The sequence below is a fragment of the Apodemus sylvaticus genome, chromosome 1, assembly GCF_947179515.1.
Source record: "Apodemus sylvaticus chromosome 1, mApoSyl1.1, whole genome shotgun sequence".
NCBI classification, from domain to species: domain Eukaryota; kingdom Metazoa; phylum Chordata; class Mammalia; order Rodentia; family Muridae; genus Apodemus; species Apodemus sylvaticus.
Genome location: NC_067472.1, coordinates 193,994,420 through 194,122,776, shown reverse-complemented (window position 1 = coordinate 194,122,776; position 128,357 = coordinate 193,994,420). Strand labels below are relative to the sequence as shown.

Here is a 128,357-nt window from a genome sequence, read left to right as displayed (position 1 = left end):
GAAGACACTCCTGAAGGGGGCTTATGGGGCAGTTTCATTGCCATTGCCAGTGCATCTTGCCATGGTAGGGTCATTAGGAGCATCTGGATCAGGTGAGGTAGCAGCATATGCAAGAGAAAGAGAATGAGTCTCAGGGGGAGGCGAGTGCTCCACTCTGGACATAGGATTAACTTGTTTTATAAGACGTTCTGGGATCCATCTGGGCTCAGAGTTCTTTTGATCATAAATGCATGCTGAGACACGACCCCAAATAAGCACAGGATCAGATCCCTTCCACTGATTGGTAAGGGGGTCCCTCCAAAGCACCATGACATGAGAATGTTTGGAACCAGAATGCCAATGACTATCAGCAGCTGAATATCCATCATTAACCAATCTCAAGATATTAAGCATAAACAAGGCATAAGCAAGTTTATTTCAAGGTGAAAGGGTCATGAAGGTCTCCGTGGAGGTCGAAAGATGTTGAAGCATATTTTTAAAGTCTGATGTGCTCTTTCAACAATTTCTTGACCTTGAGGGTTGTAAGGAATACCAGTGATGTGTTTAATACCAACGAGTGAGCAAAATTTTTGGAACTTGGTACCTATGTATTCTGGCCCATTGTCAGTTTTAATGACTTGAGGTTTTCCCATAACCATCATACATTGAATAACATGTGAAATAACATCCTGAGAGGCCTCATCTGAAAGGGGGAAGCAAAGAGAAACCCACTAAAAGTATAAATTGTAATATGAACATATTTGGACCTTCCAAATGAAGGAAATTGAGCCACATCCATCTGCCAACGTTCGTTTGGAAGCAGACCTCTTGGATTAACTCCTAGATGAGGAGTGGGGAGTAAAGAGACACAAGCTGGGCAGTTTTTGACTATAGATTGAGCTTGTTCCCTAGAAATTTTAAACATCTGTCTCAATGTAGAGGCATTAAGGTGATGGAGAGCATTTGTTTGTTGAGCCTTTATTAAAGCAGTAGACAGAATGGTGGAAACAAGGCGAGTGGCTTCATCTGCCTTAGCATTACCTTCAGAGAGGGGGCCCTCTAGGCCTATATGTGCTCTTAGATGACCCACAAAGAAGGCAGTGGTTCCTGTAAGGATAAGCCGTTGAATTTTAGCAAATAGATGGGAGGCAGTAGAGGTGGTCTGTATGTATGTGACTCTCTCAAGAAGTGGAATGGAGTTAGCTACATAGGCACTGTCCATGTATAGGTTAAAGGGGGAAGAACATAATCTTTCAAAGACCTGTTGTATAGCAAATAACTCAACTAGCTCTGCTGAGGAATATGGAGAATGGGAAACAAAAGCCTCATCAACTAGGTCATAAGCAGCATGTCCATTTGAGGAACCATCAGTGAAAACAGTATCTCCCTCTTTAAGTGGTTTCTTGGAGGTGATTCTGGGGAACACAAATGGGTGAATTCTAGCAAACTGTATAAGTGGATCATTGGGAAAATGATTGTCAATAGTGCCAGCAAAGGCAGCACACACAATGACCCAATCATTATCTGTCAGAAAAAGCCAATCAAAGTGCTCTGAGATATAAGGAACTATAAAGATGTCAGGATCCTTGCCAAAATATTGTCTGGCTAGTTTTCTGTCTTTTAAAATTAAACTGGCAGATAAGGAGTAATACGTATCTGAAACTTTGCTAGGGTTAAAATGGAGTGAGACCCACATTAGGGGGCACCCTGAGGAAGTTCCTGAACCTCTTTGCCAAAAAACACCCAAAGGAGAATGAGAAGTAGCACACACAATAAAATATAGGGGAAAGTTGGGGTTAAACTGAGAAATGGTCTGTGAAGATATAGCTTGCCCAATTTGTGTAAGAGCAGTTAAAGCCTGAGGATTAAGTGAATGAGGCAAAAGTGGATGGGTGTCTCCTTTCAATAGATCATAAAGGGGAAGCAAAACACCTGGTGAATTTTTAAGGTCGAAGGAACTTCTGAGTACCCAAATGTCGCAGAAAGTCATCTAGAGTTTTTAGGGAAGCTAAGTGGAGTTCTATCTATGGGGTAAAGACACGATCTTGTGAAAGCTGAAAGCCTAAGTAAGAGTAAGGAGCTTGAAATTGAATCTAACTGGGGGCAATTTTCAAACCTCAAGCGGATAAGGCTGGAAGCATTGTAAGGCGTGAGCTTCAGTAGAAGCTCCAAGAAAAATATCATCTATGTGATGAAGAAAATAAATTTGTGGCCATGCTTTATGAATAGGGTAGATGGCTTGAGCAACAAACTTTTGGGCCAGGGTAGGACTATTAACCATGCCCTAGAACCACTGGAACCTATCCATAGGTCACTGAAAATTAATTTGTGGGAGACTGAAAGCAAAATGAGGGCAGTCATCAGGATGTAAGGGAATAGTGAAGGAACAATCTTATCAAAATTGAAAATCAATAACAAATTTTAAAAGGTCTTTGGGGATAGCTGTCAGGGTAGGCAGACCAGGCTGAAGAGCCCCCATAGGGATCATGACTTTATTAACATCCCTACGATCTTGCAAAAGTCTCCATCTACCGGATTTTTTTCTTGATTACAAAGATGGGCATATTCCAAGGGGAAGAAGGTTCTCTATGCCCTGTGACGAGTTGCTCCTGCACTAGCTCTTGAGCCACTTTTAATTTTTCTTGATTTAAGGGCCACTGATCAGCCCACACAGGGGGGGAGTCCCTCCAGCAGATCTTCTCTGCATGAGTGGGGTGTGCAGACATGACAGTGACCATTAGGGAAAATCTGAATCTGGGAAGCCTAGCCCTTGTCTATCTGGTCTTTGTTGGACTTGTATTGGGCATCGAATGCCTTGAGATTTCTTACCCAGTCTGCATCCTGGGAGGAACCCTTGTGCCAACATTTGTTTGGTAGCAATCTCATTGGGGCTGCACATGATATCATTCATTTGAGAAAGAATATCTCAGACCCAAAGATTAACAGGGAGGTCCCTGATGACCAAAGGGGTGACAGTCCCCAAATTACTTTCCTGATCTGTCCAAGTAAGTGTCTTGGCACTGACTTGTGGGTTATTTAAGTGGCCTATACCACATATATGTGTTATAGAGACTGTCAATAGCCAGTTACTAGGCCAATGTTTTGAGCAAAAAATGGTAGCATCAGCTTCTGAGTCGAGGAGACCTGTAAAAGCCTTGCCATCTAATTTTAAAGTAAGCATGGGACAGGAAAGAGAAATCTTGTGTATCCAGAAAATATCTGCTATTCGTGTTTCCCCCTGGCCCCTGTGTTCCTTATTAACAGGTTTGTGGAAGGCAACTGTGGAAGGAGGAGTAATTGAGCTATAGGCTGTCCTGGACAAATGGTCATATGTCCTTCTAGAACTCTGGCTATGACTATAATTTCACCCCCCATATGGTGAGTCTACATGGTGGGAATAACTATAAATCCTTCCTTAGACAAGGAAGCCCTTCCTATGACTAAATCAAATGTTCTGGGTGGTAGTGGACCATAAACTCCAGTTGGAAATAGCTGCACAGCATCCTCAGGCCTTAATACTGAGCTGGTGGTGGTGCACAAGTCCAAGCCTGTGCTGCCCTTGGGTAGCTCGTTGCAGCTGGGATATTGAACTGGGCTGTTGGCTGGAAGGAATGCTAATTGCTGTTGTTGAGAAGACGGCCAATATTATCTCTCTTGGAATGACAGTCCCGTTCTCAATGATAACATTTGTGGCAGTGAGGACAAAGAGTAGTTGGAGGTTTTTGCCCTAGGGCAGGTGGACTTGTGGATTGAGTAGCTGAAGTTTGGGGCAAAGAATTTCTGGCAGCTCTTGGATGAGGACAGTTATGTTGAAAGTGTCCTGGCTGCTTGCAATTAAAGAAAAATTTTGACTGGATTGCGTCAGAACACCTGCTTTCTAAAGCACAACTCCTATTGCCAGCTCCATCGCATGGCAGGGTCCCACGCCTGCATACAAGAGAACGTATTCTGCCAAAGATTTAGAACGGATGATGTTTAAACACATCCTGGCAGGATGGGTTTGCATTCTCAAAGGCAAGCTATTTGAGGAATTGTCTTTCAGGGTCCTGGGGCCCAAAGATATGATCCGCAGTTTCAATGAGATGGCTGATGAATGAGTTATAGGGCTCATCTGGACGTTGACGAAATTTATTTACAGTAGCAGACAACCCTGTCTTGGGAGGTAACCATCTCCATGCCATGAGGAAAATTTGTCTAACTTGGGCTAAGAGTCCCGGGGGGGGGGGGTTTACTTCATTTGGGACTCTAATGTATTAAAAGCAGAATCACTCAGGAGTTTCTTAGCAGTCCAGGACATACGCTCTGCCCATGAGCGGTTTTTACTTTCGATTTCTTTAGCCATTTCAGCTGTCTCTGACTTCCAAAGAACAAATTCTCCCCCAGAGAGTGTGGCTTGGGAAAGCTGGATAAATTTCTTGGGTATATGCCAGCCCTCAGTAGAAGACTCTAACAATGCCAGTGTGAAGGGAGCTGTCAGCCTATAGGCTGTAACTGCGGACTTTAATTTTTCTAAAATTTTAAAGTCAAGAGACTTGTAAGTATAATTTGAATTTGATACATTGCAGTCCTTGCCTTCATCCAGGGTCAGAGTATCTGGGGAATGTAGGGGTGAAGTAACTGGAGACTGATATCCTATGTCTCCCTCCTCCTCTCCCTCTAACTCATCTGGACCCTCCTCCTCAGCAGTAGTGGGAGCTGTGCGAGGGACAGTTGCTCCACTGTGCAAACAGAGTTGGAAAGCCAGGACTGGACCTTTTTGCAAGGATTTTTCCTCTGGCTTTTTCTGGGTTTCTGTCTTTGAAATAAATCCTGAAGTTAAAGTAACCATTTGTCCTTCTAGTCTTGTAACACCTTTAAGAGGGCTACTTGTTCCTTGTGGCTCTCTACCATTTGGGTGAGAGAAGAAATCTCTTCAGTGGCTCTCCTGTGAGCAGCAAAAGCTGAGGGGGCAGTAAAATCCTCATCAAAAGACATACAAGGCAGAGGGACAAAAGGTGGAACCAATTCTAGTACTGGAGGTGCTGAAGCAAAGGCAATGGTAGCAGTGGGAGCAGCAACCTTAGGTGGGTTTGGGTTATATGATATCACCACTTCCTCCTCTAAGTTGGCCTCCTCTTCTAAGTTGGCTTCCTCCTCCAGGGATAGACTGTCATCCTCAGGACCATGACCTGATTTTAGATTTTGAAGAGGGGATAATATATCTTGCCACATAGTTCTTTTGGGAGATCAGAAGAAAGAGCAGACACAGACACAGACCATTTTAAATTTACCTACTCCATTTCAATCACCACAGAGTCAGGAGGGGTGAGAGAGTGCAGAGATAGTGCCCTGGATGAACACTTTCTCAGAGTGCATTCTCCTTCAGAAACTTGATCCTGGAAGTGGGAGGTATTCTGAATAATATCATTAATCAGAGACCAGTAGTTAAAAGCAGTGACCGGAATTTTTTCCAGACCAAAGCTTGCATAGTATTCTCTAAAACAATCACCTACTATAGCCCAAGTTTTCTTATTTATGGTTCCTTCCTCTGGGAACCAGGGACAAATTTGTCCAACAAAGTCTAAGAAGTGCTTAAGATCTTTTTTTCTTTACCCTAGCCCCTCATGTCTTGATAGATTCCTTTAGCCCTGAAATGAACAGAGATTGCTGAGGAAAAGCTTGTCCCATGAGGTCTCGACTTGTGAGATGTCATTGCCATGGAGATTTTCCCCTGGCCAAGTACAGGTGGGTCAACTGTGCCTTGACCTAATCTGCTCCTGGAGCTGCACAGGAAGGTCCCTTCCTTCTTTATTTCCCCCTATGGCATCCTTCCCCTTGATGGCTCCACAGGGGCCTCACTGTTGGGCACCAGAGTGTCCCGACCCGCAGGACAGTCAACTGGGTCCCCAGAACTATCTAGGGAAAGGTGAGAGACAAGAGAAATGAGAGACAAACAGCAAGTCTGATTCTGATCAAGCTGTCAAATTATAATTTTTACACAGGCATTATAAAGGCAAGCAAGCAGGTGTGGGAGTGGTGAAGGGGGAAAATCATTGTATTCAGGGAACAATCTCAGGGTGCTAGCATCATTTCCCAGGAACAGTTTCTCAGAATTGTCTCTCAGAATCTCAGGGAAGATTTGGAAGGTGCAGTAGGAGCTTGGCATAATATTTTGATCATGAGGAGGCGAAGAGGAAAGGAGTTGCTATGGTAAATTAACCACAGGTGAGCTTTGTTTGTTCGAGCCCACTCAGGTGAGCTCTGTATGTACTGACCATCTAGCTTACTTGGCTAATCTTTAAACTAGTACATTTCCTTCTAAAGGCAGCCTAGAGAAAGCAGGCAAGGAATTGCTGAGTGGAGGGGGCTTCGAGCTCTCTGTGAGAATGGCACCTGGCATCTGTTGTCATTGTGTCCCAAAACTTTAGGTTTAATTTTCATTAAATTTTAAAATGTCTTTAATTTCTTTCTTTATTTCTTCCTTGAGCAAGCTTTCAGTGAGTAGAGAATTCAGCTTCAATGTATATGTGTGTATTCCATTGTTTTTCTTAGAATTTAAGACAAGCCTTAGTCAGTGGTGCTCTGATAGGATGTATGGGATTATTTCAACCTTCTTGCATCTGTTAAAGCCTGATTTGGGATCAGTTATATGGTCAATTTTGCAAAAGGTGTCATGAGGTGCTGAGAAGACACTATTTCCTTTTGCTTTAGGATGAAATGTTCTATAAATATGCATTAGATCCATTTGGTTCATAATTTCTGTTGGTTTTATTCTGTCTTTGTTTAACTTCTGTTTCCATAATCTGTCCATTCCTGAGACTGAGGTGTTGAAGTCTCCCACTATTATTGTGTGAGGTGTGATGTGTGTTTTGAGCTTTAGTATAGTTTCTTTAATGAATGTGGGTATCCTTGCATTTTATGCATACGTGTTCAGAATTGAGAGTTCATCTTGGCATATTTTTCCTTCGACCAGTATGAAGGTTCCTTCCTTATCTTTTTTATAACTTTTCATTGAAAGTTGATTTCTTTCAATATTAGGATGGGTACTCCACCTTGGTTCTTGGGACCATTTGCTTGGAAATTATTTTCTAAACTCTTGCTATGAGATAGTGCCTGTCTTTATCACTGAAGTGCATTTCCTGTATCCAGCAAAATGCTGGATCCTGTTTATGTAACCAGTCTGCTATTCTATGTCATGTTATTGGAGAATTGAGTCCACTGATGTTAAGAGATATTAAGGAAAGTTAGTGTTACTTCATGTTATTTTTGTTTTTAGAGGTGGAATTAAGTTCATGTGGCTATCTTCTATTTGATTTTCTAAAAGAAGATTATTATTCTGCTTTTTCTAGGGTGTGGTTTCCCTCCTTTTATTGATGTTTTCCATTTATTATCCTTTTAAAGGCAGGATTTGTGGCAAGATATAGTGTAAATTTGTTTTTGTCATGGAGTATCTTGGTTTCTCCATCTATGGCAATTGTGAATTTTGCAATATTATAGAATCATCTCCTTCTAATTTCCTTTGCTACTCATTTCCTTCCTTCCATTGACTTCCAGTCTATATTTTGTTTAACATTCTAGAAAGATTCAGCCATCATACTTTGGGCCTACCCTGTTACCTAGCTTCTTATGGTCTGTGGATTGTTGCATGTACATAAAGTACAGCATGGTTCTCCTGTACTTTATCACTGATAGCTACTTATAAGTGAACACAGAACATACATGTCATTTGGAGTTTTGGTTACCCCACTCAGGATAACAGTCTCTAGTTTCATCCATTTGACTGTGAAATTCAGGATATGTTTGTTTTTAAGTCTAAATAGTACTCCACTGGTAGATTTACCACATTTTCTATATTCATTCTACAGTTGAGAAATACCTAGGTTGTTTCCAGTTTCTGTATATTGTGAATAAAGCTGATAAGAACATAGTTGAGTAAACATCCTTGTGGGATGTTTGAGCATCTTTTGGCTATTTTCTCAGGAGTGGTATATAGCTTCTTAATGTACAAGAATTTCCAATCTTGTGAGAAATTGCTAAGTTGATTTTCATGTGGGATCTCATGCACAGGAAGAACAATAATATCAACTAAACAGATGCCCCCAGAGCTCCCAGGGACCAAGCCACCAAACAAGGAGTACATATGGAGGAACCCATGGCTCCAGCTGCACATGTAGTAGAGAATGACCTTGTGCATCAGTGGGAGAAAAGGTCCTTGGTACTGTGAAGGCTTGATGTCCTAGTGTAGGGGAATGGCAGGGCAATGGGAGTGGGTGGGTGGGTGAGGGAACACTCTCATAGAAGTAGAGGGAGGGGGATTGGATAGGGTTCTTTGGTGTGTGGAAAAAGGAAATATAAATAAAGAAAATATCCAATAAAATTACTCCATGTTCAGGAGACAACAGAAAAAAAGAAATACAAATTAATAGTTGAACACATGGCTATATTAGATACTAGCTTAGCGAATTACTAGAAAATTCTTTCAAGGTTATTTAAACAGTAAATAGTTAAGAATAAACAATATTTGGCTATATATATATATATATATATATATATAGATAGATAGATAGATAGATAGATAAATTGCATTTAAAAACTTCAGAGATCCACAGAATATGGCATTTAAAATCCTTTCATTATTAAAATATCCTTTGACTATGAGACATTTCTCCTTCTGATGGCACATCCTTTCCACTACAGTGATAATGATGATCATCAATAACCTCCAAATGGAATTGCTTCAATTATGACAAACTAGCCCCTGGACAAAGAAAATGCCTGTGTGTCAATGAGAGACAAATCTTTCCAGAAAGAACAAACAGACACAGTGAAGTCTACTACCATGCTCAGTCAAGACATGATAGGAGACTAGCCTGACTTTCCTCTGAGAGGATCACACAACAGTTGATTGAGACAGATGCAGATACTTAGAGAAAACAATTGGACTGAAGTTGAGTCTCCTATGGTTGAATAAGGCAATGACTGTAAGCAGCCAAAGAGGAGGGTGACCCCATAAGAAGACCAACAGTCTCAACTAACCTGGACCCTGGGAGCTCCCAGAAACTCAGCCACCTTTCAAGCACCATACAAGAGGTGGTCTAAGGCCCCTGGCACATATATAACAGAGGACTGCCTGGCCTGGCTTCAGTATGAAAAGATGTGTCTAATCCCCGTGAGACTTGATTCTCCAGGGAGGGGGCAGGTCTGGTGTTGGGGAAGTATCCTCTTGGAGACAGGAGGGAGGAGAAATTGGACGAGCAATTGTGGAACTGGGAACCAGGAGGGAGGGCAATGACTTGATTGTAAATAATGATGATGATGATGATGATGATGATAATAATAATAATAATAATTTCGTGCAAAAATGAATTGCACATGTCAACATTTTTGATCCAATCTATGCCAATATCTATAATTTTACTGCACATTTGAAACCATTCAGAAAGTTAAATTACACTTAAAATCATTTTAAATTAAACCCCATTTTTATGTCATAGTACTTGCAATTGAGATTTTAGTTCAGGTCAGGAACTCTGCCTTAAAATGTTGTACCATGATCTCTCAATAAATTCACAATTGCTTAAGAGAACCTTTGATTCTAGGTCACCACACCTATTTCTTCCTATCAGTAAGTAGTTTCACAACAAACTGTGGGATGTTAAAATTTTTTTGCCTGCATCATAAACTTTTCCTCTCATCATTTGCCTCAAGCTGCAGAGCTGCCCAAGCTGGAGTAGAACCTACAAAGAGTTCTTCACAATGTCAGACTTCGTTTGGTTTGAAGGAATGCCTTTTCCTGCCATAGGATATAACACAGAAATCATTGGCAAGATTCGTCATAGTTTTGTTATGAGAGAAGATACTGTCATACTCTCTTATCCTAAGTCAGGTAAGGCTCCTCAGTGAGAATGATACTGAATTCTATGGGGAAGGCTTTGATACTGTATCATTTGGGTGCTTTTGAAAGGGAAATTTGTTCAAGAGACCATTTCAATTTAGAGAAATATCTCTAACATAATCTGCTGATTATGACACAGCTGATTAGCTAAGGCACCAGAGCAATGACAGTAGATCTTAAAGCAGACTTTGTCATTGATCTGTCTCTGTGGGCAGAAGAGACAGAAAGATAGAAAATTAAGAGAATAACAGAAAAAATAAAAGAGATAAAGGCATGGACATGAGAATATGGGAGGAGAGGACAGTGTCAGGTAGTGTAAAATGTCTGAAAACTCAAGAAATAAGATAATCATTATGAATGTTTGTGAGAGGAGTGTTTGCAGAGTGGCAGAAACAGAAATTGTTGAGTAAGTATAAGGTTTCTCACATCGAAAGCACATGGGAAATTAAGGGCAGTGGGAATGCAGGAAAAGAATTTATAAGACTAAGTGGAAATGTCATGGATGAATATACATTGTACTTAAGTGTGTTAACTATCCCATGTTGATATAGTGAATACCACTGGTCTCTGTGCTTGAAAACAGCAGCACTGGAAATTGTATTGGCATGCATTCCACTTGATACCTTTTCACATATACTGCTGAAGTAACTGTCACTCACTCTTCCTTCTTGTTTAGGAACAAACTGGCTGATTGAGATTGTTTGCTTGATTCAGACCAAGGGAGATCCCAAGTGGATCCAATCTGTGCACATCTGGGACCGCTCACCCTGGTTAGAGACTGAAGAAGGATACTCCAAATTAATTAATAAGGAAGGACCACGACTCATGACCTCCCACCTTCCCATCTATCTTTTCCACAAATCTCTCTTTAGTTCCAAAACCAAGGTCAGTGTCCAATGCTTAAGAAAAATTTGTTCAAATTCTCTTCGAGATTAGGCATCCTGACTGGCCCTTGAGGTCTTCTAAATTTTGCTCTGATTGTATAAATTATGGGAGAAAGCCTGAGATTCTCATGCACTAGGTGTTGCTGATTTGTCCCCTGCTCAGAATGTTAGAGTACTAGCATTTATATCACCACACAGTGGTTCTGAGAAGCTGAGAAAAAGTGAAATATCACATGAGAACATTCAGAAACTGCATGCATAATGTAAGCAGAGTTCAACCTCTAGTGTCATGTGGTATTATTGTATTATTGTCATCAAACTTTATTTGCCAATCAAGATTCTACACATATCACATGGCATGTGGGTGAATCTTCAAAGGGGCCCTGGCTTATAGGGGAAGCAGCCTGATAAGGAATCAATCCTATAATCATGGAAATTCTTCGACATGGCTCATTTGTATGCACTGTGTCTTTCTATATCTAGCTGTATTTTAAAAATAGTATCCACAGGAATCTTCAATGCCTTTGATAGAGGACCTCCTGAAGTGATCTGAGATATTCATATTGTGATCTGTCATATATCCTTGTTAGCAAGATGTTTTTCTTGATGTTCTTCCACTGTGGAATATAAAAATAGTTTATGATTAAATAACATAGAAAAATAGGAAAAATAATCGTATTCGAAAACATCACAATAAAGTTGTGACTATTCACCTACATGCATGCATTTTATCTGAATATGATAAGATCTAGACAGAAGAAATTGTAGTCTAAAAAGGTGAGTTCAAAAGTAATTCATAAAGAGCATTACCAAAAATATAAATTTCCTTTTATTAAAAGTGATTATGTTAAATTTATTTCTTTTATTCCCTGAAATTCAAATGACATACATCATTTTCTTCTTCCTCTTACTCCCTCCCAGTGCAACCATATACTCTTTATGTCTTTCAAATTTATTCTTCCTCTTTTCATTAACTTTTACATCTATCTATTTATCTATCCATCTATCTATCTATCTATCTATCTATCTATCTATCTATCTATCTATCTATCTATCATTGTTCTGTATCAGTATATATTTTCACAAATACTTAAGTACAACCTGCTCAGTCTTTACAACATTACATGTATGCATGTTTTCAGGACTGGCAATCTGTTACTGGGTAACGAGTTATTATACTTTCCCCAAGGGTAGTCTTTTTCTTCCATTGTCAGTAGTTCATAGCTGCATAAAGTTGCTGGTATTCGCCGCTGTACAAAGACACACTGACATTAAGCTGTCATGATTTTATTGAGAGCTATATTTGGCAGTTATAGTTAACTGAATCAATAAGTTCGTCATTTTTCAGATAGATTTAGCAAAGTATGTCTCACTCTTTTTAGGTGAGATTTTCTTTTACAGTGGTGATTCTGTCACATAATAAGATACTGAGATACTGCTCTTTACACCTGTTGACTCAGTCTTTTTTTTAAAAAACAGTATTCATTACCTTAGTCATTGTGCTACTTCATTTCTGTAAATAAAATTATAAGAAAAGATTCTGACTATGGATTTCTTGCACTTATGTATGCATTTTGTCCAGATAAAATATATACATGTTTTTAGAAACTTCATGGATATTTGATAGACATTGCTTGTCAATTGTGGCAACTAAAATGTGAAGAATGATTGTATTGACCTTCATTTATATGTTTTTCCTTTTAAGATTATCTATCTCTTCAGAAATCCCAGGGATGTTCTTGTATCTGGTTATTTTTTCTGGAGTAAGACAAACCTTATGAAGAATCCAAGGTCAATGGAAACTTATTTTGAATGGTTCCTTAAAGGAAATGGTGAGTGTATTGTAAAATATTTGAGTTGGGTTAGGTTCAGAGACATGTTTCTAAAGACAAGGTGAACTATACACCCTAGGCTACTCTTGGACTCTCTATATACCTAGACATGACTTTGAAGGTCTTTGCCTCAGGCACATGCCTCCTTAGTTCTAGGACTACACACATCTATTTCCATACTCTGTTCATTTGATTCTGGGGCTCAATCCTTCAATTTCCTGTATTTTTTAATCTGAATTTACTTCATGAATAGAATTTTAGTATCTTCTGTCGTCTTCATTTGGCTCCATATTATTCCTCTACATTCAACCAGTTTGTGGGACTCTTCAGTGTTTTGAACATAACTGTGAAGCTTTCCTGTTGTCACACACCAAATAACATGGAAGAGCCATAGCTTGCTCCATGATAAATGACGCTGGGAGAATTTAGAGTATCTACTCTTCTGAGTATTATTGTAGATATTACCGTTTGCAGTGGTTTGAATGATGAATGCCTCAAATAGACTCCAGCATTTGAACATGTGTTTCTCAGTTGATGGCTTAATTTTGGAGCATTTAAGAGGCACAGGCTTGCTGAGGGAAGTATATGATTGAATATTAACTATGAGACACTAATTCCTTAAGTCACTTCCAATTTCTTCTCTCTAGTTAATGCTTGTGTTGAGGAGATTACTCATAGTTTCCTGATACTATAGTCCCTCCCAATACTCCTTTCTCATTTCATTGTATTTAGATTTTCGTCTCTTTTCCCCATACTTCACTTTTTTTCTTGACAATGGCTATTTTGACAGGGGTAATCTTTTATTTCTGTTTCCCTAATGGATAATGATTTGGAAAGTTTTTCAAATGTGTATGAGGCAATTGCCTTTCAACAGTACTGAGTTCCATAGACACGACTTTACTCCAGTTGTTTATTTTTTAAAGGTTAAATTTTAAATTCATCTGGGATATTATGAGGCCATTGTTTGGGAGCATACAATTGTCAAAAAGTGTTTTCTCATCATGTAGGCTGCACTTTTACATTCTTTTGGTGGACATAAGTCTTATAACTTTATGAGGTCCAATTTGTTGGTATTGGCCTCATTTTCAGAATGAAATTAATCACTTTCAGGAAGGTCTTACCTTACCTCTCTATGCCGTCACAAAGTGAACATCCTCTTCTTTTTTCTAGCAGTTTTAGAGTTTCAGGTTTTCTATAGAGTTTCTTGATACCCTTGGGATTGATGTGAATTTGTGTTGTGGTGCGTGTGTGTGTGTGTGTGTGTGTGTGTGTGTGTGTGCAAGTGAACTCATGTGCACATGCAGAATGAAGGATTAAGGTCAAGATTCATTCTACTAGTAGATATCCATTTACCAAAGCATCATGTACTGAAGAATCTGTCTTTTCTCCAGTCTATTCTTGGCATTCTGTCAAAAATCACATGTCCTCATTTATATGAAGTTATGTTTTGGTTTTCTATTATATTAATCGTTTTCTTGGTGGTGGGGTTTAAAGATAGGGTTTCTCTGTATAGCCCTGGATGTCCTGGAATTCACTCCGTAGGCCAGGCTGGCCTCGAACTCAGAAATTTGCCTGCCTCTGCCTCTGAGAGTGCTGGGATTACAGTCGTGCACCACCACCACTTGGCTATTCTATTAATCTACATGTCCATATTTTTTTATTTGTGCAATGCTGATTTTTAGTATTCTGTGTCTATAGTATAACTTGAAATAAGCTACAGTGTTTTGCAAGTTTGATTTTATTTTCTGGGTGTTTGGTGTTTTCATATAAATTTGTTATTGACTTGTTTTTTGGAAATTATATATATATGTGTATATATATATATATATATATATATATATATATATATATATATATATATATAATTTACATCTTGATTATTAAAACCATTTACCCTCTCTAATATACCTCTCATTTTCATTAACCCCCATTCTTTGTAGTTCTCCTTTAAAATATTTATGTCTCTTTAGTTTTCACTCATTTCATTTAATTTAGCCTTGTTTAGTACAGTCTTTTTAACTACCCTTTGAACCCAGTAGCCATCTCAGCGGGAACACAGATGATGACAGTGAGTTCTTTCCACCCAGAATACTTCAGAATTCTGACTGAAGAGGGGCATATGGTATTCCATTGGTATCATTCTCAAGCCATGATTCATTATTTGATGGAACAGACTTGTGCAATCCCATTGAAAAATGTTTCAGTTGCGTTGTGATCATGAATCCATTTGTTCTGCCCTATCAACATGTCAGCATTTTGCAGATCTTCTGTCTTTCTTTCCAAGATCGAACATTTCTCCCTCACTTTTCTGAAATGATCCCTCAGCATTGCAGTTAATTGTACAGGATTTCATTTTGCTGTTTATATCTAATCATTCTGTAGGAATTTTAAGATTTATTTTTTATTTTTATGGATAGTATCACTAAATTTTTGGATTGTATTTCATTTAAAATGTATATTTCTTTTGAAAGCATGGCCATTTGCATAAAATTAATTCTCCCTGTCTGTGAATAGGGAAAGGTTTACCTTCTAGTATAATTATGGAAAATAAAGGTACTTTGATTTCTCTCTTTCTTATTTGTATTACTTTTCTTTTCCCATTTTATCTTTTTGTTCCTGCTTACACTTTATCTGTGTTTGTTTAATTTTCATCTGGTGGAAGAGGACATTGTGAGCTACTATGTGGCAACATGAAATTGAATCCTGATCCCTAAGAAGAACAGTGATTGCTTCTAACTTTGATCCTTATCTCTGTACCTACCTTTTAAATTTGAAATTGTCATTTGGTTTCATTTCTATATGTTTTTTTAAAAATCTGTACAGAAATTCATTCTTTTTCTATTTTAGATATTACACTTCAGTGAAATATTTTTAAAGGTAATGTTTGATAATTTTCTGCATTTTACTGATCCTTGTTATACAGTCTCACTTTTCATGTTTTACCATATTAGTTTTAAAATGCACTCCTTTTGGTTGGTTAATCTAACATTTTGTCAATATTATTTACACTTTGAAAGAACCAACTCTGTTTCAATGACTTGTTATATTTGTTTCCCTGCATCTACAGTTTTCATTCCACTAATCAACATTAGCGATTTCTTTCCAGCCATAGATTTTGGTGTTTGACCTGCTCTTTTTCCAAAGCCTAAGCTGAACAATTAATGAATTAAAAATACCTTTGATTTCTCAATGTAGGTCTTTTGAGCTTACAACATCTCTATTAGCACTGTTTTCATTGCATCCTACAAATTAAAAGATGTTGTAGTTTCATTTGATTTTTAGGACTATTTTTTCTTGATTTGTCCAAAAAACCATTTATCGTTAAATTGTGACTTGTTTAAGCTCCATGGGTTTGCTTGCATACTATAATTATAAGTAGGACAGAAGCATCCATACTTTGGCCTTCCTTCTTGAGCTTCATATGGTCTGTAAGTTATATCCTGGATATTCTGAGCTTCCCCCCCCAATATCCATTTATTAATGAGTACATACCATGTGTGTTCTTTTGTGACTGGGTTAACTCAATCAGGATGATAATTTCTAGTTCCATCCATCTCCCCATAAATTTCTTGAAGTCATTGATTTGAAAAGCTGAGTAGTACTCCCTTGTGTAAATGTACCACATTTTCTGTATCCATTCCTCTGTTGAGAGATATCTGGGTTGTTTCCAGATTCTGCCTCTTATAATTAAAGCTGCTATGAACAAAGGGGAGCATGTGTCCTTGTTATATGTTGAAATACCTTTTTGGTACATGCCTAGGATTAGTATAGCTGGGTCCTCAGGTCCTTTGTCCAACTTTTTGTGGAGCTGCCACACTCATTTCCAGTGTGGTTGTACCAGCTTGCAACCCCACCAGCAATGAAGGAATGTTCTTCTTTCTCCACATCCTCAACAACATATGCAAAGATTTGTTTCTACCTTTAACAGTTGTGTATCCCATTATTAATCACTATTTACTGCCAAGATAAAGTTTTCTGTTAATGGGTGAGAGAGGCACTAAAATATAGGGATAGGTATAATGAAAAGTCATTATGAGTTTGTTTCTAAAGCATATTCAAAGATCTCTTTCATAGAATAGATAGTTTTTAGATATGAGATCTTGCATCCTCCAAGAGTTATGGGACCACTTAGCTTTGACATTGCAACTTCTCAGGAAGATGTTCCTCCATGGAATCAGGGGTAAGTAAGTCTATGAGAAGATGAGTTTACAAATGAACTTAATTTTATCAGCTTTCTCCACTCCTCTCTGTGTGCACGAAATGCCACATTTAATGTTGTAAATAGAGACTGGTTTGATTTTTTTCATAAAGCTGCCAGTTGTTAAAAAAGAAAAGAAATCAAGCGGACTCTTCTTTCATGCTTTGTAATCAACACTTTCCTCCTCTTTCCACTCAGTTCCATATGGATCATGGTTTGAGCACATCCGTGGATGGTTGTCCATGAGAGAAGAGAAAAACTTCCTTTTATTATGCTATAATGACTTGAAAAAGGTAATCATCTTTCTTACAATCACACAGCCTCTTACAAACTCACCTCATGTATCTCTCCACACTTTTCAGTCTCCTCATTCTATCTACCATGTCAGTGTTTGGTTCAGAACAGTCAATAAATGTGAAAATACAAGTATACCCTTGATATTTATTTATTTATTTATTTATTTATTTATTTATTTATTTATTTGTATTAGTGTATCTATCCCCAGGTTCTTGTACATCATTCTCCCTCCCTTCTTTCTTTCTTTCCTTCCTTCCTTCCTTCCTTCCTTCCTTCCTTCCTTCCTTCCTTCCTTCCTTCCTTCCTTCCCTCCCTCTCTCTTTAACTTTACCTTAGTTTGCCCTGAGTTAGAGTTAACCTGATATAATTCTGAGAAGGAAATTAATAATAAATCTGATAACAAAGTGGTTAGTAAGGAATGTATGAAGCAGTGTCCTTCTACTGTTGTGGTAAACTGTCTTTCATCCCCATTTGACCATTGAGAAAAGGGACAAAAGTATGAAAACCATCAGAGAATCCTTTGAAAGCACAAGTGCTTGAGTGACATTCACAGGACTGAGCAATATTTGGATCTGGCCAGGCATATCCATAGTAAAGCCAGTCAGGTAGGATAGTGTCCTCTGCTCTTCAGTACTTGCAGCAAAGCAGGGTAGTCTACATACACTGAAAATTTCAAAATTCTTTTAGAGAATATTTTATATTTTTAAACATTAAATAAGATGTGTCTAAATATTGATATGCCATATATTTATCTGATAATTGAAAAATTCATATGTACTGAAATTCCCCACTGAAGGTTATTATTATTTTTAAAGAAAATGATATCTGAAAAGTAGTTCTGGACACAATGTCTCATGGCTCTATTCCTAGGAGTGGAAGATTGACAAAGACTCAGTGATTCAAGGTCATAATTGTTTGTGTGGTGATTTAGATGCTAGCTGTTGCTACAAAAGACATTGTTTCAAAAGACCAATAAAAATAATTTTAAGTTGATTTTTGTAACTTATTTTTATTTAATTAAAGATACTCCTTATAATTATAGACACATAACAATAATACCAATTATATAAGCACAAATATTCTCATTTGATCAGCAGCTCAAAAGTGTAAATGGTTGGGAAGTTGTAGGTAAAAAATTAGCATTATTTACATATCATAGTTAAAGATGTTAGTTGTACTTTTAAGTGAGGAAGAAAATTGGATTGAACATACACTCTATCATGAAAAATGCTAGCACTTTTTTAGAACTGTTGAAAAATTTAATTGAGTAGGAAAAGCAGTCTTACAGCCACTTTTTATACCTTATTAAAACAGACTCTTGTGATGTGGAACGTTACTGGCACTTATAATTTTTTTGTGTGATTTAGATTTGTTTTTTTTTTGATTATTATATTTTTATAATTTAATACATTTTAAGTTTAAATACATTTTATAATACTCTACAATATTAATATGTTTTCCAAATTTTCCCCCATCCTTATCAACCCACCCTCAAGTTCTTTTTCCAGAAACAGAGAAAAATTCAATAAAACAGCACCCACCAAATCAGGAAAACAAAATAAACAATACCCCAAAAGAAAAACCCACAAAATTATAACCAAATTAAATGTGTGCAAACACACTCAAACATGAACAAAAGCAAGCAAACAACCAAAAAAAAAAAAAAAACCAAACATGTGTAATCTAATAGTCAGCTGCCCTTTAATTATGAGTACTGCCTTGGAGTGGTTGATGTACTTAGTGTATCACTTTATTGATGAAAACTGATTCTCTCTCTACCTCTGTCTCTGTCTCTGTCTTTCTGTCTCTGTCTGTCTCTTGCTCTCTCTCCATGTGTTATCGACAGTACAGATGTTATCCTTTACCCTAGTGTCTAGATTTTCATTCATTCAGATATTCCTTTTTAATATAACCAAGTATGATATCATAAAATAACACAGAACTATCATTACAAAGTTGGACAAGACAAACCAACAGAAGAAAAGAAGCCCAAGATAAGTCACACCAATCAGAAACCCAAATGTTTGTACATTCAGTATTGCAATAAACAGATTAAACTGGAAGTGGTAATATATAATTATATATTATATTATATACATATATTATAATATATGCATATATGTATATGTGTATGTATGTGTGTTTGTACTACATATAGATATAGATGATGTAGATAGATATAGACATAGATGTAGATATAGATATAGGTATAGGTATAGATATAGAGAATACTGGTGAATCTGGTATTGTACACTGTACATTCTGATCTAGTACTGTGAGTACTTAAGAGTTTTCTAGCAATGATGTGAAGGACCCTGTTTTCTTGGTGTCCTCCCTCTACTTTGGCCCTTGCACTCTCTCTGCCTTTTATTATGGAGAGTTACCTGACATCTAAATGGAAATATTTGATGGAGATATTCCATTTAGGGGTGATTGTTCAAAGATCTCTCATTTTGTGTTTTTCATAGTTGTGAGTCTCTCTATTTGTTTCCAAGTGCTGAGGTAGAAAGTTTCTCTGATGGTATCTAAACATATTACTAACTTCTGTATAGTAGAATATCTTTAGGAGTATTTTTCATTAATTTTTTAGACCAGTTTTATTTTGATTCATCCTGAGTCCATAGGCTATCCAGTCTCTGGTCACAAAAAAAAATGTTAGGTCTGAGTTCCATCTCAGAGAGTGATCCTTAAGAAAAATCAGTTACTGGTGAGTTACTATCACAAGCTTGTTGCCACTATTGTTCTAGCATGTCTTAGAGGTATGACGCCATTGTAGATCAGAGGATTTATGGCTTGTTTGATGTTTACTTTTCTCTTTTGATAACATGCATAGTATCTTCCTTTAACAAACCGGCATGAATGTAATGGGTGACAGTTGTTTGATAGCACCAGCCCAACATCTCCTTATTCAATGATTTCTGTAGATGTTGTCTTTAGTAATGAGGCCTTGTTGACAGTTTGTGGAAAGTAACCTATAGTCTTGGTAGCAGCCTGTGTTGCTTAGGATTTTCCACATAACCTCTGGGACAAAGGACTCAATTGAATGTAGATCAATGTCAGTACTTGAAGCTTCCTTTAGGGCCAAGAGATAAGTGGCATCTCTTCATAATTTGGATATTTAGATGGCCTTAAATATTTCAGAATGATTCAGTAGGTTTCCGTACTATCCATCAAATGTCCCTTAATTTTAGCTGTCTCTTCCCGAATTTCCTTCCTCCATTCCTTTCACTTTTCCTTCTCCATGTGATCCTCCCTTTCTGCCCCTTTCCTATCCATCAATTATTTGTTATCTGTGGTTTTTGATGATGATGCTGATGATGCTGATGCTGATGATGTACTGAGGAAAAATTCTTTTCTTATCTAATCTATTTGGTGTTCTGTATGCTTCTTGTACTTTGATAGGTATCACCTTCTTTATGTTTGAAAAGTTTTCTTGCATGATTTTGTTAAAAATATTTTCTTATAATTAAGTTAAAAATATTTCACATAAGTAGTTATTCTTTCTCTGATTCTATTATTCATAGAAATATACCAAATTTCCTGGATGTCTTGTGACAGGTTTTAAATTTAACATTTTCCTTGTCTACTGTATCCAATTGCTCTTTGTTGTCATTGATGGCTGAGAGTTTGCCTTCTATGCTTTGAATTTTGTTGGGAATCTCACCTTTCAGGATCCTGTTCAAGTGTCTACATTTTTATTAGCATATTCCTTCAGCTTGAGTTTTCTTGATTTTATTTCAATTTCATGTCTTGAATGGGGTTGTTCTTAAGTGTCTTCTGTGTATTCATAGATGTTTTTATAAAATTTATAAATTTTCTCTTTAAGGACCTCTATTGTTTTCATATAAACTATTTTAAGATATTATTACTGTTCTTAAGCTATGTGGTAAATTCAGGACAAGAACTCAGGCAGAGTTGGAACCCAAGAAATGGGAACTGATGCAGAGTCCATGGAAAGGTACAGCTTACTGGCTTACTTCTCCAGGCATGCTCAGCCTGTTTTCCTATAGAACCAATGACTAACAAATCATGGCACCACCCACCATGGGCTAGGCACTCCTCAAAGTATCATTAATTGGTAAAATGTGTTACAGCTTGATCTCATAGAGGTATAACCAACTGAGACTCCTTCCAGTTTGATGAGTCTATAATTGTGCCTAATTGACAAATAAAACAAGCAATCATGCTCCTTTACTTATTGTAAAATCTTTTACTTTTTCATTTTTTACTGTTTTTATTAAATATTTACTTTATTTACATTTCAAATGTTAACCCCCTTCCACATAACACCACTGAAAACCACCTATCTCATCCCCCCTCCCCCTGCTCAACCTTCCCCCTCCCCAATTTCCTCACTTACATTCCCCTTTTCTGGGGAATCAAATCCTCACAAAACCAATGGCCTTTCTTCTCATTGATGTCTGAAAAGGTCATCTTTTGCTACATATGTACCTGGAGCCGTGGGGCCCTCTTTGGTTTGTGGTTTAGTCCTTGGGAGCTCTGGAGGCACTGGTTGGTACATATTATATTTCCTCCTGCAGGGCTGCAAAACTCTCCAGTTCCTTGGGTCCTCTCTCTAGCTGCTCCATTGGCGACCCAATTCTCACTCTATTTGTTGGCTGTGAGCCATGGGTATGTTGATCCACTTTCCAATAAGAATAAAAGTATCCACACTTTGGTCTTCCTTCATCTTGAGATTCCTGTGATCTGTGAGTTGTATCTTGGGTATTATGAGCTTTTGGTCTAATATCCACTTATCAGTGATTACACACCATGTGTGCTCTTTTGTCAATGTGTTACCTCACTCAGGATGACATTTTCTAGCTCCATCTATTTGCCTAAGTATTTCATGAATTCATTGTTTTTAATAGCTGAATAGTACGCCATGGTGTAAATGTACCACATTTTCTGTATCCATTCCTCTGTTGAGGGACATCTGGGTTATTTCCAACTCTGGCTATTATAAATAAGGCTTCTGTGAACATAGTGGAGCATGTGTCCTTATCGCATGTTGGACCATCTTCAGGGTATATGCCCAGGAGTTGTATAGATGGGTCCTCAGGTAGCACAATGTCCAACATTTTGAGGAACTGCCAAACTGATTTCCACAGTGGTTTTACCAGCTTGCAAGCAATACCACCAGCAATGGAGGAGTGTTTCTCTTTCTAAACATTCTCTCCAGCATTTGCTGTCCCTGAGTTTTCACTCCTGGTCATACTGACTAGTGTGAGGTAGGATTTCAGGGTTGTTTTGATTTGCATTTCCCTGATGATTAAGGATGTTAAATATTTCTTCACGTGATTCTCAGCCGTCTGGTATTCTTCAGTTCTTTGTTTAGTTCTGTTCCCATTTTTAATAGGGTTATTTGGTACTCTGGAGTCTAACTTCTTGAGTTCATTGTATATACTGGGTATTAGCCCTCTCTCAGATGTAGGATTGGTAACAATCTTATCCCAATATGTTGGTTGCCATTTTGTCCTACTGACATTGTCCTTTGCCTTACAGAAGCTTTGCAATTTTATGAAGTCCTATTTGTCAATTTTTATTCTTAGAGCATAAGTTATTGGTGTTATTTTCAGGAAATTTTTCCCTGTGCCCATGTGTTCCAGTTTCTTCCCCACTTTCTCTTCTATTAGATTCAGTGTACCTGGTTTTAGGTGGAGTTCCCTGATCCACTTGGACTAGAACTTTGTACAGTAAGATAAGAATGGATCAATATGAATCCTTCTATATGTTGACTGCCAGTTGACCCAGGACCATTTGGTGAAAATGCTGTCTTTTCTCCACTGGATGGTTTTAGTTCCTTTGTCAAAGATCAAGTGACTGTAGGTGTGTGGGTTCATTTCTGGGTCTTCAATTCTATTCCATTGATCTGCCTGCCTGACTTCCGTACTGATACCATAAAATTTTAATCACTACTGATCTGTAGTAGAGCTTGAGGTCAGGGATGTGATTCAGCCAGAAGCTCTTTCATTTTTGAGAATAGGTTTCACTATCCTGGGTTATTTTTGTTATTCCAGGCAAATTTGAAAATTGCTCTTTCTAATTCTATGAAGAATTGAATTGGAATTTTGATGGGGATTGCATTGAATCTGTATATTGCTTTAGGCAAGATTGCAAGTTTTTACTATATTAACCCTGACAATCCATGAGCATGGAAGATCTTTTCATCTTCTGAGATCATCTTTAATTTCTTTCTTCAGAGAGGTGAAGTTCTTTTTTTTTTTTTTTTTTTTTTTTTTTTTTTTTGAGACAGGATTTCTCTGTGTAGTCCTGGCTGTTCTGGACCTCACTTTGTAGACCAGGCTGGCCTCGAACTCAGAAATCCACGTGCCTCTGCCTCCCAAGTGCTGGGATTACAGTTGTGTACTGCCACACCCAGTTAAAACATGCTTTTCTTTCTTTCTTTCTTTGTTTCTTTCTTTGTTTCTTTCTTTGTTTCTTTCTTTCTTTCTTTCTTTCTTTCTTTCTTTCTTTCTTTCTTTCTTCATTTCTTTTCAGTTTTTTTTGAGACAGGGTTTCTCTGTGCAGCACTAGCTGTCCTAGAACTCACTCTGTAGACCAGGCTGGCCTTGAACTCAAAAATCTGCCTCCCTCTGCCTGCCAAGTGCTGGGATTAAAGGCACGCCCCCCCACACACACACACACCACCCAGAGACTTGAAGTTCCTTCCTTACAGATTTTTCACTTGCTTGGTTAGTGTCACACCAAGGTATTTTATATTATTTGTGGCTATTGTAAAGGGTGTCATTTCCTTAATTTCTTTCTCAGCCTCCTTATCCTTTGCATATAGGAAGACTACTGATTTGTTTGAGTTAATTTTATATCCAACCACTTTGGTGAAAATGTTTTTCAGTTTTATAGGTTCTCTGGTGGAATTTTTGTGGTCACTTAGTTATGCTGTCCTATCATCTGCAAATAGTAATACTCTGACTTCTTCCTTTCCAATTTGAATCCATTCAAACTCCTTTTGGTTTCAAATCACTCTGGCTGGGACTTCAGGAGTATTTCGAACAGGTAGAGAGAGAGTGAACAGCCTTGTCTAGTTCCTTATTACAGTGGAATTACTTCAAGCTTCTCTCCATTTAGTTTGATGTTGGCTACTTGTTTGTTGTATATTGCTTTTACTATGTTTAGGTATGGGCTTTGAAGTCCTGATATTTCTAAGAATTTTATAATGAAGAGATGTTGGATTTTGCCAAATGCATTTGACAAGCATCTAATGAAATGTTCATGTCGTTTTTTTCCTTTGAGTTTATTTATATAATGGACTACATTGATGGTTTTCCATATATTGAACCATGCCTGCATCCCTGGGATGAAGCCTACTTTATCCTGTCGGATGATCATTTTGATGTGCTTTTTGATTCAGTTGACAAGACTTTTATTGAGTATTTTTGCATTGATATTTATATGGGAAAGTGCTCTGAAATTCTCTTTCACTGTTGGGCCTTTGTGTGGTTTAGGTATCAGAGTAATTGTAGCTTCGTAAAACAAATTTGGAAGTATTCTATCTGTTTCTGTTTTATGGAATAGTTTGAAGAGTATTGGTATTAAATCTTCTTTGAATGTCTAATAGAGCTCTGCATAGAACCCATCTGGTCCTGGGATTTTTTTTTGGTTGGGAGATTATTAATGACTGGTTCTATATCTTTAGAGTATGGGATTGTTTCAATCATTTATCTGATCCTGACTTAATTTTGGTATCTGGTATCAGTCTAGGAAATTGTCCATTTCTTCTAGGTTTTCCACTTTTGTTGAGTATAGGCTTTTGTAGTAGGACCTGATGACTTTTTGGTTACTTTTTCATTGTGAAATATGGTTTTCCAGAAAAAAAATTTATGCAACTGACTCTGTTGCAATCTAGTCTAATTTCTCAAAAATCTCATTTCCATCCAGTCTACACACTTTTTCATTGATTATCATGGTTCACCTTCACATGAAATATTAAACAAATCTGTAATAAAAATATGTAATAAAAGTTTAAACTAATAATACCTTTATGGCCTCAGTAGAAGATCTAATACTCAAAGGAAAATATTCAGTATAAGATTCCAATTTCTTATGACTATATTTTGCAATAAAGTCAGTTATGGTACTACACACTGTGTATCTGAGGCAGGAGGACTGTGATTTTGATGGCCATATGAGTTACAACATGATATATAGCTCAAAACCAAACAAAATCTATCAGATGTATTCCTGAGTAACAACTTTTAGGAACAATTTTATGAAATTGTAAGACTGTATTAGTCTCCATTACCCAGAGGAAGCAATATTATTTGGTGTAAGCATTAACCCCTATCAAGTTCTTTATGTACATTGCCTTCTTTTACATTGATAGCTGTTTAGAAGTATTTCTTGGGTTTCCTTAAACATCCCATTCCAGGTGGAATATTCCAACACTTAGGTAGCAAAGCCGAATTTTTTTTTCTGATCTCTTCAAAATAAAGTTAAGTATGCTCTCCATAACAATTTTCATTCTGCCAGTCATTGCTCCATCATGAGAACTAGTCTCATGAAACATCATCTCATTGAAATTCAGAGATGTATTGGCACCCAGCAGTAAACATAGTACCAAAAAGAATAAGATATAAGGTTCAGAAATATCAACCAACTTCAAAGCAAGTTTGAGGAGATCCTCAGTTATATTAAACTCAACTACTAATATTCTCTCTATCCCAAAGAAATGTTACCTTCTGTTTTATTAGGACCAAAGATCAGTCATGTTGAAAGCCAAGTCAGTACACAGATGCTGCATATGTCTCCTGCCCTCTGCCCATGGCCTGATTCTTTCCTCAACTTCATTCAATGCTTTCTCATCTCTTGAAACCATTTTTTCCTCACCCATCCACAGTTTCCTTTCCTACATATATTTCCCAGAGCTCTCTGCTTATTGCTCTCCTTTTTTATTTTCTCTTGTTTTAGGACATCAGGGGAACCATAGAAAAGATCTGTGAGTTCCTAGGAAAGAAACTAGAGCCAGATGAGATGGATCTGATCATCAAGTACAGCTCCTTCCAAGCCATGAAAGAAAACAAGATGTGTGATTTTAATATCATTGCAAATGGTATGATGACAAATTGTTTGCAGATCTTTCGGAAAGGTAAAGAATTTTAGAATATGTCTGATCATGTAGAGGGGGTCTGCCAATGGGAATATATCTGCAGTCATTGCTCAGCATTCATTGGTTTTTCACAAAACTTACAGGGGAAATTTTCCATGGTAATGATGTGGACTTAAAGAATTCTGAAATATTGATTTGTTCTGGAAGGTAATCTTGGGATTACAGATGGTCATGCCCAACACCTTTAATGGAAAATGAGAAAATAGACATATTTCTATGAGGCTTTTGTAAGGTTCCCTATATCATAGACATCAACTCTAAAAAATATTTAACATATCAGATCACAGATATATCAACTTTGGTAAACAAAGAAATCACTTCCACTAACTTCTGGAAAAGATGTTAAACAGGACAAGATTGTTGTGTCAAAGCAAGCCAGGAATAAGCCCAATAAGAACTAAGACAAATATTCTCCAGGATTCAAATTAGATGGTATTTGCCAACCAACATTTGCACTGCTGCAGGCTTATGGCTGCTTTATTTATTCTGAATTCTCTTCCCTAAAGGTTTATAGCAATCCTTTACATGCATGTGTCAATACTTTATGCTTGGAGAAATTTATGTGTATGATTTTGTAGCTGTGAAGTTAGGGAGTAACTTTGCCACACTGAATCACGACTAGAGTCTCACTTACTCCTAATTATGGAATAAGAGGTGAGATGGGCTTCAGTGTTGAAGAATGAATGAATCTGAAGTTAGGTCTTTCAGGTTAAGTAAGGAACTTGGGTATAGATATAGATTGTAGAGATTTAAAGGTTTTTCTTTCCCAATAATTTTAATATGTCATCATTAGACTTCAGTCCTCCTCTTCCTTAGTGTCTGAAGGTAAGATCCTAAAAATGTAAAGGAATCGGAAGTTTAAATAGAGATAAGTATTTACAGGGGTTAGTAGATTGCATTTAATAAAGTACTCCTACTATCCTCATTAAAAATTTAGACTTTTATTTGGGAACAAAATCTCATCACCACAGGAGCGTGGTCATCTAAAAATGAATGATTGAAGCCTCTAGAAGAAACATTACTGGTTATAGATGACTTCAAACTCCTGGACTCCATCTAGCCTGTGTGAATATAAAGTAATCAGTACTGGAACTTATTGTCTTACTTAAGTAGAGAAGTATATTGGTGAATTTCTTGTAATGAATTAGAATTTGCCGGAGGCAAACAGTATGTGTACATAAAAGGCTGTAAGGAAAAGCCACAGAATGTCATGGCTTGTAAAATAGAGAAGTTCTATGGACACTAACAAGCAAAAGTTCTGTTGGAGACACACTGAAACAAATGCAATAGAATTTAGAAAACAGGGAGTGACTCCCTGCCACCATCTTCCCTGCCTGCCAGGACAGAAAATCAGCACCAGGTACTGAGATATCCTGAGTTTAAGAGCTCTGGGTGCATAAACCACCAGGAGATTGCCTGTGCCCAGGACATGAGCACATAGGCAGTTCATCTGCCTGCAGGCCTGCCATGGGGCCTACATGGAGATCAGCAGAGGGGGTGACTCCCCACTGACATCTTCCCTGACTGCCTAGGCAGAAAAGCAGCTCCAGGTACTAAGATACCCTGAGTTTAAGATCTCTGGTGGCACAAACCACCAGGGGTCTGCCTTTATCCAGGACCTGAGCACATAGGCAGTTCATCTGCCAGCCTGCCTGCTGTGGAGCCTGTGTCCTATGGACATCAACAGAAGGGGTGACTCCCCGCTGCCATCTTCCATGCCTGCCAGGGCAGAAAAGCAGCACCAGATACTGAGATATCCAGCGGTTAAGATCTCTGGGGGCACAAACTGCCAGGGCTCTGCCTGCACACAGGATCTGAGTACATAGGTGGTTTGTCTATCAGTCAGCCTGTGTCCTACATGGGGATCAGCAGAGGGAGTGACTCTCCATGACTATCTTAGCTCCATGACAGAGCAGCCGGGGGAGCATCTGGTTTGCTGAAACAACCCAACTATAACATCGCTTGGGGCAAGACTCAGTAGGGTTCCAATGGCTGAAAAGAGGAAAGCAGCACATCAGCAATCTGGGCCAGAGGAAACCCAGTCATCCATTGTCAAGCGAATAGCCTTAAAGGTCCACAGGAGGTGGAAGCACCAGCCATTGACAATAAGACCATCTAACACCAGTGAGAACTAGATGGCTAAAGGTAAACATAGGAATTTTACTAACAGAAACCAAGGCATTATGGCAGCATCTGAACTGAATTCTCCAACAACAGCAAGTCCTGGATACCCCCACTCACCACATAAACAAGAGTTGGATTTAAAATCACAGATCATAATGCTGTTAGAGGAAAACATGAAGGACATAAACAAATCTCTTAAAGAAAATCAGGAGAAAAATGATCAAAAGCTAGAAGCCCTTACAAGGGAAACACAAAAATAACTTGAAGAAATTCAGGAGAATATGGGGAAAAGATAGTAGCCAGTAAGGAGAAAATGCAAAAATCACTTAAAGAAATACAGGAGAAATTTGATCAACAGGCAGAAATCATGAAAGAGGAAACACAAAAATCTCTCAAAGAATTACAGGAAAACACAAACAAGCACGTGAAGGAATTGAGCAAAAACATCCAGGATCTAAAAACAGAAATAGAAACAGCTAAGAAATCACAAAGGAAGACAACTTTAGAGATAGAAAATCTTGGGAAGAAATCAGGGGCCTTAGATGCAAATATCAACAACAGAATACAAGAGATAGAAGAAAGAATCTCAGATGCCGAAGATACCATAGAAACCATTGACTCAACAGTCAAAGAAAATGCAAAATGCAAAAAGCTTGTAACCCAAAACATCCAGGAAATCCAGGACACAATGAGAAAGCCAAGCCTAAGGATTATAGGCATTAATGAGAGTGAAGATTTACAACTTAAAGGGCCAGCAAATTTCTTCAAAAAAATTATGGAAGAAAACTTCCCTAACCTAAAGAAAGAGATGCCCATGAATATACAAGAAGCCTAAAGAACTCCAAACAGAGAGGACCAGAATAGAAATACCTCCCATCACATAATAATCAAAACCCCAAATGTATTAAACAAAGAAAGAATACTAAAGGCAGTAAGAGAAAAATGCCAAGTAACATAAAAGGAAGACCTATCAGAATTACACCAAAATTCTCGCCAGAGACGATGAAAGCTAGAATATCCTAGGCAGAGCTCATGCAGATTCTAAGAGAACACAAATGCCAGCCAAGATTACTATACACAATGAAACTTTCAATCACTATAGATAGTGAAACTAAGATATTCCATGACAAAACCAAATTTACACAATATCTTTCCGCAAACCCAGCCCTACAAAGGATAATAGGGGGAAAACACCAATACAAGGACAGAAACTATACCTTGGAAAAAGCAGGATAATAACCTTCTTTCATCAAACCCAAAGGAAGATAACCATACGAGTAAAAAATCAACATCAAAAATAATAGGAAGCAATAATCACTACTCCTTAATATCTCTTAGGATCAATAGATTCAATTCCCCAATAAAAAGACATAGATTAACAGACTGCATATGTAATCAGGACCCTACATTTTGCTGCATACAGGAAACAAACCTCAGTGTCAAGGACAAAAACTACCTTAGAGTAAAAGGCTGGAAGACAGTCTACAAGCAAATGGTCTCAGGAAACAAGCCCGAGTTCCCATTCTAATATCAGATAAAATTGACTTTCAACCTAATGTCATCAAAAGAGACATGGAAGGTCATTTCTTGCTGGTTAAAGGAAAAATCCACCAAGAAGATCTCTCAATCCTGAACATCCATGCTCCAAATGGGACCTCATAAGGTTACAGAGTTTCTGTAAGGCAAAGGACACCATCAAGAGGACAGGTGGGCAACCAACAAATTGGGAAAAGATCTTCACCAATCCTACATCAGATAGAGGGCTAATATGCAATATATATAAAGAACTCAAGAAGTTAGACTCCAGAAAACCAAACAACCCTATTAAAAAATGGGGTACAGAGTTAAACAAAGAATTCTCACCTGAAGAACTTCGGATGGCAGAGAAGCATCTTAAAAAATGCTCAACTTCATTAGTCATTAGGGAAATGCAAATCAAAACAACCCTAAGATTTCATCTTACACCAGTCAGAATGGCTAAGATTAAAAATTCAGGAGACAGCAGGTGTTGGAGAGGGTGTGGAGAAAGAGGAACACTCCTCCACTGCTGGTGGGGTTGCAAATTGGTACAACCACTCTGGAAATCAGTCTAGCGGTTCCTCCGAAAACTGGGCACCTCACTTCCAGAAGATCCTGCTATACCACTCCTGGGCATATATCCAGAGGATTCCCCACCATGTAATAAGGATACATGCTCTACTATGTTCATAGCAGCCCTATTTATAATTGCCAGATGCTGGAAAGAACCCAGGTATCCCTCAACAGAAGAGTGGATGCAAAAAATGTGGTATATCTACACAATGGAGTACTATTCAGCCATTAGAAACAATGATTTCATGAAACTCTTAGGCAAATGGATGGAGCTAGAGAACATCATACTAAGTGAGGTAACCCAGACTCAAAAGGTGAATCGTGGTATGCACTCACTAATAAGTGGTTATTAACCTAGAAAACTGGAATAGCCAAAACATAATCCACACATCAAATGAGATACAAGAAGAAAGGAGGAGTGGCCCCTGGTTCTGGAAAGACTCAGTGAAACAGTATTCGGCAAAACCAGAACGGGGAAGTGGGAAGGGGTGGGAGGGAGGACAGGGGAAGAGAAGGGGGCTTACGGGACTATCAGGGAGTGGGGGGGGGCTAGAAAAGGGGAAATCATTTGAAATGTAAATAAATTATATCGAATAAAAAAAAAAAAAAAGATCTCTCAATCCTGAACATCCATGCTCCAAATGCAAGGGCAACCTCATTCATAAAAGAAACTTAACTAAAGCTCAAACCACACATTGCACCTAACACAATAATTGTGTGTGACTTCAACACCCCACTCTCCTCAAAGGACTGATCAGGAAAACAGAAACTAAACAGGGAGATAGTGAAACTAATTGAAGCTTTGGACCAATTATATTTAAGAGATATATAGAGAACTTTTCATCCCAAAGCAAAAGAATATACCTTTTTCCCAGCACCTCAGGATACATTCTCAAAAATCATTCATATGGTTTGGTCACAAAACAGACCTCAACAAATATAAGAAGATCAAAATAATCCCATGCCTCCTATCTATCTACACTATGGAGTAAAAGTGGTCTTTAATAACAACAAAGACAACAGAAATCCAACATACACATGGAAACTGAACAATACTCTACTCAAAGATACCTTGGTCAAGGAAGAAATAAAGAAAGAAATCAAAGACTTTTAGAATTTAACAAAAATGAAGGTACAACATACCTAAATTTATGGTACACAATGAAAGCAGTGCTAAGAGAAAAACTCATACCTTTGAGTGCCTCCAAAAAGAAATTGGAGAGAGCATACACTGAAGCTTAACTGTACAACTAAAGCCCTGGAACAAAAAGAAGCTAATTCACCCAGGAGCAGAAGAAGGCAGGAAATCATCAAACTCAGGGCTGAAATCAATCAAGTAGAAATGAAGAGAACCATACAAAGAATCATCAAAACCAGGATCTGGTTCTTTGAGAAAAACAACAAGATAGATAAACCCTTAGACACACTCACCAAAGGGACCAGAGACAGTATCCAAATTAACAAAATTAGAAATGAAAAGGGAGATATAACAACAGAAACTGAGGAAATTCAAAAAATTATCAGATCCTTCTACAAAAGCCTGTACTCAACACAACTGGAGAATCTGGAGGAAATGGACAATTTCTTAAACAGATACCAAATACCAAAATTAAATCAGGATCAAATAGATCATCTATTCAGACCTATAACCCCCAAAGAAATAGAAGGGGTCATAGAAAGCCTTCTAACCAAAAAAAAAAAAAAAAAAAAAAAAAGCAAAGCACAAGACCAGATAGTTTTAGTGCAGAATTCTATCAGACATTCAAAGAAGACTTAACACCAATACTCTTCAAACTATTCCACCAAATAGAAACAGAAGGAACACTACCCAACTCATTCAATGAAGCCACAATTATGCTGATACCAAAACCACAAAAAGATCCAACAAAGAAAGAAATTTTCAGGCCAATATCGCTTATGAATATTGATGCAAAAATACTCAATAAAATTCTTGCACACCGAATCCAAGAAAACATCAAAACGATCATTCCCCCGTTATCAAGTAGGCTTCATCCCAGGGATGCAGGAATGTTTCAATATACGGAAATCCATCAATGCTATCCACTACATAAACAAACTCAAAGAAAAAAAAAACCACATGATCATTTCATTAGATGCTGAAGAAGCATTTGACAAAATTCAGCATCCTTTCATGCTAAAAGTCATGGAAAAAACAGGAATTCAAGGCCCATATATAAACACAGTAAAAGCAATATAGAGCAAACCGGTAGCCAACATCAAACTAAATGGAGAGAAACTTGAAGCAATCCCACTAAAATCAGGGACTAGACAAGGCTGCTCCCTCTATTTATATCTACTCAATATAGTTTTTGAAGTCCTAGATAGAGAATTAGACAACATAAGCATAAGGAGGTCAAAGTGATACAAATTGGAAAGGAGGAAGTCAAACTATCACTAGGTGTAGAAGTCCTAGATAGAGAATTAGACAACATAAGCATAAGGAGGTCAAAGTGATACAAATTGGAAAGGAGGAAGTCAAACTATCACTAGGTGTATACTTAAGTGACCCAAAAAACTACCAGAGAACGCCTACAGCAGATAAACAACATCAGCAAAATGGCTGCTTACATAATCAACTCAAGCAAATCAGTAGCTTTTCTATACTCAAATGATAAGCAGACTGAGAAAAAATTAGGGAAATGACACCCTCTACAATGACCACAAACAGCATAAAGTATTTTGGGGTGATTCTAACCAAACAAGTGAAAGACCTGTAGGACAAGAACTTCAGATCTCTGAAGAAGGAAATGGAAGAAGACCTCAGAAAATGGAAAAAAAAATCTTCCATGCTCATGGATTGGTAGGATTAATATAGTTAAAATGGTCATATTGCCAAAAGCAGTCTACATATTCAACATAATCCCCATCAAAATCCCAACTCAGTTCAGTTCTTTTTTTTTTTTTTTTCTTTTGGTAATTTTTTTTAAATTTTTTTATTCGATATAATTTATTTACATTTCAAATGATTTCCCCTTTTCTAGCTCCCGCACTCCCCGAAAGTCCCGTAAGCCCCCTTCTCTTCCCCTGTCCTCCCACCCACCCCTTCCCAATTGCCCGTTCTGGTTTTACCGAATACTGCTTCACTGAGTCTTTCCAGAACCAGGGGCCACTCCACCTTTCTTCTTGTACCTCATTTAATGTGTGGATTATGTTTTCGGTATTCCAGTTTTCTAGGTTAATAACCACTTATTAGTGAGTGCATACCATGATTCACCTTTTGAGTCTGGGTTACCTCACTTAGTATGATGTTCTCTAGCTCCATCCATTTCATTAAGAATTTCATGAATTCATTGTTTCTAATGGCTGAATAGTACTCCATTTTATAGATATACCACATTTTTTGCATCCACTCTTCTGTTGAGGGATACCTGTGTTCTTTCTAGCATCTGGCAATTATAAATAGGGCTGCTATGAACATAGTAGAGCATGTGTCCTTATTACATGGTGGGGAATCCTCTGGGTATATGCCCAGGAGTGGTACAGTAGGATCTTCTGAAAGTGAGGTACCCAGTTTTCGGAAGAACCGCCAGACTGATTGCCAGAGTGGTTGTACCAATTTGCAACCCCACCAGTAGTGGAGGAGTGTTCCTCTTTCTCCACACCCTCTCCAACGCCTGCTGTCTCCTGAATTTTTTTAATCTTAGCCATTCTGACTGCTGTAAGATGAAATCTAAAGGTTGTTTTGATTTGCATTTCTCTAATGACTAATGAAGTTGAGCATTTTTTAAGATGCTTCTCCACCATCCGAAGTTCTTCAGGTGAGAATTCTTTGTTTAACTCTGTACCCCATTTTTTAATAGGGTTGTTTGGTTTTCTGGAGTCTAACTTCTTGAGTTCTTTATATATATTGGATATTAGCCCTCTATCTGATGTAGGATTGGTGAAGATCTTTTCCCAATTTGTTGGTTGCCGATTTGTCCTCTTGATGGTGTCCTTTGCCTTACAGAAACTTTGTAATTTTATGAGGTCCCATTTGTCAATTCTTGCTCTTAGAGCATACGCTATTGGTGTTCTGTTCAGAAACTTTCTCCCTGTACCGATGTCCTCAAGGGTCTTCCCTAGTTTCTTTTCTATTAGCTTCAGAGTGTCTGGCTTTATGTGGAGGTCCTTGATCCATTTGGATTTGAGCTTAGTACAAGGAGACAAGGATGGATCAATTCGCATTCTTCTGCATGCTGACCTCCAGTTGAACCAGCACCATTTGTTGAAAAGGCTATCTTTTTTCCATTGGATGTTTTCAGCCTCTTTGTCGAGGATCAAGTGGCATTGATCCATAGGTGTATGTGTTCATTTCTGGTTCTTCAATCCTGTTCCATTGATCCTCCTGCCTGTCACTGTACCAATACCATGCAGTTTTTAACACTATTGCTCTGTAGTATTGCTTGAGGTCAGGGATACTGATTCCCCCAGATTTTCTTTTGTTGCTGAGAATAGTTTTACCTATCCTGGGTTTTTTGTTGTTCCAGGTGAATTTGAGAATTGCTGTTTGTAACTCTGTGAAGAATTGAGTTGGGATTTTGATGGGTATTGCATTGAATCTGTATATTGCTTTTGGCAAAATGGCCATTTTAACTACATTGATTATACCGATCCATGAGCATGGGAGGTTTTTCCCATTTTTTGAGGTCTTCTTCCATTTCCTTCTTCAGAGTCTTGAAGTTCTTGTCATACAGATCTTTCACATGTTTGGTAAGAGTCACCCCAAGATACTTTATACAGTTTGTGGCTATTGTGAAGGGGGTCATTTCCCTAATTTCTTTCTCAGCCTGCTTATCCTTTGAGTATAGCAAGGCCACTGATTTGCTTGTGTTGATTTTATAACCTGCCACTTTGCTGAAGTTGTTTATCAGCTGTAGGAGCTCTCTAGTGGAGTTTTTTGGGTCACTTAGGTAGACTATCATGTCGTCTGCAAATAATGATAGTTTGACTTCTTCCTTTCCAATTTGTATCCCTTTCAACTCCTTATGTTGTCGAATTGCCCGAGCTAGTACCTCAAGTACAATATTGAAAAGATAAGGAGAAAGGGGGCAGTCTTGTCTGGTCCCTGATTTCAGTGAGATTGCTTGAAGTTTCTCTCCATTTAGTTTGATGCTGACTACCGGTTTGCTGTATATTGCTTTTACTATGTTTAGGTATGGGCCTTGAATTCCTGTTCTCTCCAAGACTTTAAGCATGAAAGGATGCTGAATTTTGTCAAATGCTTTTTCAGCATCCAATGAGATGTCCATGTGGTTTTGTTCTTTGAGTTTGTTCACGTAGTGGATTGCATTGATGGATTTCCGTATATTGAACCAACCCTGCATTCCCGGGATAAAGCCTACTTGATCACGGTGGATTATCGTTTTGATGTGTTCTTGGATTCGGTTGGCAAGAATTTTATTGAGTATTTTTGCATCGATGTTCATAAGGGATATTGGTCTGAAGTGCTCTTTCTTTGTTGGATCTTTGTGTGGCTTTGGTATCAGCGTAATTGTGGCTTCATAGAAGGAATTGGGTAGTGTTCCTTCTGTTTCTATTTTGTGGAATAGTTTGAAGAGTATTGGTGTTAACTCTTCTTTGAAGGTCTGATAGAATTCTGCACTTAAACCATCTGGTCCTGTTCTTTTTTTGGTTGGAAGACTTTCTATGACTCCTTCTAATTCTTTAAGCATTATGGGACTGTTTAGATGGTCTATTTGGTCCTGATTTAATTTTGGTATTTGGTATCTGTCGAGGAAATTGTCCATTTCCTCCAGATTCTCCAGTTGTTTTGAGGACAGTCTCTTATAGTAGGATCTGATGATTTTTTGGATTTCTTCAGTTTCCGTTGTTCATTTCTAAGTTTGTTAATTTGGATACTTTCTCTGTGCCCTTTGATCAGTCTGGCTAAGGGTTTATCTATCTTGTTGATTTTCTCAAAGAACCAGCTCCTGGTTTTGTTGGTTTTTTGTATGGTTCTCTTTGTTTCTACTTGATTGATTTCAGCCCAGAGTTTGATGATTTCCTCCCTTCTACTCCTCCTGGGTGAAATAGCTGCTTTTTGTTCCAGGGCTTTCAGGTGTGTCATTAAGCTGGTAATGTATGCTCTCTCCATTTTCTTTTTGGAGGCACTCAGGGCTATGAGTTTTCGTCTTAGTACTGCTTTCATTGTGTCCCATCGATTTGGGTATGTTGTGTTTTCATTTTCATTGTGTTCTAAAAAGTCTTTAATTTCTTTCTTTATTTCTTCCTTGACCAAGGTATCATTGAGTAGAATATTGTTCAGTTTCCACGTGTATGTGGGTTTTCTGTTGTTTTTGTTGCTATTGAAGACCACTTTCACTCCATAGTGATCTGATAGGAGGCATGGGATTAGTTCGATCTTCTTATATTTGTTGAGGTCTGTCTTGTGACCAATTATATGGTCGATTTTGGAGAAGGTACCATGAGGTGCTGAGAAAGAGGTATATTCTTTTGTTTTAGGATAGAATGTTCTATATATATCTGTTAAATCTAATTGGTCCAAAGCTTCAATTAGTTTCATTGTGTCCCTGTTTAGTTTCTGTTTTCCTGATCGGTCCATTGAGGAAAGTGCAGTGTTGAAGTCACCCACAATTATTGTATTAGGTGCAATGTGTGCTTTGAGTTTTAATAAAGTTTCTTTTAAGAAAGAGGGTGCCCTTGCATTTGGAGCATAGATGTTCAGGATTGAGAGTTCTTCTTGTTGTATTTTTCGTTTGACCAGCAAGAAGTGTCCCTCAGAGTCTCTTTTGATGACTTTGGGTTGAAAGTCAATTTTACCTGATATTAAAATGGCTACTCCAGCTTGTTTCCTGAGACCATTTGCATGTAAAATTGTCTTCCAGCCTTTTACTGTAAGGTAGTGTTTGTCTTTGACCCTGAGGTGTGTTTCCTGTAAGCAGCAAAATGTAGGGTCCTGTTTACATATCCAGTCAGTTAGTCTGTGTCTTTTTATTGGGGCATTAAGTCCATTGATGTTAAGAGATATTAAGGAGTAGTGATTGTTACTTCCTATCATTTTTGACGTTATTTTTTAAATTTGATTGCTTAACTTCTTTTGGGTTTGATGAAAGGTTACTATCTTGCTTTTTCTAGGGTGAAGTTTCTCTCCTTGTATTGGTGTTTTCCTCCTATTATCCTTTGTAGGGCTGGGTTTGTGGATAGATATTGGGTAAACTTGGCTTTGTCATGGTATATCTTATTTTCTCCATCTATGGTGATTGAGAGTTTTGCTGGATACAGTAGTTTTGGCTGGCATTTGTGTCCTCTTAGTGTCTGCATGAGATCTGCCCAGGATCTTCTAGCCTTCATCGTCTCAGGTGAAAAGTCTGCTGTGATTCTGATAGGTCTTCCTTTATATGTTACTTGGCCTTGTTCTCTTACTGCATTTAATATTCTTTCTTTGTTTAGTACATTTGGGGTTTTGATTATTATGTGATGGGAAGTATTTCTGTTCTGGTCCAGTCTGTTTGGCGTTCTGTAGGCTTCTTGTATATTCATGGGCATCTTTCTCTTTAGGTTATGGATGTTTTCTTCCATAATTTTATTGAAGATATTTGCTGGCCCTTTAAGTTGTAAATCTTCACTCTCATCTATGCCTATAATCCTTAGGTTTGGTCTTCTCATTGTGTCCTGGATTTCCTGGATATTTTGGGTTACAAGCTTTTTGCATTTTGCATTTTCCTTAAATGTTGAGTCCATAGTTCCTATGGAATCTTTCTATGTTAGTGACGTTCCATGGTTTTCTATGGAATCAGCATCTGAGATTCTTTCTTCTATCTCTTGTATTCTGTTGTTGATATTTGCATCTCTGTCCCCTGATTTCTACCCAAGGCTTTCTATCTCCAAAGTTTTCTCCCTTTGAGTTTTCTTAGTTGTTTCTACTTCTGATTTTAGATCCTGGATGGTTTTGCTTAGCTCCTTCACTTGCTTGTTTGTGCTTTCCTGTAATTCTTTAAGAGATTTTTGTGTTTCCTCTTTCATGACCTCAGCCTGTTGACCAAAGTTCTCCTGTATTTCTTTAAGTGTTTTTTGCATTTCCTCCTTGTTGGCTTTTGTATTATCCTGGATTTCTTTCGATGATTTTTGTGTTTCCCTTGCAAGGGCTTCTAACTTTTGATCCATTTTCTCCTGGATTTCTTTAAGTATGTCCTTCATGTGTTCCTGTACCAGCATCATGACCAGTGATTTTAGATCCAAATCTTGTTTTACTGGTGTGATGGGGTATCCAGGACATGTTGGTAGAGGAGAATTGGGTTCAGATGTTGCCATATTGCCTTGATTTTTGTTAGTGACGTTCCTGCGTTTGCCTTTTGCCATCTAGTTCTCACTGGTGTTAGTTTGTCTTGTCAGTGGTGGACTCGCCAGTGCATGTTGCCTCTTCCCATTTGGCCTCTGGTGCACAGCTTACCCCCTGCACTGCCTGTAGACCGGGTGCTGCTGCCCAGGCTGTTCAGATCCCAAAGCAGGCACCCGAAGGCTGCCGCTGGGGCCTGCTGGATTCACCGGAGCACACCGACTTCTCCCAGCTGGCCGCCCGGAAGCCCCTCTAGCCTCTTGCAGGACCTGGAAATGTGGTGCGGCCACCCAGGCTGATCTGAATCCAGAAGCGGAGAGAGTTGAGCTGAGGGCTCCCACCTGAGGCCTTGCCCCAGATTGTGTCTGTGGACCAGATGGAGCCTGTGTGCACCCCAAGGGAGCGCCGATGGTGTATACTGCCAGGACCTCCCGTGTGTTCTGATCACTCCACTGAGCAGCCGATCCCCCAACCCGGCTGGCACACACAAAGTTAGCATGGCTGTCCAGGCCCTGAGTCCAGGCAAAAGCCTGGGAGGCCAAGGTCTGAGCAAAGTTCCCCTAGGGCTATGACTGTTAATTGGGTCTGCTAGGTGACCAGGATGGTAGGCATGAGTGCTCGCGCTCCCTGAAAGCGCCGGGAGATTCTGCTGTGCTAACAACCTCCTGGGCGGATTGACACACAGATGGCCCACCTAGCCGCCCAGTTCTTGGGGTCAGTCCTGGGCCTTTTGGGGCTTAGACCCCCGCTTTGTTAGCCTCAGGCTATGCCTGTTACGGCTCTGCCCGCCAGAGCTCTCTGTCCTATAGGCAAAATGGCGGCGCGCTCTCAGGCCAGGGCAAAAAACCTCCTGGCTGGGTTGGCACCCCGATGTCCCCCCGAACAGCCCAGGGCCTGGGTGCAGGCCAACGCCCGTCAGGCTCAGACCCCCGCGGTGTTGGCCTTGGAATATGTTTGTGTACCTCAGTCTGTCCGATTTCTCTGGAGTCCGAAACCAAGATGGAGGTGAGCCTCTCCTGACTCCCCAACTCAGTTCTTTGTAGACTTAGAAAGAGCAATTCTCAAATTCATCTGGAATAACAAAAAATCCAGGATAGCTAAAACTATTCTCAACAGTAAAAGAACTTCTGGGGGAATTGGTATCCCAGACCTGAAACACTACAGAACAATAGTGAAAAAAACTGCATGGTATTGGTACAATGTCAGGCAAGTGGATCAATGGAATAGGATTGAAGACCCAGAAATGAACCCACACCCCTATGGTCACTTGATCTTCAACAAAGGAACTGAAAACAACCAGTGGGGAAAAATAGCCTTTTCAACAAATGGTGCTGGTTCAATTGGAGACCAGCATGCAGAAGAGTGAGATTTGATCCATTCTTATCTCCTTGTACTAAGCTCAACTTCAAGTGGATCAAGGACCTCCAAATAAAACTGGATACACTGAAACTAATAGAAAAGAAACTGGGGAAGTCCCTTGAGGACATGAGCACAGGGGGAAAGTTTCTGAACAGAACACCAATAGATTATGCTCTAAGATCAATAATTGACAAATGGGACCTCATAAAATTATAAAGTTTCTGTAAGGCAAAGGACACTGTCAAAAGGACAAAATGGCAACCAACAGATTGGGAAAGGATCTTCACCAACCCTAAATCCGACAGAGGGCTAATATCTAATATATTCAAAGAACTCAAGAAGGGAGACCACAGAGAACCAAATAACCCATTAAAAAGTGGGGTACGAAGCTAAAGAAAGAATTTTCACATGAAGAACTTCAGATGGCTGAGAAGCACCTTAAAAAATGTTCAACAAGGGCGGCGGCGGCGGCAGCGGCGGCAGCAGTGCAGCAGTGCAGCAGTGCCTGGTCCAGCTGAAGGGCCATCAGCAGTGGAACCAAGGCAACACAGGGTCCAGTTAGGCCCTGCGCCAACGACCACTGACCTTCGCTGACCAGCCGGGCGGCAAGCAGCTGCAGTTGTGCGGTGCCTTTCCTGCATGGAAGCCACTTCAGAACTCGGCCTCCCACCAGTCAGGAGAGGGGCATCCATCTTGGTTTCGGACTCCAGGGATCGGACAGACTGAGGTACACAAACATAATCCGAGGCCAACACCGCGGTGGTCTGACCCGACAGCGTTGGCCTGCACCCAGGCCCTGTGCTGGTAGGGGGGCCATCAGGGCGCCAACCCATCCAGGAGGTTTTTTGCCCAGGTCTGCGCACGCGCCGCCATTTTGCCTGCAGGACGACAGAGAGCTCTGGCTGGCAGGCCTGTAACAGGCATAGCCGGAGGCTAACAAAGCGGGGGTCTAGGCCCCAAAAGGCACAGGACTGACCCCAAGAACTGGGCGGCTTGGTGGGCCATCTGTGAGTCAACCCGCCCAGGAGGTTGTTAGCACAGCAGACTCTCCCGGCACTTTCAGGGAGCGCGGGCGCGCACGCCCACCATCCTAGTCACCTGGCGGACCCAATTAACAGTCATAGCCCTAGGGGAACTTTGCTCGGACCTTGGCCTCCCAGGCTTTTGCCTGGACTCAGGGACTGGGCAGCCAGGCTAACCTTGTGTGCGCCAGCCCGGTTGGGCGATTGGCTGCCCAGCGGAGTGAGCGGAACACAGGGGAGGTCACAGCAGCATACACCGTCAGCGCTCCCTAGGGGTGCACACAGGCTCCATCTGGTCCACAGACACAATCTGGGGCAAGGACTCAGGAGGAAGCCCTCAGCTCAACTCTCTCCGCTTCCGAATCCAGATCAGCCTGGGCAGACGCACCACATCTCCAAGTCCTGCAAGAGGCTAGTTGGGCTTCCGGGCGGCCAGCTGGGAGAAGTCAGTGTGCTCCAGTGAATCCAGCGGGCCCGCGCGGGAGCCTTCGAGTGCCTGCTTTGGGATCTGAACAGCCTGGGCAGCAGCACCCTGCCTACAAGCAGTGCAGGAGGTAAGCTGTGCACCAGAGGCCAACTGGGAAGGGGCAGCTTGCACTGGGGAGTCCAGCACTGACAGGGCAAACTAACACCAGTGAGAACTAGATGGCAAAAGGCAAACGCAGGAATGTCACTAACAGTTATCAAGGCAATATGGCAACATCTGAACCCAATTCTCCTCTACCAACATGTCCTGGATACCCCATCACACCAGTAAAACAAGATTTGGATTTAAAATCACTGGTCATGATGCTGGTACAGGAACACATGAAGGACATACTTAAAGAAATTCAGGAGAAAATGGAACAAAAGTTAGAAGCCCTTGCAAGGGAAACACAAAAATCATCGAAAGAAATCCAGGATAATACAAAAGCCAACAAGGAGGAAATGCAAAAAACACTTAAAGAAATACAGGAGAACTTTGGTCAACAGGCTGAGGTCATGAAAGAGGAAACACAAAAATCTCTTAAAGAATTACAGGAAAGCACAAACAAGCAAGTGAAGGAGCTAAGCAAAACCATCCAGGATCTAAAATCAGAAGTAGAAACAACTAAGAAAACTCAAAGGGAGACAACTTTGGAAATAGAAAGCCTTGGGGAGAAATCAGGGGACAGAGATGCAAATATCAACAACAGAATACAAGAGATAGAAGAAAGAATCTCAGATGATGAAGATTCTATAAAAACCATGGACTCAACAGTTAAAGAAAATGCAAAATGCAAAATCCTTGTAACCCAAAATATCCAGGAAATCCAGGACACAATGAGAAGACCAAACCTAAGGATTATAGGCATAGATGAGAGTGAAGATTTACAACTTAAAGGGCCAGCAAATATCTTCAATAAAATTATGAAAGAAAACTTCCATAACCTAAAGAGAGAGATGCCCATGAATATACAAGAAGCCTACAGAACTCCAAACAGACTGGACCAGAACAGAAATACTTCCCGTCACATAATAATCAAAACACCAAATGTTCTAAACAAAGAAAGAATACTAAAGGCAGTAAGAGAAAAAAGCCAAGTAACATATAAAGGAAGACCTATCAGAATCACAGCAGACTTTTCACCCGAGACTATGAAGGCTAGAAGGTCCTGGGCAGATCTCATGCAGACTCTAAGAGAGCACAAAAGCCAACCAAAACTACTATATCCAGCAAAACTCTCAATCACCATACATGGAGAAATTAAGATATTTCATGATAAAACCAAGTTTACCCAATATCTATCCACAAACCCAACCCTAAAAAGGATAATAGGAGGACAACACCAATACAAGGAGGAAATCTTCACCCTGGAAAAAGCAAGATAGTAACCTTTCGTCAAACCCAAAAGAAGTTAAGCATTCAAATTTAAAAAATAACGTCAAAAATGATAGGAAGTAACAATCACTATTCCTTAATATCTCTTAACATCAATGGACTTAATGCCCCAATAAAAAGACACAGACTAACTGAATGGATATGTAAACAGGACCCTACATTTTGCTGCTTATAGGAAACACACCTCAGGGTCAAAGACAAACACTACCATAGAGTAAAAGGCTGGAAGACAATTTTACAAGCAAATGGTCTCAGGAAACAAGCTGGAGTAGCCATTTTAATATCAGATAAAATTGACTTTCAACCCAAAGTCATCAAAAGAGACCCTGAGGGACACTTCTTGCTGGTCAAAGGAAAAATACAAAAAGAAGAATTGTCAATCCTGAACATCTATGCCCCAAATGCAAGGGCACGCTCTTTTGTAAAAGAAACTTTATTAAAACTAAAAGCACACATTGCACCTAACACAATAATTGTGGGTGACTTCAACACTGCACTTTCCTCAATGGACCGATCAGAAACGAAACAGGGACACAATGAAACTAATTGAAGCTTTGGACCAATTAGATTTAACAGATATATATAGAACATTCTATCCTAAAACAAAAGAATATACCTTTTTCTCAGCACCTCATGGTACCTTCTCCAAAATCGACCATTTAATTGGTCACAAGACAGACCTCAACAAATATAAGAAGATAGAACTAATCCCATGCCTCCTATCTGATCACTATGGAGTAAAAGTGGTCTTCAATAGCAACAGAAACAACAGAAAACCCACATACACGAGGAAACTGAACAGTACTCTACTCAATGATACCTTGGTCAAGGAAGAAATAAAGAAAGAAATTAAAGACTTTTTAGAACACAATGAAAATGAAAACACAACATACCCAAATCTATGGGACACAATGAAAGCAGTGCTAAGAGGAAAACTCATAGCCCTGAGTGCCTCCAAAAAGAAAATGGAGAGAGCATACATTACCAGCTTAATGACACACCTGAAAGCCCTAGAACAAAAAGAAGCTATTTCGCCCAGGAGGAGTAGAAGGCAGGAAATCATCAAACTCAGGGCCGAAATCAATCAAGTAGAAACAAAGAGAACCATACAAAAAATCAACAAAACCAGGAGCTGGTTCTTTGAGAAAATCAACAAGATAGATAAACCCTTAGCCAGAATGACCAAAGGGCACAGAGAAAATATCCAAATTAACAAACTTAGAAATGAAAAGGGAGATATAACAACGGAAACTGACGAAATCCAAAAAATCATCAGATCCTACTACAAGAGCCTGTACTCAACACAACTGGAGAATCTGGAGGAAATGGACAATTTCCTTGACAGATACCAAATACCAAAATTAAATCAGGACCAACTACACCATCTAAACAGTCCCATAATGCCTAAAGAAATAGAAGGAGTCATAGAAAGTCTTCCAACCAAAAAAAAGCACAGGACCAGATGGCTTCAGTGCAGAATTCTGCCAGACCTTCAAAGAAGAGTTAACACCAATACTCTTCAAACTATTCCACAAAATAGAAACAGAAGGAACACTACCCAATTCCTTCTATGAAGCCACAATTACGCTGATACCAAAGCCACAAAAAGATCCAACAAAGAAAGAGAACTTCAAACCAATTTCCCTTATGAACATCGATGCAAAAATACTCAATAAAATTCTTGCCAACCGAATCCAAGAACACATCAAAACGATCATCCACCATGATCAAGTAGGCTTTATCCCGGGAATGCAGGGTTGGTTCAATATACGGAAATCCATCAATACAATCCACTGCATAAACAAACTCAAAGAACAAAACCACATGGGCATTTCATTGGATGCTGAAAAAGCATTTGACAAAATTCAGCATCCTTTCATACTTAAAGTCTTGGAGAGAACAGGAATTCAAGGCCCATACCTAAACATAGTAAAAGCAATATACAGCAAACCGGTAGCCAGCATCAAATTAAATGGAAAGAAACTTGAAGCAATCCCACTGAAATCAGGGACCAGACAAGGCTGCCCCCTTTCTCCTTATCTTTTCAATATTGTACATGAGGTACTAGCTCAGGCAATTCGACAACATAAGGAGGTCAAAGGGATACAAATTGGAAAGGAAGAAGTCAAACTATCATTATTTGCAGACGACATGATCGTCTACCTAAGTGACCCAAAGAACTCCACTAGAGAGCTCCTACAGCTGATAAACAACTTCAGCAAAGTGGCAGGTTATAAAATCAACTCAAGCAAATCAGTGGCCTTCCTATACTCAAAAGATAAGCAGGCTGAGAAAGAAATTAGGGAAATGATGCCCTTCACAATAGCCACAAACAGTATAAAGTATCTTGGGGTGACTCTTACCAAACATGTGAAAGATCTATATGACAAGAACTTCAAGACTCTGAAGAAGGAAATGGAAAAAGACCTCAAAAAATGGGAAAACCTCCCATGCTCATGGATAGGTAGAATCAATATAGTTAAAATAGCCATTTTGCCTAAAGCACTATACAGATTCAATGCAATACCCATCAAAATACCAACTCAATTCTTCACAGAGTTAGAAAGAGCAATTATCAAATTCATCTGGAACAACAAAAAACCCAGGATAGCTAAAACTATTCTCAGCAACAAAAGAAAATCTGGGGGAATCAGTATCCCTGACCTCAAGCAATACTACAGAGCAATAGTGTTAAAAACTGCATGGTATTGGTACAGTGACAGGCAGGAGGATCAATGGAACAGGACTGAAGATCCAGAAATGAACCCATACACCTATGGCCACTTGATCCTCGGCAAAGAGGCTGAAAACATCCAATGGAAAAAAGATAGCCTTTTCAACAAATGGTGCTGGTTCAACTGGAGGTCAGCATGCAGAAGAATGCGAATTGATCCATCCTTGTCTCCTTGTACTAAGCTCAACTCCAAATGGATCAAGGACCTCCACATAAAGCCAGACACTCTGAAGCTAATAGAAAAGAAACCGGGGAAGACCCTTGAGGACATCGGTACAGGGAGAAAGTTTCTGAACAGAACACCAATAGCGTATGCTCTAAGAGCAAGAATTGACAAATGGGACCTCATAAAATTACAAAGTTTCTGTAAGGCAAAGGACACCATCAAGAGTACAAATCGGCAACCAACAAATTGGGAAAAGATCTTCACCAATCCTTCATCAGATAGAGGGCTAATATCCAATATATATAAAGAACTCAAGAAGTTAGACTCCAGAAAACCAAACAACCCTATTAAAAATGGGGTACAGAGTTAAACAAAGAATTCCCACCTGAAGAACTTCGGATGGCAGAGAAGCATCTTAAAAAATGCTCAACTTCATTAGTCATTAGGGAAATGCAAATCAAGCAACCCTAAGATTTCATCTTACACCAGTCAGAATGGCTAAGTTTAAAAATTCAGGAGACAGCAGGTGTTGGAGAGGGTGTGGAGAAAGAGGAACGCTCCTCCAATGCTGGTGGGGTTGCAAATTGGTACAACCACTCTGGAAAGCAGTGTGGCGGTTCCCCCGAAAACTGGGCACCTCACTTCCAGAAGATCCTGCTATACCACTCCTGGGCATATACCCAGAAGACTCCCCACCATGTATTAAGGATACATGCTCTACTATGTTCATAGCAGCCCTATTTATAATTGCCAGATGCTGGAAAGAACCCAGGTATTCCTCAACAGAAGAGTGGATGCAAAAAATGTGGTATATCTACACAATGGAGTACTATTCAGCCATTAGAAACTATGAATTCATGAAATTCTTAGGCAAATGGATGGAGCTAGAGAATATCATACTAAGTGAGGTAACCCAGACTCAAAAGGTGAATCATGGTATGCACTCACTAATAAGTGGATATTAACCTAGAAAGCTGGAATACCCAAAACATAATCCACACATCAAATGAGGTACAAGAAGAAAGGAGGAGTGGCCCCTGGTTCTGGAAAGACTCAGTGAAACAGTATTCAGCAAAACCAGAACGGGGAAGTGGGAAGGGGTGGGTGGGAGGACAGGGGAAGAGAAGGGGGCTTACGGGACTTTCTGGGAGGGGGGGGCTAGAAAAGGGAAATCATTTGAAATGTAAATAAATTATATCGAATAAAAAAATTAAAAAAAAAAAGAAATGTTCAACATCATTAGTCATTAGGGAAATGCAAATCAAAACAACCCTGAGATTTCACCTCACACCAGTCAGAATGGCGAAGTTTAAAAAGCTCAGAAGACAGCAAGGTTTCATGAGGATGTGGAGAAAGAGGAACACTCTTCCCCTGCTGGTGGGGTTGCAAGATGACACAACCACTTTGGAAATCAGTCTGGTGGTTCCTCAGAACTCTGGGCATGACACTTCTGGAGGACCCTGCTATACCACTCCTGGGCATGTACCCAGAGGATTCCCCAGCATGCAATAAGGACACTTGCTCCACTATGTTCATAGCAGCCATGTTTGTAATAGCCAGAAGCTGGTAAGAACCCAGGTGTCCCTCAACGGAGGAATGGATACAAAAAAATATGGTATATTTACACAATGGAGTACTAGTCAGCCATCAGAAACAATGAATTCATGAAATTCTTAGACAAATGGATGGAGCTGGAGAACATCATACTAAGTGAGGCAATCCAGTCTCAAAAGATCGATAATGATATGCAGTCACTGATAAGTGGATATTAGCCTAGAAATGTGGAATACCCAAGACATAATCCACATATTAAATGATGTCCAAGAGGAACGGAGGAGTGGCCCCTGGTTCTGGAAAGACTCAGTGCATCAGTATAGGGGAATACAAGAATATGGAAGTGGGAATGGGATTATGGGTGAACAGTGGGAGGGAAGAGGGCTTATGGGACTTTCAGGGAATGGAGAGCCAGAAAAGTGGAAATCGTTTGAAATCTAAATAAAAAATAAATCGAATAAAAAAGAAATAAATAAAAAGGAAAAAAAAGAATTTAGAAAACAATTCTATGAGGACAACTGTAATTTCCTCTTTTCCAGGAAGATTATGTTCTAGTATGGGTACATAATAGGATTTTATTGTCTCTTCCAAAGCAAACAATAATTTTCAGGTATCATATACTTTAGCAGTGATCTATCTATCTCTCTTTCTGTCTCTGTCTCTGTCTTTGCCTCTGTCTCTATCTTTACATCTATCTCTATCCTATACCTATCTATATCATCTATATCTGTTTCATCTATATCTATATATCATTGATCTATCTATGTATTTATCTAAGTGATAGCTATCTCAAAACCTTTTATCTGACTTCTTAAGTCATTGGTAGTTTAATTATTATAGTGATTGTATGAGGCATATATATTTTTTGCATTTGCTGATACCTTTTCACCTGGAGAATTATGTTCCTTATATCAGTGTTGTAACTTACAGTTAATAAGCCACAAATCTCATTAAAAAATGCCACTAAGTTGGGACACCAATTTCGTTACTCACTGATTCACTACTTTAAAATAGAGGATGCTATGATGAATGTCTTGGAAAACAGATTTGGAAGAACAAAATGCATTAGGATAATATTGGTCCTCCAAATACTTCATCAGATTGGTGCTGTTTTTCAATCTGGAAGGTATTACCAGATAAAGATTAATTTCATTATTTAACAGTAAGTATCAATTTCTCTAAAGCCCAAAGCCATGAAAAGCTGTGTTGTGTTGTTATACTGGCCTTATCCAGGAGAAATTCTCTAGACCAAATTCATGGTCTATTATTTTCTCTTCTTAACTGGACAAAAGAAAATACCAGTTATTTCTTCTGAGTGATACTCTGAAGAGCTACTCTTTACTTGGGAGACTCACTCACTTAGTTAGGTTGGATTAATCTGGTTTTAAAATTTAAGCAATAATTTTTCACATACAAGTGTGTTCATTTAGATTCTAAATTTAGACACTGCAAAAAACACATTCAGCCACTTGTTTCTTGATAGGAATTTTGTAAAGACATCGTCACAATCAAGACATGTGACCAGAAATATCTTCTGTCAAACTTCAGAGGTCCTAACCATCATTGCTTCACACTAGGTGTTCTCTTAACACTGGTTAGGCCATTAGTCATGATTACTGATTTCCTTAGAAGACACAGAGGAAAAATGAACTGAGGACTGAGGGAAAAATCCCACTGTCTGCAGGCAAAAGCAAAATCATGGGAAAGTCTTAAAAAGACCCTTTGTGAGAACTGCAGCCTCCAGAACTATGAGAAAATTATTTTCCTGCAAAAGTTATTCCACCACATGCTAGGGTTATCCTGTCACCTGACAGAAAAATTTAGGGAGATATTTACAAAGGAAAAAATGAAGAGAAATGTGCATCTGATGGGTGCACAGAATTTTGACAAAATTGAATTTAGACCATCACATGTGTACCTGCAAAGACATGATTCTCTCATCTGGACGAATTCATTACAATGGAAGCCATATTGAATTTTCTGAGATTCTGGTATCATAGCATATGGTCTGTTTAATTATAATTCAGGCATACTATAGGAAAGAATAATGAAACATGTTCTAATAATGAATGAAATTACAAACCTGAGAGAAACAATATAGATTGATAGGTTTCCCTTTTATCAGATGACACTTTTTTAAATGCCATTTAATTGTATCTTATTTGAATATGGTATATCAAAAATTACCATTTAATTATGATTTTTATATCTTTGTTAATATATCCCAGTGAGGAATTAAAATTAACTTACATGATACATAAAGGAAATAATATAATAAAGAAATGCATTACTGGGCTGGAGAGATGGATCAGTGGTTAAGAGCACTGACTGCTCTTCTGAAGGTCCTGAGTTCAAATCCCAGCAACCACATGGTGGCTCACAACCATCTGTAAAGAGATCTGACGCCCTCTTCTGGTACAGCTACAGTGTACTTACATATAATAAATCTTAAAAAAAAAAAAAAAGAAAAGAAATGCATTACTTCTCTTGTCAATCTTTTTGGCTTCAAATAGATATGTATCACTGTTATTCTGGATAAGGTATTAAGGACTAATTATTTCTCTTCAACAAAATGAGATCAGTGCAAGCACCTTGCTCACTCATCCATGAATGCTTTCAACAATTCCATATTCAATGTGTTCTATAGGTGTTTCTTTCACAAATGAAACCTTTCACAACTAAGAAAAATTTATCTTTCTCAAATATTAGCTGCATATTCATTTCATTTATATATAAAACAAAGTGCTTAGAACATTACGAAGTGTTACAGATATGAGATAAAATACATTGAATATGGGGGCTATTGTGATCTACATGAAGTCAAGATTTGAAAAATGCTTTCAGTGGCATAAATAAGAAAAATATAAAAACATGCTTACATAGAAGATATCAGCATTCAAGGAGGAATAAGCATGCAACATGTGAAGAACATTTAGAGAATTTGACATCTCTATGTCCAAAATTAAATGCCTACTAAAATTCTGTAATGAGAGCTCATGTATGTTCAAAGAAGACAGAGAAACAAATAGGGAATACTATCATGTACATCTTCATGCATCACCCAGTGCCATTGATTGAGTGAAAACAGAAGTCATTGATGTAATCAGCTGGAAGTAGCTGGGACTCATGCATCTAATGGAAGCATCATGTGCATCCCCAGTTCCTGGAGATCTAAAGGCTCCATTCTCTGCAGGACCGTGCATTAATTTGTACCAGCACACACAACATCAAAATTAATTTTAAATATTTTGTAAAAGCTGCTTGTAACCTGTTAAGAACTTTTATAACTAAACACTAAAATGTAGAAAGAACAACTGAAGTTTGTATAATTAAGATGAGAAACTCATTGGATAGTACAATGGATATAGGTAAAATCGAAAGCAGGAGTAATCTGGTCATATAAAAAGGAGACACAATGTTGCTACTGTTAGATTGTATGAATTATAAATCTGGAAAGGAGAAGGTAGAGCATTATTTCCATGGATGAAGAAGTCTGTATGTATATTATTTAATCACATAAGAAGGGTTTTCCAGAGAGTTATTGAAATTTGGATTTAATTAGCTCTGTGATCCTTGTGAAGTAGATAGTAAAGCATATGAAAGAAGAAGAGGGAATAGTGTTAAGATTATCATTAATCCACTTATGTATCTGCTTCACATTTTCCAGGTACAACTGGGGACTGGAAGAATCACTTTACAGTAGCCCAAGCTGAAGCCTTTGATAAAGTATACCAGGAGAAAATGGCTGGATTCCCTCCAGGGCTGTTCCCATGGGAATAAGTCCTTAAAACTTTTAAATATTATATAGACCCTGGTGTTTATTTTCCTGTCCTCATACATATGAATGACTGGACACAGTCATAGAATAAATATTGTTATTGAATTGTTGTATTTTCAACATTATTTTATTCCCTTTACAACCTGATCATAGTCTGTCCCTCATTTATTCCTAGTTCCACCCTTACAAACCCTTTCCCCTATTCTTCCATCTCTTCCCCAGAAAAGTGGAGGCCCTCCATCGGTACTAACCAGATATAGCACATCATATCACAGCAGAACTAATTGCATCATCTCCCACTGAGGCCAGGCAAGGCAGCTCAGCTAGAAAAAATAGATCAGCAACAACGTGCAGGCAATAAGATGCAGGCAACATAGTCAGAGACAGGACCCACTCTATTTGTTAGATGACATATATTTAGAGGAAACTGCACATTGGTTACACATTTGTAGGAGCCTAGGTACAGCCCATGCATACTGGCAGTTCTTCACTTACTCTCTGTGAACTCCCATTGGCCCAGGTTTGTTCACTCTGTAGGTCTTCTTCTTCTTCTTTTAGATGTATTTACATTTCAAATGATTTCCCATGTCCTGGTTCCCCTGTCCCTGAAATACCCACAAGCCCTCTCCCCTCCCCTTGTCCCCCAATCAACCTCCTGCTGCTGTTCTGTCCTGGAACTCCCCTACACTGCTGTATCTAGCCTTTCCAGGACCAGGGGCCTCTCCTTCCGTCTTCTTGGACATCAATTGATATGTGAATTGTTCCTTGGGTATTCTGAGCTTCTGGGCTAATATCCACTTCTCAATGAGTGCATGTCAGGTGTGTTCTTCTGTGATTGAGTCACCTCACTCAGGATGACGTTCTCCAGTTCCACCCACTTGTCTAAGAATTTCTTGAATTCATTGTTTTTGTTTGTTTGTTTGTTTGTTTTATTTGATATATTTTTATTTACATTTCAAATGATTTCCCCTTTTCTGGCCCCCCATTCTCCGAAAGTCCCATAAGCCCTCTTCCTTCTCCCCATTTTCCCATCTACCCCTTCCCACTTCCCTGTTCTGGTTTTGCCCTATACTGCTACACTGAGTCTTTCAAGAACCAGACCACTCATTCGTTCTTCTTGTACATCATTTGATGTGTGGATTATGTTTTGGGTATTCCAAATTTCTAAGCTAATATCCACTTATTAGTGAGTGCATACCATGATTAATCTTTTGAGACTGGATTACCTCACTTAGTATGATGTTCTCTAGCTCCATCCATTTGTCTAAGAATTTCATGAATTCATTGTTTCTAATGGCTGAATAGTACTCCATTGTGTATATATACCACATTTTTTGCATCCATTCTTCCATTGAGGGATACGTGGGTTCTTTCCAGGTTCTGGCTATTATAAATAGGGCTGCTATGAACATAGTAGAGCATGTATCCTTATTACCTGCTGGGGAATCCTCTGGGTATATGTCCAGGAGTGGTATAGCAGGATCCTCCGGAAGTGATGTGCTCAGTTTTCAGAGGAACCTCCAGATTGATTTCCAGAGTGGTTGTAACAATTTGCAAACCCACCAGCAGTGGAGGAGTGTTCCTCTTTCTCCACATCCTCAACAACACTTGCTGTCTCCTGAGTTTTTAATCTTAGCAATTCTGACAGATGTAAGGTGAAATGTCATGGTTGTTTTGATTTGCATCTCTCTAAGGACTAATGAAGTTGAGGATTTTTTAAGATGCTTCTCAGCCATCCGAAGTTCTTCGGGTGAAAATTTATTGTTTAGCTCTGTACCCCATTTTAAATAGGGTTATTTGGCTTTCTGGGATCTAACTTCTTGAGTTCTTTGTATATATTGGATATTATCCCTCTATCTGATATAGGGTTGGTGAAGATCTTTTCCCAATTTGTTGGTTACCGGTTTGTCCTTTTGATGGTGTCCTTTGCCTTACAGAAACTTTGTAATTTTATGAGGTCCCATTTGCCAATTCTTCATCTTAGAGCATACACTATTGGTGTTCTGTTCAGGAACTTTTCCCCTGTACCGATGTCCTCAAGGGTCTTCCCCAGTTTCTTTTCTATTAGCTTCAGAGTGTCTGGCTTTATGTGGAGGTCCTTGATCCATCTGGAGTTGAGCTTAGAACAAGGAGATAATGATGGATCAATTTGCTTTCGTCTGCATGCTGACCTTCAGTTGAACCAGCACCATTTGTTGAAAAGGCTATCTTTTTTCCACTGGATGCTTTCAGCTCCTTTGTCGAGGATTAAGTAGCCATAGGTGTGTGGGTTCATTTCTGGATCTTCAATCCTATTCCATTGATGTGCCTGCCTGTCACTGTACCAATACCACACAGCTTTTAACACTATTGCTCTGTAGTATTGCTTGAAGACTGGGATACTGAATCCTGCAGAATTTCTTTGGTTGTAGAGAATAGTTTTAGCTATCCTAGGTTTTTTGTTATTCCAGATGAATTTGAGAATTGCTCTTTCTAACTCTATGAAGAACTGAGTTGGAATTTTGATGGGTATTGCATTGAATCTGTATATTGCTTTTGGCAAAATGGCCATTTTAACTATATTAATCCTGCCAATCCAGGAGCATAGGAGACTTTTCCATTTTCTGAGGTATTCTTCCATTTCCTTCTTCAGAGTCTTGAAGTTCTTGTCATACATATATTTCACTGGTTTGTTCAGAGTCACACCAAGGAACTTTATACTGTTTGTGGCTATTGGGAATGGTGTCGTTTTTCTAATTTCTTTCTCAGCCTGCTTATCCTTTGAGTATAGGAAGGCTACTGATTTGCTTGAGTTGATTTTATAACCTGCCACATTCCTGAAGTTGTTTATCACCTGTAGGAGTTTTCTAGTGGAGTTTTTTTGGGGTCACTTAGGTAGACTATCTTATCATCTGCAAAGAGTGATAGTTTGACTTCTTCCTTTCCAGTTTGTATCCCTTTGACATCCTTATGTTATCTAATTGATGGAGCTAGTACCTCAAGTACTATATTGAAAAGATAAGCAGAGAGTGGGCAGCCTTGTCTAGTAGCTGATTTTAGTGGGATTGCTTCAAGTTTCTCTCCATTTAGTTTGATGTTGGCTACCGGTTTGCTGCATATTACTTTTACTATGTTTAGGAATGGGCCTTGAATTCCTGTTCTTTCCAAGACTTTAAGCATGAAAGGATGCTGAATTTTATCGAATGATTTTTCAGCATCCAATGAAATGACCATGTGGTTTTTCCTTTGAGTTTGTTTATGTAGTGGATTGCATTGGTGGATTTTCATATGTTGAACCATCCCTGCATCCCTGGGATGAAGCCTACTTGATCATGGTGGATGATTGTTTCTTTGTTTTCTTGGACTTAGTTGCCAAGAATTTTATTGAGTATTTTTTGCATCGGTGTGCATAAGGGAAATTGGTCTGAAGTTTTCTTTCTTTGTTGGATCTTTGTGTGGTTTTGGTATCAGCGTAATTGTGGCTTCGTAAAAGAAGTTGGGTAGTGTTCCTTCCATTTATATTTTGTGGAATAGTTTGAAGAGTATTGGTGCTAGGTCTTCTTTGAAGGTCTGATAGAATTCTCCACTAAAACTGGTCCTGTGGTTTTTTTTGGTTAGAAGGCTTTCTATGACCCCTTCTGTTTCTTTAGGGGTTATGGGATTGTTTAGATGATCTATTTGGTCCTGATTTAATTTTGGTATTTTGTATCTGTCTAGGAAATTGTCCATTTCCTCCAGATTCTCCTGTTTTGTTGAGTATAGGCTTTTGTAGTAGGATCTGATGATCTTCTGAATTTTCTCTATTTCTGTTGATACATTCCCCCTTTCATTTATAATTTTGTTAATTTGGATCCTTTCTCTGTGCCCTTTGGTCAGTCTGGCTAAGGGTTTATCTTTCTTGTTGATTTTTTCAAAGAACCCAGCTCCTGGATTCGTTGATTCTTTATATGGTTCTATTTGTTTCCACATGATTGTTTTCAGCTCTGAGTTTGGTGATTTCCTGACTTCTACTCCTCCTGGGTGTATTAGCTTCTTTTTGTTCCAGAGCTTTCACATGTGCCATTAAGCTGCTAGTGTATGCTCTCTCCCGTTTCTGTTTGAGGCACTCAGGGCTATGAGTTTTCTTCTTAGCACTGCTTTCATTGTTTCCCAAAGATTTGGGTATGTTGTGTCTTCATTTTCATTAAAATGTAAAAAGTCTCTGATTTCTTTCTTTATTTCTTCTTTGGCCAAGGTGTCATTTAGTAGAGTATTGTTCAACTCCATGTATAAGTGGTCTCTATGTTGTTTTGGCTGCTATTGAAGATCATTCTTACTCCATAGTGATCTGATAGGAGGCATGGGATTAGTTCGATCTTCTTATGTTTGTTGAGGTCGGTCTTGTGACCAATTATATGGTCGATTTTGGAGAAGTAACACTGAGATGCTGAGAAAAAGGTATATTTTTTTGCTTTAGGGTGAAATGTTCTATAAATATCAGACAAATCCAATTTGTACAAAGCTTCAATTAGTTTTTACTGTGTCCCTGTTTAGTTTCTGTTTTCCTGATTGGTCCATTGAGAATAGGTGAGTGTTGAAGTCACCCACAATTATTGTATTAGGTGCAATGAGTGATTTGAGCTTCAGTAAAGTTTCTTTTACAAATGAGGGTGCCCCTGCATTTGGCAAGTAGATGTTCAGAACTGAGAGTTCTTCTTGGTGGATTTTTACTTTGACCAGCAAGACGTGTCCTTCCATGTCTCTTCTGATGACTTTAGGTTGAAAGTCAATTTTATATGATATTAGAATGGCTACTCCAGCTTGTTTCCTAAGACCATTGGCTTGTAAAATTGTCTTCCAGCCTTTTATTCTAAGGTAGTTTTTGTCTTTGACACTGAGGTGTGTTTCTTGTATGCAAAAAAATGTAGGGTCCTGTTTACTTTCCAGTCTGTTTGTCTGTGTCTTTTTATTGGGGAATTGAGTCCATTGATGTTAAGAGATATTAAGGAATAGAGATTATTACCTCCTGTCATTTTTGATGTTATTTTTATATTTGAGTGGTTATCTTCTTTTGGGTTTGATGAAAGAAGGTTACTATCTTGCTTTTTCCAGGGTGTAGTTTCTTCCCATGTATTGGAGTTTTCCTCCTGTTATTTTTTATAGGGCTGGGTTTGTGGAAAGATATTTTGTAAATTTGGTTTTGTCATGGAATATCTTGGTTTCTCCATCTATGGTGATTAAGTGTTTTGCTTGGTATAGTAGTCTTGGCTGGCATTTGTGTTCTTTTTGAGTCTGAATGAGCTCTGCCCAAGATCGTCCATCTTTCATGGTCTCTGGTGAGAAGTCTAGTGTGATTCTCATAGGTCTTCCTTTATATATTCCTTGACCCTTTTCTCTTACTGCCTTTAATATTCTTTCTTTAGTACATTTGGGGTTTTGATTATTATGTGACAGGAAATATTTCTGCTCAGGTCCAGTCTGTTTGGAGTTCTGTAGGCTTCTTGTGTATTCATGGGCATCTCTCTCTTTAGGTTAGGGAAGTTTTCTTCTATAATTTTGTTTAAGATATTTGCTGGCCCTTTCAGTTGTAAATCCTCACTCTCATCTATACCTATAATCCTTAGGTTTGGTCTTCTCATTGTGTCCTGGATTTCCTGGGTGTTCTGGGATACAAGCTTTTTGAATTTTGCATTTTCTTTGACTGCTGAGTCAATGGTTTCTCTGGTATCTTCTGCGTCTGAGTTTCTTTCTTCCATCTCTTGTATTCTGTTGTTGATATTTGCATCTATGGCCCCTGATTTCTTCCCCAGGTTTTCCATCTCCAAAGTTGTCTCCCTTTGTGATTTCTTAGATGTTTCTACTTCTGTTTTTAGATCCAGGATGTTTTTTCTCAGTTCCTTCATTTGTTTGTTTGTGTTTTTCTTTAATTCTTTAAGAGATTTTTATGTTTCCTCTTTCATTGACTTTTCATGACTCCATTTCTCCTGTGTTTCTATAAGTTTTTTTTTTTTTTTTTGCTTTCTTTTTTTAGTGTGTGTGTGTGTGTCTTCTTTATTGGATTCTATCTCCTGAGCCTTATTCTCCTGAATTTCTTTAAGTGACTTTTGTGTTTCCATTATGTGGGTTTCTAACTTATTCATGTCCCCCTGTATTTCTTTAAGAGATTCATTTATGACCTTTTTGTGTTCCTCTAGCAGCATCATGACCAATGTTTTTAAATCCAAATCTTGTTTTTCTGGTGTGTTGGGGTATCCAGGACTTGCCGTTGTTGGAGAGTTTGGTTCAGACACTGCCATATTGCCTAGATTTCTGTTGTTGTCGTTCCTATGTTTGCCTTTTGCCATCTTGTTATCTCTGATGTTAGTTGGTCTTGTCTCTGTCTTGTGTTTGAGCCTCCTGGGAGGCTGCAAATCTATTTTCTCAACACTGGATGGCTATGTTTCCCCTGTCACAGATTGCTGATGTGCTGCCCTCCTCTTGGGTGCCCTTGGAGCCCTAGTGTGTCTTGCCCGAGATTGTCTCTGTGAGCGAGGTGATGCTCTTCAGGGAGTACTGATGGTGTGTGCTGCAGGGACTTTTTCCAAGTGCTGATCACTCTGCCGGTCAGCCAATCCCCCAACCGGGTTGGTGCACACAAGGCTAGCCTAGCTACTCAGGCCCTGAGTCCAGGCAAAAGCCTGACAGGCTTAGACCTGCGCAATGTTTGCCTATAACAGCTAACTCGTTCTGTCACATAGCCAAGATGGCACTGTGTGCACCCTCCACAAGTCCCAGGACAGTCTGCTGGGCTAACCACCTCCTGGCCAGGTTGGCTCACAGATGGCCCACCGGACAGCTCAGTGCCTGGGTATTGGGTGTCTGTTGGGCTTAGACCCCTGCGACATTGGCCTTGGGTTATGACTGTTAGCTGGCTTTGCCTGCTAGAACTCTCTGGCGTCCTGTAGCCAAAATGGCAGCATGTACTTAAAGTAAGTGCTGGGACAGACTGCTGGGCAAACAACCTCCTGGCTGGGTTGGCACACCGATGACCCCCAAAACAGCTCAGGGCCTGGGTGCAGGCCAAAACCTGTGGGGCTTAGACCCCCGCGATATTGGCCTCAGGCTAAGTCTGCATACCTCGGGAAGTCGGTTTTCTTTTGTGTCTGAGAGCCAAAACGGCAGAGAGCCTGTCGTAACTGACTGGCGGGAGGCAGAGTTTTGATGTATCATCAGTGCGGTGAAAAGCACTGTAACTCCGCTGCCTGCAACCCGGATAGCCAGCGATGGTCAATGGTAGCAGGCACAGAGCCTGCCAGGACCCTGTTGTCTTGGTTCCACCGATGGTAGCCCTTCTGTTGGATGAGCTGCTGCTGCCGATGCCACCTGAATTCATTGTTTTTAATAGCTGATTAGTATTCCATTGTGTAATATGCCACATTTTCTGTATCCATTCCTCTGTTGAGGGACATTTGGGTTCTTTTCAGCTACTGGCTATTATCAATAGGTCTGCTATGAACATAGTGGAGCATGTTTCCTTATTACATGCTGGGGAATCCTCTGGGCATATGCCTAGGAGTGGCATAAAGGTGTCCTCTTGTAGTATCAGCTAACATCAAATGAAATGGAGAGAAACTGAAGCAATCCCACTAAAATTGGGAACTAGACAAGGCTGTCCTCTCTCTCCACATTTATTCAATATAGTACTTGAAGTACTAGCTAGAGTAATTAGGCAAGAAAAGGAGGTCAAAGGGATACAAATTAGAAAGGAAGAAGTCAAATTATCAATATTTGCAGATGATATGATAGTTTACTTAAGCGATCCAAAAAATTCCAACAGAGAGCTCCTGCAGCTGATGAAGAATTTCAGCAAAGTGGTTGGAAATATAATGAAATCAAACAAATGTGTAGCCCTCCTCTACTCGAAGAATAATCAAGCTGTAAAAGAAATTATGGAAATAACACCCTTCACGATAGTAAAAAATAATATTACATATCTTGGTGTGACTCTAACCAAGGAAGTGAAAGATCTGTATGACAAGAACTTCAAGCTTCTGATGAAAAAAATCATAGAAGATCTCAGAAGATGGAAAGATCTCCCATGATCATGGATTGGAAGGATTAATGTAGGAAAAATGGCCAAATTGCCAAAAGCAATATACAGATTCAATGCAATCTCTATCAAAATTCCAAATCATTTCATCATAGAACTAAAAGGAGCAATCTGCAAATTCATTTGCAATTACAAAAAACCCAGGATAGCTAAAATTATTCTCCACAACAAACAAACTTCTGGTGGAATCACCATTCCTGATATCAAGCTCTACTACAGAGTAATAGTGATAAAAACTGTATGATATTGGTACAAAGACAGTATATTGATCAAAGATCAATGAAATGGAACTGAAGATCCAGAAATGAACCCACATACCTATGCTTGCTTGATCTTTGACAAAGGACCTAAAACATCCAGTGGAAAAATGATAGCATTTTTAACAAATGGTGCTCAATCAACTGTAGATCAGCATGTTGAAAAATGGAAATCTACCCTTTCTTATATCCTTTTTAAAGCTCAAGTCTACGTGGATCAAGACCTCTACATAAAACCAGATACACTGAAGCTTGTAGAGGAGAACCTGGGGTAGAGCCTTGGACACATATGCACTGGGGAAAATTTCCTGAACAGCACACAAATGTCTTATGCTCTAAGAACAAGAATCAACAAATGGGATATCATAAAACTGCAAAGCTTCTGTAAGGCAAAGGACACTGTCAATAGGACAACAACCTATTGACCTAAAAATAGCAACCAACAGATTGGGAAAAGATCTTTCTCAGTCTTATAGCTGACAAAGAGCTAATATAAATGTTACAAAGAACTCAAGAAGTTAGACTCCAGAGAGTAAAACAATCCTATTAAAATTGGGATACAGAGCTAAACAGAATTCTCAACTAAGTAAACTTGAATGGCTGTGAAGCACCTAAATAAATGTTCAACAGCCCTAGTTATCATGGAAATATGAATCAAAACAACCCTGAGGTTCCATCTCACACCAGTCAGAATGTCTACAATCAAAAACTCAGGAGACAGCAGAGGCTGGTGAGGATGTGGAGATAGAGGAAGACTCCTCCGTTGCTGGTGGGATTGCAAACTAGTACAACCACAACAGAAATCAGTTTGGTGGTTCCTCTGAACATTAGACATAGTACTACCTGAGTAACCAGCTATACCACTCCTAGGCCTATACCTAGAAGATGCTCCAACACGTAATAAGGACACATGCTCCACTATGTTCATAGCAGTCTTATGTATAATAGCCAGAAGCTGGAAAGAACCCAAATGTCCTTCCAATGAGGAATGGATACAGATAATGTGGTATATTTACACAATGAAGTACTACTCAGCTATTTTTTTTAATTTTTTTATTGAGTATCTTCTTCATTTACATTGCCAATGGTAAAACCTTTCCCAATATCCCCCCTCCCAAAAGCCGCCCTTCCCCAAAGATCCCCTACTCCTCCTCCTACCTCCTGCCTCCATGTATATGTCCCTGTACCAGATACATTCCCACCTCCCCCCCTCCTACCTCCCCGTCCATGTTTCCCTTTGTTGGGGCCTCTATTGAGCCTTTTCCTGACCAAAGACCACTCCTCCCCCTGATGCCCAACAAGGCATTTCTCTGCCACATTTTTGGCTGGAACCATGTGCACCCCTTCGTTGATGGTTCAGTCCCTGGGAGTCTTGGGGTGTCTGGGTGTCTGAAGTAATTGCTCTTCCCATGGGGCTATATACCCCTTCAGCTCCTCCAGCCCACCCTCCAGATCCTCTGTTGGGGACACCAAGATCAGTACAATAGTTGGTTGCTAGTTTCTACCTCTGTATTTGTAAGGCTTCGGCGGGGACCTCTGGAGACAGCCATGGCATGCTCCTTTTGGTACATGCTTCTAGTCATAGTGTTGGGGTTTGGTGACTGTTTATAGGATGAATCTCCTCGTAGGGCACTCGTTGGGGGGCCTTTGCTTCAGACTCTGCTCCACACATTGCCTCCCTTGTTGCTCCTGTGAGTATTTTGTTCCCTTTCTCAGAGAAACCATAGGACCCTCACCTAAGTCCTCCTTCTTGAACTTCCTGTGCTAGGTGAATTATAAATTGTTTATTTTGAGCTTTTGGACTAGCATTCACTTATTAGTGGCTACATACCATGTGCCTTCTTTTGTGACTGTGTTACCTCACTCAAGATGACACTTTCTAGTTCCATCTATTTGCCTAAGAATTTCATGAATTCATTGTTTTTAATAGCTGAATAGTACTCCATTGTGTAAATACACCACAGTTTCCTTATCCATTCCTCTGTTGAGGTACATCTGGGTTCTTTCCAGCTTCTGGATATTATAAATTAAGCAGCTCTGAACATAGTGGAGCATGTATCCTTATTACATGTAGGAGCACTTTCTGGGTATATGCCCAGGAGTGGTATAGCTTGGTCCACATGTAGTACTATGTCTAATTTCCTGAGGACTTGCAAAACTGATTTGCAGAGTGGTTTTACCAGCTTGCAATCCGACCAACAATGGAGAAGTATTCCTTTCCCCACATCCTCTTAAGCATCTGCTGTCCCCTGAGTTTTTTATCTTAGCCATTCTGACTGGTGTAAGGTGGAATCTCAGTGTTTATTTGGAATATTGATGAGGATTGCATTGAATCTGTAGATTGCTTTCAGCAAGATGGCCATTTTTACTCTATTGATCTGGCCAATACTTGAACATTGGAGATCTTTCCATCTTCTGTGACTTTCTTCAATTTCTCTCTTCAGAGGCTTAAAGTTCTTATTATATAGTCTCTTCACTTGCTTCCTCAGGGTCACACCTAGGTATGAGATATTATTTGGGACTATTGTGAAAGGTGTAATTTCCATAAATTCTTTCTCATCTTCTTTATCCTTTGAGTAGAGGAAGGCTACTGATTTGCTTGAGTTAATTTTATATCCAACCACTTTGCCGAAGTTGTTTGTCAGCTTTAGGAGTTCTTTGGTGGAAGTTTTCAGGTCGCTTAAGTATACTATCCTATCATCTGCAAATAGTGATAATTTGACTTCTTCCTTTCCAATATGTATTCCTTTACCTCTTTTTGCTGCCCTATTACTCTGGCTAGTACTTCAAGCACTATATTGAATAGATAGGGAGAGAGAAGGCAGCCTTGTCTGGTCCCCGATTTTAGTGGGACTGCCTCAAGTTTCTCTTCGTTTAGTTTGATGTTGGCTACCAGTTTGCAGTATATTGCTTTCACTATGTTTAGGTATGGGCCTTGGATTCCCATTCGCCCCAAGACTTTTACCATGAATGAATGCTGAATTTTGTCCAAAGCCTTTTCAGCATCTAATGAAATGACTATGTGTTTTTTCCTTTAGTTTGTTTATGTAGTAAGTTACATTGACAGATTTCTGCATATAGAACCATCCCTGCATCCTTGGGATGAAGCCTACCTGATTGTGGTGAATTATAGTTCTGATGCATACTTGCATTCGGTTGGCCAGGATTTTGTTCAGTATTTTTGCATCAATGTTCATGAGGGAGATTGGTCTGAAGTTCTCCTTCTTTGTTTGGTCTTTATTTGATTTAGGTATAAGCGTGATTGTTGCTTCATAGAATGAGTTGGGTAGTATTCCTTGAGTTTCTATTTCATGGAAAAGTTTGAAGAGTATTGGTATTAACCCTTCTTTGAAGATCTGATAGAATTCCCCACTAAACCCATCTTGTCCTGGACTTTTTTTTCTTTTTTGAAGGGAAACTATTAATGGCTGCTTCTATTTCCTCAGGGCTTATGGAACTATTGAGATGGTTACCTGATCCTGTTTTAACATTGGCACCTGGTATGTATCTAGAAAGTTATCCATTTCATCAAGGTTTTCAATTTTTTTTGAGTATAAACTCTTCTAGTAGGATCTGAAAATTTTTTGAATTTCCACGGTTTCTCTTGCTATGTCTTCCTTTTCATTTCTGATTTTATTAATTTGGATACTGTCTCTGTGCCCCCTGGTTAGTCTGGCTAAGGGTTTATCTATCTTGTTGATTTTTCAAATGGCCAGCTCCTTATTTTGTTGATTCTTTTTATAGTTCTTTCTGTTTCTGCTTGGTTGATTTTGGCTCTAAGTGTGATTATTTCCTGCAGTCTACTCCTCTTGGGGGTATTTGCTTCCTTTTGTTCTAGAGCCTTCAAGTGCACTGTCAAGCTGTTAGTGTATGCTCTCTTCTTTCTCTTTTTGGAGGCATACAGAGCTATGAGTTTTCCTCTTAGCACTGCTTTCATTGTGTCCCATAAATTTTGGTATGATGTATCTTCATTTTCATAGAATTCTAAAAAGTCTTTAATTTCTTTCTTTATTTCTTCCTTGACCAAGCTATCATTAAGAAGAGCACTGCTCAATGTCCATGTGTATGTGTGTTTTCCATTGCTTTTGTTTGAGCTTACGAACAGCCTTAGGTCATGCTGATCTGATAAGATACATGGAATAGTGTCAATATTTCTATATCTGTTGAGGCCTGTTTTGTGACTATTTATATGGTAAATTTTGGAGAAGGTACCATGAGGTGCTGAGAAGAAGGTATATTCTTTTGCTTTAGGATGGAATGTTCTATAAATATCTATTAGATCCAGTTGTTCCATAACTTCAGTTAGTTTCACTGTATCTCTGTTTAGTTTCTGGTTCCATGACTTGTCCAGTTTTGACAGTGGTGTGTTGAAGTCTCCCACTATTATTGTGTGGGGTTCAATGTATCCTTTGCACTTTAGTAAAGTTTCTTTTATGAATGTGAGTGCCCTTGCATTCGAAGCATAGATATTAAGAATGGAGAGTTCATCTTGGTAGACCTTTCCTTTGGCCAGTATGAAGTGTCCCTCCTTATCTTTTTTGACAACTTTTGGTCAAAAGTCAATTTTATCTGATATAAGAATGGCCACTCCAGCTTGATTCTTGGGACCATTTGCTTGGAAAAGAGTTTTCCATCCTTTGATTCTTAAATAGTGCCTGTCTTTGTCACTGAAATGGGTTTCTATGTAGCAAAATGCTGGGTCCTGTTTACATATCCAGTCTCTTCGTCTATGTCTTTTTATTGGTAAATTATGTCCATTGAGGTTAAGAGATATTAAGGAAAAATGATTGTTTCTCCCTGTTATTTTTGATGTAATTTTTAAGTTTGAGTACTTTTCCTCTTTTGGATGTGTTGAAGATTATTATTTGCTTTTTCTAGGGTGTAGTTTCCCTCCTTGTGTTGGCATTTTCTTTCTATTATCCTTTGTACAGTTGGATTTGTGGAAAGATATTGGGTAAATTCTGATTTATTGTGGTTTTTCCATGTAAAGTGATGAGAGTTTAGTCTGGGCTGGCATTGGTTTTCTATTATGATCTGTATGAAATCTGCCCAAGATCTTCTAGCTTTCATGGTCTCTGGTGAGAAGTCTGGTGTAATTCTGATAAATTTGACCTTCCGTTACTGGTTTTAATATTCTTTCTTTGTAAAGTGCATTTGGTGTTTTGATTATTATGTGACAGGAGGAATTTCTGTTCTTGTCCAGTCTGTTGAGTTCTGTAGGCTTTTTGTATGTTCACGGGCGTCTCTCTCTTTAGGTTAGGGAAGTTTTTTTTCTACAATTTTGTTGAAGATATTTACTGGTCCATTAAGTTGTAAATCTTTGCTCTCCTCTATACCCGTAGTCCTTAGGTTTGGTCTTCTCATTATGGGCTGAATATCCTGAATGCTATGGGTAACATGGTTTTTGCATTTTACATTTTCATTGACTGTTGAGTTTCTTTCTATGGTATATTCAGCACCTGAGATTTTTTTATCTAACTCTTGTAGTCTGTTGCTATGCTTGTATCTATGTCTCTTGAATTCTTACCAAGGTATTCTATCACCAGAGTTGTATCTGCTTGTGATTTCATTGTTGTTTCTATTTCCATTTTTAGATTCTGGATGGTTTTGTTCAGTTCTTTCACCTGTTTGTTTGTGTTTTCCTGTAATTCCTTAAGGGAGTTTTGTGTTTTCTCTTTCAGGGCCTCTACCTGTTGACACATGTTCTCCTGTGTTTATTTAAGGGAATTATTTATGTCCTTTTTGAAGTCCTCTATCAGCATCATGAGATGTGATTTTAAATCCAAATCTTGTTTTTCTGGAGTGTTGGGGTGTCCAGGATTTGCTGTTGTGGGAGAACTGGGTTCAGATGGTGCCATGTTGACTTGGTTTGTTGGCACTGTTCTTACATTTGTTTTTTGCCATCTGGTTATCTCTGGGGCTAGCTGGTCTTGATCTCTCTGACTGTGGTTTATCTGTCCTGCAAGCCTGTTTATCTGTTCTCCTGGGAGACACATTACCTCTGGGAGTGATTTAGGTATAGAGAGCTGTGATACTGTGTGAACTCTGGTGTGAAGACAGAAATCAGAAGTATCCTCTCCCCAGATGATCCTTGATTCCTGTGTCCTGATGGCTCTTGGCAGGTCCCTCTTTGTTCAGAAATTTGAAGAAGGGTGGTGGCCTCACCCTTGCACACAGGTTTGTAGGCACTCCTGGAAGACTAACTCTCTTGTGGTGGTATTTGTGTACGTAATTCTGTGGCCCAGAGTCTGCTCTGGGTGCAGACAAAAATCAGAAATCTCCTGTCCCAGACTGTTCCTGGCCTCTTGTGTCCTCAGGATTTTGGCCTGGTTCCTCTGAGCAGAAGGGCTGGTCGTACCTGTCATCTCAGGCTTTTCTGCACTACTAGATGGTTAGCTATCTCCCTGAGCCACATGGATATGGCACTCTGTGGTACAGGATGGTCCCCAGCTGGAGATAGAAACCAAAAGGTTCCTGACTGAGAGTTCTGGACATGATCCTCTGAGCAACAGGGATTCTCCTAGCTGTGCTCTCTGGCTTCTCCACACTTCTGTGTGTCTGCTATCTCTGTGCATCACCTGGATATTTGCTTTATCGTTAGAAGTGTTAAAATCTCATCCATAGTGAAGGATAATTCTGCTACCAGTAATAGCCTTCTAACTGACAACCACATCTGTGAGATCAAGGGACAGAATGTCAGTGGCTTGAAGGATGCTCAGACTGCAGATAGACTGTCAAAAGGTGGGACTGTGGTTACCATCACAATCATTCCTTCTTTTATCTTGGAACATATTATTAAATGGATGGCTCCCAGAATTATGAAAAGCCTGATGGTTCACTCCAGTCCTGAACTTTAAATACCTTGTACAGTGCATCACATCACAGCTGAATGTTTCCAGCTTTCCTCTTTGGCTACTTCTCTATTTCTCACATGATGCTTTCCTGGAGCTGGAGAGAATATGATGCTTGGAGACCTTTCTATTTTCTATCATAGCCAGGAACTTCACTCTATCTGATTTCAGCTTGAGATTTTAAGATAGGTGTGTAGCCTTAGCCAGGTTTTAGAGATGTAAAATGCTCAAAAGATTTACTGACATTCCTAGACTTGGTTCTTTACTGGGAACCTGATGTTTTTATATAAGCCATGGTCATTAGGATAAATGGTGTAGGCTAAGCTGTCCCTGAGAACTGGTCAGCTTTCTCCCAGAACAAAGCACTCTGGTAGCCATGTGCTTCAGTTCTGTGGAATACTTTGATTTTAGTACATCAGCATAGTACATTTAGAATGATTGCCTTTGATAGTTATTTTTTAAGTTTTCTCTGTGTGAGTATGTAAAATCCAATTAATCAACACTATTTTCGTTCCACAAAAGCACTATGCAGTTGTGTGTACATTGCAAGAGACTGTAATGACTGTCATTAAATCTTTTTTTTTAATTTTTTTTATTCGATATAATTTATTTACATTTCAAATGATTTCCCCTTTTCTAGCCCCCCCACTCCCCGAAAGTCCCGTAAGACCCCTTCTCTTCCCCTGTCCTCCCACCCACCGCTTCCCACTTCCCCGTTCTGGTTTTGCTGAATACTGCTTCACTGAGTCTTTCCAGAACGAGGGGCCACTCCTCCTTTCTTCGTGTACCTCATTTGATGTGTGGATTATGTTTTGGCTATTCCAGTTTTCTAGGTTAATATCCACTTATTAGTGAGTGCATACCATGATTCACCTTTTGAGTCTGGGTTAGCTCACTTAGTATGATGTTCTATAGCTCCATCCATTTGCCTAAGAATTTCATGAATTCATTGTTTCTAATGGCTGAATAGTACTCCATTGTGTAGATATACCACATTTTTTGCATCCACTCTTCTGTAATGACCTTCACTTAATATGCTTCAATTGTCACCCTAAATATAGTAAGCATTTAGTATAAAAGCTAGAATAGAATTATTGCTGCCTTCTGAAACCTGAAATGTTAGCTCTCTATTAAGCTGTTATAAGCTAGCTCTGAGAAGCTTACTAGTAAAGAAGAGCTGCCTAGTTGTATCAATATTTTCTAGTCACTGCACAACGGAAATGCCTAAGAGCTGACCTGTTGCTTTCTGCGAAAACAAATTGCTGTATATTTCACGTATAAATTGTTATACTCAATAGAATAACTTTTGAGTGTCATTTTTATTTATAGCATAATTAGGTAATATCTAATATAGTGTTTGAGTCCTAATATTATGTAACTTTGCCTCCCTTGAGGTGGTTTTAGAATATTTCCCTAGTCATCTTAATTTGTTCCATTTTCTGACTCCATGCTGTAAACAAAAACGGCAAGGACAATTTATCCTGATTTTTCTTTTTGTTAATTTCTTAATCTCCCATTATATTATGTGATACTATCATAGTAAATATAAAATTATTAAAAATATTATGGGAAATCTTTACATAATGTGTCAGATGAAGAACTATAGGTCAGTGGGACATATGCAGTAGTAACCGGAATGTAAATGAATAATATAATGCAATAAAATAATTTTACAGTAACTATTTTCTCCTTTTACTTAATGAGAACATAATCTAACAATGAAGAATGAATAATTACAGTGACTTTGAAACAACCCCTCTGTGTAAACCACAGAGGTACAAAACTTCTACAGATAGGCTTGGTTAATTTCCCCAAATACTGAGATTAAGTGTTTACATAACATACTTCTTCATGACTGTAAAGGCCCGGAATGATCAAGATGCTGAGAGATGTAACTTGGAGTTGGGGTGTAATTTAGAGTAAGCCAGTCCTCAGATTTGTCAAAGTCTTCAAGTATTCTTTGCCAGAGTTCCTCTGCAGATCGTCCTGAACATTGAGCCTCCTCTAGGCCATGGATGGCAGATTCTAGGCCATCTGGAGCTTCAGTCACTGCTAGATCAGTCCGGGCTTCAACTGCTGCTGATTGACCAGAATCCCAAGTTGTAATGGGAGCATGGCCAAAAGCAGATCTTCTTGCTGACTACAACTTTCTCTGTCACTGGCCTGATAATGATTCAGAAAGATTTCTGGATGCAGTTGATTTTGGGAACTGAATCCTCACCAAATATGCCTGAACACATGGACTCTCCATTCTCAGCAGCAACAAGAGGTATGGAACCAGGAAAGTGGGTTGATTCAAAAACAGCTTTACAACTTCCATTGGTCTCTGGCAGAGCTTCTGTAATATTCTGGAGAGTCATCCGTTTGTACTTAGCTTGGCTGTTCTTAAACAAGATCTGGAAAAGAAAGAAAACATCAGAAGAATACGTGTTTTCCCCTAACTGGACCACAAGTTGAATATTTTGGATAAAAGGTATAGCAATGCTTCACATGTCAGAAACAAAGAGGCAGGAAACTCAAGATGGCTAAGATATTATAATAAGGTAGATTGTGTATGACCAGACCCCAAAGGAGTGGGGAGATTGAAGAAGTGTGCCCTGTGTTTTAGAAGGAGCTCTGATGTGTAGGTTTCTGAGACCCTGCATGGAAACAACGTTCTTCTATATTGGTACCAGGTTGATAGAAAATTTGAGGCCCAGCATTTGTTGCATAAATATCCACCACCTCAAACTATAAACAATACCCTAAAGCATTTAAGAGCAAAATTAAAGTTATTGATGGGAAAGGGGAGCTTGTTGCTGGTGGACTGAGGGAAAAGAGAGAAGCAGACCTTGATCTCCATCTCTGTTACACCAACTAATTCTGCAAGCTCCACACAGTGACCCTGGTCTGGGGACTGGCACTTATCAAAATGTTCTTGCAGCAGGCACTTTTGTTTTTTGGAGTACACAATGTATTCCTTTCGAAGCTTTCTTGAAGTCACAGGGCAAGATTGACGGTCACCATATTTATCTGACTGCCACAGACCCTATGAGAACATGGAAAACAGATTTCACTTATGTATGTGATAATTTGGATTCCCTGAGGGTTTTCTAAAAGTAGGAAAACATTGGCCCATTACAGGATCTAGTTGCATTGGGATACCTGATTTTCTTGATGGTTCTTGGAACTCTTGAAGATGTAGGTCCCTTTCAGGGACTCAAAGACTTGATTGCATTGGACTTGATGGGGGTCAATAGAAGACTGTGACACATTTGAAAAGGTAAGTTTCTTGCAGGCTTTTGAAGCGTTTGGGATCCGGTTTCTATGGGTGCATTTGAAGACATTTGGAATTTTGTATACAAGGAGGGACCTTCGGCCATATGTGTGTTCCAAACTTATTGGAATATGTTCCCGTACTGGAGAATCTGGTAAAAGAAAACACATCAGAAAAGATACAGAGAGCACTGATTTACGCATCCTGCCTACCTAGCATTTGGTTTGGACTGTTACAGAGCAGGAATCAGACAGGAACTTCATTCTTTCTGACCAACTGCCTCTTTTTCCAAATCTTATAAGTATTTTCAGTATTGAAATAAATATGCATTTAGCTCCAGTATGAAGAAGAGATTGCCAGTCCAGGTAGGCTGGCAATTGGATGTTCATTTCCAATGTTTCAATTTTCCAGATCCTACCCCCTGGGTGTGAAATTTTGTTGGGACAGACCACTAGCTAGTCTACCTATGCCCATGAAAAAAAGCCTAAAGACTTCACAGGTGTTCTGTGGCACACAGGGCAACTGACACCACAGTCTAATCACAACCCAGGAGTTCTGCAACAAGGCAACTGGACAACTGACACCAAAGTCTGAAGACTTCCACGGGGCACTGTATCATGCAGAGCAACTGAATCAAGAGGCTGAAAGCCTCCCTGGAGTTCTGCTGCACGCAGGGAAACAAAACCCACAGTACTTATGCTTTCCTGCAGAACAGCTTAAAATAGGGCAACAGCTTGACTTATCCTCTGAAGTTTGAAGAGGATAAGTACTGTTCAGACTTATCCTCTGAACAATATGAAGGCATCCCAGGAGATATGTCACAGCTAGGAAAACATATGTCAAGTTTCTCTACCCCAAAGACCCCACAATTTAAAGGTATTCAAGAAAGCCTTGCAGGAGACCCACTGCCACCAGGGCAACAAGTCACCAGTGTACATGCCCCTCTGAAGGTGCCACAGTGAGAAGATCCCACAGGAGGTTTGCTACATCCAAGGCCACTGGCCTACCATGAGACCTGAATCAACCCAGGGACAAAACAGGCAGCCCACAGACAGAAACACCCCGACCAGGAAAGACTCGGTATAACCATATGGCAAGAGGAAAGAGCAAGACCATAAGAAATAGAAGCCAAAAAATGTTGGCATCATCAGACCTACTTCTTCCACCACAGCAAGCCCTGAATATACAAATGCACCTGAAACTCAGGAAGATGACCTAAAATATTATCTCATTAAGATAATAGAATCCTTTAAAGGGGATATAATAACTTACTTAAAGAAATATAAGAAAACACAAGTAAACAGGTAGAAGCACTTAGAGAGGAAACACATAAATCCCATAAGTAATACAGGAAAATACAATCAAACAAGTGAAAGTATTTATTAAAGCAGTCTAAGACCTAAAATTGGAGGTAGATATAATAAATACAAATTTAGGCAACCCGGAAATCGAAAACCTAGGAATGAGATCTACAATAAGTAAGCATTACCAGCAGAATATAAGAGATAGAAGAGAGAAAGCAGCAGTCTCAACTAACCTGGACCCCCAAGATCTCTCAGAAACTAGACAACTACCAATTCAGCATACACCAGCTGATATGAGGCCCCCAACACATACTCAGCAGAAGACTGTGGGTTTAGACTCCCTCAGAGAAGATGTACATTACCCTAAAATGACTGGAGGCACCAAGTGGGCAGGGAATTCTTGTAGGGTAGGGGGTGGGGTGAGGACATCCTCCTGGAGAAGGAAACTAGACTTATGGGATGTAGAACATTTAGTGGGCGTACCAGAAATGGGATAAAATCTGGCCTGTAAAAAAAGATTAAATATTTTTTTAAAAAAGGAATATTATCATAATTGGAAAAAATGATCCCATATTCTCCTCCTTGCAGTATGACACCCTGTCTCAAAATAGAGAATCAAGGGCCATGGAACATATCCCATTGCAATGGACTCCTTTTCACTCCCATTTTCTAAACAAGAGCATTGATTATCTAATTACCCTGGGTATCAGAAGGCACGTACACCTAAGCCAGATCCCCCTGATATTGAAGATCTATACCAAGGACTTAGCCTTAATTGAATCTCCCTATCCAGGACCCTCCTACAGGCTCCTCCTTGCATCCTCTAGAATCCAGCAGCTATACACATCCTGTTGTAACACACAGTCTGTAGCCATAACTTAATACCTAACGGAAACCTGGCCAAATCGCAGACTTTTTTTGTATTCTTTTCTTTTGTGAATGAGTTTCGCTAAATGAACTATGCTGTATGTGAGTCAAACAGAACACAAGGCTGAAACAGAATTCACAAGGATCAGCCTAACGGTTATTTCCCAAGCAGGGCTAGGATTAAAGGTGTGTAACAAAGAACTGACCCATCCTGTAGGTTTTCCTCCTAACTTGGGCTCCATCCAGAAAATAAAAATTTTCCTTACTCTCTAGGGGCAATCTCAAAAAATGAGTCTCTTCTCATCCTGCTGCCCAGAGGACATGCATGTTCCCAGCCACTGCTAACACCTCTTTATTTCTCCAAACTTTCTCTTCTGAGACTAAGGCAAGTTCCATGTGCATTTCCCTGACTTCCTGGGTCTGACTATACAGACAAGCGAGGCCTGCTCATCCAAACACCATCCAGAATGTCATACTATTGAGTCAGAATACCACCACTATGCCTGATCTAGGCAATCTGGAACCTCAATTGGTCCCAAGGTCAATTGAGATTCCTTTGTCAGTTCTTTCCTTTGTCCTATAGACAGGCCTCACAATCTATTGATCCAGGCTTTCTGTACAACCCAGGACTCAATCCTGTGCCTAGAATGAAGAATAGAGCACCTAGAGGTCTCTTGAAAGCTCATTCATAGACTGCCCTGATCAGGGTGAGTCACTGCTCTGCACTGTTCACATCTATGGGATACACTTAAAACATCTATTAATTTTAAATAATATCTTCTGCCAGTATACAGGTCATATTTTAGACTTCACCAACCAAACACCCATACAGGCTACAAAAAGATACCAAAAATCTTCCTCCACTGTCTCCCAAGCTTTCCCAACCATAATATACCCTTCACATAGCAACCTTAGACAGTTCATGTAACTCACCAACTCATCAGGAATGAAGAGGGTTCCTGTAACCTGCTCATTCCCTTGTCTGTTTGAATTCTACACAGAAGACCTGCCCTTATATATCTCTCCAAACCTGGAATTCAAAGCCCTGGTCACCCTTTGGCTCCTCCCACTTGCAATATTCAATTCCATTATTCTCACCCACCCTTTGATGCTATACCAGGTGTAGTCGCATCTTATAGAACCCATGAATTTTATTATTTTTATTTGTAATCCTTTATTTCTTTATATTTTACTTTAATTATTTCACAGTCCCGTTGTCACTTTCCTCCCAGACCTCCCTCCCACAATTTTTCATCACATTCCTCATCCCATGACTCCAAGAGAATGCCTTCCACACCAGGCCTTTGATCAGGTTTAAATTAGTAAATGTGTGTAGCCATTTCACTTTTGTTGCTGTCTGTTTTTTTAAGGTAGAAATGCTTTCTGCATGTCTTGGTTATATAGTTTTGACTTATAAGCTTTGGGCATGATTAAAAATGTGTAACATTGGTAACAGAAAGTTCGTTTAAAATTGGTAATTCAAGGTTGAAGTCCTTCAAAACATGTGGCATGGGCCAACCCAGGAAAACGAGTCTCTAAAGATACTTCTAAATTGGGATAATATTTTATGTAATTCTTATCCTAGAAGCTAGACTTATACAGGATAGGATTTTAAACAATGTCTCTTTAATGAGGTATTAAAAGCTGCACTGTCATGCATACACATATATGAGCTGGCAGCCAAACTTTGTATGTGAAAGTAATGCCCTTGGTATTTAAAGAGAATGGATTTTTTAAAACTAAGTTTTGTTTTTCAAAATCATGGGCATGCTCTAATACGGCTAAAGAAACTTAAAAGTATAGTTAAACTGCTGATGTTCCATTAGCTGCAATTTGCAATTCAATCACAAGCTCAAGATTTTAACTCACCCATATTTGTGATTAAGAAAATATCAGGCAAGTGGATCAGTTATAACCTAAACAAATTGTGGCATAGAAAATTCAAGTAAGATAGTTTACTTATCTTAAACTGTTTTCAAAAGTTTTAGAAAATGATAATTGGTTAAGACCTCATCTTAAGCTTGCCACAGTAGAACTAAAGCTCTCTTTAATAGTTTCAAAGGGAATGCAAATTCTAATCCCCTGGACAATTAACTGATGAGGGACCAATAGCTTTGGAGAAAAGTGTATTGTTGGCTGTTTCATAGCAGTCCTTTGGCAAAAGGGACCATTACTATGAATTCATCTTTCTTCATCTCAAGTGAAGTGTGAACACTCTGTTATGAAGCTGTTACTATATTAATAAAGTATGGTAAGATAGACTTACAAAAACATTTTGGAAAAGAACTTGATGAAAAATGTATTCCTTAGTCCAAACAGCAATTACATTGGTTATTGCAGAATAAGGATATTTGCCCTATAGCATGGCAAAGTTTTTAGGCAAATTTGATAATCATTATTCAAAACATACATTGTTATAATTTGTCTGAATGCATGCTTTTGTAAATGTATGCATGCATTTAAAGAATGCATTTACTGTACTTATATATCAACCATCTAATGGGAGAGAAACATATACAATTGGATCACATGTTTATTCTCTTGAATTTCCCTCCTGATTTGCAAATGATTGAATTACATGCTGTAGCCACTGTTTTTGAAACGTTAAAAAATCTAGCTTTTCATTTGTAGAGTGATAATCGAAATATATAGCTCATTCCTTACAATTGCTAGAAACTGTTCCTTTCTTTTAGATATTGTTAATTCTCAAATTTTGCAATTATTTATGCATATACAACTCAATTTAAGAAAATGTACTTTTAGCCAGGCAGTGGTCAATCATGCATGCCTTTAATCCCAGCAATTGGGAGGCAGAGACAGGCAAATTTCTGAGTTCAAGGCCAGCGTGGTCTACAGAGTGAGTTCCAGGACAGCCAGAGCTACATGGAGAAACCATACTTCTAAAAAACAAAATAAAGAAATAAAAAGAGAGAATATACTGTTCCTTACTTTATAGGACATTTAAGAGCTCATACTGTATTGCCCGGATCCCTTAATGAGGGCAATTTCAAGCAGGTTTGCATGTGAGGCAGATTATGGGCTTTACACAGGAACGATCAGACAATCAATCTCATTCTCTACATCATCAACATAGTAATAGACTAAGACAACAATTTGGTATTTCAAGAAAATATTCACTTCAACTTATAAAAACTTGTCATCAGTGGCCTCAATTTCTTTTCTTTTTTTAATTGAATATATTCTTCATTTTCATTTCAAATGTTACACTATTTCCTGGTTTTCTCCCCTGCCTCCACGAAAATGCCCCTCTGCCACAACCACTCTCACCTACCCCACCTTGATTTCCCCAGAGAGGAGCACCTATTGAGCCTTCACAGGACCCTCCTCCCTAACCCATATTGATGGACAATCCATTCCTCTGCCACAATTGCTGCTGGAACCATCTGTACCGTTCTGTTGATGGCTTACTCCCTGGGAGCCTTGGGGGTTTGGTTGGACAACCATTTCATTCTTCCCATGGGGCTGCAAACCCCTTCAACTTCTCCACTCCTCCCTCAAACTCCTTTATTGGGGACCTCAAACTCAGTACAATGGTTGGCTGCTAGCATCTGCCTCTGTATCTGTAAGTCTCTGGCAGGGCCCCTCAAGAAACAGACATAAGAGGCTCCTTTCAGCAAGCACTTCTTGTCATCCTTAATAGTGTTGGAGTTTGGTTACTGTTTATAAGACGAATCACCAAGTACGACAGTCTCTGGGTGGCCTTTCCTTCAGTCTCTTCACCACAGTTTGTCTCTACAATTGCCCGTATGAGTATTTTGTTCCATTCCTCAAAAAAAATCCTAAGCACATTGCTCTTACTTTTGTTTGGGCTTCTTTTTTTTTTTTATTCGATATATTTTTTTTTATTTACATTTAAACTTTGTCTCGACAATTGTTCCTACGAGTATTTTGTTCACTTTCTCAAAAAAAAAAAAAAAAAAAACCCTAAGCACTTTGGTCCTCCTTCTTGTTCATTCTGACTTTTTGGGCTACTATCCACTTATCAGTGAGTGCATACCATTCGTGTTCTTTGTGATTGGGTTACCTCACTTAGGATGACACTTTCTAGTTCCATCGATTTTTGTAAGAATTTCATGAATTTATTGTATTTAATAGCTGAGTAGTACTCAATTTCATATATATGTATATATGTGGTATATATACATATATATATGTATATATACCACATATACCACATTTTCTGTATCAATTCGTTTGTTCAAGGACATGTAGGTTCTTTCCATGTTATGGCTGTTATAAATAAAACTCCTATGAACATAGTGGAGCATGTGTCATTATAACATGGAAGAGCATAGTTTGGGTATATGCCCAGGGATGGTATAGCTGGGTCATCAGGAAGTACTATGTCTAATTTTCTGAGTACCTGCCAAACTGATTTCCAGAGTGGTTTTAACAGCTTGCAATTACACCAGCAATGGAGTAGTGTTCCTCTTTCTCCACATCCTTGCCAGCACATCATGTGTGTCCTTTGAGTTTTTCATATTAACTATTCTCACTGGTGTGAGCTGGAATCTCAGGGTTGTTTTGATTTGCATTTCCCTGATGAGTGAAGATCTTGACCATTTCTTTAGGTGCTTTTAGCCCTTTCAAATTTCCTCAGTTGTAAATTCCTTGTTTAGCTCTGTACTCCATTTTAATGGGGTTATTTGACTCTCTGGAGTCTAACTTTCTTTCTTTGTATACATTGGGTAATAGCCCTCTATCAGATGTAATATTGGTAAAGATCTTTTCCCAAACTGTTGGTTGCTGTTTTTTCCTATTGATATTGTTCTTTGCCTTACAGAAGCTTTGCAGTTTTATGAGGTCCCATTTGTTGACTCTTGTTCTTAGCACATAAGCCATTGGTGTTCTGTTCAGAAAAAAATTTCCCCGGTGCCCATGGATTCAAGACTTGTCCCCACTTTCTCCTCTATAACCTTCAGTGTGTCTAGTTTTTTGTGTAGGTCCTTGATCCACTTTGACTTGAGATTTGTGCAAAGAAATAAGAATCGGTCACTTTGCATTTTTCTATATGCTGACTTCCAGGTCATCCAGCACCATTTGGTAAAAATTATGGCTCTTTTTCCACCAGATGTTTTTAGCTCCTTTGTCAAATATCAAGTGACCGTATGTGTGTATGTTCATTTCTGGGTCTTAAATTCTATTCAGTTTATCTTTCTGACTGCCTGTGTACCAATACCACACAGGTTTTTCTATCAGTATTGCTCTACATTAGAGCTTGAGATCAGGGATTGTGATTCTCCCAGAAGTTCTTTTGTTGTTAAGAATAGTTTTTGCTATCCTGAGTTTTTTATTACTCCAGATAAATTTGGAAATTACTCTTTCTAGCTCTAGGAAGAAGTGATTTGGAGTTTTGACTGGGATTGCATTGAATCTGTAGCTTGGTTTTGGCAAGGTGGCCCTTTTTACTACATTAATTCTGCCAATCCATGATCATGAGAGAGATCTTTCCATCTTCTGAGATCTGCTTCGATTTCTGTTTCAGAGTCTTGAAGTTCTTGTCATACAAATTTTTCACTTGCTTAGTTAGAGTCACACCAAGATATGTAATATTATTTGTGACTATGGTAAAGTGTGTTATTTCACTAATTTCTTTCTTAGCTTGTTTATCCTTTGAGTGGAGGAAGGCTAATGATTTGATTGAGTTAATTTTATATCCAGCCACTTTGCAGAAATTGTTTATCAGTTGCAGGAGTTCTCTAGTGGAGTTTTTTGGGTTGCTTAAGTATACTATCATATCATCTACAAATAGTGATACTTTGACTTCCTCCATTACAATTTGTAACCCTTTGACATCCTTTTGTTGTCTAATTGCTCTAGCTAGAACTTCAAGTACTATATTGAATAGATAGGGAGAGAGTGGGCAACCTTTTCTGGACCATAATTTTAGTGGGATTACTTCAAATTTTTCTCCATTTAGTTTGATGTTGGCTTCTGGTTTGCTGATTATGCTTTTACTATGTTTTGGTATAGGCCTTGAATTCCTGATCTTTCCAAGACTTTTAACATGAAGGGATAGTGAATTTTGTCAAATGCTTTCTCAGCATCTAATTAAATGATCTTTTTTTTTCCCGAGTTTGTTTATGTAGTGAATTACATTGAGGGAATTCCATATATTGAACCACCCCTGCATCCCTGTGATGAAGCCTACTTGATCCTGGTGAATTAATGTTTTGTTGTATTCTTGGATTTGGTCAGCAAGAATTTTATTGAGTAGTTTTGCATCAATGTTCTTAAGGGAAATTGTTCTGGAATTCTATTTCCTTGTTTGGTCTTTGTTTGGTTTATGTATAAGCATTACTGTGGCTTCATAGAATGAATTGAGTAGTGCTCCTTGGGTTTCTGTTTTGTGGAATAGTTTGAAGGGCATCCGTAGTAGGTCTTCTTTTAAGATCTGATAGAATTCCCCACAAACTCATCTGGTCCTCTGAATTTGTTGTTGTTGTTGTTGGTGGTGGTGGTGGTGGTGGTGGTGGTGGTGGTGGTGGTGGTGGTGATGGTGGTGTTTTTGGAAGACTGTTAATAACTGATTCTATTTCCTCGGGGGTTATGGGACTGTTTCTATGGTATATCTGATCCTGTTTTAACATTGTCACCTGGCATATTTCTAGAAAATTTTCCATTTCATTCAGATTTTCCAATTTTGTTGATTATAAGCTTTTGTAGTAGGATCTGATGATTTTTGGAACTTCTGCAGTTTCTGTTGTTATACCTCCCTTTTCATTTCTGATTTTATTAATTTGAGTGGTTCCTCTATTCCTTCTGGTTAGTCTGCTAAGGGTTTATCTATCTTTTGATTTTCTCAAAGATAAATCTGGTTTTGTTGATTCTTTGTATAATACTTTTTGTTTCTACTTGGTTGATTTTGGCCCTGAGTTTGATTATTCCCTTCTGTGTACTCCTCTTAGGTATATTTGCTTCATTTTGTTCTAGTGTAAGATCTCTCCATTTCATTTTGGAGGCCCCTAGTGCTATGAGTTTTCCTCTTAGCACATATGACTATTGACAGCTTTTTATGCTTTCTAGTTGCAACTGCTTTAACAGGAAAAGCTTTTAGAAATATTATTGATAATTCCTTACAGGGTTTTCCTGCTAAGAGATTGCCTAAAGTCGTCAAGACAATAATGGGCCTGCTTATACTGGAAACAGCTTTGAAAAATTTTGTAAGGAATTTGGAATTGAATATAGAACAGAAATTTCTTATAATCCAGTGGGACAAGGAATTGTTGAATGTATCTGAAAAACTAGCGTTTGAAAACAAAAAAGGGGGAGTTATACCCTCCAAGGTCACCAAAAGCAAATCTTGCTTTTGCCTTATTTGTTTTAATTTTTTTGCAAACTGATGCTAAAGGTCAGTCTGCAGTAGATCAACACTGGCATCCAGTCACTTCCAGCTCATATGCCATGGTTAAATGTTGAGATCCTCTAACTAATAATTTGGAATGGACCCAACCCTGTTTCAATATGGGAATGAGATCCTGTTTGTGTTTTTTCAAAGAAAGAAAATGGAGATCAATGGCTACCAAAAAGATTGGTTCGCAAAGTGGACACAGATCCTGAGCCTTCTAATGATTATGATACTAATTTTGAAGACATCTCAGAATCCCTATTAGCCATCTAAGTTAACCTGAAGTGTTGTCTTCACCCTTACTGGATAGCAGGTGTTTTCTATCAATTCTCAAAGCCACCCTCCTTATACCATGTGGCCTCTCCCAGCATGTTTAGGCACTTAACAAAGCAATTACCCCATGGAAGTTTACTTGAGTGTGATGGAAAAGAGTCCTCCTCCCCAAATCCTTGCTCTTCTGAAGGTTTTATCTGAAAGGTGGGATGTAGACATCCAGTGCTTGGAGACCATTTAAGCACTTATTATTTTTATGTGTGTCCTTGAGATTGCAGGACTAGACCCCAGGCTCGTAGTTGTGGAGGTGCAGAAGATTTTTTTCAGTGCTGTTTGGGCATGTGAGACCACAGGGAATGTTTATTGAAAGCCCCAAAGAGATTTAATTACAGTAGCAAGTATTTCAACAGGTCCTGGCCTATCTAGTTCTAGTTGTAAAGGCAATAGACATTGATTTTTTTCATTGTTTTAGTTGTGTCAAAACTGTGCTGTCTGGATCATGGACAGGAGGAGCATCTTGTATTAGTTTTCTCTGTAATCCTATTCCAGTGTCTGGAAAAAAAGTTAGAGAAGGCTGGATTAAAGGAAGGACTTGGGAACTTTTGCTTTATGGGGAAGATTATGATGATGGATTACTTTTTTTTTTTGAGACAGGGTTCCTCTGTGCAGCCCTGGCTATCCTGGAACTCCTTCTGCAGACCAGGATGGCCTCAAACTCAGAAATCTGTCAGCCTCTGCCTCCTAAGCACTGGGATTAAATGCATGTACCAGGATGGATTACATTTTACCAAAATTGTGACTATGACATTTTCTGTAGGACCTACTAAGATCATAAATAAACCCAAAAAGAGAAACTATAAAGATAAATAGAAAAATAATGCTAGTTGGAATAGGAGTAATACTGCTTTCTTATTTTCTTCTCTGGTATCTGGTACTATTCCTAGTCCTACAGTTAACACCACTATTTTCTCTACATCTGCTATTCCCCATACAGAATTAATGGAGAGCATGTTTCATGTGCTTAATGATAGTTATCCTATTATCACTTACTCTTGTTGACTTTCCTATGATATAGCTCCTCCTTATTTTTTTTTGTTTGTTTGTTTTCTTTTTGGGTTTTTTTGTTTTTGTTTTTATTGTTGTTGTTGTTTTGGTTTTTCAAAACAGGGTTTCTCTGTGTAGCCCTGGCTGTCCTGGAACTCACTCTGTAGACCCGGCTGGCCTTGAACTCAGAAATCTGCCAGCCTCTGCCTTGCAAGCACTGGGATTAAATGCCTGTACCACGATGGATTACACTTTACCAAATTGTGCCTTTGTCTTTTTCAGTAGGACCTACTAAGGTCACAAATAAACCCAAAAAGAGAAACTATAAAGATAAAAAGAAAAATAGTGCTAATTGGAATAGGAGTAATACAGCTTTCTTATTTTCTTCTCTGGTATCTGGTATTCTTAATAGTCCTACAGTTAACACCACTACTTCTTCTACATCTGCTAGTCCTCTTACAGAATTAATGAAGAGCATGTTGTATGTGCTTAATTGTCCCTTCCCCCACAGCATTGAGCTGGACTACCCAGCCCATTTGGGACATTCATGGCTGGCAGCGCCTAGCCTTCCTCTGGTGTTATCTCTGGCCTTTGTTCCAATGGGAACAACTGCTTTCACCTTGACAACCAAGGCTGCCTCAGGGCAGTCTCACCTGGAGACCTGCAGAGAACTGCTAGACGACCCTGCTGAGAAATGGAGCCAAGGAGTTCTCGGCCTACTCCTTGATGTGGGGGGTGGGGGGAACAGGGTTGTTTTCTAAAGACTATATTTTGGACAAAATATAGTAAAGTCAGTCTCTATCAGCAACTGTCCTCCTGACTTATTTCTCTTTCGTCCCCTTCCCGTTTATCCCCAGAATTCTCTTTCAGGTCCCCAGTTCACATGTGGCCGCGGGCAGCTACACTTAATGATACTTATCCTATTAGCACTCGCTCTGGTTGGCTTTCCTATTATATAGTTCCTCCTTATTGTTTTTTGTTTGTTTGTTTGTTTGTTTGTTTTTGGGGTTTTTTGTTTTGTTTTTTGGTTTTGTTGTTGTTGTTGTTGTTGTTTTGATTTTTCGAAACATGGTTTTCTGTGTAGCCCTGGCTGTCCTGGAACTCGCGCTGTAGACCAGGCTGGACTCAAACTGAGAAATCTGTCCTCTTCAGTGTCCCAGGTGATGGGATTAAAGGCATCTGCAACCACCGCCAGGCATAGATGTTTAAATAAATAACACACTCACACACACATACACACACAGTAAATTCCCTTAAAGGCAACTGCACTAGAACTAACCATGGTACCTAGAGTAGAATGCATTTGTTATACTCAGTGTTAATAATTTCTAAGCAAGGCATGGGGCCAGGCAGTGATGGTGCAAGGCTTTAATCCCAGCACTTGGGAGGCAGAGACAGGTGGATTTCTGAGTTCGAGGCCAGCTTGGTCTACAGAGTGAGTTCCAGGACAGCCAGGGCTACAAAGACAAACCCTGTCTCAAAAAACCGAAAAAAAAATGAGAGCTGGTAAGATGGTGGAGCTCTTTCTGTAAAGCCTGATGATCTGTTACCATGAGTAAGCCCTATAAAACAGAAGGTTCCCCAAAGTAAACTTTGGTGGCAAAAAGAAGGTAAAGAAGCACCTGGACATGGAGTTCCAGGTGATCGTGTGTTCCACGTGGCTTGAATGCACTGTCACATCAAAAAGCAACACAAGGTAACATTTTATTTATATAAAAATTGCACATCTAGAAGAAATGTTAAGAATTCACACATATGATTTAATATTGTTATGCTTAATACTCATGAGAGTAATTAAGCTTCAGTTGCCGCTCTTGTGGAGGAACTGACTTCAATCCCAGGCACACAGAAATTGGCTCACAACTGCCTATAATACTGTCCTGTGGGATCCTACACTCCTCTGTCCTGCCAAGTACCAGTATGTTCATACATGGTTTGAGGCATTACATGTGTCTTAGACAGTGTTTCTATTCCTGCACAGATATCATGACCAAGAAGCAAGTTAGGGAGGAAAGGATTTATTCTGCTTACACTTCCACATTGCTGTTGCTCACCAAAGGAAGTCAGGATTGGAACTCAAGTAAGTCAGGAAACAGGAGCTGATGCAGAGGCCATGGGGCCATGTTACTTATTGGTTTGCTTCCCCAAACTTGCTCAGCCTACTCTCTTGTAGATCCCAAGAATACCAGCCCAAAGATGGTACCACCCAAAAGGCGCCCTCTCCCCTTGATCACTAATTGAGAAAATGCCACACAGCTGAATTTCATGGAGGCACTTCCCCAACTGAAGCTCCTTTCTCTGTGAAAGGATGTGTCAAGTTAACACACAAAACCATCCAGTGCAACATGCAAAAATAAAGTAAGGCTGGGCATCATAACATAGCCATTTAATCCCATTACTTGCAAGGAAAATGGAGAAGGATCTCCATTTGTGGAAGGCAGTCTTGTTTACATAAGCACATCCAGGAGAGTCGGGACTACATACAAACTCCCTGTGTTAAGAAATCAAAATTAATTCTGGGAAGTGGTGGTGCATGCCTTTAATCCCAGCACTTGGGAGCCAGAGGCAGATAGTGTCTTAGTTCAAGGCCAGCCTGGTCTACAGAGTGATTTCCAGGACAGCCAGGGCTACACAGAGAAACCTTGTCACAAAAAACAAAACAAAAAAATCAAAAATAAAATAAGATGAATGGATCTTTGTAAATGAAAAACAAAACAACTGTCACTGTATTAGCTGTTCTGCCAAGAGTAGTTGTAAAAATTTCTTTCAGAAAATAATGTACACTTTTTTTTAACCTACAATCTGATTCAATACTACCTAATAAATATTTACATCATCACTCTTCATATCACTGGCTATTCTGGAACAGTCTCAAACTCACTTGAGTTTGACTCTGCCTCCAAATGCTGAGGATAATGGCATGTAACACCACACCTGAATAAATTTTTCTAAACAGGCTTTGGGAATGTAGACCATGCTGCCCTCAAGATTAGAATTCTTCCATCCTAATGCATGGCATTAAAGGTGATCCCTACCAGCCAGATGGTGGTGGTGTATGCCCTTAATCCCAACACTTGGGAGGCAGAGGCAGGCAGATTTCTCAGTTTGAGGTCAGTCTGGCCTAAAGACCGAGTTCCAGGACAGCCAGAGCTACACAGAGAAACCCTGTCTCAAAACAATAACAACAACAACAACAACAACAACAATGAAAGTGAGCCCTACCACACCCAGCTTAATTCATTTTCTACAAGTTAATTTGTATTTTTATTCAGTTTTCTGTGAGTGTGTATGTCTCATGTGTGGGGGTCCGTGATCCTAGAAAAGAGATTCAGAGCCCCAGGATCTGGAGTTATGGCATATATGGGGTTCCAGACCAATTAGGTACCAAATATCAAGAAACAAGATCAACAAGAAATCTTTTCTTTTTTTTGTGAATGTGGGTGTTTACATGCACATGTGTCAGTAATGTGTAAGCATGCCTGGAACCCTACAGCTAGGAGGACTAAGACTCCAAAACAATACAATTTCCAATGGATGGTTCCGAGCCACCTAGTGGAGGCTGGGCACTAAACCAGGCTTTCCAGATAAAGCAACTATTGCTCTGACTCACTGAGCCATTGCTCCAACCCCACAATAATTTAACCCCTCAGTTAAATCCAGCTCTAGTCCCAGAATGCTTAGAGTTTTGATATTTTGCAATGGTATGTAGTAGAAGAGATCATATTAAATTAAATTTAAGCTAGATATGATGGTGCACTCCTTAAACCCAACACTAGGAACACCAATGCATATAGATCTCTGTGAGTTCCAGACCAGCCTTGACTACAGAGCAAGTCAGAGGACTACCATGGCTGTTACAGAAAAAAAGAAAGAAAGAAAGAAAGAAAGAAAGAAAGAAAGAAAGAAAGAAAGAAAGAAAGAAAGAAAGAAAGAAAGAAAGAAGAAAGAAAGAAAGAAAAACTGTCCCAAATAAAGGACACGAATCAAACTGTACTCAAGAAAGCACTTTTATTTAAAGAAAAATAAATTGCACATTAGTTATGAAAAGAAACTGAGACTAACAGGCTCATTTGGCACACACCTATAAAATCAGCAGAGTGGATGTTGGAGAAGAATGGCAAAACCTGGGGACCAGCCCTCTTGGTAGCTCTCAGAGGCTCAGTGGCCAACCAAAGACCACACACACACACATGGGTTGAACTTAGGCCCTCATAATATATGTAGCAGATGTGCACCTCAGTCTTCATGTGGGTCCCCCAATAAGTAGAGAGGAAGCTATTTCCTGTCTCTGGAGCTCTTCCTCTACCTAGGTTGCCTTGGCTGGCATCAATAGGAGAGGATGCACCTGATCCTGCGGAAACTTGATGCATTAGGTTCGAGGTAGACCCATTGGGGAACCGTATGAGAGAAAGGGAAAAGAGGAGGGACTGTGAGCAGGGGTTGAGACGGAGGTAGTGTTCAGAACATAAAATGGATATATTCATTAATGGGAAAAGCTGCCTAGACAAAAATGAAGGAGAAACTGAGGCAATGGCCAATCAATTGCCAGCACAAATTGCAAACCCTCCTATGGGTAAGAACAAATACCTGACACTATTAATGATACTCTGTTATGTTTGAAAATAGAAACCTAGCATAACTATGCTATGCTCATTGTTATACTCATGGGTAAGTGGCTAGCTCAATTGTAATCCGATGCCTGTCATTCAGCAACCAATGAGAACTAATCTAGAGACACATAGATGGAAAAATAGGCAGAGCCAGGGAAATGCCACAGAACAGGCGAAAGACTGCAGTAGTTAGAGGAGTTGAAAACACCATGAAAACACAGATCACAGGATCAACTAAGCTGGGCTCACAGAGACTTACAGAGATGGAAGCAATAATCAGGCAGTTTGTATAGGTCTGACCAAGGTCCCTACATATGTGGTCCTGTAGCTTAGAGTTCTTTGGAGAATCGTAAGAGTGGGAGGAAGAGTTATTATTACTCACTTGTCTGCTTTGAGACCACTTTTTGTCTTGAATTGCCTTGTCCAGCTGTGGTGTGAGGGTTTGTGTCCAGTCTTATTGTATCTTCTTGGGCCATATACTTTGGATGTCTCTAAATATATGTTCTTTAATGGAAACAGAGGGTGATTGCTACATTCAAGACATGCTGGGAACCATGGCCTCTACATGGGCAGAGGCAACAACAGCTCAGTCACCCGGAGAATCTGTTTATTCAGAAACAGTTCTAGAGTTTCAAAGAAACTCTGAGTCTTTCTGGATCATGTTCAGGATTCTTCTGTTTGAACTTGCTCTGGTAGTTCTTGATTCAGATTTGTAAGTGAAAGGAACCTTCAGAGGAGACAGACTTACCAATGAAAGTGCTTCAAGGTGTAGATGCTGGATGAAAAGATTTAGTTAAATACACACACACACACACACACACACACACACAGACACAGACACACACACACACACAGACATACACACACACACACATACACATACCACAAAGAAAGAGCCACAGCAAGACAAAGGCAGAGAAAAACAGAAAAAGACAAAGACAGAGGAAAAGACAAAGTATCAGAGAGAAAGATTTAGAAAGGTCTACACATCTTGATGTCAAGACGAACATAGGAAAAAGAAGAGGGTATTAGCAAAACTTGACTCTGAAAACTAGGCAATATTCACCTGGAACAGCACTTATCAACACATGGATAGTTACTTCTTTTGGAATCTGATATTCCTTTAACAACAATTCCCTAAAAAAATAAAACTGAAATATCAGATACTCATATTTATGACTCAAAGAGTAACTAAATTAGTCATGGAGTAGCAACAAAACTATGTCATGATGATGTGTCACCATGGCCTGTAGCATTATAAAGAATGAGAACCACTGAGTTACAAGTTCCAGAGTTAAAATAGAAGCCTGATGTGTAAGTCCCTGAACCCTTGCAGGAATAATGTGGCTCCACGGTAGTAACCTAGTTGAAGCAGAAACCAAAACGTAGCCTCAGGTACACATATGTCTATCTTCCCAAATGTCCCCAGCCATCTTGAGCAGAAATGAATCACCGAGGATGCAGAATTATCAACAGAGAATTGTTGGCTGAACGGGAAGTTACTCTTTGGACAGCAGCAGAAAAGGACAAGGCAGAGGTAGATCTGGTTCTGCTACTCGATCACAAAAATCCTTCATGCCAGTCCACCTCTGCTCCATGCAGGATGCATGGACTGATCAAAATATTAGAGGACTTGCTTTTGTTCCTTGGTGTAAACAAAGAGTTTCACCCCTTTATCCATGAGAGCCATGGGACAAACTTCCCATCAACAATATTCATCTCTGCGAATTAGTCTGCCTAGGACCCCATACAGAGCAAAACTCAACTGGGAATAGGAGCATATATAGATATTTAGGAGCTAGGCCTGTTCCTAGGATTTGGAGGCCTGGATACATAAGCAGACATAGTAGCAATTGGAGAGTGTGTTATGCTGGGCCTTCCGATTAGGAACACATAGGGACCTGGGGTCTTTTAACGATCTAGTTGCAACTGGAGATTTGACTGCATTTATGTTCCAGAGAGAACTAGGGGATTTCAAGACATTTTGATAATATGGTTACTTTCAAGCTCCTATAGAATTTGGAATTCTGTTTTTTTTTATTCAATATATTTTTTCATTTACATTTCAAATGAAATCCCATTTTCTGGCCCCACACTCCCGGAAAGTACCATAAGCCTCCTTCCCTTCCCCTGTTCTCCCACCCACCCCTTCCCACTTCTCTGTTCTGGTTTTTCCCTATACTGCTACACCGAGCCTTTCCAGAACAAGGGGCCACTCCTCTGTTCTTCTTGTACCTCATTTGGTGTGTAGATTATGTCTTAGGTATTCAAAGTTTCTAGGTTAATATCCACTTATTAGTGAGTGCATACCATGATTGATCTTTTGAGACTGGGTTACCTCACTTAGTATGATGTTCTCCAGCTCCATCCATTTGCCTAAGAATTTCATGAATTCATTGTCTCTAATGGCTGAATAGTACTCCGTTGTGTGTATATACCACATTTTTTGCATCCATTCTTCTGTTGAGGGATACCTGGGTTCTTTCCAGCTTCTGGCTATTATAAATAGGGCTGCTATGAACATAATGGAGCATGTATCCTTATTACATGCTGGGGAATCCTCTGGGTATATGCCCAGGAGTGGTATAGCAGGATCTTCCAGAAGTGAGGTGCCCAGTTTTCTGAGGAACTGCCAGACTGATTTCCATAGTGGTTGTACCAATTTGCAACCTCCACCAGCAGTGGAGGAGTGTTCCTCTTTCTCCACATCCTCGCCAACACCTGCTGTCTCCTGAATTTTTAATCTTAGCCATTCTGACTGGTGTAAGGTGAAATCTCAGGGTTGTTTTGATTTGCATTTCCCTAATGACTAATGAGGATGAGCATTTTTTTAAGATGCTTCTCCGCGGTTCTGTTTTTAATATGTGCATATGAAAACATGTGTTAACATGAAAGGAAGTGGGGACATTGAAGCATTTAAGTTTCTGGGGTAGGGTGACTCTCTTAGGAGAGCACCAGGAACTGGAGCGCATGAAGGTTGCTGAGGTATGATAAAGCTGGAATACCTGCAAAGAGGGAAACAGATCCACAGTAAAGCCACACTGCCTATGCCTTACCCTTCAAGTCTCTCCAACATTTCCTACATGCTTCCTATTGTGCAGGGACTACTGGGCATCTTCATCTCGTATCTCCATCTGCCATTTGGGCTCATTAAGCATTAAGATTTCCCTAAGGTACAATAAACAATGCTTTTGTGTTAATAAAAGACTATCTGCCCAGGGACACTGATACTGGGGTAGAACCTCACTAAAGGTTTATGATTCCAGTGTCCTCTTTCCTTCCACTAGTTACTTAAACATTTCTAGAAAGGAATGAAGGAACCCTAGAGAACACAAGACTATGAGCCTCCCATCATACCCACACAATCTACAAAAGAAAATTCATGTACAATTCACCAAATTCATCAGAAGGCTTTCACATCATTCCCATATATTTTCTGGGGATTAAAAATGTACACCAAAACATCTGGTCTTAAATTTCTTCTCCATACAGACACTGCCTAGCCTTTACACCCTTTGTCCCTTTATTTCAAGATTTCATGTAGCCCCACTAGAGTGTGGGTACAAACATTATGGAATCATCGCCTCATTGAGAACATCCTTCTTTATTAAGCACAGATACACAGTAACAGTTGGAGTGGAAAACTAACAGAGGTTCGGAACTGTCCATTTGTGTTCCATAAAGAAAAATGATGCAGCATATTTGGTGGGTAATCACACTGGAAAAATTGCCTCTACAAAATATGCAGCCAATACATTCTGCTCATTCTGTCCCATTAGAAGGTACCCCATGATTCTTTGTTGCTGTTCTGTCTTTTTTTCTCTGTCTCTTTCTTTCTGACTCAGACGGGGTCTGTCAAAATAGCCTTGACACTCCTAAATCTTACTGTATAGATCAAACTGGCCTTCAAATTAGAGATCTTTCTGCCTTTGTCTCTTGAGTGCCTAGAATAAGGTGTAGGAAAACACAACCAGATTAGCCCACCCTATAAAATGACCAAAGGTGTGATCAGCTTTTCACTTTCCTACTGAGTATATGAAAGCAGCATGTACACATGTGAGTGTAAGTAAGTGCCCATGAGGTCCAGAAGTGTGTGAGTGACCTGTCCCTACACTGGAGGTTCAGGAATTTGGGAGACACAGAATGGGGTGATTGGGAATTGAATAGGGTGCTTCATAAATAGCTCATTGAAACTGAGACATCATGCCCCCAAGATTTTAATTTTCTAGATGTTATGGAACATTGTAAGAATGACATTTGGAATGTGATTAGAATCACTTCATTAATTTAAGATAAAATATAAATCATGCAAAAGAAGTTGTAGCAACTCATGAAATGATGAGGGAAATTAATAGAGAAGACAGCTGTATTAAGTCACTTGGAAACTCGAGACTCAGAAGAAGCATGAAGATAGCCAGCATGTTACGGCCATCCTGCATGACTTGATATCTCCTGTATATAAACACCTTTGTCTGATCTGGGATGCACCCTGAACCCATACTGATGTCATCAGACATTGATGGTCCTCAGAGGCCATATTGAGGTGTGAAGCCTATGGGTAATCCTTAGCCCACATCAGTGCCTGTGATTCTGGAGGGACTGAGAAAATTATCAGGGGCCATGATTCTTCTGTTCCTAGGGTCTGTGTTTATGGTGTGCTTTTACAGAAAACACTGTGAACACCTATAATCCATTGTCTTAGTCAGGGTTTCTATTCCTGCACAAACATCATGACCAAGAAGCAAGTTGGGGAGAAAAGGGTTTATTCGGCTTACAGTTCCAAACTACTGTTTATCTAAAAAGGAGTTTAGGCCTGGAACTCAAACAGGTCAAGAAGCAGGAGCTGATGCAGAGGCCATGGAGGGATGTTCCTTACTGGCTTGCTTCTCCTGGCTTGCTCAGCCTGCTCTCTTATACGACCCAAGAATACCAGCCCAGAGATGGTACCAACCACAAGGGGCCCTCCACCCTTAATCACTAATTGAGAAAATGCCCTACAGATGGATCTCATGGAGGCACTTCCCCAATGGAAGCTCCTTTCTCTGTGATAACACCAACCTGTCAAGTTGACACAAAACCAGCCAATACATCCATGCTTCCATTTACTGTAAAGAGTAAGAAGGGTAATATCCTGTTATATTGATGACTGAAGATTCACAGTTGAGAAGGAGGAATAGGGAAAACTCATTTGATAACCTCTATTTATATGACAACTCAAACTACCTCCCAAGAAAGTAACATATTAGTCATGGAGGAACAGAAGAGAACTCATTAATGGAATGGGATGCAGAAGTGTACCTCTCTGCAGTTGATGGCTAATGGAAGGAGTAAAAGGGGAAGAAATATATTCTGTATATGGAACAGTCCATGAAAAGTATGTCCCCATGCTCCAGTGAGAATGTAGATAATACAAATTCATCTGTTTTTTTTTCTTTTTTTACTGTTTTGGAGACAGGGTGGTCACAATGGTGAGTGGCCATGAAAGTACAGTGCATGTGATCAGGTTATATCTGATATTAAAAATATGAGACAATAAGTACAAATGTTATGTTGAATAAATGACTGCATATTTGGGATATATTGAAAATATATAATACTACATTAACTGAGAAATTCTCACAGAATATTTTCAACATCAGGTGTTCAAACAATCAATCTCCAAACTTCATCCATACACTTTGTTAGATAGAGGCAGTAATGCCGAACGTCTGAATCAACAGTTAAATGGCATCCAGGGATGAGAAGTCATCAGAGGAGTCAGTCTGTGACACTTTGTCTAAGGCAGCATATAGTAATTGAGATGTGTAAGTAAGAGCTAGTCTTGCATGGCAGTCTGATCTTGACCAACTTCTGTGAATATGTGTTGATCAATAAAATCTCTTTTGGAGTCCCAGCCGCCACAATGTTCTAGACAGCGCAGTTTGGGCTAAGGCTGGAACTTGGGCTGCAGCTGGTTGTGCAGATATTGTAAGGAACTGGTGATTGCAAACCCCAAAACTACTATGGATGACGAGAAGTGCATACTGAAAGGAGCCTGTAATGGTTGTCTTTTAGAGGGGCCCTGCTAGAACATTACAGGTACAGAGTTGAATACCAGCAGCCAACCATGGGATTGAGCACGAGGTTCACAATAGAGGAGTTGGAGGGCAGACTGGAGGAGCGGGGTTTGGGGGGTTTCCACCTCCATGTGAAGAATGGCAATGTCAGCCAAAAAGACACCCCAGGACTCCCAGGGACTAAGCCATCAACCAAGGGGTATACATGGTTCCAGCCAAAAGTATGGCAGAGGTATGCCTTGTTGGGCATCAGTGAGAGGAGAGGCCCTTGGTTATATGAAGGCTCAAAAGAGGCCCCAGTGTGGGGAAATCTAGAGGTGGTCACAGGAATGGATTTGGTGGAGGAGCATATACTTGGATTCAGGGTGTGAGAGCACAGGTTGGGGACTCTAGGGGAGGGGGAAAACAGGAAGGGGTATAACCTTTGAAATGTAAATGAAGAATAAATTCAATAAAAAAGAAAAAGAAAAAGAAACTGTGGATTAACCTACAATACTATCTCTTCCTTCAGTGCCTTGGGCAGCTTGTGTGTGTGTGTGTGTGTGTGTGTATATATATATATATATATATATATATATATATATATATATATCAGGCCTTCACATAGACAAAAGGCAGTGGTGGTGCACACCTTTAATTCCACCCTTTGGGAGACAGAGGCAGGTGGATTTCTGAGTTCTAGTCCAGCCTGGTCTACAGAGTGAGTTCTAGGAGAGCCAAGGCTACACAGAGAAACACTGTCTTGTAAAACCAAGAGAGAGAGAGAGAGAGAGAGAGAGAGAGAGAGAGAGAGAGACAGAGACAGAGAGAGAGACAGAGAGAGACAGAGAGAGAGACACAGAGACACACAGAGAGAAACAGAAAGACAGAGAGAGAGAGAGAGAGAGAGAGAGAGAGAGAGAGAGAGAGAGAGAGAGAGCTTCATTGGTCTGAGCAATGGAAATTGATTCCATGTCTGAGACCACACTTGTGGTAGGAGGAGAAAAACTGACATGAGATGTTTCCTCCCATGTAGAAAATATAGATTCTGAGTCTGGAGACATACTTGATGGGATGTGGATTTCTGCAAATGAGAACTGAGAACAGACTCTCCCTGGGACAAAATATCCTAAAAGGCAGAGGTTAGCAGAAAGACAGTGTGTTTAGGAGTGGGTGGCTTAACATAGGAATCCTGGCATTGTATGTTCATTTATACCATACTCTTTATCCTCTGCTTCCTTTGCTTCCTAAAGCTTGTATTCTTTAGGTAGATCTCACAGGCTTGATCAGTTTTGGAGAAGATGGTCATCTGGTCTAGGAAATTACTCAAGGGACTAGATTCAGGAAGAGGGTTCACAACTGATGGTGTATGACACATGGAGAAGGTGGATTCTGAGTTTTTGATAATATTTGAAGGTCTGAGTAAAGTTGGAAATATTAAAAACTAGGGTCTCTCACACAGAGAATTAGCACTGGCTGACACATCAGGTGGTGAAGGAACACTGGAATGGCCAGACCTATCAATAGATAGGTGCCCTGGTATCTTTGGAAGTTCTCTACATGACTGCCTCCGATGCTCCTTGATAATATGGCTCTTGCTGAAACCCATCTCTTCCAAGGATTGATCAATGAGGGAGATGTCAGATTCCTGATGAGGGGACATCCTCGATGGTCTAAACTGAGGAGGAAAGCTGACATACAAAGGTCTCTGGTGTACAGAATCTGTACTGGTAGCAGAAACAGGAACTTTACCACCTTTGGGGTAGTGAGGCCTATAGTGAGGTCAACATCCAATCTTACCAGGCGGTTGTTGACCCTTCTTCTGACTTTCTCTGGCTCTTCTATTCATGAAATAGATCTGGAATTAAAAGTAAAGGAAAGCTCATAATAGGTGAGTTGACCTTTTCTGCTGGGACAGACTGCTAGCAAGTCTGTGCCCTTGAAGACAACATATCCTGATGCACCCCAGAAGATTCACTACACTCTGAGCATTTTGTAAGAACCCTCCAGAAGTCCCATAGCTGCAGATGGGAGCCCAGTTGACTTGGAGACCTGTCACCCTCCAAAACCACCACCCACCAAATTTCACTCCCCTTCTGCCTGACATTTTCTGCTAGGACAGACTGCTAACTAGTCTGCTTCACTGAAGATACCACATTCTGAGGTATCTGAGATTATCTGCTCTACTCAAGACATCTGACATCACAGCCTGAGTCATGCCAGGAGATCCACTGCAATCAGGGTAGCTGACACCACAGCCTGAGGTATCGAAGGAGATCAGCTGCACATGTGGCTACTGCCACCACAGCCTGAAGGCATGCCAGGAGTTTTTCTGTACATAGGGCACCTGGGCAATGGCCACCACAGTCTAAAGACATCTAGGGAGCTCTGTGGCATGGAAGGCAACTGACCCAACAGACTGAAAGCCTCCCTGCAGTTCTACTGCACACAGGGAAACAGAAAACACAGACCATAGCCCTCCATACCTACCTCCAGAACAGCTTCATACAGGACAAGTACTTGACTGCACCTCTGAAGACATTTCAGGAGAACTACTGCAGCTGGCACAACAGATCAGCAGCTTCATTGCCCCTCTGAAGAGCTCCCAGTTGGAAGGCCCCACACGTTGTCTTCTACAGCAGACCTGAAGCAGCCCAGGGACAAAAGAGGCATATTCCACACAGAGTCCCCCAGACCAAAAAATACCTGGGATAGCCAGATGGTGAAAGGCAAGTGCAAGACCATAAGCAACAGGAGCCAATATATGTGGGCATTATCAAAGCCCAGTTCTTCCACCACAACAATCCCTGAATATACCAACACACTTGAAAATCAGAAACCTGCCCTAAAATCCTATCTCATGAAGATAACAGACTCCTTGAAGGAGGATATAAATAACTCATTGAAAGAAGTAGAGGAAAACACATGTCAACAGGTAGAAGACCTTAAAGAGGAAACAAATAAATCTCTTCAAGAAATGTAGGAAAATACAAACAGGTGGAGAAACTGAATGAAACAGTAAAAGATCTAAAAGTGGAATAAATGAAACAAAATTGAGGCAAACCTGGAAATGGAAAACCGAGGAAAATCATCAGGAAATACAGATATAAGAATCACCAAAAGAATATAAGAGAGAATTTCAGGTTAGACAATACCGTAAAAGACATTGACACAACTGCCAAAGAAAATTCAAAATATAAATATCTCCTAACCCAAAACAACCAGAAAATTCAGGACATAAGAAAAGATCAAATCTAAGAATAAAGGGAAAAAGGAGGACTAAGAGTCTCAGGTCAAAGGACCTAAAATGTCTTCAACAAACTCATAAAAGAAAATGTTCACAACCTAAAGAAAGTGATGGTCATAAAGGTATAAGAAGAATATGGAACACCAAATAAATGGGACCAGAATAGAAATCACTCTTGTCACATAATAATCAAAACACTAAAGGCACAGAACAAAGAAAGTATATTAAAAACTGCAAGGGAAAACGACCAAGTAATATACAAATGTTTTAAGAGAATTCTATGAGTATTACACCAGACTTCTCAACAGAGACACTAAAAGTGAGAAGAGCCTGGTGAGAAGTCATGCAGGCTCTAAGAGAACACAAATGCCAGCCCAGGCTACTATATCCAGCAAAACACTCAATCATCATTGAGCAAGAAACCAAAATATACCAGGACAAAACCAAATTCAACACTATCTACTAATCCAGCCCTACAGAGGATACTACAAGGAAAACTCCAACACAAAAAAAGGTGCCTACAGCAATGAAAAGACAACATATTAGCATCTCACAACAGAAGCAAAAGGAGACAGCCACAAGCACATAAAGACACCAACAAAAACAAGCATAACAGGAACCAACAGTCTTCTGACTTTAAGATCTCCAAATATTAATGGACTAACCTCATCTATAAAAAGAGATAAGCTAACAGACTGGATACACAAACAAGATCCAGCATTTTCCTACATATTAGAAACACACTTCAATAACAAAGACAGACATTATCTCAGAGTAAGAGAATGGAAAAGGGGTTTCCAAGAAAATGATCCCAAGAACAAGCTGGAGTCACCATCCTAATATCCAATAAAATAGACTTTCAACCAAAAGTTATCAAGGGTGATGAGAAAGGACACTTGATATTCATCAAAAAGAAAATCCACCAAGAAAAATCTCAATTCTGAACGTCTATGTCCCAAATACACCCACGTTCATAAAAGAAACTCTACTAAACATCAAAGCATACATTGAACCCACACAATAATAGTGGGAGACTTTAACACCCCACTCTCACTAATAGACAGGTCATTGAAACAGAAACTAAAGAGAGATACAGTGATACTAATAGAGTTTATGAACCAAATGGATTTAAAAGATATCTACAGAACATTTTACCTTAAAACAAAAGAATACACCTTCTTCTCAGCGCCACAAGGTACCTTTCCCAAAATTGATCATATAATTGGTCACAAAACAACCCTCAACCAATAAAAGTAGATTGAAATAATCCCTTGCATCTTATCAGATCCCCATAGCCTAAGTCTGATCTTCAATAATAGCAAAACAAGAGAAAGCACATATACTCTGGGAAAATGAACAAATCTCTACTCGCCGATAACTGGATCTAGGAAAAAATAACAAAAGAATTTAAAGATTTCTTGTAATTTAATGAAAATGTTGACACACCATACCGAAATTTAAGAGACACAATTAAAGCAGTGCTAAGGGGAAAGTTCATAGCACTAAGTGCCCAGGTAAAGAAACTGGAGAGATCTTACACTAACAACTTAACAGCACACCTAAGAGCTCTAGACTAAAAACAAGCAAACACACCCAAGAGGAGTAAACAGCTGAAAATAGTAAAACTAAGCGTGTAAACCAAACAAATAGAATCAAAGAGAACAATACAAAGAATCAACAAAACCAAAAGCTGTTTCTTTGAGAGAATCAACACGATAGATAAATCCCTAGCTAAACTAACTATAGGGCCCACAAGCAGTATCCAAATTAACAAAATCAGAAATGAAAAGGAAGAGACATTAACAACAGAAATAGAGAAAATTTAAAAAAATCACTGGATCCTACTACAAAAGCCAATACTCAACAAACCTGGAAAATCTATGTGAAATGTATGGTTTTCTAGACAGATACCACATAAAAAAGTTAAATTAAGAGCAATTTAACTATCTAAACAGGCCCATATCCCATAAGGAAAAGGGACTAAAAACCTCCCAACAAATAAATTCCCAGGCCCAGACATACATAGTACAGAATAATTCTAGACCTTCAAAGACGATCTGATACCAGTTTTCCCCACATTATTCCCTAAAATATAAACAGAAGGAAGACTTCCTAATTCATTCTATGAAGCTACAATTACTCTGATACCTTAACCGCAGAAGGACCCAAACATAAAGATGAACTACAAACCAATCTCACTTATGAATAGCGATGCAAAAATGGTCAATAGAATTCTTGCAAACACATCAATAATCCAACAACACATCAAGACCATTATTCACCATGATCAAGTAGACTTCATCCCAGGAATGCAAGGTTTGTTCAATATACAAAAATCCATTGTCATATTCTACTGTACTAACAAATTAAAAAAATCACATGATCACCTCCTTAGATGCAGAAAAAGCATTTGACAAAATACAACACCCCTTCATATTATAAGTATTGGAGAGATCTGGAATTCAAGGCCCACACCTAAACATAATAAAGGTAATTTACTGTAAAACAACAGCCGATATCAAATTAAATGGAGAAATACTTGAAGCAATCCTACTAAAATGGGGGACAAACAAGGATGCCCACACTCCCATATCTATTCAATACAGTACTTAAAGTGCTAGCTGGAACAATGAGACAAATATAGAAATCAAGGGGATATAAATTGGCAAAGAGAAATTAAACATTCCCCACTCTCCCCATATCGCTTCAATATAGTACTCAAAGTGCTAGCTGGAACAATAAGACAAAAAGAGAGATCAAGGGGATACAAATTGGCAAAGAAAAATTAAAGTTATCACTATTTGCAAATAATATGATAGTATACATAAGTGACCACAAAAAATATAACACAGAACTCTCCAGCTGATAAACATCTTCAGCACAATGGCCATTTATAAAATTAACTCAAATAAATCAATAGCCTTACTTTATACAAATGATAGGCTAAGAAAAATAGGGAAACAACTCCCTTCACAATAACCACAAATAATATAAAATATCTTAGGCAAACTCTAACCAAACAAGTGAAAGATCTGTATGAAAATGACTTTAAGTCTCTGAAGAAAGAAATGGAAGAAGATCTCAAGAAATAGAGAGATCTCTATCCTCATGGATTGGCAGAATTAACATAGTAAAAATGGCCATCCTACCAAAGGGAATCTACAGATTGATGCAATTCCCAACAAAATCCCACCTCATTTCTTCAAAGACATGGAAAAAGTAATTCTCAAATTCATCTGGAAAGGCAAAAAAAAAAAAAAAAAAACAAGAATAGAAAAAATAATTCTTAACAATAAAATAGTGGCTGGGGGACTCACCATCCCTGACCTCAAGCTCTACATCAGAGCAATTTTGATAAAAACTGCATAGTATTGGTACAGAGACAGACACATTGATCAGCGGAATAGAATTGAAGACCCAGAAATAAAACCACACACTTATTGTACACTTGATTTCTTGACAAAGAAATATACAATGGAAGCCAAAAATATACAATGGAAAAAAGAAAGCATCTTCAATAAATGGAGCTGGTCTAACTGGCTGTCTATAGGTAGGAAAATGAAAATAGACATATACATGTCACCTTGCAAAACGCTCAAACTTCAAGTGGATCAAGAACCTCCACATAAAACCAGATACACTGAATCTCATAGAGCAGTAAATGAGAAAGAGCCTTGAACTCATTGGCACAAAGCGAAACTTTCTAAACATAACTCCAATGTCTCATGCTCTAAAATCAAAAATTGATAAATGGGGCCTGGTGAAATTGGAAAGCTTCTGTAAGGCAAATGACATAGTCAATGAGTATGTAATAAGTCAGTAAATTGGCAACCTACAGAAGAAAAGAATCTTCACTAACCCACATTCCATAGAGAGCTAATATACAGAATATATAAAGAACTCAAGAAGCTAACCATCAAAAAGCAAAGCAACCTAATCAAAAATGGAGTATTTGCTGGGTGGTGGTGCCAGACACCTTCAAACCCAGCACTTTGGAGACAGAGGCAGGCCGATTTCTCAGCTCAAGGCCAGCCTGGTTTACAGAGTGAGTTCCAGGATAGTCAGGGCTACACAGAGAAACCCTGTTTCAAAAAAAAAATATATATATATATATATATATATAAATACATACATATATACATATATAGATACACATGTACATATATACAAATACATACATATACACATATACATACATAGATATATATATACACATATACATACATAGATACATATACATACATATATACATATGCACACATATACATACAAATATACATATACATATATACATACATATATACATACACACACACACACACACACACACACACACACACACATATATATAAATATATAAAGGAAAAGAAATAATTATCCTGAGTGGCTCTGTCTTCTGCCAGTCAGATACAAGGCCTCCATATTGGTTCTCGGTCGCCAGAGAACTCAGACTGAGGTACACAAATATAACCCGAGACCAACATAACGGGGGTCTAAGCCCGATGGGCATTGGCCTGCACCCAGGCCCTGGGCTGATCGGGGGGCCATCAGGGTGCAAACCCGGCCAGGAGGTTCCCCCCCTCGCCCCCCTCTGGCGCGTGCGCACCACTGCCATTTTGCCTAAGGGAAGCCAGAGAGACCTAGCAGGCAAAACCAAACCAGCTAACAGGCATAGCCCGAGGCGGACATAGCAGGGGTCTCAGACGGTCAGGCCCTGGACTGCCCCAAGGTCCTGGGTTGCTCGGTGGGCCATCTGTGTGCCGACCCAGCCAGGAGCTTGTTTGCCCGGGCCCGTGTGCACCGCCGCCATTTTGCCTACGGGAAGCCAGAGGGACCCAGCAGACAAAACCAAACCAGCTAACAGGCATAGCCTGAGAGGGACATAGCAGGGGTCTCAGACGGTCAGGCCCTGGAATGCCCCCAGGCCCTGGGCTACTCGGTGGGCCAGCTGTGTTACCACCCGGCCAGGAGGTTGTTTATCCGGGCCGGTTTGCGCACCACTGCCATTTTGCCTATGGGAAGCCAGAGAGACCTAGCAGGCAAAACCAAACCAGCTAACAGGCATAGCCCGAGGTGGACATAGCAGGGGTCTCAGACGGTCAGGCCCTGGACTGCCCCCAGGCCCTGGGCTGCTCGGTGGGCCATCTGTGTGCTGACCCGGCCAGGGGGTTGTTAGCCCAGGAGACTCTCCCAGCACTCTCAGGGAGCGTGCACACGCCACCATCCTAGCCACCTGACAGACCCAATTAACACTCACAGCTGAGGGCAACTTTGTTCAGACATTGGCCTGCCAGGCTTTTGCCTAGACTCAGGGCCTGAGCAGCTAGGCTAGCCTTGTGTGCACCAACCCGGTTGGGAGTTCCGCTGCCCAGCAGAGAGATCAGCACACAGAAAAGGTCCCTACAGCATACAACCTCAGTACTCCTTGAAGGAGCAAACGGGCACCTTCTGGCTCACAGACACAATCTGGGGCAAAGAACACTAGGGCTGCAAGGGCACCCAAGAGGAGGAAAGCACATTAGCAATCTGCAACAGGGGAAACCCTGCCCTCCAGTGGTGCAGAAATAGCCCTAGAGCCTCTCAGGAGGCTGAAACACCAGCCAGAGACAAGACCAATTAGCTCCAGAGAACAAGATGGCAAAGGGCAAACTCAGGAACGCTACTAACAGAAATCTAGGCAATATGGCAGCTTCTGAACCAAACTCTCCAACATCAGCAAGTCCTGGTTATGCCAACACACCAGAGAAACAAGATTTGGATTTAAAATCACTGTTCATGATGCTGCTAGAAGAACACAAAAAGGACATGAATGAATCTCTTAAAGAAATGCAGAGAAACATGAACAAGCTAGAAACCCGTATAATGGAAACACAAAAAACACTTAAAGAAATGCAGGAGAATAAGGCCCAAGAGATAGAAGCCAATAAAGAAGAAAGGTAAAAAAAAACTTAAAGAAATGCAGGAGAACTTGAGTCAATAGGCAGAAGTCATGAAAGAGGAAACACAAAAATCTCTTAAAGAATTACAGGAAAACACAGACAAAAAAATGATGGAACTGAGCGAAACCATCCTGGACCTAAAAACAGAAGTAGAAACAACTAAGAAATCACAAAGGGAGACAACTTTGGAGATAGAAAACCTTGAGAAGAAATCAGGGGCCATAGATGCAAATATAAACAACGGAATACAGGAGATGGAAGAAAGAATCTCAGATGCCGAAGATACCATAGAAACCATTGACTCAACTGTCAAAGAAAATACAAAATGCAAAAAGCTTGTATCCCTGAACATCCAGGAAATCCAGGATACAATGAGAAGACCAAACCTAAGGATTATAGGTATAGATGAGAGTAAAGATTTACAACAGAAAGGGCCAGCAAATATCTTCAACAAAATTATGGAAGAAAACTTTCCTAACTTAAAGAGAGAGATGCCTATGAATATACAAGAAGCCTACAGAACTCCAAACAGACTGGACCTGAGCAGAAATACCTCCCGTCACATAATAATCAAAACCCCAAATGCACTAAACAAAGAATATTAAAGGCAGTAAGAGAGAAAGGCCAAGTAACATATAAAGGAAGACCTATCAGAATCACACCAGACTGCTCACCAGAGACCATGAAAGCTAGAAGATCCTGGGCAGATCTCATGCAGACTCTAAGAGAACACAAATGTCAGCCAAGACTACTATACCCAGCAAAACTCTCATTCACCATAGATGGAGAAACCAAGATATTCCATGACAAAACCAAATTTACACACTATCTTTCCACAAACCCAGCTCTACAAAGAATAATAGGAGGAAAACTCCAATACAAGGAGGGAAACTACACCCTGGAAAAAGCAAGATAGTTACCTTCCTTCATCAAACCCAAAAGAAGATAACCACTCAAATATAAAAAGAACATCAAAAATGACAGGAAGTAATAATCACTATTCCCTAATATCTCTTAACGTCAATGGTCTCAATTCCCCAATAAAAAGACATAGACTAACAGACTGGATAAGGAAACAGGACCCTACAATTTGCTGTATACAGGAGACACACCTCAGTGTCAAAGATAAAAGCTACCTTAGAGTAAAAGGCTGGAAGACAATCTTACAAGCCAATGGTCACAGGAAACGAGCAGGAGTAGCCATTCTAATATCAGATAAAATTGACTTTCAACCTTAAGTCATCAAAAGAGACACAGAAGGATACTTCTTGGTGGTCAAAGGAAAAATCCACCAAGAAGAACTTTCAATTCTGAACATCTATGCGCCAAATGCAAAGGCACCCTCATTCGTAAAAGAAACTTTACTAAAGCTCAAAGCACACATTGCACCTAACACAATAATTGTGGGGGACTTCAACAATCCACTTTCCTCAATGGACCGATCAGGAAAACAGAAACTAAACAGAGACACAGTAAACCTAATTGAAGCTTTGGACCAATTGGATTTGACTGATATTTATAGAACATTTCACCCTAAAGCAAAAGAATATACCTTTTTCTCAGTACCTCATGGTACCTTCTCCAAAATCGACCATATAATTGGACACAAGGCAGACCTCAACAAATATAAGATGATCAAAATAATCCCATGCCTCCTATCAGATCACTATGGTGTAAGAGTGATTTTCAATAGCAACAAAAATAACAGAAACCCCACATTCACATGGAGGCTGAATAATACTCTATTCAATGACACCTTGACCAAAGAAGAAATAAAGAAAGAAATCAGAGACTTTTTAGAATTTAATGAAAATCATGGCACAGCATACCCAAATCTTTGGGACACAATGAAAGCAGTGCTAAGAGGTAAACTCATAGCCCTGAGTGCCTCCAAAAAGAAAATGGAGAGAGCATACACTAGCAGCTTAATGACACACCTGAAAGTCCTGGAACAAAAAGAAGTCAATTCACCCAGGAGGAGTAGAAGGCAGGAAATCATCAAACTCAGGGCTGAAATCAATCAATTGGAAACAAAGCAAACCATACAAAGAATTAACGAATGCAGGAGCTGGCTCTTTGAGAAAATCAACAAGATAGATAAACCCTTAGCCAGACTGACCAAAGGGCACAGAGAAAGTATCCAAATTAACAAACTTAGAAAGGAAAAGGGAGATATAAAAACAGAAACTGAGGAAATCCAAAAAATCATCAGATCCTACTACAAGAGCCTGTACTCAACACAACTGGAGAATCTGGAGGATATGGACAATTTCCTTGACAGATACCAAATACCAAAATTAAATCAGGATCAAATAGATCATCTAAACAGTCCCATAACGCCTAAAGAAATAGAAGGAGTCATAGAAAGTCTTCCAACAAAAAAAAGCACAGGACCAGATGGTTTCAATGCAGAATTCTATCAGACCTTCAAAGAAGAGTTAACACCAATACTCTTCAAACTATTACAAAAAATAGAAACAGAAGGAACACTACCCAATTCCTTCTACGAAGCCACAATTACGCTGATACCAAAGCCACACAAAGATCCAACAAAGAAAGAGAACTTCAGACCAATTTCCCTTATGAACATCGATGCAAAAATACTCAATAAAATTCTTGCCAACCGAATCCAAGAACACATCAAAACGATCATCCACCATGATCAAGTAGGCTTTATCCCGGGAATGCAGGGTTGGTTTAATATATGGAAATCCATCAATGCAATCCACTACATAAACAAACTCAAAGAAAAAAACCACATGGTCATTTCATTGGATGCTGAAAAGCATTTGACAAAATTCAGCATCCTTTCATGCTTAAAGTCTTGGAAAGAACGGGAATTCAAGGCCCATACCTAAACATAGTAAAAGCAATATACAGCAAACCGGTAGCCAGCATCAAACTAAATGGAGAGAAACTTGAAGCAATCCCACTAAAATCAGGGACTAGACAGGGCTGCCCCCTCTCTCCTTATGTTTTCAATATTGTACTTGAGGTACTAGCTCGGGCAATTCGACAACATAAGGAGGTCAAAGGGATACAAATTGGAAAAGAAGAAATCAAACTATCATTATTTGCAGATGACATGATAGTCTACCTAAGTGACCCAAAAAACTCCACTAGAGAACTCCTACAGCTGATAAACAACTTCAGCAAAGTGGCAGGTTATAAAATCAACTCAAGCAAAACAGTGGCCTTCCTATACTCAAAGGATAAGCAGGCTGAGAAAGAAATTAGGGAAATGATCCCCTTCACAATAGCCACAAACAGTATAAAGTATCTTGGGGTGACTCTTACCAAACATGTGAAAGATCTTTACGACAAGAACTTCAAGACTGTGAAGAAGGAAATGGAAGAAGACCTCAAAAAATGGGAAAACCTCCCATGCTCATGGATCGGCAGGATCAATATAGTTAAAATGGCCATTTTGCCAAAAGCAATATACAGATTCAATGCAATACCCATCAAAATCCCAACTCAATTCTTCACAGAGTTAGAAAGAGCAATTATCAAATTCATCTGGAACAACAAAAAACCCACGATAGCTAAAACTATTCTCAGCAACAAAAGAAAGTCTGGGGGAATCAGTATCCCTGACCTCAAGCAATACTACAGAGCAATAGTGTTAAAAACTGCATGGTATTGGTACAGTGACAGGCAGGAGGATCAATGGAACAGGATTGAAGATCCAGAAATGAACCCACACACCTATGGCCACTTGATCCTCGACAAAGGGGCTGAAAACATCCAATGAAAAAAAGATAGCCATTTCAACAAATGGTGCTGGTTCAACTGGAGGTCAGCATGCAGAAGAATGCGAATTGATCCATCTTTATCGCCTTGTACTAAGCTCAAATCCAAATGGATCAAGGACCTCCACATAAAGCCAGACACTCTGAAGCTAATAGAAAAGAAACTGGGGAAGACCCTTGAGGACATTGGTACAGGGAGAAAGTTTCTGAACAGAACACCAATAGCGTATGCTCTAAGATCAAGAATTGACAAATGGGACCTCATAAAATTACAAAGTTTCTGTAAGGCAAAGGACACCATCAAAAGGACAAATCGGCAACCAACAAATTTGGAAAAGATCTTTACCAATCCTACATCAGATAGAGGGCTAATATCCAATATATATAAAGAACTTAAGAAGTTAGACTCCAGAAAACCAAACAACCCTATTAAAAAATGGGGTACAGAGTTAAACAGGGAATTCTCACCTGAAGAACTTCGGATGGTGGAGAAGCATCTTAAAAAATGCTCAAATTCATTAGTCATTAGGGAAATGCAAATCAAAACAACCCTGAGATTTCATCTTACACCAGTCAGAATGGCTAAGATTAAAAATTCAGGAGACAGCAGGTGTTGGAGAGGATGTGGAGAAAGAGGAACACTCCTCCACTGCTGGTGGGGTTGCAAATTGGTACAACCACTCTGGAAATCAGTCTGGCGGTTCCTCCAAAAACTGGGCACCTCACTTCCAGAAGATCCTGCTATACCACTCCTGGGCATATACCCAGAGGATTCCCCACCGTGTAATAAGGATACATGCTCTACTATGTTCATAGCAGCCCTATTTATAATTGCCAGATGCTGGAAAGAACCCAGGTATCCCTCAACAGAAGAGTGGATGCAAAAAATGTGGTATATCTACACAATGGAGTACTATTCAGCCATTAGAAACAATGAATTCATGAAATTCTTAGGCAAATGGATGGAGCTAGAGAACATCATACTAAGTGAGGTAACCCAGACTCAAAAGGTGACTCATGGTATGCACTCACTAATAAGTGGATATTAACCTAGAAAACTGGAATACCCCAAACATAATCCATAATCCATCAAATGAGGTACAAGAAGAAAGGGGGAGTGGCCCCTTGTTCTAGAAAGACTCAGTGAAGAAGTATAGGGCAAAACCAGAATGGGGAAGTGGGAAGGGGTTGGTGGGAGGACAGGGGGAGAAAAGGGGGCTTATGGGACTTTCGGGGAGTGGGGGGCTAGAAAAGGGGAAATCATTTGAAATGTAAATAAAATATATATCGAATAAAAAAAAAGAGCTAATAGGACACTGCCTCAGAATTCTCTTAGCTTATTGAAAAGTGATAGAGAATTTTCTTTGAACCTTTGTTGTTAACATGGTTGTATTTATGGAATTTCAAAGCCTCTAGTATACTTCCCACTAATAGCTGATCAATTTCATTAACACCTTGTGCCAGAGAACCTGGAAGACCTGTATGGGACATTATGTGTATTATATACAGTGGATGACTCCTATTCCTGATTATTTCTTGTAGCTGAATAAACAGTGAAGTCAATTCAGAACCATCCTGAATCAGTTCAGCAGTCTCAATGAATAAAACATAACTTTCTGTTTATTGAAAAAAAAATTATCCTGAGTGAGGTAACTCAGACCACTCAGGGCATATGTACTCACTAATAAGTGGATATTAGCCATAAATTTTTTTAGAAAGTACAGAATACTCAAGATAGAGTCCACAGAATTCAAAAATGTCAACAAGCTGAAGGCCCAAATGGGGATGCCTCAGTCCCACTTCAGAGGGAGAAGAAAGCAAACACAGGGGGCAAGGGTGGGAAATACCTGGGTAGGTAATAGGAGAGAGGAACATGATCTGGTATTGGGAAGGGAAAAGGACTGAAGCCCTGAGACCCAGCAGAAAGAATGGAAATAGGCAACCTTGGAGGTATGAAGTTGTCAGGGGGACCCCCCTAAAGTACCAGAAACCTTTGAGGTGAGAGACTCTCAGGACTCAAAGGGAAGGACCCTAGATGAATGTCCTACAGGGGGAGAAGAAACTTGTAGCATCTACCTCCAACAGAAAGACCAGGCATGGGGTTGCAATGTCCCAGTCAAAACTCTGACACGTAATTGTTCCTGTTTGAAAGAACTGCAGGGATGGAAATGGAGAAGAGCCTGAGGAAAAGAAGGTTCAGTGACAGGTCCAAAGTGGGATCTATCACAAGGAGTGATCTCAAGGCCTGAAACTATTACTGAGGCTATGGAGCACTTGCAAAAAGAGACCTAGCATGACTGCCCTCCAGAAGTTACAACAAGAAGCTGAAAGAGTTTGATGCAGAAATTTGAACCCAATCAATGGACAGAAGCAGCTGAGCTCTGTGGTTTAATCAGAGAAAAGCTGGAAGAAGGTGAGGAGGAGGGCAACCCTGTAGGAGGATTAGCACTCTCAATTAACCTGGAGATCTCTCAGACATTGGACTATGAATCAAGCAGGATATACCACCTATATGAAGCCCCCAACACATATACAGCAGAGGAAGACAGGTCTGGTTTCAATCAGAGAAGATGTACCTAACCCCCAAGAGACTGGAGGCCCAGAGAGTTTAAAGGTCTGGAGGGGTAGTGGTGGGAGGGTGTGGGCATCCTTGTGGAGACAGGTTGTGGGGAGGAGTTATGGGATGTGGAACAGTCAGAGGGTGAACAGCAAAGGGAATAAAATCAGGAAGAAAAAAATTAGGAAGAAAGAAATTGAAGAAGACCTTAGAAAATGGAATAATCTTCCATGCTCTTGGATTGGCAGGATTAATATAGTAAAAATGGCCATCTTGCCAAAAGCAGTATTGATATTCTATGAAATCCTATCAAACTCCCAAATCAATTCTTTATAGAGTTAGAAAGAGTAATTCTCAAATTCTACTGGAATAACAAAATTCCAGGATAACTAAAACAAATTTTTTTTCGTATAGCCCTGGGTGTCCTGGAGCTCACTCAGTAGACCAGGATGGCCTCAAAACAGAGAAATCTGCCTGCCTCTGCCTCCCAAGTGCTGGGATTAAAGGCATGTGCCACCACCACATGGGAACTATTCTCAACAGTAAAAACTTCTGGGGAAATAAGTATCATGACCTCAAGTCGTACTACAGAGCAATAGTGTTAAAAAAAAAAAAAACTGCATGGTATTGCTACAGTGACAGGAAGGTAGATCAATGGAATAGAATTGAAGACCCAGAAATGAACCCACATACCTATGCTCACTTGATCTTTAACAAGGGAACTACAACCATTCAGTGGAAGAAAGATAGCCTTTTCAACCAATGGTGCTGTTTCAACTGGAGGTCAGCATGCAGAAGAACGCAAATCGACCCATTCTTTTTTTTTTATTCTTTTTTTATTCGATATATTATTTCAAATGATTTCCCTTTTTCTAGCCCCCCCCCACTCCCCAAAAGTGCCGTAAGCCCCCTTTTCTCCCCCTGTCCTCCTACCCACCCCTTCCCACTTCCCCGTTCTGGTTTTGCCGAATACTGCTTCACTGAGTCTTTCCAGAACAAGGGGCCACTCCTCCTTTCTTCTTGTACCTCATTTTATGTATGGATTATGTTTTGGGTATTCCAGTTTTCTAGGTTAATATCCACTTATTAGTGAGTGCATACCATGATTCACCTTTTGAGTCTGGGTTACCTCACTTAGTATGATGTTCTCTAGCTCCATCGATTTGCCTAAGAATTTCATGAATTCATTGTTTCTAATGGCTGAATAGTACTCCATTGTGTAGATATACCACATTTTTTTGCTTCCATTCTTCGGTTGAGGGATACCTGGGTTCTTTCCAGCTTCTGGCTATTAAAAATAGGGTTGCTATGAACATAGTGGAGCATGTATCCTTATTACATGGTGGGGAATCCTCTGGGTATATGCCCAGGAGTGGTATAGCAGGATCTTCTGGAAGTGAGGTGCCCAGTTTTCGGAGGAACCGCCAGACTGATTTCCAGAGTGGTTGTACCAATTTGCAACCCCACCAGCAGTGGAGGAGTGTTCCTCTTTCTCCACACCCTCTCCAACACCTGCTGTCTCCTGAATTTTTAATCTTAGCCATTCTGACTGGTGTAAGGTGAAATCTCAGGGTTGTTTTGATTTGCATTTCCCTAATGACTAATGAAGTTGAGCATTTTTTAAGATGCTTCTCCACCATCCAAAGTTCTTCAGGTGAGAATTCTTTGTTTAACTCTGTACCCCATTTTTTAATAGGGTTGTTTGGTTTTCTGGAGTCTAACTTCTTGAGTTCTTTATATATATTGGATATTAGCCCTCTATCTGATGTAGGATTGGTGAAGATCTTTTCCCAATTTTTTGGTTGCCGATTTGTTCTTTTGATGGTGTCCTTTGCCTTACAGAAACTTTGTAATTTTATGAGGTCCCATTTGTCAATTCTTGATCTCAGAGCATACGCTATTGGTGTTCTGTTCAGAAACTTTCTCCTTGTACCGATGTCCTCAAGGGTCTTCCCCAGTTTCTTTTCTATTAGCTTCAGAGTGTCTGGCTTTATGTGGAGGTCCTTGATCCATTTGGATTTGAGCTTAGTACAAGGAGACAAGGATGGATCAATTCGCATTCTTCTGCATGCTGACCTCCAGTTGAACCAGCACCATTTGTTGAAAAGGCTATCTTTTTTCCATTGGATGTTTTCAGCCTCTTTGTCAAGGATCAAGTGGCCATAGGTGTGTGGGTTCATTTCTGGATCTTCAATCCTGTTCCATTGATCCTCCTGCCTGTCACTGTACCAATACCATGCAGTTTTTAACACTATTGCTCTGTAGTATTGCTTGAGGTCAGGGATACTGATTCCCCCAGACTTTCTTTTGTTGCTGAGAATAGTTTTAGCTATCGTGGGTTTTTTGTTGTTCCAGATGAATTTGATAATTGCTCTTTCTAACTCTGTGAAGAATTGAGTTGGGATTTTGATGGGTATTGCATTGAATCTGTATATTGCTTTTGGCAAAATGGCCATTTTAACTATATTGATCCTGCCGATCCATGAGCATGGGAGGTTTTTCCATTTTTTGAGGTCTTCTTCCATTTCTTTCTTCAGAGTCTTGAAGTTCTTGTCATACAGATCTTTCACATGTTTGGTAAGAGTCACCCCAAGGTACTTTATACTGTTTGTGGCTATTGTGAAGGGGGTCATTTCCCTAATTTCTTTCTCAGCCTGCTTATCCTTTGAGTATAGGAAGGCCACTGATTTGCTTGAGTTGATTTTATAACCTGCCACTTTACTGAAGTTGTTTATCAGCTGTAGGAATTCTCTAGTGGAGTTTTTTGGGTCACTTAGGTAGACGATCATGTCATCTGCAAATAATGATAGTTTGACTTCTTCCTTTCCAATTTGTATCCCTTTGACCTCCTTATGTTGTCGAATTGCCCAAGCTAGTACCTCAAGTACAATATTGAAAAGATAAGGAGAAAGGGGGCAGCCCTGTCTAGTCCCTGATTTTAGTGGGATTGCTTCAAGTTTCTCTCCATTTAGTTTGATGCTGGCTTCTGGTTTGCTGTATATTGCTTTTACTATGTTTAGGTATGGGCCTTGAATTCCTGTTCTCTCCAAGACTTTAAGCATGAAAGGATGCTGAATTTTGTCAAATGCTTTTTCAGCATCTCCTTGTAAATAGCTCAAGGCCAAGTGGATCAAGGACATCCACATGAAACCAGACACACTCAAACTAATAGAAAAGAAACTGGGGAAGACCCTTGAGGACATGGGCACAAGAGAAATTTTCCTTAACAGAAAACCAGTAGCTTATGCTCTAAGATCAAGAATTGACAAATAGGACCTCATAAAATTACAAAGTTTCTGTAAGGCAAAGACACTGTCAAAAGGACAAAACAACAATCAACAAATTGGAAAAAGATCTTTATCAACCCTACATCCAATAGAGGGCTAATATACAATATACACAAAGAATTCAAGAAAGAATTTGACTCCAGAGAGCCAAATAACCCTATTTAAATAATGGGGTACAGAGCTAAACAATGAATTTTCACTTGTCGAATATTGAATGGCTTAGAAGCACCTTAAGACATTTTCAACATCCTTAGTCATCAGGGAAATGCAACTCAAAACAACCACGAAATTTCTCCTCACAGTAGTCAGAATGGCTATGATCAAAAACTCAGGAGAAAACAGGTGCTGTCAAGGATGTGGAGAAAGAGGAACACTCCTCCACAGCTGGTGGGATTGCCAGCTGGTACAGCCACTCTGGAAATCAGTCTGGAGGTTCCTCAGAAAACTTGGCATGATGGTACTGGAGGATCCTGTTATACCACTCCTGGGCATATACCCAGAAGATTCACCAGCAGTTAATGAGGACACATGCTCCACTATGTTCATAGCTGCTCTATTTATAATAGCCAGAAGCTGGAAAGAACCTAGATGTCCCTCAATGGAAGAATGGATACAGAAAATGAGGTATATTTACTCACTTACTGAATGAGTAAATTCAATACTACTCATGAATTCTACTCACCTAATAAAAACAAGGAATTCATGTAATTCTCAGGCAAGTGGGTAGAACTGGAGAATATCATCCTGAGTGAGGTGACCCAATTACAGCAGAATACACATGGTATTCAGTCACTGATAAGTGGATATTAGCCCAGAAGCTGGGAATACCCAAGAAACAATTCACAGGAAGCAGCCACCTCAGCTGAGTGCCCAGGGAACACCAGAATGGGGTATCTCTTGGGGGTGCAGACTTCCTGGGTTCCTTCTGCGCTCAGGAGCTGAGCAGCTCTACAGCTATCTGGGCACTTATCAGGCAGGTGAGCATCTGACCTGCAGGGAGCCCTGCCTTTAGAGAAAGACCTGTGCTCTGAGGTCCCCACAATCATAGCTCCTGTGGCCAGCTCACCCAGGTACACAGAGAACACCAGAGTGAAGGATTGCTCAGGACACAGCCCACCTGGGTTCCTTCTGCATGTGGGAGCTGGGCATCTCTACACCTGTCTGGGCACATATGCTGTGGGAGAGCAACTAACCTGCAGGGAGTCCCATGGTTAAAGGGAGCTCTGCAGTCTGAGGTCACTACCATCATGGCTTCTGTGGACAAGGTGTGCTCGGCCAGGTGTGCAGGGAACACCAGAGTGAGAGATAGCTTGGGACACAGCCAGGCTGGGTTCCTTCTGCATGCAGGAGCTGGACAGCTCTTCAGATATCTGGGTGCATGTCCTGCAGGGAGGCATCTGACCTGATGGGAGCCCCATAATTAAAGGGAAACTTGCGGTCTGAGGTCTCCACCATCTTGGCTCCTGTGACCAAGCAGCCATTTCAGACAGACACCTGTGCCATATCTGACATGGGGACGATCCCACTTCCTGATATGCTCTAGAGAACCAGCAGGATCAGGTTAATGACCACGGCCCCTTTACATCAGATGTGGTAGAACTGTGCCACGTCTGACACAGGGAAGATCCTACTTCCTGATACTCTCTCGAGAATGGACAAGAGCAGGTTACTTGACAGAAGTGGGACATTCGAGAACCAGCATCAGTAGAGTGTTTGAAATCCGAAGCAAGCCCTGTCCGGAGCCGTTTGACCTGCAGAGTGAACAGTGTTTGGAGGGTGTCCTCAGAGCATCCACCATCTTCACTGGGTGAACAAGACAAGCAACACCAGTTATGCAAAGATAACCAGAATATAGCATTGCTTGGGACAAGGCACACCAGGGCTCCAAAAACACCCAAGTGTAGGGCAGCACATCAGCAATCTGGGCCAAGGGAAACCCAGTCATCCAGGGGTGTAGAAATAGCCTTACAGGCTCACAGGAGGTTCAAGCAGCCAGTGACAGCAGGACCAACTAACATCTGAGATAACCAGAAAGCAAAAGGCAAATGTAGGAATGTTACTAACAGATATCAAGGCAATATGGCAGCAACTGAACTCAATTCTCCAACAACAGAAAGTCCTGAATAAGCCCAAAAACCTATACTCAACACAACTGGAAATTCTGGAGGAAATGAACAATTTCCTAGACAGATACCAAATACCAAAATTAAATCAGAATCAAATAGATCATCAAAACAGTCCCATAACCCCTAATGAAATAGAAGGTGTCATAGGAAGTCTTCCAAACAAAGAAAGCACAGGACCAGATGGTTTTAGTGCAGAATTCTATCAGACCTTCAAAGAATACCTAACACCAATACTCTTCAAATAATTACACAAAATAGAAACAGAAGGAAGACTACTGAGCTCGTTCTACGAAGTCACAATTACACTGATAACAAAACCACACAAAGATTGAGGACAATTTTCCTTATGAATATCGATGCAAAACTACTTAATAGAATTCTTGTCAATCAAATCCAATAAGACAACAAAATGATCATTCACCATGATCAAGTAGGCTTCATCCCAGGGATGCAGGGATGGTTCAATATAAGGAAATCCATCAATGCAATCTTCTACATAAACAAAATCAAAGACAAAAACCACATGGTCATTTCATTAGATGCTAAAAAAGCATTTGACAAAATTCAGCATCCTTTCATGCTAAAAGTCTTGCAAAGAACAGTAATTCAAGGCCCATACCTAAACATAGTAAAAGCATTATACAGCAAACCGGTAGCCAACATCAAACTAAATGGAGAGAAAGTTGAAGCAATCCCACAAAAAGCAACAACAACAAAAAATGAATGGATCATTTGTCCTATTGACAGTGTCCTATGCATTACAGAAATTTTGAAATTTTATGAGGTCTCATTTATCAATTCTTAATCTTAGGGAATAACTTCTTTTCAGGAACTTTTCCCCAGGGACCATGTGCTCGAGGCTCTTCCCCTCTTTTTTTTTTTTTTTTTTTCTATTAGTTTTAGTGTATCTGGTTTCATGTGGAGGTCCTTGATCCACTTGGCCTTGAGCTTTGTACAAGGAGATAAGAATGGTTCAATTTATACTCTTCTGCATGCTAAACATGAAACAGTACCATGTTTTGAAAAGTTATCTTTTTTTCCACTGGATGGTTGTATCTCCTTTGTCAAAGATCAAGTGACCAAAGGTGTGAAAATTCATTCTTGGGTCTTCAATTCAATTTCATTGGTCTACCTGCCTGTCACTGTACCAATACCAGATGATTTTTAACACTGTTGCACTGTAGTACCGATTGAGGTCAGGGATATTGATTCCCCCAGTTCTTTTATTGTTGAGAATAGTTTTTGGATCCTGGGTTTTATGTTATTCCAGATGAATTTGAGAATTGTGCTTTCAAACTCTATGAAGAATTGAGTTGGAATTTTTATGGGCATTGCATTGAATCTGCAGATTGTTTTGCTATACCAATTCTGCCAATCCCGGAGCATGGGAGATCTTTCCGTCTTCTGAGGTCTTTGATTTCTTTCTTCAGAGACATGAAGTTCTGGTCATAAAGATCTTTCACTTGCTTGATTAGAGTCACACCAAGGCAGGAAATATTATTTGTGACTACTGTGAAAGGTGTCATTTCCCTAATTTCTTTCTCAACCTTTTTATCCGTTGAGCATAAGATTTGTTTTTGTTAATTTTATATCCAGCCACTTTGCTGAAGTTGCTTATCGCCTGTAGGAGTTTTCTGGTAGAGTTTTTGGGGTCACTTAATTATACTAGCATATCATTTGCAAATAGTGATAGTTTGACTTCTTCCTTTCCAATTTGTATCCCTCTTACTAAATTGTGTTTTCTAATTGCTCTACTTAGAACTTAAAGTAATATACTAAATAGATATGGCGAGAGGGGGCAGGCTTGTCTAGTTCTTGATATTAGTGGGATTGCTTCAAGTTTCTTTCCATTTAGTTTGATGTTGGCTACTGGTTTGCTTTTACTCTTTAGGTATGGGCCTGAAATTTCTGATCTTTACAACTGTGGGCTTTGAGTTTTAGTAAAGGTTTATTTTTATGAATGTGGGTGTCCTTGGATTTAGAGCATAGATGTTCAGAATTGAGAGTTCTTGGTAGATTATTCCTTTGATGTATATGAACTGTCCTTCTGTGTCTTTTTTAATGACTTTTGGATGAAAGTCAATATTATCTGATATTAGAATTGCTACCCCATCTTTTTTCTGGGACCATTTGCTTGGAAAATTATTTTGCAGCCTTTGACTATGAGGTAGTGTTTGTCTTTGATACTAATGTGTGTTTCATGTATGCAGCAAAATACTGGGTCATGTTTACATATTCAGACTTTTATTCTATGTCTTTTTATTCGTAAATTCAGTTCATTGTTTTTAATAGCTTAATAGTACTCCATTGTGTATATATACCACAGTTTCTGTATCCATTCCTCTGTTGAGGGACATCTGGATTCGTTCCAGCTATGGGCTATTATAAATAAGGCAGCTATGAACATAGTGGAGCATGTGTCCTTGTTACATGTAGGAACACTTTCTGGGTATATGCCCAGGAGTGGGATAGCTTGGCCCACAGGTAATACTATGTCTAATTTTCTGAGGAATCAAACTGATTTCCAGAGTGGTTTTCCAAGCTTGCAATCCCACCAACAATGGAGAAATGTTCCTCTTTCCCCACATCCTCTCCAGCTGTCGCCTGAGTTTTTCATCTTAGCCATTCTGACTGGTGTAGAGTGGAATCTCAGTGTTGTTTTGATTTGCATTTCCCTGATAAATAAGGATGCTGAACATTTCTTTAGGTGCTTTAGTACCATTTGAATTTACTCAGTTGAGAATTCCCTGTTTAGCTCTGTAGCCCATTTTTAATAGGGTTATTTGATTATCTGGAGACTAACTTCTTGAGTTCTTTGTATATGTTAGGGTTAGTAAAGATCTTTTCCCAATTTGTTTGTTGCCGTTTTGTCCTATTGACTATGTCCTTTCCCTTATAGAAGCTTTGCAGTTTTATGATGTCCCATTTGTCGATTCTTGTTCTTAGAGCATAAGCCCCATTGGTGTTCTGTTCAGAAACTTTTCCCCTGTGCCCCTGTGTTCAAGGTTTGTCCCCACTTTCTCCTCTATAAGCTTCAGTGTGTCTGATTTTATGTGCATATCTTTGATCCACTTGGATTTGAGTTTTGTACAAGGAGAAAAGAATGGATCAATTTGCACTTTTCTGCATGCAGACCTCCAGTTGATCCAGCACCATTTGTTTAAAATGCTGTCTTTTTTCCACTGGATGTTTTTTAGCTCCTTTGTCAAATATCAAGGGACTGTACATGTGTAGGTTATTTTCTGGGTCCTCAGTCCTATTTCATTGATCTTCCTGCCTGTCTGCAAACCAATACCAAACAGTTTTTTATAACTATCGCTCTGTAATAGAACTTGAAGTCAGGGATGGTGATTCCCCCCACAATATCTTTTGTTGTGGAGAATAGTTTTTGATATCCTGTTGTTTTTTTAATTATTATTCGAGATAAATCTGAGAATTGCTCTTTCTAGATCTATGAAGAATTGATTTGGAATTTTGATGGAAATTGTATAGAATCTGTAGATTGCTTTGGCAAGTTGGCCATTTTTGCTATACCAATTCTGTCAATCCAGGATCATGGGAGATCTTTCCATCTTCTGAGGTCTACTTTGATTTCTTTCTTCAGAGACATGAAGTTCTGGTCATAAAGTTATTTCACTTGCTTGTTTAGAGTCATACCAAGGTATGAAATAATATTTGTGATTACTGTGAAAGGTTTCATTTCCCTAATTTCCTTCTTCTTGACCTTCCTGTTCTGGGTGAATTAAAAGCAATGAATTCACTAAATTCTTAGGCAAATAAACAGAACTAGAAAGAGTCATCCTGAGAGAGTTAACCCAATCAAAAAAGAAGACATATGGCATGCACTCATTGATAAGTGGGTATTAGCCCCAAAGCTCAGTATGAACAAGATCCAATTCATAGACAATGTGAAACTCAAGAAGAAAGGAGACCAACATGTTGGTGCTTTGTTTTTTCTCTGAAAAGTAACAAAATAGTTACAGCAGCAATTATGGAGGTACAGTGTGAGACAGAGACTGAAGAAAAGGCCATTCGGAGATTATGCTTCCTGGGGATTCATTCTATAAACAGTCACCAAATCCTGACACTATTATGGATGAAAAGAAGTGCTTGCTGAAAGAAGCCTGCTATGGCTATCTCCTGAGGGGCCCTTCCAGAGCCTTAGAGATACAGATGCAGATGTTTGCAGCTAACCATTGTCCTGCACGCAGGGTCTCCAATGGACAAGTTGTGGGGAGGACTGGAGGAGCTGAAGGGGTTTGTAGCCTCATGGGAAGAATGATGATGTCGGTAAACCAAACCAGCCAGGGCTTCCAGAGACTAAGCCATCAACCAAAGGGTACACATGGTTCCAGACACATTTTTGGTAGAGGAATGCCTTGACAGACATTGGTGGAAGGAGAGGTCCTTGATACTATGAAGGCTCAATAGATGCCCCAACATGGGGAAATCAAGGAGTGCTCGGTGGAAGTGAGTTGAGGGGCATCTTCATGAGGCCCCGGGGAGGGAGGATGGGTTGGGTTTTTCTGGGAGGTATCAAAATGGGAAAGGGTATGACATTGAAATATGAATGAAGAATTTTTAAAAATTTAAAAAAGCATTTAAAAATAAAATAAAAATAAAAAGCAATCTAGAATTTTCATGTATTCAAGATTATGACCATATTACTTACATTATATAATTGATAAAACTGCTATTCATTGCCAGACATTGTTAAGAAAAAGCCAAATGTCTCAGAAGCACTAAAGAAAGTAATTTATTTAGTTTTAGCTCCAAGTTCTTAGTAAATTATTTTTGCTTCTCTACAACTTTCTACACATGGTTCATCCCATTATTTCCCTGAATGATAGAATATAAGGTTTAAGCTGAAAGAAGAGCATTCCTGAGTAGGTTGCTTTTGTTTGGTGTGTTTTCTTCCATAGAAATAGAGAACAAAGAGCAGTAACATGAAATGAAGGGAAAGGAAAATTGCAAGCTTAAACATTAATTAAATATGTTTAATAATCTTAATTAGATACCCCATTATAAGTCAGTGTTTTGTGCTATTTAAGTTTTAACTGCTTGTGATACCTAATTTTATGCCAGTGCAGCACAAGTCAGGGTAACATGAGAGCAAAAAGACTCAATTGATAAAAGTCTTCAGAAATTCTGTTTGTAGGCGTGCCAGTAGAGCATTTTCTCAATTGCTTAAACTTACTGCAGTTTCTAGCTGACTCTGCTCATCTTGTGATAATAGTCTTTGGTTCTACTGCAAAGCAATCTGAGAAAACCATAGGGTCACAGGTACTATGTAGCACTCCATCATGACTTCTGAATAAGTTTCTAGCTCAAAAAAGTAGCCAGCTTGACTCCTTGCCCTCACTGATTTTTAAGATAAACCATTACATTGAACTGTGAGAGAAATAAATTATTTTCTCTCCAAATTGCTTTAGGTCATGATATTTCATTGTAGCCATGGTAATCCCAAGTAAGAGACTTTAAACTGCCCATTCAGCTTTTAATTACCTGGAAGATTCTTTTTATAAGAAGAGCATATGTCAGCTTTTTTTTTTTTTTTCACTTAGGAAACTGAACAAGACTGATATTGTCGTGAACAGCAAATTTGTTTGCCAAACATAAAATTGTTCTCAATGAAAATCTTTGTTTGCAGTTCCCTTTAATGGGAATGGCTCAAGAGAAAAATCTCTTTTCAGTAGCAGACTGCAAAGACCAACCAAAGATGGTCCAGTAAACAATAGTATGAAAATACTGCAAATGGATAGAACTAGAAAATACCACATAATATAGTATGAAAATATTGCAAATGGATAGAACTAGAAAATACCACCCTGAGTGAGGTAACCCAATCACAAAATATCACTCATTGAATGCACTCAGTGATAAGTGGATATTAGTTCTAGAAGCTTGGGATACCCAAGGAACAATTCACATATCAAATGATACCCAAGAAGTAGGAAGGAGAGGCTCCTGGTCCTAGAAAGGCTCAGTGCAGAAGTGTAGGGGAATATCAGGACAGGGAAGCATGAAGGGGTTGATTAGGGAACAGGGGGATGGAAGAGGGCTTATGGAACTTTCAGGGAGGTTGATCCAGAAAAGGGGAAATCATTTGAAATGTAAATATGTAGATAAAGAATATATCAAATAAAAATATGAAAAAAAGAGAAAATGCCGCTTGGCTAGTAATACTTATAAGAGGTTCCTGATTGTCATAGGACCTCTTTAAGAATCTAAATAACTATCAGAGATTGCATTTCATGTGTATTCTTTTGTGATTGAGTTACCTCACTTAGGATGATATTTTCCAGATCAAACTATTTGCCTAAAAATTTTGTGAATTCATTGTTTCTAATCGCTGAGTAGTATTCCATTGTGTAAATATACCACATTTTCTGTATCCATTCCTCCTTTGAGGGACATCTTTCCAGCTTCTGGCTATTATAAATAAGGCTGCTATGAACATAATGGAGCATGTGTCTTTATTGCATGCCGGAGAATCCTTTAGCCCAGAAGCTCTGAATACCCAAGGCACAAATTGCATAACAAATGACTCCCATGAAGAAGTATGGAGAGGGTCCTGATCCTGAAAAGGATTGATCTAGCATTGGAGAGGAATATAAGGACAAAGAAAAAGGAGGGAGGTGATTGGAGAATGGATGGAGAGAAGAAGGTTTATGGAACATATGGGGAGGGGGGATCTGGGAAAGGGGAAATCATTTGGAATGTAAACAAAGAATATAGAAAATAAAAATATTTTAAAAAAAGAAAAAAGAATCTAAATAATTTAGGAGAAATCAATAAAGAATTATTTCTCTAATTCTGAGTTCTGGTGTAATTTTTCCATCTTGATTCAGTTCCTGATGTCTGCTTTATGCCTTTACTTTTTTGAAAAATTGACTGTAAAAACTGAATACTATAAAAACCAGTCTTCTTCTTTGGTTATTTTTGGTTGCAATTTATATCATAGGGGAAAACAAACTAGGATATGTAACAGAGAGCCCAGTGGTCCAAAATTGATATAGGTTAAATGCTCTAGATTGATTTTGGAATTGAAGGGACAAATTTATTTTGTTCCATTCAATTTTAAACATAAAATGTTAAGAAAATAATAAACAGGTCTGGAAATATAGCTATGACATGCTTACAGATGTGAGCCTGGCATGAATGTCCTCTGAGGGGCCCTGCCAGCACCTAATCGAGACAGAAGCAGATACTTTAACCCAACCATTGAACTTAAGACGGGGTTACCTATGGTTGAGTTAGGGAAAGTATTGAAGAAGATGAGGGGGAAGGTAACCCATACGAAGACCAGAAGACTCAACTTCTGCAGACCCAAGGGAGCTCCTAGAGGTTGAGCTACCAACCAGTAGAATACATGGGCTAATCTCAGGCCACTGACAAAAATATAATACAGGTCTACCTGGTCAGGCATCAGTAGGAGAAACTGAACTTAGCCCTTGAGAACCTTGAGGCCCAAGGGAATGGGAGGCCTGATGGGTGGGATCACCCTCTCAGAGGCAACGGGGAGTAGGAGTAGGAGTAGGATAAGAACATGAGGGAGTAGTGAAGGAGGACAATGACTGCAATGTAAATAAATAAAATAAATCAGGGAAAAATAATAAAAATAAAATTGAAATGTACCATCTTACTTCTCTGGAATCACATATAGCTGTCTAAATTTTTTACCACAAACATTCATTTCGCATTTGGTTATGATACTCAAAAAGTATTTAGATCTTTCAGGTGTGATGTTAAGTTTCTGGTGTAGGATCTCTCCAATTTCTTTAATGGGTGCTTAGTGTTATGAATTTCCCTCTTTGCACTGTTTTATTGCATCCCATAAGTTTGGGTATTCTGTGTCATCAGTTTCAATGAATACCAGGGAGTCTAATTTCTTTCTTAATTTCTTCCCTGACCAAGTTATCACTGAGGAGAGAGCTGTTCAGTCTATGAGTATGTAGATTTTCTGTTGTTTTTATTGTTATTGATGTCTAGCCTTAGTTCCTGGTGACCTGATAATATGCATGAGATTATTTCTATCTTCTTATATCTGTTGAAGCTTGTTTTGTGACTAATTATATGATCAATTTTGGAAAAGGTACCATAAGGTGCTCATGTTTTATATATATATATATATATATATATATATATGTGTGTGTGTGTGTGTGTGTGTGTGTGTGTGTGTGTGTGTGTGTGTGTGTGTTAAATATGTTAAATTCTTTTGGTTCATAACCTCTATTTACAAATGTGAGTATACCTGTATTTGAGGCACACATGTTCAGAACTGAGATGTTTTTGTAGTGGATTTTTTCTTGATGAATATGAAATGTCCTTCCCCATCTCACTTAGTGAGATGGAATGTCCTTAGATCAGAGAAATTGAGATCAAAATAATATGAGATTCCACATTACACAAATCAGAATGGCTAAGAAAAAACTCAGATGACAAATCATGTTGTCAAGGATGTAAATAAAGAGGAATACTCCTCCACTGTTGGTGATATTTCAAACTTGTATAAGTACTCTGAATATCAATCTGGAGATTCCTCAGAAAATTTGGAATAGATCTGCTGAAGACCCAGTTATACTACTCTTGGGCATATACACAAAAGCTGCCATACCATGCCACAGGGACTCATGCTCCAATATTTTCATAGGGCTTTATTTGTGATAACAAGAAGATCAAAACAACCTATATGTACCAAAATGGAAGAATGGATACAGCAAATGAGGGTCACTTACACAATGGAATACTATTCAGATATTAAGAATGAGGTTATTATTAGTTTTACAGGAAAATTGATAGAACTAGAAAATACTATCCTGAGTGAGGTAACTCAGGCCCAAAAAGACATGTATGGTATATACACACTAATAACTGTATATGAACCAAAAACATAGAGAATACTGAGGATACAATCCTCAAGAATATTAAAAAGCCTAGGGGCCCAAGTAAGGATGCTTCAACCCTACTTATAAAGAAAAAAGTAATCACAGGGGGTATAGGTAAGAAGGACCTGGGTGGGAGAGGGGACAGGCAAGAGAAAGGGGAAACATGATCAGGTATTGGGGAAGTGGAAACAGGAGTAAAGACCTGAGTGCCAGCAGAATGAATGGAAACAGGCAACCTCAGGAGGTAGGAGGTTGAGGAACTGTCTACAGTATACCAGAGACTTGGGAGGTAAGAGAATCTTAGGACTCAAAGTGAGTGACATTAGATGAAATGCACAACAGGGAAGGAGAGGGAATGCCCACCTCCTATAGAAAGACAGGACATGAAGTGGAAGGATGGAGTTTCATCCCACAAAAAAAAACCTCTGTTGCAGAATTCTTCCTGTCTGAAAGAACCACAGAGACAAAAACAGAGAGGCAGCCGGGGGGTGGTGGTGGCGGCAGCGCACGCCTTTAATCCCAGCACTTGGAAGACAGAAGCAGGCAGATTTCTGAGTTGGAGGCCAGCCTGATCTACAGAGTGAGTTCCAGAACAACCAGGGCCACACAGAGAAACCCTGTCTTAAAAAAACAACTCCCCAAACAACAACAACAACAACAACAACAACAACAACAACAACAACAACAACAACAGAGAGGACACTGAGGGAATGGAGGTGCAGTTAACAGCTCAAATTGGAATCTACCTCAAGGGGAGGCTCCACACCTGATACTATTACTGATTACATGATGTGATTACAGACAGTAGCCTAGCATAGTTGCCCTCCAAGAACCCAACAAGCAGATGACCAGGACACAAGCATGTACTTACTTACACTCAATCAATGAACAGAAGTTGGAGACCCCTGTGGTTGAATTAGAGAAAGGCTTGAAGAAGTTGAGGAGGAGTGTAACCCCATATGAAGACCAGCAGTCTAAATTAACCTGAACCCCCGGGTTCTCTAAGACACTGAGCCACCAACTAGGCAGCATACATGAGCTGGTCAGAGGCCTCTGACACATATGGCTTATTTATTTAGTGCTTGTGTCACAACTAGCACCACAAATGAAAATGTGAAATAGTTCATAGACTCTAATATTTGTAATCATGATAAAAAATAAACAATGACTGCTTCCTATATCAAGAGAATTTGCAAAGAGTGTACACAGTTACATAGGGGTGGAATTTTACCACTAAATCAGTCAGAGTTTGTTTTCTATATGTTGTTTTTCTACTCCAAATAGAGTTACTCAATTGTTATTTTTATAAATTATAAAAATGAAGTGGTCACAGGTATGGCAGAGCAGCCTGGGTCAGGATCCTTCCATTGTCCATCTGTGTCCCAGAGATAAGCCTGTGCCACAGCTCTCTATACCCAAAATCTGTCCCGAGAGAGTTGGTCTCCTAGATGTACTGTCATGTCCAAGATCACAGGTGAGAGTACTACTATTTCTCCAAGAGCTGGCCCAAGAGAGACGCACCAGGATCCCACAGGGTACAGGAACTATGGAGAGCCAGGGACAGAGTCCTTCCAGTTTACCTTTGCCCCAGAGATAACGCTGTTCCACAGCTTCTCTGTACACAAATACTGCTTGAAGAGAGCTGGATTCCCAGGAATGCTGATATACATAAGGCTTAGAGGCTCCCAGGAGGGAAAAGCTACAGTCAGAGACAGCAAGACCAACTAAACCAGAGATAATCAAATGGCAAAAAGCAAGCTCAAGAACCCAAACAACAGAAACCAAGGCTACTTGGAATCATCAGAACCCAGTTCTCCCACCACAGCCACCCCTGAAGAACACAACACACCGGAAAAGTAAGATTCATATTTAAATCACATCTCATGATGGCAATAAATGACTATAAGAAGAACATAAATAATTCCCTTAAAGAAATACAAGAGAACACATGTTAACAGCTAGAAGCCCTTAAAATGGAAACACATGAATCCCTTAAAAAATAGAGGGAAACACAACCAACAGGAGAAGGAATTGAAAAAAATCTAGGATCTAATAATGGAAATGGAAACTATAAATAAATCACAAAAGGAGACAACTGTGGAGATAGGAACCTAGGAAAGGGATCAGGATTCAGATATGCAAGCATCACCAACTGAGTATAAGAGATAGTAGAAAGAATCACAGGTGAAGAAGATATCACACAAAACTTTGACACAACAGTCAAAGACAATGCAAAATCCAAAAAGCTCCTAAGCTAAAACATCCAGGACACGACGAGAAGACCAAACCTAAAGATAGGTATGGAAGAGAGTAAAGATTTCCAATTCAAATGGCCAGTAAATATCTTCCAAAAAGGTATACAAGAAAACTTCCCTAACCTGAAGAAAGAGATGCCCACAAACATACAAGAAACTGACAGAACCCCAAATAGATTGGATCACAATGATTCCTTCCATCACAAAATATTCAAAACACCATGTGCATGAAATAAAAGGAGACAGCAGGTGTTGACAAGGATGTGGAGAAAGAGGAACACTCCTCCAGTGCTGGTGGGAATGCAAGTTGGTACAATCACCCTGGAAATCAGTCTGGCTGTTCCTCAGAAAACTGGACATTACACTTCCAGAAGACCCTGCCATACTGCTCCTGGGCATATACCCAGAGGATTCCCCAGCATGCAATAAGGACACATCCTCCATTATGTTCAGAGCATCCCTATTTATAATACCCAGAAACTGGAAAGAACCCAGATGTTCTTCAGTGGAGTAATGGATACAGAAAATGTGGTATATTTACACAATGGAATACAACTCAGCAATTCAAAACGATGAATTCATGACATTTTTAGGTAAATGGTTGGATTTGGAAAATATTATCCTAAGTGAGGTTACCTAGTTACAAAAGAACACTTGTGGAATTCAGTCACTGATAAGTGGATATTAATTCAGAAACTCTGAAGACACAATCACATAGCAAATGACTCCCAAGAAGAAGGAAGGAGAAGTCCTGGATCCTGAAAAGGCTTGTTCCAGCACTGTAGGGGATCACCAGGACAGAGAAGTAGGAGGGGGTTGATAGGAGAATGGACAGAGGGAAAAGGGCTTAGGGAACTTATGGGTAGGGGGTAACTGGGAAAGGGAAAATCATTTGGAATGTAAATATAGAATATAGAAAATTAAAAAAAATAAAAGGAAATGACAAGTAAAAATATAAAATCAAACCTATCAGAATTACAACATACTTCTCAATGGAGGATCTAAAAGCCACAAGATCCTGGCCAGATGTCATGGAGTCACTAAGGGAACAAAAATGCTAGACCAGGCTACTATACCCAGCAATACTCTCAACTACCATTGAGGAGAATCTAACCCATAGAAAAACCAAGGATTTGATCTTTCAACAAACCCAAAAGAAGATAGGCTAATAATTCTACCTTTAACAACAAAAATAACAGGAAGCAACAGTCACTGAACCTTAATTCCTCTTAACATCAATGGACTCAATTCACCAATAAAAAGACATAATCTAACAGACTTTATATGTAAACATGAACCAGCATTTTGCTGGATACAGGAAACAAACCTCAGTGACAAAGACAGTCACTATCTCAGAATAAAAGGCTATAAAAGTTTTCCCAGAAAATGATTCCAATAAAGAAGCTCGGGTAGGCATTCTAATACTGAATAAAATTGATTTTCAGCCAAAAGTTTTCAAAACAGATAACGAAGGACACTTCATACACATCAAATGAAAAATCTACCAAAATTAACTCCCAATTCTGAACATCTACGCTCCAAATTCAAGGGCATCCACGTTCATAAAAGAAGCTTTATTAAAGCTCAAAACACACATTGCAACTCACAAAATAGTACAGGGACACTTCAACACCCCACTCAGAAACTAAACAGAGACACAGTGAAACTAACAGAAGTTTTGAACAAAATGGATTTAACAGATATCTATAGAACATATCATCCTAAAAGAAAGAAAATACTTTCTTCTCAGCATTTCATGGTACCTTGTCCAAAAATGATCATATAATCATTCATAAAAGAGGCCTCAACAGATACAACAAAATTGAAATAATCCCATGCATCCTATCAGATCACCATGTACTAAGGCTGGTATTCAATAACAACAAAAACAACAGAAAGCCCACATACACATGGAAGCTGAACAACTCTCTACTCAATGATAATGTGATTAGGGAAGAAATAAAGAAAGAAATTAAAGACATTTAAGAATTTAATGAAAATGAAGGCACTATATACTCAATCTTATGAGACACAATGAAAGCAATGCTAAGAGGAAAATTCCTAGCTCTGACTGTCTTCAAGAACAAATTGGAGGGAGCATACACTAGGCCATTAACTTCATGCCTGAAAACGCTAGACCACAAAGAAGTAAATATGCACAAGATGGGTAAACGGCAGGAAATAATAAAACACAGGGCTGAAATTAACCAAGTAGAAATGAAGAATCAACAAAATCAGGATCTGGTTCTTTGAGAAAATCAAAAAGATAAATAAACCCTTAACCAGACTAACCAGAGGGTGCAGAAACAACAAGTAAACAAAATCAGAAATGAAAGAAGAGACATAACAACAGAAATTGAGGAAATTTAAAAAAACATGAGATCCTACTACAAAAGCCTACACTGAGAAAAAACTGGAAAATCTGGATTAAATTGACAATTTTTTAGACAGATACCAGCTGCCAAAGTTATATCAGGATCAGATAAATCAAACAGTCCTATAAACTCCTAAAGAAATAAAAGCAGTCAGTAGTAGTCTTCCAGCTTATAAAAGCTAAGGACAAGATGGTTTTAGTGCAGAATTCCATCAGACCATCAAAGAAGCCCTATTACCAATACTCTTCAAACTATTCCACAAAATATAAACAGAAGGAACTCTACCAAATTCGTTTTATGAAGCCACAATTAATGCTTATACTTAAAGCACACAGAGACCCAACAAAGAAAGAGAACTTAAAACAAATTTCCCTTATGAATATTGATGTAAAAATACTCAATAAAATTCTCACAAACTGAATAAAATACACATCAAAAGTATTATTCACTACAAGTAAATAAGCTTCATGCCAGGGATACACAGATAGTTCAATATAAGGAAATCCATCAAGGTAATTCACTATACAATCAAATTCAAAGAAAAAACGCATGATCATCTCATTAGAAGATAAGAAATGATTTGACAAAATACATGACCCTTTATTGTAACAATCTTGGAAAGATCAGGAATTCAATTCCCATAACAAAACATAGGAAAAGCAATACACAGCAAACTAGTAGCCAACAACAAATTAAATGGAGAGAAAATTGAAGCAATCCCAGCGAAATCAGGGATTAGACAAAGTGTCCACTCTCTCCCTGTCAATATTTTACTTGAAGTCCTAGCCAGAGCAATTAGAAAACAAAAGAAATCCAAAGGGATACAAATGGGAAAGGAAGAATTCAAAATATCACTATTTGCAGATAATATGATGGTATACTTAAATGACCCCCAAAATTCCACCAGAGAACACCTACAGATGATAAAAAACTTCAACCAAGTGGCTGAATATATAATTACCTCTAACAAATCAGTAGCCCTCCTCCACTCAAAGAATAAAGAGGGTGAGAAATCAATTAGGGAAAGGACACCATTCACAATAGTTACAAATAACATAAAATATTTTGTTGTGACTCTAACAAAGAAAGTAAAAGATCTGTATGACAAGAACTTCAACCTCTGAAGAAAGAAATCAAAGATATCAGAAGATGGAAAGATCTTCCATGCTCATAGATTAGCAGGATTAATATAGTAAAAATAGCCATTTTGCTGAAAACCATCTACAGACTGAATGCAATCCCATCAAAATCCCAACTGAATTCTTCACAGAGTTAGAAAGAGAAATATGCAAATTGATTTGGAATAACAAAAACCCAGGATAGCAAAATTGTTCTCAACAATAATAGAACTTCTGGGGAGATCACCATCTCCCAAGCTGTATTACAGAGCAATAGTGTATGGTGTTTGCACAGTCATGCAGGGAGATGAGTGAAATTGAATTGAAGATACAGAAATGAACTCACATACCTATGGACACCTAATCTTTGACAAAGGAACTAAAACCATCCAGTAGAATAAGACAGCATTACCAAGAAATGGTGCTCGTTCAATTGGTGGTTAGTATGTTGAAGAATGCAAATCAATCCATTATTATCTCCTTGTACAAAGTTCAAGTCTAAGTGGATCAAGGACCTCCACATAAAACCAGATACACTGAATCTAATAGAAAAGAAAGAGGAAAAGAGCCTTGAACACATGGGCACAGGGAAAACTTTCCTAAACAGAACACCAGTGGCTCAGGGTTTAAGTTCAACTATAGGCAAATGGGACCTCACAAAATTGCAAAACCTTTGTAAGGCAAAGGATACTGTCAGTAGGACCAAATGGCAACCAACACATTGTGAAAAAGGTCTTTAACAATCCTACATCCAATAGAGGGCTAATATAAACAAAGAACTCAAAAAGTTAGATTCCAGAGAACCAAATAATCCTACTTAAAATAGGGCACACAGCTAAACAAAGACTTCTCAACTGAGGATTCTCAAATGACCAAGAAACTCCTGAAGAGATGTTCAGCATCCTTCATCATTAGGCTAATGTAAATCAAAATAACCCTGAGATTCCAACTGTTACCAGTCTGAATGGCCAAGATAAAAACTCAGGTGACAGCAGTTGCTGGGAAGGATGTGGAGAAAGAGGGACATTCCTCTATTGCTGGTGAGATTGCAAACTGGTACAATCACTCTGGAAATCAGTCTGGCATTTCCTCAGAAATTTGGCCATATTACTTCTGGGCATATACCCAAAAGATATTCCAACATATAAGAAGGACACATGCTGTACAATATCCATTGCAACCTTATTTGTAATAGCCAGAAGGTGGAAAGAACTCAAGTGTTGTCTCTCAATAAAAAAATGGTTATGAAAATGTGGTACATTTACTAAATAGAGTAATACTCAGCTATTAAAAACAATGACTTCATTAAATTCACAGGCAAATAGATGGAACTAGAAAATATCATGAGGTAACCCGGTCACAAATGAACACACGTGGTATGATAATAATAATCATAATAAGTAGATATAAGGCAGAATATGGAATACCCATGGTACAACTCACAGACCATATATAGGTTAAGACAAAGGAAGACCAAAGTTTGGATGCTTCAGTCCTTCTTAGAAGGGAGAACAAAATATTTAGAGGAGGTAGAGGGATAGAGGGAATTTGGAGCAAGAGAGGAGGGGGATGAGAAATGAGGGGTAGAATCAAATATTGGAGGAGATGGGTATGATATAGAGGGTCAGAAAATTGATAAGAGGTGTGTAGCAATGGGGGATGGGGTCCTGAGAGTAACCACCAGAAATTCCCAGATGCCAGGAAATCAAGAGGCTCCAAGGACA

The 128,357-nt window shown here is 39.3% G+C and overlaps 2 pseudogenes; one reads left to right on the top strand and one right to left on the bottom strand.

Moving 5' to 3' along the window:
* Positions 1–9,714: 9,714 nt before the first annotated feature.
* Positions 9,715–51,178, top strand: LOC127683404 (sulfotransferase 2A1-like; annotated as a pseudogene).
* Positions 51,179–68,155: 16,977 nt separating this feature from the next.
* LOC127668166 (uncharacterized) lies at positions 68,156–69,693 on the bottom strand (annotated as a pseudogene).
* Between the last annotated feature and the right edge of the window lie 58,664 nt (positions 69,694–128,357).